General features: G+C 37.9%; 2 protein-coding genes across 2 annotated transcripts; one reads left to right on the top strand and one right to left on the bottom strand.

Annotated features, from left to right (window-relative positions):
• Positions 1 to 9,236: 9,236 nt before the first annotated feature.
• On the top strand, positions 9,237 to 44,594 carry GUCA1C (guanylate cyclase activator 1C). The gene is given in 8 exon segments (XM_027118499.1): positions 9,237 to 9,310; positions 11,627 to 11,702; positions 11,861 to 11,919; positions 11,921 to 12,074; positions 32,418 to 32,469; positions 32,472 to 32,533; positions 37,223 to 37,309; positions 44,274 to 44,594. Coding segments are annotated over 8 exon segments (885 nt in total).
• Positions 44,595 to 92,321: 47,727 nt separating this feature from the next.
• TRAT1 (T cell receptor associated transmembrane adaptor 1) lies at positions 92,322 to 143,507 on the bottom strand. Its single transcript, XM_027104250.1, has 6 exons — positions 143,422 to 143,507; positions 116,492 to 116,602; positions 108,746 to 108,782; positions 102,485 to 102,546; positions 100,299 to 100,387; positions 92,322 to 94,421 (listed from the first exon to the last, which is right to left on the bottom strand). Exons 1-6 carry the CDS (start codon positions 143,438 to 143,440, stop codon positions 94,167 to 94,169), a joined length of 573 nt encoding a protein of 190 aa, XP_026960051.1. The 5' UTR covers positions 143,441 to 143,507; the 3' UTR covers positions 92,322 to 94,166.
• Between the last annotated feature and the right edge of the window lie 672 nt (positions 143,508 to 144,179).

The following is a 144,179-nucleotide window of genomic DNA, read 5'->3' as shown; positions in this document are numbered from 1 at the left end:
ATGTCCAGGAGTGGGATAGTTGGATCATATGGCAATTCAATTTTTAGTTTTTTGAGGAATCTCCATTCTGTTTTTCATAGTGGCTGCACCAATTTACATTCCCACCAACAATAGGAGGGTTCCCTTTTCTCCACACCCTCTCTAGCATTTGTTATTTGTAGACTTTTTAATGACGGCTGTTCTGATTGGTGTGAGGTGGTACCTCAGTGTAGTTTTGATTTGCATTTCTCTAATGATTAGTGACGCTGAGCATCTTTTCATGTGCATATTGGCCATATGTATTTCTTCTTTGGAGAAATGTCTATTTAGGTCTTCTGCCCATTTTTTGATTGGATTGTTTGATTTTTTGTTATTGAGTTGTATGAGCTGTTTATATATTTTGGAAATTAAGCCTTCATTGGTCACATCATTTGCAAATAATTTCTCCCAGTCCATAGGTTTTCTTTTCATTTTGTTTATGGTTTCCTTTGCTGTGCAAAAGCTTTTAAGTATGATTAGGTCCCATTTGTTTATTTTTGCTTTATTTCTGTTGCCTTGGGAGACTGACCTAAGAAAACATTGGTATGATTTATGTCAGAGAATGTTTTGCCTGTGTTCTCTTCTAGGAGTTTTGTTGTATCATGTCTTATATTTAAGTCTTTAAGCCATTTTGAATTTATTTTTCTGTATGATTTGAGGGTATGTTCTAACTTCATTGATTGACATGCAGCTGTCCAGCTTTTCCAACACCACTTGCTGAAGAGACTGTCTTTTCTCCATTGTATATTCTTGCCTCCTTTGTCAAAGATTAATTGACTGTAGGTGTTTGGGTTTATTTCTGGGCTCTCTATTCTGTTCTATTGATCCATATGTCTGTTTTTGTGCCAATACCATGCTGTTGTGATTCCTGTAGCTTTGTAGTATCGTCTGAAGTCTGGGAGGGTTATGCCTCCTGCTTTGTTCTTTTTCCTCAGGATTTCTTGGCCAATTCTGGGACTTTTATGGTTCCACATAAATTGTAGGATTATTCTAGTTCTGTGAAAAATGTGATGGGTAATTTGATAGGGATCACATTAAGTCTGTAGATTGCTTTGGGCGGTGTGGCCATTTTAACAATGTTAATTCTTCCAATCCAAGTGCATGGAATATCTTTCCATTTCTTTGAATCATCTTCAGTTTCCTTTATTAATGTTTTAGAGTTCTCAGCATATAAATCTTTCACCTCCTTGGTCAGGATTATTCCTAAATAATTGTTTTTTGATGCAATTTTAAAACGGATTGTTCTTTTACATTCCCTTTCTGATATTTCATTGTTAGTGCTCATTTTTTTTTCATGTTTACATGTTCTCATCCTTTTGGATTTACATGCACACAACAGTGAACATTCTTGTAAATATGTTCATTTCACATATATGCAATTATACTTGTTAAATAAACTTCAGAAGATGCATTGCTGGGCCAAAGGGTACATACAGATATTATTAATAGATATTGCCTAATAACACTTCATAAAAATTGTATTAATAAATACCCTCCAGCAATATATTAATGTCTGTTTCTCACACCTTCACCTATCCCGTAAATTATCAAGCATTCTTATGTCATTGATCAAACAGGTGAAAAGTGGTATATACTTGTAGCTTTAATGTACATTTCTTATGAGTAAGACTGAGCACCTTTTCATGTTTAAAATTCATTTGAGGGCTTCCCTGGTAGCGCAGTGGTTGAGAGTCCGCCTGCCAATGCAGGGGACACGGGTTTGTGCCCCAGTCCGGGAGTGTCCCACATGCCGCGGAGCGGCTGGGGCCATGAGCCATGGCCGCTGAGCCTGCGCGTCCGGAGCCTGTACTCCACAACAGGAGAGGCCACAACAGTAAGTGGCCTGCGTACTGAAAAAAAAAAAAAAAAAATTCATTTGAATTTTCAAATTTGGCCTTTGTTCATTTTTCAACTTGGTTATATTTTCCTACTAATTTATAGGAACTATTTTCATATTAGGGAAATTATCTTTTTTATATGATGTGTGTCACAAATGTTTTCTCATAATTTTTCATTTTTTAATGTTTTTATTATGTTTTGAGCCATGTGAGATTTTCAAAAATGTTTGCTTTAATTTCCTTTCATTTATGGCTTCTGAGATTTTTAGTCATATTTAGAGAGTACTTTCCAATGCTAAAATTCTAAAGAAATTTTACATTGTTTTCTCTAATGATTTTGATAATCATATTGCTAAATCTTTGATTCATCTAGAATTTATTTTGCTGTCAGGAGTAAGTTACAGATCTGATGTTGTTGTGTGTGTGTGTTTCCACAATAATGTCCCAGAATTATCAGTTGAATAAATCTTTTCCCCAATGATCTGCAATACCACCTTATTGCAGGTTAAATTCCTATTTGTATTTGCACTGAGTTCTAAAACACAAAAAGATCTCTATTTTTTTCCATTGATTGTCTCATCTTTTCTCTTATTGAATCCATGTTGTCTTGGTAGGGCTAGCTAATAATTTTATTTTTCGAAAATTTCCTCTGTATCTTTGCATGTATAATTCTTTTTATTTATATATATATATATATATATATATATATAAAAATAATTTTACATCTTTATTGGAGTATAATTGCTTTAAAATGGTGTGTTAGTTTCTGCTTTATAACAAAGTGAATCAGTTACACATATACATATGTTCCCATATCTCTTCCCTCGTGCGTCTCCCTCCCTCCCACCCTCCCTATCCCACCCCTCCAGGCGGTCACAAAGCACCCAGCTGATCTCCCTGTGCTATGCGGCTGCTTCCCACTAGTTATCTACCTTACGTTTGGTAGTGTATAAATGTCCATGCCTCTCTCTCGCTTTGTCACAGCTTACCCTTCCCCCTCCCCATATCCTCAAGTCCATTCTCTAGTAGGTCTCTGTCTTTATTCCTGTCTTACCCCTAGGTTCTTCATGACACTTTTTTTCCCTTAAATTCCATATATATATGTGTTAGCATACGGTATTTGTCTTTCTCTTTCTGACTTACTTCACTCTGTATGACAGACTCTAGGTCTATACACCTCATTACAAATAGCTCAATTTCATTTCTTTTTATGGCTGAGTAATATTCCATTGTATATATGTGCCACATCTTCTTTATCCATTCATCTGATGATGAGCACTTAGGTTGTTTTCATTTCTGGGCTATTGTAAATAGAGCTGCAATGAACATTTTGGTACATGACTCTTTTTGAATTATGGTTTTCTCAGGGTATATGCCCAGTAGTGGGATTGCTGGGTCATATGGTAGTTCTATTTGTAGTTTTTTTAAGGAACCTCCATACTGTTCTCCATAGTGGCTGTATCAATTTACATTCTGACCAACAGTGCAACAGGGTTCCCTTTTCTCCACACCATCTCCAGCAGTTATTGTTTCTAGATTTTTTGATGATGGCCATTCTGACTGGTGTGAGATGATATCTCATTGTAGTTTTGATTTGCATTACTCTAAAGATTAATGATATTGAGCATTCTTTCATGTGTTTGTTGGCAGTCTGTATATCTTCTTTGGAGAAACGTCTATTTAATTCTTCTGCCCATTTTTGGATTGGGTTGTTTGTTTTTTTGTTATTGAGCTGCATGAGCTGCTTGTAAATTTTGGAGATTAATCCTTTGTCAATCACTTCATTTGCAAATATTTTCTCCCACTCTGAGGGTTGTCTTTTGGTCTTGTTTATGGTTTCCTTTGCTGTGCAAAAGCTTTTAAGTTTCATTAGGTCCCATTTGTTTATTTTTGTTTTTATTTCCATTTCTCTAGGAGGTGGGTCAAAAAGGATCTTGCTGTGATTTATGGCATAGAGTGTTCTGCCTATGTTTTCCTCTAAGAGTTTCATAATGTCTGGCCTTCCATTTAGGTCTTTAATCCATTTTGAGCTTATTTTTGTGTATGGTGTTAGGGAGTGATCTAATCTCATACTTTTACATGTACCTGTCCTGTTTTCCCAGCACCACTTATTGTAGAGGCTGTCCTTTCTCCATTGTACATTCCTGCCTCCTTTATCGAAGATAAGGTGACCGTATGTGTGTGGGTTTATCTCTGGGCTTTCTATCCTGTTCCACTGATCTATCTTTCTGATTTTGTGCCAGTACGATGCTGTCAAGATTACTGTAGCTTTGTAGTATAGTCTGAAGTCAGGGAGCCTGATTCCTCCAGCTCCGTTTTTCGTTCTCAAGATTGCTTTGGCTATTTGGGGTCTTTTGTGTTTCCATACAAATTGTGAAATTTTTTGTTCTACTTCTGTGAAAAATGCCAGTGATAGTCTGATACAGATTGCATTGAATCTGTAGATTGCTTTGGGTAGTAGAGTCATTTTCACAGTGTTGATTCTTCCACTCCAAGAACATGGTATATCTCTCCATCTATTTGTATCATCTTTAATTTCTTTCATCAGTGTCTTATAATTTTCTGCATACAGGTCTTTTGTCTCCTTAGGTAGGTTTATTCCTAGATATTTTATTCTTTTTGTTGCAATGGTAAATGGGAGTGTTTTCTTGATTTCACTTTCAGATTTTTCATCATTAGTGTATAGGAATACCAGAGATGTCTGTGCATTAATTTTGTATCCTGCTACTTTACCAAATTCATGGATTAGCTCTAGTAGTTTTCTGGTAGCATCTTTAGGATTTTCTATGTATAGTATCATGTCATCTGCAAACAGTGACAGCTTTACTTCTTCTCCGATTTGGATTCCTTTTATTTCCTTTTCTTCTCTGATTCCTGTGGCTAAAACTTCGAAAACTATGTTGAATAAGAGTGGTGAGGGTGGGCAACCTTGTCTTGTTCCTGATCTTAGTGGAAATGCTTTCAGTTTTTCACCATTGAGGACGATGTTGGCTGTGGGTTTGTCATATATGGCCTTTATTATGTTGAGGTAATTCCCGCTATGCCTACTTTATGCAGGGTTTTTATCATAAATGGGTGTTGAATTTTGTCGAAAGCTTCTCTGCATCTATTGAGATGATCATATGGTTTTTCTCCTTCAATTTGTTATATGGTGTATCACATTGACTGATTTGCGTATATTAAAGAATCCTTGCATTCCTGGAATAAACCCCACTTGATCATGGTGTATGATCCATTTAATGTGCTCTTGGATTCTGTTTGCTAGTACTTTGTTGAGGATTTTTGCATCTATGTTCATCAGTGATATTGGCCTGTAGTTTTCTTTCTTTGTGACATCCTTGTCTGGTTTTGGTATTAGGGTGATGGTGGCCTCGTAGAATGAGTTTGGGAGTGTTCCTCCCTCTGGTATATTTTGGAAGAGTTTGAGAAGGATAGGTGTTAGCTCTTCTCTAAATGTTTGATAGAATTCGCCTGTGAAGCCATCTGGTCCTGGGCTTTTCTTTGTTGGAAGATTTTTAATCACAGTTTCAATTTCAGTGCCTGTGTTTGGTCTGTTCATATTTTCTATTTCTTCCTGATTCAGTCTCGGCAGTTTGTGCATTTCTAAGAATTTGTCCATTTCTTCCAGGTTGTCCATTTTATTGGCATAGAGTTGCTTGTAGTAATCTCTCATGATCTTTTGTATTTCTGCAGTGTCAGTTGTTACTTCTCCTTTTTCATTTCTAATTCTATTGATTTGAGTTTTCTCCCTTTTTTTCTTGATGAGTCTAGCTAATGGTTTATCAATTTTGTTTATCTTTTCAAAGAACCAGCTTTTAGTTTTATTGATCTTTGCTATCATTTCTTCATTTCTTTTTCCTTTATTTCTGATCTGATTTTTATGATTTCTTTCCTTCTGCTAACTTTGGGGTTTGTTTGTTCTTCTTTCTCTAATTGCTTTAGGTGCAAGGTTAGGTTGTTTATTCGAGATGTTTCCTGTTTCTTAAGGTAGGATTGTACCGCTATAAACTTCCCTCTTAGAAGTGCTTTTGATGCATCCCATAGGTTTTGGGTCATCGTGTCTCCATTTTCATTTGTGTCTAGGGATTTTTTGATTTCCTCTTTGATTTCTTCAGTGATCTCTTCGTTATTAAGTAGTGTATTGTTTAGCTTCCATGTGTTTGTATTTTTTACACATCTTTTCCTGTAATTGATATCTAGTCTCATAGCGTTGTAGTCAGAAAAGATACTTGATGCAATTTCAATTTTCTTAAATTTACCAAGGCTTGATTTGTGACCCAAGATATGATCTATCCTGGAGAATGTTCCATGAGCGCTTGAGAAAATGTGTATTCTGTTGTTTTTGGATGGAATGTTCTATAAATATCAATTAAGTCCATCCTGTTTAATGTATCATTTAAAGCTTGTGTTTCCTTATTTATTTTCATTTTGGATGATCTGTCCATGGGTGAAAGTGGGGTGTTTAAGTCCCCTACTATGCATGTGTTACTGTCGATTTCCCCTTTTATGGCTGTTAGTATTTGCCTTATGTATTGAGGTGCTCCTATGTTGGGTGCATAAATATTTACAATTGTTATATCTTCTTCTTGGATCGATCCCTTGATCATTATGTAGTGTCCTTCTTTGTCTCTTGTAAGTCTTTATTTTAAAGTCTATGTTGTCTGATATGAGAATTGCTACACCAGCTTTCTTTTGGTTTCCATTTGTATGAAATATCTTTTTCCATCCCCTTACTTTCAGTCTGTATGTGTCTCTAGGTCTGAAGTGGGTCTCTTGTAGACAGCATATATATGGGTCTTGTTTTTGTATCCATTCAGCCAATCTGTGTCTTTTGGTGAGAGCATTTAGTCCATTTACATTTAAGGTAATTATCCATATGTATGTTCCTTTTACCATTTTCTTAATTGTTTTGGGTTCGTTATTGGAGGTGTTTTCCTTCTCTTGTGTTTCTTGCCTAGAGAAGTTCCTTTACCATTTATTGTAAAGCTGGTTTGGTGGTGCTGAACTCTCTCAGCTTTTGCTTGTCTGTAAAGGTTTTAATTTCTCCATTAAATCTGAATGAGATCCTTGCTGGGTAGAGTAATCTTGGTTGCATGTTTTTCTCCTTCATCACTTTAAATATGTCCTGTGAGTCCCTTCTGGCTTGCAGAGTTTCTGCTGAAAGATCAGCTGTTAACCTTATGGGGATTCCTTTGTGTGTTGTTGTTTTTCCCTTGTTGCTTTTAATATGTTTTGTTTGTATTTAATTTTTGACAGTTTGATTAATATGTGTCTTGGTGTATTTCTCCTTGTATTTATCCTGTATGGGACTCTCTGTGCTTCCTGGACTTGATTAACTATTTCCTTTCCCATATTAGGGAAGTTTTCAACTATAATCTCTTCAAATATTTTCTCAGTCCCTTTCTTTTTCTCTTCATCTTCTGGGACCCCTATAATTTGAATGTTGGTGTGTTTAATGTTGTCCCAGAGGTCTCTTAGACTGTCCTCAGTTCTTTTTTTTCTGTTTATTCTGCTCTGCAGTAGTTATTTCCACTATATTATCTTCCAGGTCACTTATCCGTTCTTCTGCCTCAGTTATTCTGCTATTGATCCCATCTAGATAATTTTTCATTTCATTTATTGTGTTGTTCATCGTTATTTGTTTCATGTTTAGTTCTTCTAGGTCCTTGTTAAATGTTTCTTGCATTTTGTCTATTCTATTTCCAAGATTTTAGATCATCTTTACTGTCATTATTCTGAATTCTTTTTCAGGTAGACTGCCTATTTCCTATTCATTTGTTAGGTCTGGTGGGTTTTTTATCTTGCTCCTTTATCTGCTGTGTGTTTTTCTGTCTTCTCATTTTGCTTATCTTACTGTGTTTGGGGTCTCCTTTTAGCAGGCTCCAGGTTCATAGTTCCCGTTGTTTTTGGTGTCTGTCCCCAGTGGCTAAGGTTGGTTCAGTGGGTTGTGTAGGCTTCCTGGTGGAGGGGAGTAGTGCCTGTGTTCTGGTGGATAAGGCTGGATCTTGTTGTTCTGGTGGGCAGGTCCACGTCTGGTGGTGTGTTTTCGGGTGTCTGTGGACTTATTATGATTTTAGGCAGCCTGTCTGCTAATGGGTGGGTTTGTGTTCCTGTCTTGCTAGTTGTTTGGCATAGGATGTCCAGCACTGTAGCTTGCTGGTTGTTGAGTGAAGCTGGGTGCTGGTGTTGAGATGGAGATCTCTGGGAGATTTTTGCCATTTGATATTATGTGCATTTGGGAGGTCTCTTGTGGACCAGTGTCCTGAATTTGGCTCTCCCACCTCAGAGGCACAGCATTGACTCCTGGCTGAAGCACCAAGATCCTTTCATCCACATGGCTCAGAATAAAAGGGAGAAAAAGTAGAAAGAAAGAATTAGTAGAAGTACAAAGAAAGAAAGAAAGAAAGAAAGAAAAAGGAGGGAGGGAGGGAAGAAGGAACGAAGGAGGGAAGGAAGGAAAAAGGAAAGAAGATAAAGTAAAATAAAATAAGATAAAATATAATATAGTTATTAAAATAAAAAATAATTAAGAGAAAAAAATTTTAAACAAACAAAAAACGGATGGATAGAACCCTTGGACAAATGGTGGAAGCAAAGCTATACAGACAAACAGAAGCATACGCATACACCCTCGCAGAAAGAGGAAAAGGGGAAAAAATCATAAATCTTCCTCTCAAAGTCCACCTCCTTAATTCAGGATGATTCGTTGTCTATTCATGTATTCCACAGGTGCAAGGTACATCAAGTTGATTGTGGAGCTTTAATTCGCTGCTTCTGAGGCTGCTGGGAGAGATTTCCCTTTCTCTTCTTTGTTCTCACAGCTCCCAGGGGCTCAGCTTTGGATTTGGCCCCGCCTCTGCGTGTAGGTCGCCGGAGGGCGTCTGTCCTTCGCTCAGACAGGACGGGGTTAAAGGAGCCGCTGATTCGGGAGCTCTGGCTCAGGCCGGGGAGGGGGGGGCGGGGCACAGAGGGCGGGGCGAGCCTGCGGCGGCAGACGCCGCCGGCGTGACGTTGCACCAGCCTGAGGCGTGCCGTGCGTTCTCCCGGGGGAGTTGTCCCTGGATCCCGGGACCGTGGCAGTGGCGGGCTGCACAGGTTCCCAGGAAGAGGGGTGTGGATAGTGACCTGTGCTCGCACACAGGCTTCTTGGGGGCGGCAGCAGCAGCCTTAGCGTCTCATGCCTGTCTCTGGGGTCCGCGCTTTTAGCCGCGGCTCGCGCCCGTCTCTGGAGCTCCTTTAAGCAGCGCTCTTCATCCCCTCTCCTCGCGCACCAGGAAACAAAGAGGCAAGAAAAAGTCTCTTGCCTCTTCGGCAGGTCCAGACTTTCCCGGACTCCCTCCCGCCTAGTCGTGGCGCACTAACTCCCTGCAGGCTGTGTTCATGCCGCCAACCCCAGTCCTCACCCGGCGCTCGGACCGAAGCCAGAACCTGAACTCCAGGCCCCGCCCGCCCCGGTGGGTGAGCAGACAAGCCTCTCGGACTGGTGAGTGCCGGTCGGCCCTGATCCTCTGTGCGGAAATCTCTCTGCTTTGCCCTCTGCACCCCTGTTGCTGTGCTCTCCTTCGGTGCTCCGTAGCTTTCCACCTCCGCCACCCGCAGTCTCCGCCCGCGAAGGGGCTTCCTAGTGTTTGGAAACCTTTCCTCGTTCACAGCTCCCTCCCACTGGTGCAGGTCCCGTCCCTATCCTTTTGTCTCTGTTTATTCTTTTTTTCTTTTGCCCTACCCAGGTACGTGGGGGGTTTCTTGCCTTTTGGGAGGTCTGAGGTCTTCTGCCAGCCTTCAGTAGGTGTTCTGTAGGAGTTGTTCCATGTGTAGATGTATTTCTGGTGTATCTGTGGGGAGGAAGGTGATCTCCGCGTCTTACTCTTCCGCCATCTTCCCGGAAGCCGCGTGTATAATTCTTATTCAAACTTAGAATTAGGTTTCAATTAAGTACTTACCCCTCAAGTTTTATTTGTACTTTGTTGGGTTTGTGGTTAGGGAGAATTGCATATATATGTATATATATATAAGTCTTTCTACCCAAGACCAAAATATGCCTTTCTATATGTTCAGGGCTTCATTAGTGACCTATATTATTATTTAAAATTTTTCTTCAAATATATCTAGTATATTATAGTTATATTTTTTGTAATTAATTAGATGTACTCTATGGCCTATTAAAAATCAATCTTTTTTCCCATTATCTTATGACTAGTTAATATTTTATACAGCAAGATTTCTGATTTTGAGATATAAATATTGTATCCAGTGTAAGAATTCTCTTTATTTCAAGTAATCATTATGCAGTTTTTTTAAAAGCATAATTTATATGATCAAACAGTTTCTGGATCTCAGGTCCTTGCATTGTTGATCTAAACGAAGTTTTCCTTCCACAAGGGATTTTCTTGGCCCCTTAAAAACTTTCATTATCTTCCTCTGCCAACATCAGTATCCATTCTTCCTTTAATCTAAAAATTGGTGATTAATGAATATTAATGGCGATAAGAAGTCAATGCCTCTGAGCATTCTTCTGGCAGACATTTAGAAAGAGTCTGAAGGGGGACTTCCTCAGAGAATGGTTTTTGAAGATTTTTACAGGATATTCCTCATATTTCCTAACTGAATATTCCCAAGGGCTGAGTCCTCATTATCTCATCTTCTCTCTTTTTACTCTGCATAAGAAATCTCATCTAGTCTAATGGTTTCAAGTAATACTTCCAAATGAATAAGTTCTAAATTTCTATGACCTGATTGAACACTTCATTTAAATCTAGTTATGAAATAGAAATTTTCTATTGAAAGTCTATATTGGTATGTTTGACAGAAAATTAATCATAACCTCTCCGATTCCTGTCAAGGCAGTTCATTTAGGCCCCAGTGCCTCAAGTTCTTTGAGGATCTGGGGTTTTAAACAGGTAATCAGCTAGGACTAAGGAATGGGGACTAAAGTAGTAACTAGACTTATGAACTGAGTCAACATGGGAATCGAGGGGGGGAAATGGAGTAAGTTTAGGGGAGGAGAGCCATGTTGGGACCAGATGACTTCAGGAGGAAATAATATAATTCTGTTGCTCCTAAGTATGGTTGGTAGCAAGATGGCTTGGGGACCACACGGGGCAATTCATTTCCATTATTAGACCATGGATACAGTTCTTAGGCCCATTGGATCAGCTCTGAAGTCCATTGGCAATTTGGGCTTGGCTGGGACCAGATAAGCTCAGGAACTAGAGTGGGATAAAACCAGCAGGCAGAGGGTATGGCTAGATGCAGGTTTGAGAGACAAAAGACAAGAACAGAAAGTGGGGGTGGGGCGGGTGGGTGCGGGCAGTGGCAGGTACAATGCCGGAAGACACAGCCCCATATCTGCCTTTACCTGCAGTCCACACTTTACAGCCTACTACATCTACAACTCTTCTAACTACTTATTATCTGGTTATCTCTGCCTATTTCCCTCTCGTACATAGAATTCCTTTAACAATACTCAGAATGTTTAATTTTTCCATGGCTTGAAACAATGTTCTTCATCTAAATTTATCTTCACAATATTCAGATGTGAGAAGGCAGATACTCTTAATACTATTTTACAGATGGGAAACTGAGACTTAACTGAAGTAATCGTTCAATGTAGTTATTAATAAGTGGTAAACAAAGCCTAGAACCCAGACTTTCTGACTGCAACTCTAAGTTCCTTCCATTAAACCCCACTGTACCACTCAATAATGTAGGTAACTTATGGCTAACGATATGGCAAGGGTTACCCTCTAAAATACTGTCTCTGTCCTTTACAGAAAACTCTTATCTCTGAATGGCAGTAAGCAACAATCCCATCAGCTAGTAAGTGACCTTGGTCTTAAAATTGTACAGGTAAATTAATCTCACTGGCTTTCTATTCTTATTTAGCCTATAGCCGTAAGAGGTTTAGCGTAGTTTCTAAGTGCATATGTTAACCTCAAGTTTTAGTGAAGAGTGAGGGACTAAATCCAGAAAGACCTTACATGAAAACAGCGGGAGAAAATCTGTAGACTGTGAATCATGTTGGGGATAGCGAATCTATAGCTGGTGGTGAGACAGCACCTCCTGCTAGAGACCTGTGTGTGGTACAGAAAACTTAAAATGCAATATCCATCCGGTCTGCAAACACTGTGTGAGTTTAAGACATGCTTGCGTCTGCAAGGTCTGAATCAAAAAGCCAGTCAACGTGTTGATCAAATCTGTAATACCATTGACAAGAACAAAGTAAGAACTTTCACTTATCATTTGGCTATGATTCTCCATTTCCCTCTTTTTTCAGTAAAATAGCCTAAGGTAAAAACTGTGTGTTCCACTGAATGGGGAGGTCTTCAGAGAACTCACAGCTTGTAGGTGAGTCATTAAACACATTTAGCACTGCCGGCATGAAAATAATTGGGAACTAGCCTCTCTGCCCTTGGAAATGTTCTGCATGTAGGGAGTTATTTTATTTTATTTATTTGTTTATTTTTTGCGGTACGCGGGCCTCTCACTGTTGTGGCCTCTCCCGTTGCGGAACACAGGCTCTGGACACGCAGGCTCAGCAGCCATGGCTCACGGGCCCAGCCGCTCCGGGGCATGTGGGATCTTCCCAGACCGGGGCACGAACCCGTGTCCCCTGAATCGGCAGGCGGACTCTCAACCACTGCGCCACCAGGGAAGCCCGGGAGTTATTTTAGACCAAATTAAATCTTGGCATGGAATTCTAATGCTGTCCTTTAAACAAATCTAATAAGTGCAGATTGATTTACAAAGACTGTTTTCAAAGTATTTAATGCATTGGTGACATTTTATAGAAAAGCAAATTACAAGAATCTGCTTTTAAAAGTGTGATTGCATCTAGACTGGCAGATAAAAATACAAATTAGCCAACATGTTCATACTCAAATCAAAAGTTAGAATGCTTCATAATCCTTTTCTTTTTTTCATATCTGACCAATTTATTTTGGGGAAAAACAAACTAATTTACAGTTTTAAATTCAGATAAATATTAGTTTCTAAAGATTGTTACTCAACTGTTGTCTTGAATTTACTCATTCCTGAGCTGCAGCACGTTTTATTTCATGTCTTAAAAAAATATAAAAACGAGAAAATAAAATATGGAATAGAAAAAAAAATAAGACAAAAAAGTAACAATGTGAAATACTAGGCTACTGTCTGCTTTTCCTTGTACATTTCAGTTGTTTTACCTCTAGATCTGTATATTTCAAAATGTGCTGATGCCATCTAGAATAAAAGGGAACGGGAAATACTACTGGTAGAAAAATAGATGACTTTAGAAGGCTGTGCATGATAATAGAAGATAAAGAAGGGATAATTAATTCAGTACAGTTAAAACAACTGGCTGTCCATTAGTATGTATGGAATCTAATACAGCCTTTTGAGCCCTTAGGCCAAAAAAACCAGATGACTTAAAAGGAGGTAACATCCAGGAACTGGGGAAAATTAAACCGATGCAAAATTAACAGCTATTTTAATCCTTGTAGCAATGTCAGGAACATTTCTTTTAGGACATTACTGTCCTTTGTTCTTTGTTTTAAAATATGAATTAAGGACTGCCTGCTTATCATGACTGTTTCCCTCCTCATAAATTTTTGCTTAGTGTAGTTGCAAGCAAACCCGGCTCTGCCCCCGAGGAGCTTACAAATCAGTAGAAAAATGAGGCAGATTCTGCTTTTAACTCTGAAAAAGGTTTTGGATATGCTATAGACTGAGTATTTATGTTCCCCTCTCAAATCATATGTTGAAATCTAAACCCCAATATGATGGTATTTGGAGGTGGGGCGTCTTGGGGGGGTGATTAGGTCATGAGGGCAGAGCATTCATGAATGAGATCAGTGCTTTTATAAGGAGGCCCCAGAGAGCTCCCTTGCCCCTTCCTCCATGTGAGGACACAATGAGAAGACGGTTGTCTATGGGAAATGCGTTGTCTATGGGCCCAGGAAATGGGCCCTCACCAGACACTGAATCTGCCTATGCCTTTGACCTTGGACTTCCCAGACTAAGAAATGTGAGAAATAAATGTGTTTAAACCTTCCAGTCTATGGTATTTTTGTTGTAGCAGCCTGGACTAAACAGGACGACCCTGTGTGCACACTGGCATGTTGTCTCTCTTTGTCTCTGCCTGTATATGTATCTCTCTGCTCTCTCTCCCTCTCTGTCATTCTGTGTCTCACTCATGTGGCAGCTGCTGACCCACTGTGCCTGCTGTGAGCGTCCCAATTTCACAATGGAAGTCTGTTGCTCTAGACAGCAGCTTCTTAGGCTCTGATGGTGGCATTCCTGAGAGTTTAGAAGATGAACTATCAAGTTCTTTAGTTATTCTCCAAAGGTGTTGATGTCATGTCCCAGGCCAGTAATTTTGTTGTTAGCCCAATGTTTGTGGAAGCACTGTGAGTGTCAGTGGTTCACATGCAAGAACAGGAACATGCTGTCGAGGAAGCAGGCACAGACAGTGTCCAAAGTGTCTGGGGCTTGTGTGCCACTGGAGTGAGAATCCTCTTAGTGACAGTCATGGGATGGCCAAACCCATCTCAGGAGCTCAACTGAAATGACTTGGAAGTTCTTCTCTTTATGATTTATCATAGAGATTTCATGTTTGCTTAGGGAGCAAGTAAACCTAGGCAGGCAGTGATGACTAATGCCACGAAAGGTGTGGAGATCTCAACATAAAATCAGGTCGTAAAATGAGAATAGTAAGGATTGCTCATTATCAGGTGATAGCGAGAAATGATATGCAATTATGCACAGGAAAACAAAAAAGCCACATGTTTAATTAGATCAATGAAACTATCAGCTGTCCAGAAACCTGGAGGATTTACTCTAAGAAGCTCCTCTGCAATTTTACTATTCTGGATGGACATCATTCTGAAGCACTTTCCTGCTTCCTCAAAGTGCTGGTAAAACATTTTCTTGATATTAGAGTCATTATTGTGAACATTGGTTTTTTCATTTATGAAATGCCAAGAAGCGCCTATGCCTATTGAAGTTGCTGGAGCTAAGTTCTCTGATGTCAAAAACCCTGAAAGTATGCACTTTTGTTGTGTTTGCTCTTACTGTTTTTCTGTCCCTTTCCCTGCTGTCAAACACACTTTACCCATCTTTCTGGTTGTTATAATACCAAAAAGCTTCCAATCTCTTTCTACTCTGTCATTTCTAAGTGGCTTCGGCTTGTACTCAAGTTAACCAAGACTATTAGAATAGGGCTTAAAGTAAATAGATTCCAAAATTTAGAGAATAAAGTTTATAACTATTCTTTGGCTAATCACACACATTTGCAGCCTGCTCTTTGGCACTCAGTAAAAACAGTTAAGGCGTTCTGAGCACTTGTGATGTGCCTACCCCTGTTCTAGGCACAGTACATAGACTAACACACTCAACATAATGATAATAAAACCTGCTTTATAATAGTGGCCATGATGTTAGCACCCCAGACCTCCAGGGAAGGTAATTGACCAGGGCCCCAGGTGCATCGCTTTGAAATTCATCACTGCACTTGAGCTGAGTCTGTGCCCAGGTTTAGAATATGACCAGTGATTGAGTGCAGCAGAAATAATACGGTCAGCCCATTCCTAAGGCAAGGGGACTCCTCTGTCAGCTGGCTATGGCTCAAGGATTCCCTGGCGGCTTTGTTGAACCGTAAGTTTCAGGAGTGTCAAGGACACTTCCACCCAACCTTCTCTTGCTCTCTTCACCTGGGTCAGATTAGCATCCTGGTCTGGCAGCTCGTTCAACCTTCCCTGACTTCCTTCTTGTTTCCTTCCACACAGCGTTTTTCCAAATAAAATCCTTAAATTGGGATCGATAGGTCTAATATCCTGTGAGTGAGAGTCATGGAAAAACAGCCCAGAGAAAATGTAAGACGACATAACAAACCAGAAAAATCAGACACATGTTTCATAAGGGCCTGGCACAATCAAAAATAGAGATCAACCTATAGCATATGCTGAGAAATTTTGTAATTTTCATAAAAGGGGGGAAAAGAAATCAAATTAGCATTGAGCTTCTTAACACCTACACCGGAGACTAGAAGTAAATGGAGAAAATCTTCCAAAATTTTGAGGGGGAAGGTATGAGGCCAAATCAAATGTGGGGAAAAAAACAAAAACATTCAAGGACCGAAAAGTTTTACTTCACATTTATTTTTTCTTAGGAAGCTACTGGAGCAGGTGCTCCAGCAAAAGGAGGGACTAGATCAACAAAGAGGGAGAAAATGAATCCAACATAGGAAAACAGATGTGGGCAGTTGAGGGTCATGGAGGAGGGCAGTGCAGATCAACAGCTATGCAGAAAGCCCAATGTGCTGCTCCTCCGATTGAAAAGGAAGAAGGGGGACTCAGGGAGGAAAACCTGAAGAAATGACATTGATGGATTATCTACTATGTTTAAGGATTTCAAAAACAGTATCAATTCATTAACTGATATTTAACCAATCTGATGTGGTACATTGGAAAAAAGTTACAAGGCTAGTAAGCACAAAGAAAACTATTGAATAGGTTTAGAATGAAGCAATTACATTCTTTTATTATGAAAATTTTACACCTAAGTAGAATAATCTAGTAATCTTGCATAGACCCATCATCCATCTTCAACAGTTACCAAATTTTATCACTTTGTTTCATGTCCCCCTATATTTTTCCCAGGGTTTTTTAAAAGAAAAAAATTACTCAAACTTTGCAGGATTTCACCTGCAAATACTTCATTATTCACCTATTACCAATAAGGACACTTTTTAGCCATAACTACTATGCCATTATCATACATGGCAAAGACAACAATAATTCCTAATGTCATCTAATACCTGGTCTATGGGCAAATTTTCCTGATTGTCTCAAGCATACTTTTTAATTTTTCCTTGATTTGAGTTTGGGTCCAAACAAGGTCCATACATGAAAACAGGGGGTTATGACTTTTAAGTCTGATTTTTCTATAATAGTAGTTTCCTACCTCCCTGCTCCATTTATGCTATTGAGTTAGTAGGAAAAGTGAGTCGTTGGTCCTGTAGAATATCCTACATTCTAGATTTAGTTGGTTGCTTTCTTGTGTCATCTAATTTGCTTTCTATTCTTCGTATCACCCATAAACTGGTATTTAGCTGTTGAAGCTTAAATAGATTCAGATTCATTTGTTTGGCAAGAATACTTCATAAGCACATAATTACTGGTTGCCTTACTTTTTGTGGATTGTCCGTTAACTTCAGGAGGTGTCAGCACGATGAGGCAATTATTAACTCCATGTAAAATAAGGAAGTCAATAATTTTGGTATACCAATGAGCTATGCAGAGAGCAAAATTTACCAGAGTTGTTAAAATCAAACTTCTGACTTTTAGATTAATCTACAATTGTGAGAGTATGCAGGAGGAACAGTGGTATGCTGGGAAATATGTAACAACTAGTTTTCTGGGGGAAAATAGCCCTGATGACATTTGCTGGTTTCCATGGCATAAATACTCCCACCATGGCCAATTCCAAGCTACCAATCATTTAATAGTTGACTTGCAAATTTTCTGAAAATTTAACAGTCAGCTCCTATCAGCAGGTAGAATAAGCTCCAGCACACCACTGGGATAGGTATAGGAGTCACAGAGTTAAATACTTGTCACTTGCTATAACAGGAAGTGAATAAAGTCTAAAATTGATCAATCAAGACATAAGCAGAATAAGCATCTCAATTGCAAACATGTAAATAAAAGGAAAAATAGCCCCAAAGTTCAAAGTTTTAAATTATAAGACTTTTAGTTTAATTTTAGATATGTATGTTGTACATGATAAAAAATTAAAACTGATTTTTAAAAATTTTATAACAAAAAAGAAATGGAAAAAATGATGGTAACACGAAAGATATTAGCAAATCTTTGTAGGTGAGGTCAGTGATGGAAATGGCTCTCCTCAAAAAAAAAGGTCTGTCTCTGTGCAAGGAACAACATAGATTCCTTCATTTCTACAACTAGGAATTGTCCATTCCATTATGGAAATCCTATGGACTTGAAGCTGAGGGTCTAGCCTGGCCCAAACTTGGTAGTGAGTAACCTCGTCAAAATATGAAGTCTCCATTAAAAAGTACAACACGATGTTTTCTAGATTCCACATATATGCGTTAACATATGATATTTGTTTTTCTCTTTCTGACTTTCTTAGTATGGTTACCAAGAGGGGAAAGGGGGGGGTGGGATTGATTGGGGGAGATTCGGATTGACATATATACACTACTATGTATAAAATAGATAACTAATGAGAACCAACTGTACAGCACAGGGGACTCTACTCAGTGCTCTGAGGTGACCTAAATGGGAAGGAAATCCAAAAAAGAGGGGATATATGTATATGTACAGCTGATTCACTTTGCTGTACAGCAGAAACTAACACAACATTGTAAAGCAACTATACTCCAATTAAGAAAAAAAAACTGAAAAAAAAAGTACAACATGATGAAAGCGTGTGGCTCTCGTGGTCAGTATTAAACCCACACAGGGTGAGACTGTGGGACTTGAAGTTAAGTGGGCTCCAGGGGCTGACCAGGGCCACCTCCTCCCCCCACACTTACACCATTGATTTGCTAGGGAAAATGAGTCATTTCCTAATGACTCACTGCCAAAGGAGAAGCTGATGAAAGGCTGATGAGCATTTGAGCTGGGTCTGGGCCAGCACCAATATTCCAAAAACAAGAAACACTGTGAAATTGTAGATGTTGCTGGATACTGGTTCCTAAAAGGCAGTGAAAGTGGACATGGACTACACTGCTCTCACCCGAGTATCCACATGCTTCACCTAGAGATGGATGCAAAATGCCCAGTTCCCTGGAAACTACTTCCTATACTAGACATGACCCTGCACCCTGGGCTGTATGCATCCAGAGTGCATGACACTGAACTTACTTCTGCTCTGCTGAAGTTCGGGCAGAGCCTGGCAATGAAAGAGCACCTAGCACTGCTCTTCATCCTGTACTCCTTGCATTCCAGCCACACTGCTTGCTTCACACTACACCTTCAGTTTGCCCTTCTTCGTGTCTCTTTTTTCTTTTTAAATGCAAGTGGTACATGAGTTCCTCCTCATGAAACAGCAGTGCAGAAACTGGATAATAAAAATGAAGAATTAATCATCCCCTGTAAACCCCACGGGCTTCCGCAGACTACGCACCTAGCACAGTGGCATAAAGTGGATGTTGAATGAATACATACTGAGTCATTAAATAAAATAATAAGGGAAGTAACAACTCCAGTACCCTATCTTTTATACATGGATTTCTTTCCTTTCCGTTCCTCTCTCTCTCCTTCACTCCCCCTTTTCCCCATATTTATACCAAGGAAGGCTACTGTGTCTTCCAAATTTTAACCTAGTGCCCAACTGGAGTGATTATCTGAAGGGAAATTTTTAAATGTATTTTTTATTTGTGTAGTTGGTAAGAATTTCAGCTCACACACTCAGGCATTTTAAAAATGTAACTTTTGATTTTCATAATAAAATTAATTTATATTTTGAGTCCCCATCTTACCAAGGAGATTTCTCCCTCCACTTACCAGGGTTGCAAATACACCCCACGGGTGCATCTAAAACTCAAGGTATTAACACAGGTCAGAGGAGCACCCGTCCACACTGGTATTCCCTGAGACAGAATCTCTCATCTCCTGCTTCACTTAGAAGGCTGCTGTCTCCGCACGGCTAGGCCTCCTGAGTCAGATTCTCTCTCAGTTACTTTATACTCCTAGGCTTGGAAGCCTGTTAGGCTGGCTCAGGGTTGTCTGACTAGATACTCCTTACAGACTTTCCTCCCAAGCTATGTTAGGTTCAGGGAAACTTGGTGAGTTTCTACCCAGTAAATCACAAGTGCTTCTGCTCTTACATCTGCCAGCCACACCTGGTGTGTCTCTCTCTGCCCCGCCCCCCCCCCAACTAGTCTTGACCCTCACAGAGCAGTGCCCCTAACCCACTGTCTTGTAATTCTCTTTTCCTTCCCTGTTCCACACTTCCCCAGCCTATGGAATTTTTATCTAGCTTGAGAGTAGCCAGGAGAAACTGGCTCTAATTATGTGTTCTTCCAAATCTTTTGTTTGTGGCATAAAATTTATGCTGTGAATCCCAAATGGCTTAAACTATTGAAACTCAAGAGCTAAGAATGAACTCTCGATTTCTGCTTTTCTGTTACAATGACTTATCTCTCAGACAATGAATGTCTTTACTGAATGTGGGAGGGCTGGATGATAGAAGGGATTACCAGGAACAAAGTCACATCCTTGATACACAATATTATTACCCCACTGCATTTGCAAAACTTTATTGAGCTCCTGGGAGGCATGGTGGAAGGAAGGAAGGCACAAAGATGATATAGGAATTGATCCCTGTACTCAAAGGAGTTTACAATCTAGTGAGATGACAAATGCATCCTCAAAAAATGAAAGTTAGTAAATGAAGAGTCAGATTGAAAGAGGGAAAAGCATTGTAATGACTCTCTAGCTTCAAGGTTCCAGATGAGGCTTGGATATTATAGGGCTGCTTTTAAAACCTGCCCAGTATTGTGAGTAATGGTCCAGCCTATGCCTAGACAGGCAAACTGGATGGAAGGGCCAGGGGAACTCTTCAATCCCATCCCAGCAGGGCAGGTAATAGAAAAATCACACTCAAATTTTGAAGGGGTGTGGGGATGGGGGTGAGCAGGCAGGTAGAAGATATGATTTTCTGTGCCCCCAAAGAGTTTACAGTCTACTGGATAAAAGTCATGTTGAGATTAAATGCCTTAAGAAGAAAATAAGGCAGTATAATATAACAAACTATAGCAGGGTTGTGCTATTCAAGGTACATCTACTGGGATCAGAAGATGCAATGAAAACTAAGTTGCCAAGTTAGGAAAGGCTTTTGGAGAAGCTGAGACATTTTGAGCTGTTGAAAGAAGTTAAGAGATTGAATTATTACTAAGAAAAGTAACAGTTGCTGAACATTTCTATACCAGTCACTGTCTTAAACACTTTACATTTATTATAGAATCCTCAACAATAATGTAAAAGTAGGTACTATTTTTATCATTCCCATTTTACAGATGAGGACACTGAGGCACAGAGAGGTTAAGTAAATTGCCTAAAACTACACAGCAGAATTGGAATGCTGGCAGTCTGACTCCAGGGGATTCACTCTAAATTGCTATGGTATTCCACCTTTAACAAAATAGTTGAATATTTCAACAAAGAGAACAGCTCAAATTAAAGTACAAGGTAGGAGACAGAAGGGTCAGTGGGGACCTAACTAAGGCAGAGGGTTACCGCTAGAGCATAACTTGGAAGCACACACTCTAGGCGCCTCACCTATATCTTTTGCTCCATGCAGACAACCAGTGTGTTGCTGGGACTACATTTATTCTTACATTGTGGCTGAGAAATGAGGCACTCAAAGAACCAAGATGCTAGGAGGGACTTGCCTGGAGAATCTCAAAGCAGAAAACCAGCCCTCGGTCCCTCTGGCTCCTCATCCACATTCTTGCTGCTGTAATAGGTGTGAAGGTCAATGCACAACCCTCAGGGCCACACCTAGGCATCTGGGGATGAAACCGTGGGTTAAATCCATTTCACCTGCCTTCACTAGTCAAGGTCATTTTAAGATTTGCATGTCCTCCAAGCTGCACGTAGCCTATATAATAAGATGTTTGCCCAAGTTGTTGTCCAGGAACTCAGAGTCAGCTGCACCTAGTTCGAGCTGAGTCGATTAAGATGAGATAGGACCACCGACCATCCAACTGGGCATGCGCGAGTGTCGCTCAGTGACCTTTTGAACGTGGAGGCCCGTAGCCTAGTTACGCCTGCGCAGAATGTCGATTACCACACCTTTTTCCAATCACCTTTCCCCACCTCTCCATGCTCTCCACGCCTCAGACCACCCTGCTGCTTCATTCCTCATCCCATAAATACCCCCGCCCCTTGCCTTCTGCGGGCAAGATTTGAGTTCTGTTTTTCTGTGTCTTCGTCTGACTGCCTTGCCGCAAATATATATAACTGCCTTAAATCTCGGTATCTCAGCATCTTGGCTTGCTGTGGTCAGGGCAAAACAAACCGCAACTGGTGCTCTCCAAGCAGTGCCATTGTCAGCTCTTAAACTGAGTCCAGGGTTCTCTAAGAATAATCTTTTGTTAGCTATGGACCTGCAGGAGGGCAGGGATGAGGCCATTTCCTCAGACAGAAGTGGGGTAACAGAAGTCTGATTACCGGTCTAGAAGAAATGGTGGGGGGAAAAGGGACCTAAAAGACTTGTCAGAAGCTTTGGCTCCTGTAAAACTCTGAGGGCTTACAAGGGAGGTAGAATAGTTTCTCTAAATTTGTGGGTTTGGAACTCAAACTCTTACCGAGTCGCAGCTCGTACAACTTGCTTCCTGCACGGCAGGCCAATAAGTCAGGGGATAGTGTTAGGGCCAGAATACAGACTTTTTGGAAAGCCAGCAGACCGAGATGGCGGGCTAATGTCCTAAAGAGCTATCTTAATTCGGGGTACAGTTCAGGCCTCTCTTCTGCTAAGGAAAAAGCGGGATTGCAGACTTCTTAGAGCCACTTGGCCTTGAAGGAAAGCATCACATTTCCTTCTCTGCTTGCTCAGGTGGGCTGGATCACAGAGCTCCAGCAAAAAATTCAAGTAGTTAGCAGTTACTTTTACTTTACCACACTTATCTCTGCTTATTCGAAAGGTTTCTAGGCTAAAAGTGAATTTATCTACAAGTAATGTCTGTAACTAACCCAGGACTACGGGATGGGAACTTTCTTAAGGGGACTTAATGAGCTATTCGGTCACAAGAAACATTTCTTTAACGCTTAACTTTTGACCTGAAGGGCTAAAGTAGTAAAATACATAGGCTAAAGAATGAGGGAAACAGTTTCAATGTGGTGTTCTGTTCTTTGTTACAAAACCATAAATAGAGCAGTGGTTTGAGCCAGAAAACATTGTCAACAAGGATACATTGGAACACTAGGATAAAACAAAACCGCCAACACAAATTCTCAGATTATTTAAATTAGCGACCTCAGACAAATCCTGGGAATCAAGCATGAGGGAATGGTGAGGAATTTTTAGAAGCATGGGTGATTAACCTGTTTACAGAAAGAAAAGTGAGAAGGGCAAGCTGTGGGATTTAATGATGACTACAATGTAATAGTTTACTCATAATATGTACACAAATCAAATCTTTGCTTTAACATATCAGAAGTCCTTGCTCTTTTTAAGGAGCCCTTCTGTGAATCTCTTAAATCACCGGCCGGTCACCGAAGGGCCAGTGGGGGCAGTACCTTGGGAAGAGTGGGATTGCTGGGCTCCTGGCTCACCTCTGACCCTTACTGCTGTGGACAAGGCTCATGACCTCTTTGTGTCAAAGTCTTCAATCCCAAAACTGAGGCAAAACCTATACTGCCTACATTATCACTGAGCTCATGTGAAATAATGTTGGAGAAAACTTTGAAAATATGTGTAATAAACAGCCCACAAAGGGAGGGTATGTTTATCTGTAAAATGCAGGTAACACTGAGCTCAGGCCCCAACAGAGATTAACTCTCCTTGTTATCAGCTCCAGTTATACTTCCAAACGACAAGACATGCCTACACGTGCAGGGGTTGCTTTCCTGCAATTTCTTGTCTTTTATTGACCTGAGTGCATCAGACATTCACCTTGCTGGTTGGGGCAACACTGGCCCTATGTAATGGTTGCCAGTCACAGAACAAAATTTATTACATGGGAATCATCTTAAGAGTTTTGACTGTCTTCTTAATCTAACCCAGGACACCTGAAAGGGAGCCCCAGCTCTACTTGACATTCAGAAGTGACCTTTGGTTACCTGGTTTCTTAGCTTCTCTTTGTGTGAGAGCCCTTAAAAATTGCAGTAGGCCACCTGGCTTTTTAACTTGTGTCATAATTGTTGCTGGTCATGAACCCCCTGGCTGCCCTGCAGCCTGTAATACTGTATCTGGTTGTCCGGCCTACAAGGTGACTGCAATTACTGCTGCTATTCATAGGACACATTTACTGGAAACAAATGACCATCTATTCGATTGTAAACAACTAGGCCAAAATCTCTTAATAAGGGTGAAAACCAAGGCTACTAACTTCAGAACTCCCAGCACAGACATTCTTAGGAAACATTTGTTGGTGATTAATAAAAAGACCTCATTTGTTTAGCACTTTAGAATTTACAAAGCCTTTTCCCATATACCACCGATTATTAACATTTTGGCTGAGTCTCTCGGGCTTTTACCTGTTAAAGATACCAACCGTACTTGCTGATGTACAGTACACTTAAACTTAAGCTGTTGTAACTCATATGTTAACAAAAATCTGTTGGAATGGTGGTTCTCAATTCTGGTTGCATACTAGAGGTGCAACTGAGTAGAACCCTATGGGACCTTCCTGGGAGAGACCACCCCATGTCCTCTGCCTGCCTCTTGCTTACGGAAAACTTGAGCCTCTAAGGCCTTCCCCAGATTCCAAAGAGCAAATTTAATCAGAAAAGTGAGAAAACGCAGAAACAAAGGAAAACAGTCAAGCAAGACAAAATAATAGCTTAGCCATTCAAGTCAAGGACCTTTAGTTCCTCCTGAACCACACCCTTGAGCTCTTGGGCAGATACTGAAATGCCCACCAGGTGGAAGAAGTTAAACTGCCTGCTGACCACAAGCACGTAGATCCCCAAACTGGTTGGAACTGGAAGGTTGACGTTGACTTCGGATTACCTCACCACCAGCTAACTAGAAGTATGTCCACAAGCTGATCAAGCACTCAGCAACCTTCTCCCTCACCCTGTCTTTAAAAACCTTTCCCTAAAATCCACTGGGGAGTTCGGGTCTTTTGAGCATTAGCCGTTAATACGCCTTGCTTGGCCTTGCAATCAAACCCTGCACTTTCCTTCAGCACAACCCGGTATCGGTAGATTGGACTTGCTGCATGCAGCTGAGCGGACCCAAGTTTGGTTCGGTAACAGAAGCACCTGGGGGTATTACAAATACCAGGGGCTGGGTCTCCACCTCAGACCAACTGAATCAAAATGATGTTTTGTTTTACTCTGTCAGGGGGTTCAGATGTGCAGCCAGCACTGCTGTTATACCAGAAAGACCGCAGAGTGGCAGAAAACTGGGTTCTAGGCCCATTGGTTCAAAGAGCTGTGAACCGTGGATACATATAAAAAGGGAATTCTGGGTCCCAAACTATTAATTCAGAAACAGTTCCTCTGACTGTTCTTTTAGATACAGCCATAGTAAGAAAAAAAAGTGCTGAAGCCAGGAATTATATAGGTACACACTTTCCACCTTCTAGCCTCCTGGCGTCCACATCCCCACTTCTCCTAGTTACTAAAGAACTAAGGTCCAGCCTTCTCCATGGGAAATAATACAGTCTTAGGAGGCAGGCTGACTGAGTTAGGGTGAGGCTGGATTTTATTTTATCTGTTGCAGTATCAGCTGAAGGAGACAGGTGCTCGTAAGAAGAAACCCACATTGGCTAGTTGAAGAAGTTCCTTGCGGAAGGCTGCGGTTGCTATAGTCGGGGGCAGGTCTTCTGAAGTTAGCTTGTGCACAAGTGATCAAACTCGGACGATTATCTTGCCTTCTCCCAAACGTATGCGAGACTGGCTTCTAATTCACCGTGGGCCGGGTACGTTGCTGGCTGCATTCTGGGGTCAGATGGTCAAGGCTTCCTGATACCCAGGAGACCTATTAACAGTCAGGACCTTGTTTGACAAGGCTTTGTCCTAGAATCCGCAAATTTTGTACAGTCACGGCCAAGACAAGCACAACCATGTCTGATCTGCATAACAATCACATTATAGAACCAATTTACCAGGCCGGCATCATATTTCTCATATCACAGAGACAAGGTTCTCCTCAGGACATTCCAGCAATTCCATGGCTGAAAGAGACTATGTTTGCTGTTAGTAGAAGTGTCAGTAGGTGAAAGTGAGCTAGGTCATAAATGCCAAACGTCATGTTTCCCTTAACAGGTTTTAAAAATTCACAAAAGTATTTAAAAAGTATGCACATGTATTTGATGTGACAGAGATGGCCCTTATTGCCTACTTTCTTTTCAGTTCCTAAAATGCAACATAAGTATCACTGACAATTGTTGATCAACAATATAATGTGCTTATACTCGCTCTCTGGGTTTCCTTCTGACCATCTGAGTAACCATTTTCAGGCAGAAATTTCAGTTCATATGTTGCTACTGACCTGCCACAGCTGGCAAAATGTCACTGAAGTGTCACATGTAAAAGAATGAAAGCATCAAAATGTCTTTAGGTTAGAGGCTGTGACGATTCATGAATTTTTCACAGTGATTCTGTGAAAAGTAGCAGAAAGTTAATGCTGTTGAAGGGAATAGTTTTAATCTGGGCTAAAGTTTGGATTTGTGTTGGATTTGGATTATTTCCTGAGGGTGCACTAGAACAAATGGGGTTTTATGGCTAGTTGTTGTAATAACACTCATTTCTATTTCCACGATCTTAATGTTACTAGAACCCAGATGCTGCGCTTCATGGTTAATACTGTTAGGGCCTTGTTAGGGTTAAATGAGCTCCTATATGTAAAGCACAATGCCTGGCCCTATATGTATAGCAAAGATTACATCAACACCAACAGTTGTCACTGCCGTCATGATTATTATTATAGTTGTTATTACTAGTCCAGTCCATTTTTCATCTGCAAAATGAAGGACTGTTTCCACTAAAATTCTATGATTTGAATCAATGAAATGAAGCCAAGTTTCCCTAATGATATTACCCAGTTCATAAATTCATGGTTCTGTCATTGAGACAAAACCCTAAAGAGAATGTCTCAATTATACTGAGATAGCTTTCACTATACGTATCTCAAGGTCACTCAGGCAAACAATGGTGGCGGGACCATATTGAGCCTATCAGATGATATCTGCAGTGAGATTTTACCCAAAGGTTTTATCGGGTGGGGAGAATGGAGGAGTGAGGGCTGTAATGCAGAATGTAATGCAGGTGTGAAGCCCTGAAGAGGGGGGAAATGCTGAACCAAAGCAAGGACCAGCTGCACAGTAAAGGAAGGCTCTAGATTCCCAGCCAAGAGCGTGGGTGAAGACTAAGAACAGGATCGGCTGAAAGAGAACCAGTTTGTGTGCTGGTTCAGCCAATCAGCTATCCTGGAGGAGCAGCTGGGGATATTTCCTAGGGGAAACTGTAAGCAGAGAGAGGCTGTTCTCTATGGGGTGCTGGAGGCTAAACCATGGGCCAGGAGAGAGGGGCTAAGGATTCCAGAATGGACAGAAGTGTTCATCAAACATGGGAGCAGGAGAGGGCAAGAGGAAGGATGAACACCTTCTGTCCTGCTGAGCCAGATGCCTACGGTGGCAGGATGAGGGAAGGCCTGGCAGTGGAGGCTCACAAGTCTCCCCTAGGCTGAGTGGCTTAGAGCACGTGGCCAGCTTTACCTTGGGCAACACCAGGTATGAAGGAAACAGGCTCCAAGGTACAGCATCTTCAGACGCTCTTGAGTTAGCTCACCTTATATGATTGCACTACCAAGTAGTTCACACGTAGGAATCCACAACAACCCACTGCACCGAACATGTCCCATCTATTCAAGTCTACAAACACCTCTTCCAGAAAGAGGATTCAATTGTTATGAATTTTGAGGGCAATATTGGATGATATGAAGAAAAGTCTTAGAGTAAGGCTGACTGGATCTTAAATCCTGGATCTACCCACACCCCAGTTTTGCTACTTTAACTAGTTTATTTAACGTCTGTGAAAATCAGTTTTCTCTTCTGTAAGATAAGAATAAGGCTACCTATAAGGCTGCTGTTAGAATGAGAGAGATGCATGGAGAGTGACCAGCACAGTCACTGGGACGTGGGCTACTCCCGACCTTTTCTTAAAATATATTAATTGTCATTCTTATACTTAGTAATAAATAATAAAACAATTGTCTTCATATGCATATCAGCTTTATAATTTAACTTTCTACCTTCATTTCAAATTGATTATACTCTTAAAACAACTGTGATTTATGGCGGGGCATGAACATCACCTGGAGATCACACATTCACCTGTGGCTTTCCCGTTGGACAAAAACACATGATTTCCTTATTTTTTATTAGACTTCTAAACTTTCATCTCTTTATTGGTAGCAAAAACTTAGTTTTTAAATCTTTAACCTTTATAGATATAAAGTATACCTTATATTTTCTATACATTTTAGAGACCATGAGAAAGCTTAAATTTGAAGTTTCCATGCATTTTTTTCTTTCTCTCATTTGAACCCCCCTCAACAAAATGATAACATATTAATGGAGCCAAACTCCTTCAGGAACCTGAGAAACTGTCACGTTTCCATATTTTGACCCCTGTTTAACTCTTCCCTGTAATCTACTCCATCCTAAGAACAAGATATATAAATCTATAAACATGTTGGGAGTAAAATTATTTTTGTACGTAGGCTCCCAAACTCTCCTTTCCTGAGGCTCACCAGAATGGCTTTGTCTGCACCCAATTTTCCCCTCTCCTTCAACCTCAAAGGAGGATCCTGCCCTTGCCAAACTCATTTTTTAGGATTTTGTGATGCAGAATTATGAGAGAAGTTGGTGGAAGAAAAGAATGAAATGTTCTCATGGTAGGGCTGGCAGTGAAGGAATAGGGCCGTGGAGATCACTGAAGACTGAGCAGCAGGGTGTACGTGGAGGAACAGATGGGAGAGGAAGGCGGTGTTGTGAAGAAACCCATAAATGTCTTGCAAGTTGTGTTCTTTCCAGAAATGAAAGACTTGCCGTTATTTTGAAATTAATTTTTGATGGCTGGACTGTATTCATGACTATGTCATTATTCTGAGACTGAACCATGTGGGTCATAATTTTTCTAATTAGTCTTAATAAGGTTAAATTCATGTGAGACTAAGCCACAATGATAAGAGCCACTTGGAGTGATGGTTAAATGTTAACATTGCCTACGAAGAGACACGGATAAGAAAAACAGCCTAGGTCCATGGTTCGCAGATCTTAGGATACATAAGAGTCACCTGAGGATCATTTTACGTCTTGGACCCCATCCCAAGTAGTTTTGATGCTTTGTTGGGGTCAGAGTCTAGGAATCTGCATATTTCATTGTCCCCACATGATTCTGACACAGAGTGTTTATGAACCCCATTCTGGCTCAAGGCCAGTAAGTGTCAGTCTTCTCCAGAGTTCTGTGTGCCATGGGGGCTCCTGTCGCTCAACCACAGAAATATAATCTTAGCAGTGTTCCTTTGGATTGGCCCAAAGGAAAGTCTCTAGACGTTTTCTATTGCATGCTTCCTAGTCATTTTTGCAGAGACATCTCGCCTTCTCTGGGGCTCTTTATCTCCCCTCACCCTTCTTTGTCATCTATAGATCAACTGAAGACAAGAATTGTTTTTTTCTGTTTTACAGAACAAGCATTTATCTAAAACCCTCTCCAACATGAACACAAGCTATTAAATTACATTCACCGGGGTTGTCTCACCAATGCAAATTTCTACAAAATCTTAATAGGACAATAATTGGAAAACAGAGTAGTAGGCTGCGGATTGTAAGGATTAATTTGCCTGACTACATAACAGAATGCTGCAATGAGAACACGAAATGTTTTGCTTACATGAGCCTTTGAATGAGGCTGCATCTGTCTAAGTAGAAATGTTTCCTCACCCATAATCAACTTTGGCTGTAGATTACCCAGGTTGCCCATTTGTAAACCACACAATGAAAATATTTATGCTTGTCTCCTGGTAGGGTTTGCCTAGAGCTTTCAGAGCCTTGATTGGAAGGTGTTAGGACCACCCACCCATGGTGCCTCATCATAAAATACCAAAAGTTCTAAAGACAACATTGCTCAATCTAGCCTGTCACCATTCATCATGCAGGTGACACAGAAAATTGTGATCCCTGAAGCGGGACTCAATGTGAAATGAATCATCATGAAATATATGATTTTGTGGAAACGCTGGAATATCAACTTGCCAGCTCAGTCCTCACAGGGAAGATGCTTCTGTGACCTTTTGATAAACATGCACAATAACTACCCAGGAAATGGCTGTATTGATTGGTCAGCCCTGGAGACACAGGAGTAAGAAGACCTAGGAGCAGATGTACCCATGATTAGATACTGTTCCACCTAGCTTATATCCTCCATACCTGCCCATCCTGTAATGATCATGTCCCACCAAATCTGGAGATGATAACTTGAAGATGATATTCACCTTAAATAAATTTCAACTCTATAATAATGTATTTCCCTTGTCTCAGCCATAGCTCTGCTAGGGATTAATAAGTGAAGCGGTAGCAAGCAATAAGAAAGGCAGATGGAGAAAAGGTAAAACCACTTAACGTTTTGGATACTTGAGCCAACTTCCTTTAGGAAACCATTCTACCAGACTCCTATCTGTTAGCAGATGTCTTATCTCTTAAAAGACATATTAATTATTGATGGGCTAAAGATGCCTGTTGTAAAAATCTAATACCCAAAGGTAGTGAAATGATTTTTAAATATTTTCTTTTTTTTCTTTCTTTCCACAGTGTAGAAAATTTTAAAGTGTAATACATTTTGAAGACAATGCTATAGTGATTAACACACTGGCTTCCAATATCTGAGATGTTGTTGTTGTCTTAAAAAAAAAAAAAAAAAAAAAAAGCATTAACCAGCCAGAACTGCTGGTGGTTTCTCAGTTACTTTTCTTAGAGACTTGGGGGAACTAGACTTAAAAGCTTAAGACTCAAATCAAACACATATCACTTTACAGACCAATAAGCCTAAAGCCCTTTATTTCCAAGGGAAAGGGGTACGTTATATCACATGCTGTTTTGTAAATAGGACTTGATATCCCAAATATTCCAAAGAGAATGTAGCAGATAGCATGTTTTCCTGGGCTGAAGATGCTACCATCAGCAGCTGAAAGCACATGGAGAAACAGTGGAGAGTGAATCAGACACCTGCCTAGAGCTGGCCACCTTTCTCAAAACAGCTGAGCCTTTGGCTGAGCAAGGTTTGAAGTATATGATTCTTAAGAATGGCACAGGCTGTTTCTGTGTTCAGCTGAGAATGTTTTACAGATTTAAAACAGAACGAGGGGAACTACCTGAGCTTGCACCCCTTAAACAGTCTTTTCTAAGATTGAATATAACAAAAATCATTATTAAAAAAGAGGCTAGGGGACACACAGTTTTTGAAGCACAAGCCTACTGTGTCCCCCTCTGCCTGGCAAAGCAATAATTTCTACTTCACCCAAAACTCTGCTTCTGAGATTCGATTTGGCACCAGTGCACAGATGCCAAGATTTTGGCTTCACTGGTATATGTCTGCATTATTTCCTTTCAGGTACTTTGATTGAATATGAAATGAGCTAACATGTAAAAGTGATTATCTGAGGGATACTGCTCCCTCCCCTCCCTCCCTCCCTCCTTTCCTCCCTCCCCCCCTTCTTCCTTCCTTTCTTTCTCTTTCTCTTTCTCTCTCTCTCTTTCTTTCTTTCTTCCTCTTTTTCTTCTTTCCACCAGGACCAGGGGAAATTTCTTCCTATACTGCACATTAGGTCCAAGATTAAACCAAATCTGCCATGGCTTCAAGTTCAAGGCTCTTTCTGCTTCACAAACCTCTTGCTGTTACAATCTCTGAAAACCATGTCTAATACAAAAATGTTTCTGAATTTTGAATCTATTGGAGTCATAATGTCATGTTGATATGCTTTTGGAGAATTTAAGAGGTAAAGCTGAATTCAACTTCTTACTGAAACCGAGCAAGACCCTGTGGGGCCCTCCTGGGCACAAAAGCCTTTCCAGGTCCCCCATTTCTTATTTCCAGGGTAAAGGTTTCAGCCTCCTACACCTGCCCTGAGTTCCAAAGGGCCGATTCAAACAGCTACTAATCAAGGAAAGAGGGAATACAGTAACAAAGGAGGAACAATCAAGAAACTACAGTGCAGCAATTAAAACAGGATCCTGGTCCCTCCTCAAGAAAAAAAGAAAAAAACAGAAAAAAAGAGGCTGATAAGGGGACTTCCCCGGGGGTCCAGTGGTTAAGACTTCGCCTTCCAATGCAGGGGGCACAGGTTCGATCTCCCCTGTGAGGCCAAAAATTTTTTTTAAAAAAAGGAGGCTAATAAATTTTGATTCATACTGAAAATGATGCAATTAAAAGGAATCCTAGAGATTAGCAGTCCAAAAACTTCCACCAGTTTCTCTAAAACAGTACAGAATTTAGCTACTTGGTATGTTTCCCTTTAATTAAAAATTCGTTCCTGGTCTTCTCGCTGAGTGGACGACAAAACCTGAAGATATTCAGAAGAAGACAACAGCTGTAGGGTGCTCAGTGGTGAGGACTCAGCCTTCCATCATGGCATTTCAGAACTTTTTTTTTTTTTTGTCATAAGAAGTAGACATTTTCTCTAAAAATGTACTCACCTATTTAAGGTTACTTGTTTTTGTACACTTTATACCCATTTAAAAAAATTAAGTGCCAGGGAAAATTTTATGCCAAAATCTTGTGGGTTGTATTAAATTGTACTGATGGTCCTGCTCATGAATGATGACTTTGCAAATAAAAAATAATTGGTCTTAAATATTTATTTCCCTTTCCACCTTGCTTTCCATAGGATGGATGTATTGCTGCTGTAAATCTAGTAGTACAAGGAAAAATGAAGCAAAACTTCTCCATGATGCAGATGGAAATAGTTCTATTGACAAAAGGGAACTACTGAAAATCTTCGTGGTAAGTGAAGTAGTAAAGTATCCTTTTCAGGACATTATATAGTTAATTCAATTTTCTTTCCTGTGGAGTCAGTGACAGTTCCCTATGTGGTCGGCTATTCTCGGGATATACCTTTGGAATGGCTGAAGCAATGTCAGTTTCACCATCCTGTTGGTTACTGAATGTGCAATTGTGTATCAGCATTTTCTTCTGGGTGCAGTGCACTCTGAAGCTTACAAACTTAGCAAGGTATTGAGATGAAAAATAAACATGATCATGGGTTTCCCTGGTGGTGCAGTGGTTGAGAGTCCGCCTGCGGCTGCAGGAGACGCGGGTTCGTGCCCCAGTCCGGGAGGATTCCACATGCCACGAAGCAGCTGGGCTCGTGAGCCATGGCCGCTGAGCCTGTGCGTCCAGAGCCTGCGTACCTCAAAAAAAAAAAAATAATAATAATAATAAAGTAAACATGATGCCCTAAAACAACTTATCATGTTTTCTCTGCCTCGGTGCAGAAAGTCTGTGGGAGCAGCTAAAATACAAGATGGTTTATATAGCAAAAAGACATGGACAAAGAATAAAGGTACCTGAGGAACTAATCTTTCTGGGAGCTTGACTAAAGTATTTTCTAATAGATAGCTCAGGGATCTCAGAGGTCCTGTCCACCTCTGAAGTTCAAGGAGTCCCTTTATAAATCTTACCCCCCCACCCTCTGCCAGTGGAATGAGGATAGTGATTACCATGGTATGAGATACAATGGATCCCAGAGTAAAAGAGTATGAAGTGGGACACTGTGCCTGAATAAAGATACGAAGTAAAATAAACATTATGAATGTAATACACTGAATTTGTAACACAGAATCAGAACGAGAATCAGATAGCTTAGAAATGATCTGGTCCAAATGCTCTCATTTATAGATGGAGCTGAGTCCCAAACATGATACATCGTATAAATCTTAGCAAAAATGCGAGGAAACATCAATGGGTAGAGCTACAATTATGACTGAATATTTTAACAAATGGACAAAGCTGTTAAACATTTAAAACTATTTTAACAAATGTATAGTTAACCAATATATGAAAAGAATTCAAGAGTATGATAATACTAATATTGCTTCCACTTTAATCTCATCAGAAAGAGTACTAAGATATATTTTGTAGTTGAACTTTGTAAGCATTAAAATTCAGAAATTCTGCATACATACTATATGTTGCAACACAAAATTGAGAATCTAAAATATTCTATAGAGAATTCCCAACCCCATGTAAATTTTCAAATATCCTCTTAAATATACTTATTTTAAAAACTTTAAATAAGTAATACAGCATACAAGTATTAGGGGTGCCTCCAAAGCAGTACTCAGATCAGGGGTTCGTATTCTGGGATCTATAGATCTATGGCCTGTAGGAATCCTTGGCCACCCCCTTGGAATCAAGGGCAAAATTTTGCCTGCACGTGATCCATTTTCTTCAGGGGAGGGAGAGGGTCATCAGATTCTCAAAAGAACTAGGAAGAACAAAAGGATAAAAGTGATTATTTTCTAAATCTTATAGGAAAATTTACATAGGTTTTCATTAGTTAAAATGTGTAGCTTAGTGAGTCAAGGAAAGAGAAATATTAAGTAGCTAGTTGAGTTTTTCCTTAAAATGTTTAGAAAGAGAACAAAATAAAAGTAGGGAAACAAATAATAAAAGCACAGAGCAGAAATTAATTTAATAATTGGATACTATATGTCTTTGATTAAATCAATAAAGATTAAAAACAATAAGATGTAATTCTGTCAAGGGCACTGTGAGAAGAGCGCCCTTACACACTGTGGAGGGAGCATAAATGGATATAACATTCCTGGAAACTGGGTGGTCTGCATTAACAGGCTAAAATTTATCTTCATTTTTAGGGTCAACGTTACTTACTTGTGGTCAGGAAAAACAATAATTAATGTTGCCATAGATAAACGTTCTATGATTTTACATCACAAAATCATTTAAGATAGTAAAAATAAAAAACAACCTAAAGGAGGGTAATTTTAAAATTAATGCAATGGAATATGTACTTATAAAAAAAATCAGTGGTCTACAAACATACTCTCTATATAATGGCAAATGAAAGAAAAACAGGGTAAAGAATAATACATACTGTATAACATAAGTTCTCTCAACATATGATAACAGGATGTTAAAATGGAATTCAGCCCAGGTATCAAGAGATTCGAAGGAAGTACTAGATTATAGGCAGAATTTACAATGGAAGTAGTTACATCTTAATCTCACTTTAAGGGTATGAAACGGTCAAGATGAGGGTTTTGGAGAAGGACTACTGGAGAGGATTTCTTGTGTGAAAGCCCCCACGTCAGTAGCATGAGGATTTAAGGAGACCAGTGAGGTGCGGCGTGCCCTGCAGTTTGGGGAACATGATGTTCCAGTGTTTGAGTCACACGTGAGAAATCTAAAGAGCAGACCGTGGCAGCAGAGTAGGAGGATGCATTCCTGGAATCTGCTGGGACAAAGGATGCTTGGGCTTCTCCATGGATCAGCTATGGGCCACTGAGAGAAGAAGCTGGCAGAGAGCTGTCTTGGATCTTGTCCTGCTGAGCCACTTGGAGCAGTGAGGAATCCTCAGAAGAAGAAAGCTGGAGGTAGATCTGGAGAGTGGTTCTCAACCAGGAGCGATTTTCCACTCCTATTCCCCCAGGGGACACTTGGCAGAGTGTGGAGACATTTTGGTTGTCAACTGGAGAGATGGGGAGGGTGTGGTGCTACTACTGTCTATCGTTTAGGGACCAGGGATGCTGCTAAACGTTCTACCATGCACAGGACAATGCAGAGCGAGAAAGAATTGTCGAGTCCAAAATGTCAGTGGTGCAGATGTTGAGAAACCCAGACTTGGAGCCTGTAGAGGGAGCCTCAAGGGATCAGCTGGAATAGGTAGAAATAGAAATACCATTCTTGCATATATGCTCAACAAAAATTTGTGTACATGATCATCAAAAGACCTGACCAGGAGTGTTCATAACAATTTTTGTAATAACCAAAAAGTGGAAATAGCTCATGTACATCAACAGTAGAATGGCTTTAAATTGTGGTATATTTTCCCAATGATATACTATAAAACAATGAGGATAAACAAACTATTGCTGTGTACAACAACATGCATGAATTCCACATACTTTAAAAAAAGTGCGTGATTCGTGTCTAGGGAGTTGCAGGAGAGTCTCAGTAGTGAAAAGGGGGTGGGAGGCCTCAGAGAAATAGTGGTCTTTAAACATCTGCTATCCGGAGAGCTCTGAAACTATATGATCATGACAGTACCTGCCAAGTCAGGGCTCTCCTGGTCCCCTTTTCTCTCCTCTCTCCTGCTGTTCACACTCAGAGGGGTCAGAGAAGGGCTTAGTAAGATGCAGGAGAAAGAGTAGATGTACTAAATGAGGAAGGAAAGAAGGAAACAAACCATGCCTCCTTGCCCCACCCCCATGCTTCTCCTAGAAGAAGAGGGAAAGTATGAGGCATCCTGACGTCTCCCTTCAAATTATTATCCTCTTAGGCCTCATCAATCTTCCAGTCAATCCTTCACTCTCACTTATATTGCCTGGAGTTGGGTGATGGACAAATTCTAGAAATTTCATAATCTTTTCTTATGACTTATGCATGCAGTCTAGTATCACTTAAGGATGTGGGAATACTGGATGCCTAGCCTAATTTTCAAGGCTTTCGGAGCCTCTGCAAAGACACTGAGAAACCTTAAAAACTTTCATCTAACAGGCTACCTGTATCTAACCGTTACTCTTGTATTATTTGACTGTGAGATCTTAGCTTGCTAAGGCCAAGAGTGGTGCTTTGCCACTGTTCATTATGATTGATCCTTGGATTCAGGATTAGTAATGCTTGGGAAGCAGCAAGAGAGAGTTCTATTTAAGACCATGCCTCTAATTGAAATATGTTGCCAGCAGTTTTTCTAAAGATTCCTTCATGTTCAATCAGGATAGTTATGTTCAAATTCCCAGATGACTAATCCATTCTCTCTCTGTCTCTCTTCCATTTTATTAGGAATTTCTACATTAAATATGGGTCGTTTAATTTAATCACCTGGGGCAAGGGTGGGGGTGGAGGGGGAAGGGTGGTTGAATTGTCTCTCTAGGAAAGCTGGAAATGTCATTTTCCCTGCGTCCCCTGATAGCTTTTATGATGAAAAGTTGCTAGTGGAGTGTGAGAAATTCAGTGTCCTTCCAAGGCATGCGTATCTGTCTTCCCAGTTGATCACTCTGCAGAAGGGCACAAAAAAAACCAAAGGTGCCAGTGGCAGAAGCCAGAGAGGAAGGATTAGATGCTTACAGAGCATCCTTTTATATTCATCTTAAGATCAAAGATAATTAGTCTAAAATGAGAACACTGTTTTCTGGGTCCAGAATTCTTATGACAGTTACCCCTTCGATGTTTTCTCCAATGGGCTCTTAGAATCTTTTGTTACTTAATATGTTGAATGGATCCCTTTGTTCTGTAGAAAAAACCTAGACTATACTCAGTTCATTTGATTTCCAAGCCTCATTACCCAGAACTGATATACAATCTTTTTATTTGTTTTTTAACAACTGAAACAGGTTGGATAGCAAAACTGACATAAACAATTGCCCCAATTCTGTCACATTGGGGTAAGAAATGTCACAAAATGAGTTTGCTTCCAGAGGAGTTGAACTCTCTGATTTAGTTTCTTTGCAGGCACTACAAGCCCTCAATGGCCAGCAAACTCTGAATCTTGAAGAATTTACCAACTTGGTATTCCATAAGATGGATACAAACGATGACAGCAAAGTAGCTACTTACCTTGGTCTCACTTTTCTTACTGAGCAGGAGTTAGTGGCAGTGTGCGAGTTGCCCCATTTAGACAAAAGCACGAACCTTTCAAGCAAACCCCACTTGTAATATCACTGGGGCTTCATAATTTGACCGGTACAGTGTTCTCCAGTTGATACAATTGAATTGAATAAATATTTATTGACCATATTTATACTTAATGCACAGGGATTGAGACTTTGTTATATATAAAGCAGAGTAAAGGGAGATAAAAGGAAAAAAAGTTAGAGAATAGGAGATGAAGGGCCCTCTGCTGTTTGCTCTGGGAATTTCTTTCTACTGGAGGCTTCTCATCAATTTACGAATAAACTTGTTTTCCCTCCTAACTTCCATTATGCCATCTTCTATCAGATTTTTCCTTCCCTTTGACAGTACATTTCTGGAAAGAGTTGTCCACACTTGCCTCCACTTCTGCTCTATCTTTTCTACATTTCTACTCTTTCTGCTCATTTCTTCAGCTGCGTTTTTTACCTGAAAATCTGGTCTCCTCTTTATCTCAGAGAAGGTGCGCTTCTTCAGAGGTAGGAGTGAGAAGGGAGGGTGCTTACACCAAATGGCTTTAATTTGTAAACTGGGAGATGAGCATATTGATTTGAGATTGAGGCATCATATCTAGGGATGATCCTTGAGAAACAGAAAGCTTGGAATTGTGGAAAATATGATGTTAGTAAGATTAAAAAGGGGTGGGGTTTCCCTGGTGGCGCATTGGTTGAGAGTCCGCCTGCCGTTGCAGGGGACACGGGTTCGTGCCCCGGTCCGGGAGGATCCCACATGCCGCGGAGCGGCTGGGCCCGTGAGCCATGGCCGCTGAGATTGCGCGTCCCGAGCCTGTGCTCCGCAACGGGAGAGGCCACAACAGTGAGAGGCCCGTGTACCGCAAAAAACAAACAAAACAAATGAACAAGTCAGTTCATGTGAAAGCTTGCAAGGAACAGATTCAGACCACTCAGAGTTGATAAGGAGGCTGAGTGAAGCTAGAAAAGAACCAGAAAAATGGAGAGAGGAAGGCCCGGTGAGGCCAGTGAAAACTTTATTTGGAATATGCATCCGAAAATGGTAATCATCAAACAGGAGAAATGCCAGAGATTTTGTCGTGTTTTGTTTTCATTTTTAATCCCAGAGGTGCTGCAGGATGGCAGGGGTTGGAGTAGAGAGGATAAACCATTCAACCCAGGGTCAAAATCGTTGCTCAAAGGATGAGTATTCTGGAAGTAGACGGAACATCATGAACGTTTAAGACTTAGCATCGTAAGTGAATTTCAAAAGGACAGGTCAAGAATGTTTGAAAATATCCATGGATCCTGCTTGTCGTGCTGGCAGCGGGCGGGGGAGGGGGAGAATAGGAAAAGTGACTTTCCATAGAGAAGTATGAGGGTGGTTCCGTTTGAGGAGTCGGAAAACATGTTCCAGAAAACAGAAAATTGTGCAGGACTTTTTGTTTCCTATCTGTGCTGCTTCCTCAAGAACAAAGTATAAGGAACCAATAAAATGGGGAATGTAGTTGGAAGGGGCCTAGAGCTGAGTTGAAAAAGGATGCGAATCTGAAAGAGAGAAGGAGTTGGGCTCAGGCAACTGAGGTTACCTGCAATTCGGGAACTAGGATCTTTGACCTGTAAGAGTATCTCAGAAGGAAGAGGATACATTATGATTTCTGGACAGTTTACAGATCTAATCACACAAATCATTTCCTCTGATATAAAAATTTATATTTTAAGAAAAAATATTGGCTTTTATAAAATGAAGATATCAAATAAACTAGTTGCACTCTGGAGTAACAATGAACCACTGTTTCTTGGCAAATGCATATACGGAATTAAAACTGATAGAACTTGCTTTTACATGGAAATTATTGGAGACTGTTGTATGTCTCGTCAAGGGACAGTGGGGTCATTCCATGTATCAAGAAAAAAGATGCTAAAATTGTTCTGTTGAACACAGACAGCTCGGTGCACCAGAGGACAAGGAAGAGAGAGTAATGAAGACATAGAGGGCTGATATTTGCAGAAGTGTAAAAGGACTTTGCCAGTATTTGACAGAGGAGAATAAAGTGCTTCACTCACACGTAAAGGGAAAGTGAGCATCACAGAGAATATTTGCAGTTGTACAAGCCTAAGTATATATACCTCAAATAAGATTTCTGTTGTTATCATTGTTTTCGAAACATCAGTGTTGGGAGAAATGGAGATGTTTGATGAAGTGTACCAGAATAGCGTTGCCTATGTGACAACATACATCTTTTTCGATTTCTCAAAATAAAAAGCAGCAAGCACACCGTTGGTATCTGGTGATCCAATGAGTATTGAAACCAAAGGTCCCCAGCACACCCAGATACAACCAAAACAACTTCAGGAACATAAATGAAAATCCCAATTTGAATGCCAATTGTCTGCAAAAGAATGACCAACATCAAATCTGTTGGAACAGAAAAATACACAATAGCTATAGAATTCTAGACATAATTATCATGGTCATTAGCAAATCAGAGTTAGAAGATTAATCAAAAGAGAGATATAGGGTTAATGCTAAGATAATAAAACGCTGAAGAGCCATAAGCTCCATGAGGGCAAGAGCTATCCTGTTGTACGTACTTTGGTATTTCCTGTGCTCTCACACTTTCTGGCACATAATAGGTGCTCCATAAATAGTTGTAAAGTGAATGAGTGTCTGATAAGATGTCATAGGAAAAGCAAATGAAGAAATAAAGAAGAAACAAGAGCAATATGCAATGCTATCTGTAGGAAGAAAGGCCTCTAGGAGACAAGTTTGGAAATTAACATGTATTTGAAAATGCATTGCAAATGTCAAAATATAAACACAGATAGATTAGCAGAAGTTAATTACCCGTGGAAAGTAGCACTGGGGGGCCAGAGAGAGGTTAAAGGGAGATTCTTTCTTTTTATTACACTTTTCTGTAGGGTTAGTTGTTTTTTGTTTTTGTTACCATAAGCATGTATCATTGCTATAATTCAAGAAGTTAGTTTTTATTTTTATTTTATGAACAAAAGCATCCAGGAAGGAGATCTTGAAGAGAATCACAAGGACAGAAAATTGAAGCTCAACATTCAATATTATTGAAGAATGAAAACAGAAGGGACCTCAAGACAAGTCAGGATACATGATCAAGCATGAAATTCTGCAGACTTTACTTGGAAGTATAGCAATTGGCATGCTACCATGCGCCGCTTAGGAGTCGTTCTTGACATGATTTAGGAAGATTTATAGATACTGTTCACAACCTCAAGAGCAGAAAGTGTCCAGACGACAAAGCGCCAAATAGCCCAGGGACAAAGGAGACTTAAGTGGCTCGTAATAATAAACCATGAAAGTGAAAAGAGAGGAAATGAAAGGTTATTGAGCAGATATTTGGAGTAAAAGGAAACAGGGACAGAACATAATGGAAGACCTTTTACTGAGCGACTAACCAGAAAGACCAGTGTTTTTTAGACTGGAACACCATGGAATCAAACTGGGAAACTGGGAACTACCAGGAGATAATAGGGAATCAAGTTTCCTTATAAAAGAGAAAAAACTGCAGCGTTTAACACTGCTATAAAATGCTGCTAAATGCCTCTAGTGCCACCTTGCTAATGAATACAGAACTTGTCATTTAAAATCCTGCATCCTCCCTTGAAAATCTGGTCATTCTCATCTCCTGAGACACTCCAGTCCCACCTTTGCTAATTTCCCAGCCCCAGCACAAATTTTCATGAAGTTCTTATTTGAAAGAATTGAAAAACAATTCCTTGACACAGGTTGGCTTCTTTTCTAGGTTGACTTCTTTAGAGCAAGAAATGCTAATGTGAGTGTGTACAGTAAATTTTGACTTTTTGGAGGGAAGAGGCAATTTTTTGGTAATGTTATAAAAACATTTAAGATATTAATGGGAAGAAATACATGATCCATAAATATCAACAAAATAACCAGATTGCAAAAACAAGACTAAAGACAATATTCGAGCAGCTGTCCTATCACCAATAAAACTGCTGAACTTGGTAGTGAGTAATGGAAAAGCATCCATAACACTGAACTTCAGAGTCCCCAGGAGGAGCGAACGTGTTCACCAACACGACAAACAGCCCTGAATAACGTGGATATAAATTATGTGCATATGTATATTTCAACATATAAAAACTGTGCAATTCTGAATTATGCCTGACAAAGATTGATATGTGTTTTTAAATAGAAAAAAAATAATGAAAACTCAGACATGATTTTAGGTCCTTCTGAGTCCCATGATCTCCAGCTCAATCATCTCTCAGCAGCTTCAGCTCTTGGCTGGTCGATCTTTTGATGGGAAGCTTCTGGATCTGCACAGGCAATCCTTTCTAGGGGGACCCAGCAACCAACCTTCTAATTTGTCTGGGCATAAATCCACAGGCAAACTGAAGAGGATTAGGAAGCAATGTGTAGGAATATCAGAAGAATTACTCAGCCATAAAAAGAGACGAAATTGAGCTATTTGTAATGAGGTGGATAGACCTAGAGTCTGTCATACAGAGTGAAGTAAGTCAGAAAGAGAGAGACAAATACCGTATGCTAACACATATATATGGAATTTAAAAAAAAAAATGTCATGAAAAACCTAGGGGTGAAACAGGAATAAAGACACAGACTTACTAGAGAATGGACTTGAGGCTATGGGGAGGGGGAAGTGTAAACGGTGACAAAGCGATAAAGAGGCATGGACATATATACACTACCAAACGTAAGGTAGATAGCTAGTGGGAAGCAGCCGCATAGCACAGGGAGATCACCTCGGTTCTTTGTGACCGCCTGGAGGGGTGGGATAGGGAGGGTGGGAGGGAGGGAGACGCAAGCGGGAAGAGATATGGGAATATATGTATATATATAACTGATTCATTTTGTTGTGAAGCTGAAACTAACATACCATTGTAAAGCAAGTATACTCCAATAAAGATGTTAAAAAAAAAAAAAAAAAAAAAAGAATATCAGAAGAAGGAAAGCAGTTCATCAGCCTAGGATTTCTGAGCACCTTCCACATTCACAACCCTGGTTGGCTGTGCTGGTGGGGCCGTGTAGTGAAGGAAATGGCCGTTGTAGTCAGGGCTTGATAAATGTTCGGAGAATGAATGAATGAATGCTAAGACTTAGAAGGAAAAGAGCGAGGAAAACTTCAAAATAAGTATTTAGAAATAGTAAGCATCATAAGTTGCTATAGGTAGAGGTTGGCTTAATTTGGAAAAGAGAAATTCTTTTTTGGTAAGTGATAACGTGGAAAAAGCAAATATGCAGAGTTCATGGTATTTTGAAAAACGTGATGAAACATCAGCGAAAAATTCCATCTTTTAAGTTGTTAAAAGAGAAAATCTTAAAAGTTGTCATCACAAGAAAAATATTTGTAACTATGTGAGGTGATGGTTATTGACGAAACTTACTGTGGTAATCATTTTACAATATATACATATCAAATTATTATGTTGCACCCCTTAAACTAATATGTCAATTATATTGCAATAAAAAGAATCCCCAAAGAGCATTTTCTTTCTTCTCTTTTCCACATCAGTAACCTGCATTGCTTTTCAACACAGGCAACTATCTCCCAGCACCTTCCAATACAGCTTCTTTCCTTGCCAGCAGTGAGAATGGAGAAGTGTTATTATAACTAAGTGGTCAAAACAGATTTCAGCTCCCCTATCTCCACTCCCACTTCTCTGTGGGTCATGCTGAGTCCCTAGAAGTTTGAAACATCTTTTGGGTTGTGAACTTAGCAGTCAGTGTGTTTTCCCTTTGCAAAGGATGGTTATTCTTCTGTTAGCTATGATCCCCCTGACTTTCCCTGGGATACATAGGGAATTCTAATCCTACCTGCTGTTACCGGGGTTTTGCACAGACTTCTTTGGCATAAGGAAAACATAAGGAACAAAGATTAGATTTCTCTGTAAAAAAAAAAAAAAAAAAATAGACAAAACATATATTAGTATTTTGCCATGGAATCCAAAAGGAAAGTATCTTATGAGAATGTGATGATTTATGCTTTATATTTGAGCCACTATTGTGGCGTTTAGATATTTGTCTTTATCCATTAAAAAGTACAGGGACAGTATAACACTTGCTTTCACTTCCTGCTGACTTTCTGCCTCAGGGGCATGTTCCCTAGTTAGTGACTCAGTGTACTTCGCTTGTCCTTGGTTGACCTCCCACCAAGCCACAAACCCTATTAAGTACAATCTTAAGATCAGAAAATTCATCTGTACCTTTCAACTTGAATATGCCCATTATTACAATCCAAATGATTTAAATCGAGAACCCCTCATGCCCAACCCCCAAATGTTGAAAAGTTGTCTTGTAGGATGAGGGTAGTGGGAAACAAGGCAGCAGGTGCCCATGGGTATAAGGCGATAGTTTTATAGCACTGAGCTGGTCAGCATAGACCTAAGGCTTAAGTCAAGGTGATACAATGAGAAATCAAAAAATCAGAAAAGGAGAGGAGAACTAGGGAATGAATAAATGTTTAACCTTCTGCACAGCTTTGGATGGTCCTTGAAATTATTTCCTCAGGGAGAAGAATATTGAAAACAGCCTTGCAAACAGTCATTTCCTTCTGATCTTAGAAGTCTGCAATTTTCATGCTCCTATGACTTGGTCATAGCTTCAAGATTAAAGATCAAATAATCAATATCGTGTAGAGATGTAAATGTATATGTGAACACAGGTACATTACCTGATGTTCTCAACTCAAAATGAAAAGAGATTTTATTCGTCACCTGTATTTTCACCTAACAACCCTACCATTGAATGCTTTTCTATATAAGGATATTCAAGGAATTGAGAGTCTGGTTGAGATGAAAGGATATAAAAAGATGAATGTCAATAAAAATGCCAGTGAATATATTGTATATGCTAGTGGGTGGTATTAGACAAAGGCTCTTGCTAATTGTTCTTTTACTATTTTCTGGGAGAATTGACTTTAGAAGAATTTATCAATGGCATGGAAAAAGAATAGCATCTTCTGGAGGTTGTTTCCAAGAGTTTCGACCTTTCCGATGTACTGAAAGTAATCTGTGTTGGGAAACAGCCAGACAGACATAGGAGAGAGGCTTCTTCCAAACCATCTGACAAGGCTTGTCTAGGGAAGGTGAAAATGAAGTGGCTATGGGAATGCCTTAGCCAGCCTTCAGTGGATACAAATCTTTCAGTGGAGAAGAAATGTGATTTTCTGTACATACATGCTATTGATTTCAGGTTTTTATTATCATTGGTATCCGCTTATGAATGACCCACTTAAGTCCCACAGAGACTGTCATAAAGATCCTAGACAGAAGCAGTGTTGCTTCTGTTTATACTTTAGTCCTCTCTCCGCAGATTAGAATGGGGTGATTAAACTGAAGGATTGCCTCCATAGCTATCAGTTCAAAATAGAGCTCGCATGTATGTTTTCTTGCCCACCTCAGTTGGTCTGCATCTTGAAATAGAACTGGATTATCTGGGCAGTGTCTCCACAGTTTAGCATTCTTAGACTAAACGTGCATTTGGCACATGTGTTTGCTGCCTCATGGCTCTTGTCGCATTTGTATATTATAAGTGACTGAGTTCTGGTCTGTTGAGAAACTTTTTTTTTTTCTGCCCTTTTTCTCCTCCCTTACTCTGAATGCTGTCTTGAATCAGTAGTAATGTCCTGCTCCGAAGGAAAAGTCTTAAACTATGTAGTAAAAGGAGAAAATTTCCAGCTGGGCAATGAGAATGTTTCCATCTGATTTGTTAAAAATCTGGGTCCAATTGTGCATGAAAATGCGATGCATCATCTGTAATTATTATGCCAGTTGGAGGTTTGATCAGAACAGCAGACAGCCAGGCTGTGCAACAATAAGCACTTGACATTTCAAACAGTCCTGACATTATAGCTCTGACATTTCATTTTTTATATCCTTTCCCAAAAATGAAATGATGAATGGGATTTCTTGATGGGTTAGAACTTTTTAGGTTTTGGGTTCTATATCACAGGCCCATTAGTACCTCTGTCAATGCCATGCTTCTTATGGAAGCACAGTGGAGATTGAAGAGGAGATGTAAGCTGTCTTTATGTTAAAAGCTTCCTAATTACACTTTCAAATTTGAGTTAAAAACACACAACTTAAACTACAAAGACAGGAGTGGACTGTCCCTATCTCCTCCATAGTTACAGATGTGGATAAACTATAGATAGAGTTATAGATGAGACACACATGGCAGTAGAAATGAAGTGTAAATGGAGGTAGGAAAGTTATAGGCAAATATATTGATGAAGATACAGATGAAGGTCATATAGATGGAAGTAGAAATATTCTAGGATCTTCCAGTAGGCTTTGAGGAGATTTACAAAGTACATAATGTAATGTAAAATATGTTGAAATAAAATGATCACAGATAAAGTAAGGCGAGAAAAATCATTGCAGCCATAATGCCACAAAGTCCTGCTCATTTGGTGAAGGTGGGCTACCCACTGGACTCTGAGCTCCCTAGCAGTAGAGGTGAAAAGGAAAACATCATTACAGTCTTACCCCAGCATCAGCCCCATCCTGCAGTAGTGGTTGATTTCATTTTTTTTTCTTCACCCACATTCCTCTGAAGCACCCAATATCCTTTCCACATAAAAATGGGTCCCAGTCCCCCCTTCCAGGCTTCTGTGTTCTAATAACCTCAACCCCTTCCCTTTGTTTTCCCAGTCTAGGAGGGAAGCTGCTCCCTGCTATTTCTGTGTTACTTTAGTGTCTTCCCTGTGCTGTTCCAGTCCTCCAATGTCTTTTTAACCACTTTTTTGTATTAAATTCTCTCTGGTAAAATAACTGGTGTGTTTCCTGTTTCCCTGACGGGATCCTGACTGATCCTGGGCCCTGACCGATTGAAGGGTCAGTCCTCTTTAGGGTGGGAAACTCACCCCTTCTTTTCCCTCTATGTACTGAGTCCTTACTCTGGAATTGTGCTCAGTGGGCTTGTTTAATACTAATAGCCCAGTGATGTGACTGTTATCCCCACTTTATGTCTGGTAGCTGAGACTCAAAGAAGTGATCATTTTCCCAGATTATTGCCCGATAGTATCACATGTTACAGGTTGAGCATAACAGGGAAACTGCTGGCAACAGAGCAATGTAGTCAGCAGGACCCCAGCCCAGCACCACAGAGAGGAATATGGAAGGATGGGTTTGGAGCTGAGGGTTTATAGCTTAATTACCAGCACAGATGGAATACATGGGACAAGCCCAGTAGACAACTTAAGGACACCTCCCCACCCATAGGTACCATAGTAAGAGCATCCAAGCTCTGCTTTATCCCAGGTCCCATCTACCACTTTATGCTTTGAACCCTGGAGTTCTCAGGTGGCCTCCCCAGGCTCCAGTCACCCTGTTTCCTCCTTGAATTCTCCTCCTCCATTCATCACCCACTTTGGAATTATGACTGGTTTGTCTAATTTACCAGGTTCAGTTTCAGTTTTTTCTTGGATGCTGCCTGTTAGATTTCTAAGCTCTGTTCCATCACTATACCCAGCTCTCACTCCAGATCTACCTCTTCTCAAGTTGACCCAAGGCTTATGGAGGAGAGGTGAGAGCAGTACTCCCTTCCCTTTCCAAAGAATAGCTTTGTTCATTTGTGAGAAGGGTAGGTAAGCCCACAGGGCATACACTTGTCAGCTTCTTAGGAAAATGGGTTTGTGGGTATAGTTGAAGGATGTGAAGATACTAGCTGTCTGTTATTAGAAAACAAATCATAAAATAATGTCTACTACATAGTTTTGCTGAGGATGGTCCTAACAAGGAGATGAGCTGAAATTCAGGTACAAAAGAATTTAGATTAAATCATGGATAGGTGAAGTCAAAAAAAAAAATCTGGAAAAACAGAACCATATTCTTTCCTTCCAGTCTCCATCTCTTAAGACCATATCTCCCCAAAGTCATGTTCTTCTCTATGGTTTCTTCTGTAACTTAGCATTGTGACGCTGAGTCCTAGGAAATAGTCCTAATTGAAATATGAGGTCATGTTACTTTAATGAACTGAATATTTTAAGGTAGATTTAAATTCCTCCTTTAGATGATAAGCTTTAATCAGAGCCTCTGCCCAGTGATTTTTTTTTGAATTTTTATTGTATTTATCAGAATTCCATGTGTTTCCCCACTAATGGTTTTACAGTAAAATTTCAGGCAAGGGATTCCATGACAAGTAGGGACTGGTGTGTGAAGAACCTCAACAACTTTAACTTCTGAGACTGTCACTCCCATTTATCAAAGGGCAGTAGAATTATAGCATCTAACGAGATCCTAGATCTTCCAATGTATTTTCCTCTTTTAAAAAAATAATTCCTTGATGTTTTGAAGGAAAGTGACTCTATTTTAAGAAGAGAAAAAGATAAAAGGGAAGGTATTAAAGGAGCTAATAATCTTTACCTTTATAAAAATACCCCCCCCCCTTAAAAAAGAAGGCTGAAATCCTATCACTCACATCTCTCTACATAAAGATGCAGCAGAAGGAATATGGCCTGTTTCTTTGGCCCAAATATCCACAAAGAAAGGAAATAAGAAGGGAAAAGAGATGAGTGGCAGCTGGCGCAGGATGAGAATGAGCTCTCTAATGCAATTTCTCTTCTTTCTCCTCAAGTCAGAGACTGGTGTGTAGTTGTTGCTTGCCTTGGTCCTTTCTGGCACAGAGAGAGGACACTCCCCCTAGAGAAGTCTACTGACATAGAACTGTGGTTTAAAGCAGAAGAGTATGCTTGTGGGGACAGCAGAATGGTTTAGGTGGGGCAAATATTTCCTTCATTTTTCTTTCCAAAATGTATTGGCATAAGTGTAATGGGAAAAGAAATGAGAAAATATGGTTTGTTTAAAATTAAGTATATGTCTGAGAGGCAAATGAAGAGGCCTAAAGGAAGGGTTACTGCATTAAAGATGAGTGCTGGAAAGAGCCTGCCTCCTCTGCTCCCTCCCTCACCCACCAAATTTATATTAGAGTAACCTTTAAAATGAAAATGAAATACAGAAAATTCCTGACATTTAAAACCAAGCTAGGGTCTTATGCTTGCTGAAGAAACCTAAATCGTTAAAACAGTGTGGACAGGGAGTAGCTTTTTCAATACTCAGAGTCTGTGGGGACAGCTGTAGTTAGGCAAAATTGGACATCCAGACTAAACCCAGGGAATACAAAGTTTTATCAGTAGGATGACTGACAAGATTGAGAAAAATACTTGGGGAGGCAGAATTGCTTGGTGGAAAGAGCAGTGGCCCGGATTCTTGTGACCTTTGACAAGCCATTTACCCCTCTGAGTCTCGGTCTCCTCAGCTCACAAAGCAGTGTGGGTGTGGGGAAAATCTCTGAGGTCCCTTCCACCTTTAGTTTTCTATGATTCCATGACACATTCATAATGCAGGGAATGACACCTCAGTACCTCAAGAAGATTAGTTGCTTAGAAACAAAATTTAAGAGAAAACTTGTTTGACACAATTTGCATGAAGCCCAGATTTCTTTAGACTCATGGCCAGTGAGTTTCAGGTTGCTCCCTGTGGGCTCTATGTTTCCGTTTGTTACTTTGGGGCCTAACCCCTCAATCTGAGTTGCTCTCCATCCTGAATGGAAGGGAAGATAATTGACAGGCTGCCTACAGAGAAGTCACCTGAAAGTCTTTTTCAAAATAAATGTTTTGATATCCCCGATATCCCTGGTGATTCTAATGCATGACCAGGTGTTGAAACCACAACTGCCCACATCTCCTCTCTGAGATACCCACCCCCGTGGTCATCCATCCACACTGTCTCCCAGCATTGATCTTTTTAAGTTCTTTGGAGCCATGGAGTCCTGCATACTTCATTTATAACATACAACAAAAAGATCAGTCTTGCATGTAGGCCTGCAGACTAATTTAAATCCTACCTCCCTCACTCATGAACTGTATTACCCTTTAAGTCATTTTCCCTCAATGTGTCTGAGTTTCCACACTCATGAAATGAGATTAAAAATACTCCAATGAATTGTTATGAAGATGGCAGGAGAGAACATATATAAGCACCTACCACAGAGCTTGGCCTAGTATACGCTTAGTACATGCTGTTTCTCTAACTTTTAGAATATTTAAGGCCTTAGATACATGGAGCTAAGCCTACTTCTTAGGGAATAGATTCCATTCTGGCCTAGAGAGAGACTATATGCTTGTCCCAGACACTTTAATCCCTAGCTTCTCAAGCCATATTTAATTGGCTCTTCTAATGAAATCTGAGAAAAGAGTCATCGATAAACTATTATCTCTAGGTGGGCAAAACCTTTAACATGCCCACAGGGAATGGGTCATCTAACTGTCAGCTGCAGACTTTTACTATTTTGCCCATGTTCTTCAAATGACAATGAACCCTCATATGCATTTACAGACAAGAGTCTTACAATCAGACTGTACACTTGGTCCCTGCTCCAGTACATACGATCATTCCTTCTGATCACGCACTTTACATTTCTATAACATTTTATACTTTTATGAGCATCTTAAGAAACATAATATCAAAACTATTCACAATTTATTAAGATAATTTAGATATTACGATTATCATATTATGAGCAATCCATATGAATATTGAATAAAATTCAATAAAATTCAATAAAATTGAATAAAATAAAATTGAATTCAATAAAATTGAATAAAATAAAATTGAATAAAAAATATATCCAGAACTTGACCCCATTCTCTACCAAGCTACCACCTCCCACACAACCAGAAGCTCCAGGCTGCCATCGTCCCTCACCTGGATTATCATAGCAACCTCCTGACTAGACTCCCTGCTCCCACCCTCTTCCCTCCACAACCTGTTCTCAGCAGAGCGCCACAGTGCTCCAGCTAAAGCAAAAGGCAGATCACGTCAATCCAAACATCGTGTGGCTCCTAGTTTCTCTTGAAATAAAAGCCAGAGTTCTTGGACTGATCTGCCCTCCCCATTCCCCGTATCTTTCTCAGCTCCTCTGCTGCGACTCTTCCCCTCATTCATCTCACCTCAGCCATAGTAGCCGCTTTCTCTTCCTAAAATATCCCTGGCACCAGTCCTCCTCAGGGACTTTCTTCTTCTCTCTGCCTAGGATGCTTCTCCCCAGATAGCAACCAGGCTTTTTCTCTCACCTCCTTCAAGCTGTATGCTTAACTTCTCACCTTCTCAATGAGGTCTTCCCTGACTACCTACTTAAAATTGCAAATGTCCCTTCTCTCCACCCTCATGCTCCCTATGGCCCTACTCTACTTAACTAGTGCTACGGAATAAATTTCGAATAGATTTGTCTTCTAATCTACTATTTCACTGCTTGTTTTGTTTATTCTTTGCCACTTCCCATTGGAATACAAATTCTACAAAGCAAAGTTGTTGGCTGTTTGGTTTATTAACATATCTCCAGTGCTTAAGACAGAGCCCAGCATGCAGTAAGCACTCAACAAGTATTTGGTTTTTTTGTTTTGTTTATTTTTTTAATTGTTAATTAATTTATTTTGTTTATTTTTATTTATTTTTTCTTATTAGTCATCCATTTTATACACATCAGTGTATACATGTCAATCCCATTCTCTCAATTCATCCCACCACCACCCCACCCGCCGCCACTTTCTCCCCTTGGTGTCCAAACGTCTTTTCTCTACTTCAATATCTGCTCTGCAAACCAGTTCATCTGTACCATTTTCTAGGTTCCACATATATGTGTTAATAAACAATATTTGTTTTTCTCTTTCTGACTTAATTCACTCTGTATGACAGTCTCTGGATCCATCCACATCTCTACAAATAAACCAATTTCATTCCTTTTTATGGCTGAGTAATATTCCATTGTATATATGTACCACATCTGCTTTATCCAGTCATCTGTCGATGGACATTTAGGTTGCTTCCATGACCTGGCTATTGTAAATAGTACTGCAATGAACATTGGGGTGCATGTGTCTTCTTGAATTATGGTTTTCTCTGGGTATATGCCCAGTAGTGGGATTGCTGGATCATATGGTAATTCTATATTTAGTTCTTTAAGGAATCTCCATACTGTTCTCCATAGTGGCTGTATCAATTTACATTCCCACCAACAGTGCAAGAGGGTTCCCTTTTCTCTACACCCTCTCCAGCAATTGTTGTTTGTAGATTTTCTGATGATGCCCGTTCTAACTGGTGTGAGGTGATACCTCATTGTAGTTTTGATTTACATTTCTCTAATAATTAGTAATGTTGAGAGCATTTCATGTGCTTTGTGGCCATCTGTATGTCTTCTTTGGAGAAATGTCTGTTTAGGTTTTCTGCCCATTTTTGGATTGGGTTGTTTGTTTTATTAATATTGAGCTGCATGAGCTGTTTATATATTTTGGAGATTAATCCTTTGTCCAATGGTTCATTTGCAAATATTTTCTCCCATTCTAAGGGTTGTCTTTTTGTCTTGTTTATGGTTTCCTTTGCTGTGCAAAAGCTTTGAAGTTTCATTAGGTCCCATTTGTTTATTTTTTTTTTATTTCCATTACTCTAGGAGGTGGGTCAAAAAAGTTCTTGCTGTGATTTATGTCAAAGGGTGTTCTTCCTATGTTTTCCTCTAAGAGTTTTATAGTGTCCGGTCTTACGTTTAGGTCTCTACTCCATTTTGAATTTATTTTTGTGTATGGTGTTAGGGAGTGTTCTAATTTCATTCTTTTACATGTAGCTCTCCAGTTTTCCCAGCACCACTTATTGAAGACACTGTCTTTTCTCCATTGTATGTCCTTGCCTCCTTTCTCATAGATTAGTGGACCATAGGTGCATGGGTTTATCTCTGGGCTTTCTATCATGTTCCATTGATCTATATTTCTGTTTTTGTGCCAGTACCATATTGTCTTGATAACTGTAGCTTTGTAGTGAAGTCTGAAGTCAGGGAGTCAGATTCCTCTGCTCCATTTTTTTCCCTCAAGACTGCTTTGACTATTCACGGTCTTTTGTGTCTCCATACAAATTTGGATACAAATTTGTGTCTCCATACAAAGATTTTTTGTTCTAGTTCTGTAAAAAATGCCATTGGCAATTTGATAGGGATTACATTGAATCTGTAGATTGCTTAGGGTAATACAGTCATTTTCACATTATTGATTCTTCCCATCCTAGAACATGGTATATCTCTCCGTCTGTTGGTATCATCTTTAATTTCTTTCATCAGTGTCTTATAGTTTTCTGCATACAGGTCTTTTCTCTCCCTAAGTAGGTTTATTCCTAGGTATTTTATTCTTTTTGTTACAATGGTAAATGGGACTGATTCCTTAATTTCTCTTTCAGATTTTTCATCATTAGTGTATAGGAATGCAAGAGATTTCTGTGCATTAATTTTGTATCCTGCAACTTTACCAAATTCATTGATTAACTCTAGTAGTTTTCTGGTGGCATCTTTAGGATTCTCTATGTATAGTATCATGTCATCTGCAAACAGTGACTGTTTTACTTCTTCTTTTCCAATTTGTATTCCTTTTATTTCTTTTTCTTCTCTGATTGCCATCGCTAGGACTTTCAAAAGTATGTTGAATAATAGTGGTGAGAGTGGACATCCTTGTCTTCTTCCTGATCTTAGAGGAAATGCTTTCAGTTTTTCGACATTGAGTATGATGTTAGCTGTGGGTGTGTCATATATGGCCTTTATTATGTTGAGGTAGGTTCCCTCTATGCCCACTTTCTGGAGAGTTTTTATCATAAATGGGTGTTGAATTTTGTCAAAAGCTTTTTCTGCATCTATTGAGATGATCCTATGGTTTTTATTTTTCAATTTGTTAATATGGTGTATCACATTGATTGATTTGCATATATTGAAGAATCCTTGCAACCCTGTGATAAATCCCACTTGATCATGGTGTATGATCCTTTTAATGTGTTGTTGGATTCTGTTTGCTAGTATTTTGTTGAGGATTTTTGCATCTATATTCATCAGTGATATCGGTCTGTGATTTTCTTTTTATGTAGTATCTTTGTCTGATTTTGGTATCAGGGTGATGGTGGACTCATAGAATGAGTTTGAGAGTATTCTTTCCTCTGCAATTTTTGGGAAGAGTTTGAGAAGGATGGGTGTTAGCTCTTCTCTAAATGTTTGATAGAATTCACCTGTGAAGCCATCTTGTCCTGGACTTCTGTTTGTTGGAAGATTTTTAATCACAGTTTCAATTTCATTACTTATGATTGGTCTGTTCATATTTTCTATTTCTTCCTGATTCAGTCTTGGAAGGTTATACCTTTCTAAGAATTTGTCCATTTCTTCCAGGTTGTCCATTTTATTGGCATAGAGTTGCTTGTAGTAGTCTCTTAGGATGCTTTGTATTTCTGTGGTGGCTGTTGTAACTTCTCCTTTTTCATTTCTACTTTTATTGATTTGAGTCCTCTCCCTCTTTTTCTTGATCAGTTTGGCTCATGGTTTATCAATTTTGTTTATCTTCTCAAACAACCAGCTTTTAGTTTTATTAATCTTTGCTATTGTTTTCTTTGTTTCTATTTCATTTATTTCTGTTCTGATCTTTATGATTTCTTTCCTTCTGCTAACTTTGGAGTTTGTTTGCTCTTCTCTCTCTAGTTCCTTTAGGCGTAACGTTAGATTGTTTATTTGAGATCTTTCTTGTTTCTTGAGGTATGCTTGTATAGCTATAAATTTCCCTCTTAGGACTGCTTTTGCTACATCCCATAGGTTTTGGATTGTTGTGTTTTCTTTGTCATTTGTCTCTAGGTATTTTTTGATTTCCTCTTTGATTTCTTCAGTGATCTCTTAGTTATTTAGTAATGTATTGTTTAGCTGCCATGTGTTGTGTTTTTTACGTTTTTTTTCCCTGTAATTCATTTCTAATCTCATAACGTTGTGGTCAGAAAAGATGCTTGATATGATTTCAATTTTCTTAAATTTACTGAGGCTTGGTTTGGGACCCAAGTTGTGATCTGTCCTGGAGAGTGTTCTGTGAGCACTTGAGAAGAAAATGTGATCTGCAGTTTTGGGATTGAATGTCCTCTAAATATCAGTTATATCTATCTGGTCTATTGTGCCATTTAAAGCTTGTGTTTCCTTATTAATTTTCTGTTTGGATGATCTGTCCATTGGTGTAAGTGAGGTGTTAAAGGCCCCCACTATTATTGTGTTACTGTTGATTTCCTCTTTTATAGCTGTTAGCAGTTGCCTTAGGTATTGAGGTGCTCCTATGTTGGATGCATATATATTTATAAGTGTTATATCTTCTTCTTGGATTGATCCCTTGATTATTATGTAGTGTCCTTCCTTGTCTCTTGTAACATTCTTTATTTTAAATTCTATTTTATCTGATATGAGTATTGCTACTCCAGCTTTCTTCTGAATTCCATTTGCATGAATTATTCTTTTCCATCCCCTCACTGTCAGTCTGTATGTGTCCCTAGGTCTGAAGTGGGTCTCTTGTAGACAGCATATATATGGATCTTGTTTTTGTATCCATTCAGCAAGCCTGTGTCTTTTGGTTGGCACATTTGATCCATTCACGTTTAAGGTAATTATTGATACGTTTGTTCCTATTACCATTTTCTTAATTGATTTGCGTTTGTTTTTGTAGGTCCTTTTCTTCTCTTGTGTTTCCCACTTAGAGAATTTCCTTTAGCGTTTGTGTAGAGCTGGTTTGGTGGTGCTGAATTCTCTTAGCTTTTGCTTATCTGTAAAGCTTTTGATTTCTCCATCAAATCTGAATGAGATCCTTGCTGGGTAGAGTAATCTTTGTTGTAATTTCTTCCCTTTCATCACTTTAAGTATATCATGCCACTCCCTTCTAGCTTGTAGAGTTTCTGCTGAGAAATCAGCTGTTAACGTTATGGGAGTTCCCTTTTATGTTATTTTTCCCCTGCTGCTTTCAATAATTTTTCTTTGTGTTTAATTTTTGCCAGTTTGATTACTTTGTGTCTTGGTTTGTTTCTCCTTGGGTTTATCCTGTATGGGACTCTCTGTGCTTCCTGGACTTGGATGGGTATTTCCTTTCCCATGTTAGGGAAATTTTTGGCTATAATTTCTTCAAATATTTTCTCAGGTCCTTTCTGTCTCTCTTCTCCTTCCTGGCCCCATATAATGCGAATGTTTTTGCATTTAATGTTGTCCCAGAGGTCTCTTAAGCTGTCTTCATTTCTTTTCATTCTCTTTTCTTTATTTTGTTCTGTGGCAGTGGATTCCACCATTCTGTCTTCCAGGTCACTTATCCGTTCTTCTGCTTCAGTTATTCTGCTATTGATTCCTTCTAGTGTATTTTTCATTTCAGTTATTGTATTGTTCATCTCTGTTTGTTTGTTCTTTAATTCTTCTAGATCTTTGTTAAACATTTCTTGCATCTTCTCGATCTTTTCCTCCATTCTTTTTCCGAGGTCCTGGATCATCTTCACTATCATTATTCTGAATTCTTTTTCTGGAAGGTTGCCTATCTCCATTTCATTTAGTTGTTTTTCTGGGGTTTTATGTTGTTCCTTCATCTGGTACATAGCCCTCTGCCTTTTCATCTTGTCTATTTTTCTGTGAATGTGGTTTTTGTTCCACAGGCGGCAGAACTGTAGTTCTCTTGCTTCTGCTCAATAAGTATTTGTTGAATGAATAGAGGAATTGTGAAACTTGCCAATGATTATACATCTTAATAGTGACTGGAGCTAACAGAGCTCCTCTGAGTCTCTCTGCAGAGCCTTTCTTCCACCCCATGTGTCCCTTCATTATGTCACAAAAGTCAGAATGGCGAAATAATTTTTTCCATTATCCTTCAAATTATCTTCCATAAGATCTCATATAATCCATCTGATGCTGCCATTTAAAAAATGTTTTTGAAATTTGCTTTCAAGCAGTTTCTTAATCACACAAGAAAATCATAATGTTATCATCATATTATCGTCACAGCTGGCTGATGGTTTTGTTTTCCAGTTTGTTCATTTTTTTACCAAAATGATATTTGTGTATCTGTACTCTGGTTACCAGAACCAGCTATGAATGGTTCCTGGCTCTTTTCAGAATTCAAAATATTTCTCAAGGAGTAAAATGATATGTCACCATTGAGAGCAATATAGCTCTCAAAATGTGAATAGATTTTTAAAAAGATGTTTAAGTATTAGATTTTTAACTAAACTATTGGATCAAAAAATTAAAAGATAAATAATATGTTGAATTTATTTGTACCAGTGTGACATCACATTTAAAATATAAAAGTTCAGACAAATTTACAGGAAAACCACTAAGACTCCAAAGATTGGGAAGTCATCAGGAAAGAAAATGTGCAAAGTAGAAAATACAACTGAAAACTTTTCTTTGTGTTTGTTAATCAGTATTCAAGGTCACAGATAATAGGAAAAAAAGCACCACAAATTTAAACAAAACAAAGTTTCACGTTTCAAATATACACTACCATGTGTAAAATAAATAGCTAGTGGGAACCTGCTGTATAGCACAGGGAGCTCATCTTGATGACCTAGATGGGTGGAATGGCTGGGCAGGGGGGGAAAGGAAGGTCAAAGAGGGAGGGGATATATGTATACATATACCTGATTCACTTTGTTGTAGAGCAGAAACTAACACAACATTGTAAAGCAATTATACTCCAATAAAAAATAGCTTATTTTAAAAGTCAGTCATAAGATGGTAATATTAGGGGTTGTGGGGTACTGGATATAAGATAATTGTTTTGTACTATTCTTGCAACTTTTCTGTAAGTTTAAAATTTGTTCAAAAAGTTTAGAAAAATAATAGATGCTCTGTTCTATCTCTATCTCTGCAGTGATTTATACTCTTAATTACTACGATGTTATAAGTCTTGATATTTGATATCTGCTTTCTACTTTGCAATTGTCTCAGCTATTCTTGACCCTTGGCATTCTCATATAAAGTATAAAATCAGCTTGTCAACTTCCACAAAAATCACTAGAATTACTTTGAATTTATAAGTCAGTTTAGGGAGAATGAACTGAAAGATAGGGGATGTGTATGTCTTCCTCTGTTAATGCTCCCTGAGCTCCTCTCTCAGGTCCTGTATATGGAATAAAACTGGACCTGATCAGAGTTTAGGTCTCTGCAGATTTACTGGCTGGTGTAATGGGTATATTTTTCCACTTGGATTATTCCCTTCTGATAAAATTTTAATCTGGTGTAGAAAAGAAAGCTCATTTTTCCTGTCTTCTGAACTAAGTCCCATTTTAGCAGGTGTGTGTATCATGGTTTAGAGTAAATTGATGACCCTACTCACACCAGTTTAGGAATTGAGGATGCAGATTAATTCCAATGCAGTAGTCAACCGCAGAAAACTAGCTTAAAATAGCTTAGGTAGAAAAGGGAATCTACTCACATAACAAACATTCAGACAGCTGGATATGGGGCTCAAAGAATGTATCAGCTCTTGGATCTCTCATGTCTGATCATCTCTGTACTTGGCCTCATTCTTTTCAATGTCCTCCCTGAGGCTGAGACAGATGGCTGAAAATGAACCTAACCTAAATTATTTTTACAATGCTCCATTCCAAAGAAAGAGAGCCTCCCCGCCCCCCCCATCTCTCTATCCCTCTCTATTTCTTTCTTTATCTCTATAGCTCCAACTCTATCAGTATCTGTCCTTTCCCCCCTTCCTCCCAAAAAGCACCCAGATATCAAATCTTAGGGAAGACTGACTCTCTCAGGTCATTGCCTGCATCAATCACTGGCCAGGAGGATGGGGGGCTTGGCTAACCTTGCTCACGTGCTCACCCTCTTTGAATTGGTGTATATTGAGGTGCTGGGAGTGGGAGCAAACATCACCCTCTCCTGAATCTTAAGAATGGTTTTCCACAACAGAGAAGAGCTCTGTTTCCAGAGGGGAGGGAAAGCTGGATAGACGAGAATAGCATATGTCACTGAAGTTCCAAAAGTACTCGACCTCATTTCACACCACCTGTGGCAGTGTTCAACTACCTCTCCTTTAGAGAACTAAGTGCATGACAAAGTAAGACAAAACATCTTTCATGAAATATTGTAGAAACACAAACTTTGCAGAGTCTATGCAAATTTTAATCGTGGTCTGAAACATTAAACATGGTCTAAAAATACTGTATAAATCCTTTCCTGTTTAGGATTTTAATGTCAGTGCTCAAAACTATTTCCTTTTCTGATGTGGATCCCCATAAGGCTTCAGCACTTTCCCACTTCTGTCTGAATGTACTAACAACCACTACTCTAGGTGTTGGGCAAACTCTCCACTTCCCTTTATCACTTTGGTGACAACAACTGGGCTGCACATTAGAATCGCTTGGGAAATTTTACAAAATTCCCATGCTTGGGATGTAAACCAGGTCAGGTGAATTGGAATCTCTGGGATTGGGACCTAGGCATCAGCATTTTTGAAAGCTCTTCAGATGATCACAATGTGCAACCAAGGTTGCCACCACTGACCCACTGATGTCAGCCTGCTTGCTCACTCCTCCCTAGACAGGTCTTGCTTCTGAAACACAAAGGACTGAGATGTAATCGGAACCTCAGAGGGAATAGACAAGGAAGTAGCTCTGCCTGTGTTGGTTGTAGGCCATGAATCCCAAGTAAGAAGTTCATGGGCCAGATGCAACCATTTTTTGCTGCCCACAGTATATTTTGAAAATTGGAAAACAAATTCCATAAAAATCTAGATTTTTATCTTCTCTTAAAGTTGGAAGATTGGGGAAATAGTGGGTAGCTGTTGAGTAGCAGCTGTGGCCTCTAGACAAAAAGTTCTTCCCAGTTTCCACCACCTTGTATTGATATGACCAGTCAGGGTCACTAATTAAAATAATTTGCTTTGGCTTTCTGGGCATTTCAGTTTACAGACACTTCTAGGTACTAAGCCTCCCTGTAACCTAGGCAAAAGGAATTCTTTATGTAATAGAATGTAACTCATTAGAATTGGGTTCCCCATTGTTATGGATAAAGGCCTCACAGTAGCAAGGTGTGTTTATTATCTTGAAGTTTTCCCCTGGACACAAATCTCTCTTGAGTGACTGTGTCAGAATAAGTCATAGAGATACTAGGTTCCATATGGATACAGAGATATATTGATGCATATGTCCTTGTAGATATAGATATATCACACCTTTAACAAGATTTCCCATGACTATCAACGGGCCGTAAAAGACGTGGAGACAGATCTCAATGCTGTTCTTCTCCACCAAGGCAAAATTAATACTAGCTTCAAAGGGAATCAGCTGAATTCAATTTAATTCAGCAACAACAAATAATAGCATCTGTGCAGAACTTTCCAATTTACAAAGAACTTTCACACTTGTTCGTTATCTCTTTGATCCTCATAGAAGCTATTTGAGGGAGTCTTCATTAAGTTTCCTAATTTATAGATGAAGAAATTAAAGCTCAGATCATCTTAAGAGATCTTAGGTCATTAAGTCCCCAAATCAGGACTTAAATATATGCTTTTTATCCTAAATCTTATACTCTAAGTCGTAACACTGTACTCCCCCCGCAAATAATAACAGTTGGAGAGGAATGTTGAGAAGTTGTGATGGGCAATGGAGCTAGAAAATTTCATGGTCTTATGAATGCTAAGTCTGTTTCAAACCATTCCAGGCACTAGCTGAGATCAACTACAATTCCCTGGCCTCCACAGAGCAGAGGTTCAAAGTCAGGGTTTTAACTTGGTTAAGGGCCAAATGAGTAGCCTAGGTACGGTTAATGTTAATTTGGACTCTACTTATCCAGAATTTATGAAATATTTAATCCTTGCTAAACTGCTGTTCACTTTCAAACTTATATGATCCAGGGAATTCCCTGGTACTCCAGTGATTAGGACTCCGTGCTCTCACTGCTGAGGGCCTGGGTTCAATCCCTGGTTGGGAAGCTAAGATCCCACAAACCGTGCAGTGCAAGTTTGTTATATGATCCCAAATTATTTACTAAGTGTATAGTAAAATGGAATTTGCTGGGGATTTAGAGAGGAAATTATCAAGATATTTTAATTATTTGACTCAAATTTCATATTGAGGATTTTGTGATCAACTACCTCAAGGATATGTACCTATCTTTATCGACAATTTCTGATTTACAACTACTTATTTCTTCTTACTGAAACTAACCTAGCATTGTATTTAGATGTATATTGTAAGTGCACAATAAAATTTAGGTCTTATAATTATTACAGCAATCCTTCCAATCGATTTGTTACTCACTTTTTATATTCTGTGCCCTTGCCATGGTCCCTTTTTCCCCAGCTTTACTGAGATATAATTGACATATAACATTGTGTTAAAGATGTACAATGTGATGATTTGATATACACGTATATTACAAAATGATTACCATAATAAGTTAATTAACGCCTCCATCACCTCATATAATTACCATGTGTGTGTATGTGTATATGATGATCTACACTCTTAAAAACTTTCAAGTATATAATACAGTATTGTTAACTAAAGTCATCATTCTGTATATTATCCCCAGAACTTATTCATCTTATAATTGGACGTTTTTACCCTTTGACCAATATCTCCCTCTTACTTCCAACCCCCAGCTCCTGGCAACCACCATTCTACTCTCTGTTCCTCTGAATTAGGCTTTTTCAGATTCCACATATAAGTGAGATCATGTAGTATTTGTCTTCCTCTGTCTGATTTATTTCACTTACACGTAATGCCCTTGAGGTCCACCCATGTTACAAATCTTGCCATGGTCCCTTGCACTTAGTATATATTCAATAAATGTCTGTTACATTTAACTAAACTGAATAATTTTATAAATTTTCAGGCATAAATTTCCAAAAAATACCCTCTGATGGTGGTTTTGAAAAATTCTGCAACATATAAAATACAAAATATTTCCAAAATGATATAGCAATAGCTATTAGAAGTTAAACAATTTGCACGTTAATTTCAAATATTTTTTTGAATAGTGAAGGACTATACCAAACACTTCTTTGTTAATACAATTTAATAACCACTGGTTTGTATTCCTCTATAAATTGGGCTTTCCTTCCAATTCAATCTAGTTTGTCTTAATTGCTCCAAGGCAGTAAAGTTTTATGGAAAAATTACCTTTATAATTTTAATTATTATAGAAACCAAATTCTAAAGTATTATCAACTAACATTAAACTTAAATTGATAAAATTCCAGAATTTAATTTTTTATCATAGGTTTAAAATATCGTGATATAAAGAGAAAGTTAAATGTCAAGTGAAAAATTCCTAAAAATCAGTAAGAAAAAGATAAGCAACCAAATGGAAAAATGTACATAGTTTGGCAACACAGTTATTCACCAAACATATGAAAAGATGTTTACCACTAATAATCTAGAAAATGCAAAATAAAACAATGTTGTGGTCATCAATTGGGAAAAAGTAGAGGTAATAATATCAAGGTTGAAATTGATGGTGGATGAAAACAAAGAGTGGAGGAGATGTTGAAACCGTGGTTAATTATTAGTCAAATCCACTTCCCCTGCCTTCACTAATCAAGGTTGTTTTAAGACTTGTAAGTCCTCCAAGCTGCATGTAGCCTAAACAATAAGATGTCTGCCCAAGCTGTTTTCCAGGAACTTGGAGTCAGCTGCATCTACTTTGAGCTGCAGGTTAGGACTACCTGGGACTTCCGACCCCCCAAATAGGCATGCGAGAGTGTGACCTTTTAACATCAGAGGGCTGAAAACTCCACCCTCAGAATGTGCAGAGCCCAGAAGCCAAATTACACCTGCACAGAATGATTATCGCACCTATTTCCAATCACCTTTCCCCGTGCTCCCCACAGCTCAGACTGCCCTGTATTTTTATTCTTTATTTCATAAATACCCTGAGTCCCTTGCCTTCGCGTAGGAGGACTTGAGATTTGTTCTTCCATCTTCTTGCTTAGCTGCTTGCAAAGAAACTCTCTTTGCTGCTAACCTCGGGGTCTCAGTGTTTTGGCTTGCTGTGCCCCGGGCCAAGTGAACCTGGTTCCGTAACGATATCATTGTCTTTAGAGTCACTCTGGTTAACATTGAACATGTTCTTGCCCTATCAGCCTGAAATTCCTCTTTTCTGAACCTAGTCTAGAGAAACATTCATACACACACACAAGGAGACTTATACAAGGATGCTTATTGCGGCTTTGTAAAGTTGAAAACAAATTTATCAACTTGGAATTGGTAAACTGTAGTATACTCGCATTAGTTAGGGACTGGTTCCTGGTGCACATAATAGATAGAGTGCCTTGGCCAAATAGATGATTTCTTTCTCACACTGAAGAATTTGGAGATAGTTGGTCCAGGGCTGGTGAAACAGATCCACAATACCATCAACAGACCAGGTCCCTTCTACCTTTCCTCCCTGCTGCCCTTAAGCCTTGCTCCCATCCAGCTGGTCTCAGGGAGGTTCCTGACACTCTCCTCAGGCATCACAACTATGCTCTCAGTAGAAGGGAGGAGGGAGAGTACATGACAGCTGAGTCAGCAGCATTTGAAGAGCTTTCCTAGAAGCCTCACATAGTGACCTCCACTTCTATATCTTGGCCAGAACTGCATACAAAGGCACCTGGAAAATGTACTGCTTTATCTGGGCACATTGTCACCCTAAATAAAATCAGGAGAAAAGAGGAAGGGTAGAATGAATACTGGATTGGCAAATATCAGTTCTTAACAATATTCATATAAGTGGTGTATTGTTAGGGCCATGCTAATCCAAAAGAATCAAGGTAGATCTCTAAGTCCTATTGGTGAATGAAAAAGTTATGGATCAAAACCTATGGTCTAATGCTACTTACACGCTCACATACACACACACAGACACAGAGGAAACAGTACAGTGATACATAGGAAAGGGTCTGTTGGGACACATCAAAAATCCCAAGAATGATTAATCGTGAGGGTAGTGGGTGAGAGTCTTTAGTTTTATTTATAACTCAGGATGTGGAGGACATGGTGGTGTTGCCCAGATCCTGCTTCAAGGAAGGGCTTGTTGCCCCAGCTGCTGAATGTGTTATCAGCAGACAACCCCCAGATGCAGCTCCTTCTGGAATTGCTCCAACTGCAGAGAGCTGTCTCATTCAAGGTCACACCCTTGGTGCTAGAAGGGGGTGTCCCACACAGAATAACTGATCAAAGGGAGGGTAGAAAACCCAGCTATTTCAGACCAATGATAAGCAGTCTAAGGACCACTCTAGCTCCACAGCTACCCAGTGGAGTCAGATGAGGCTGTTCAGCTTGCATCCCTGCTCACTTCCTTCCACAGGTGTTGTTCACAGACTGTCCGTAATAAACATTCTGCACAGTGAATACTCTGTCTCGGAGTCTGCTTTCCAGAGAACCCAACCTGCAACGGTGGTCTTTCTGTTATAAAGTGACATGTGTACTCTTGAAAAGCCACATGTTCTGCAAAATTGTACATGAAAAATAATTGGGCTTATGGAAAAAATAGAGGGAAACTATTCAAAAACAATGCAGTTGTGTAAGTAGAACACGCACTCAAAAACTAATAAAAATTGTATCAAAAATACTAAACAGTTAAATTTCCAACCATAGTCAGTAGATCCCCATGGCCTTAAACCCCAACTCAGGCCTTCTCCATCAGAATGTTCACCCCTGACAGCATTTGCTTCTGGTAGAGGCCAAGCTCATCAGAATTAAAATGAAAGGGTTGCCTTCTCCATCAATCACCTTTTTTTAACCAAGGGGAAATTATATCCTTCATAGATTCTTTATCTGTACTTGTAGCCTCACCAGATAGCTTAAAGGTGTGGAAATTGAGGCAGTTCAGCCACTACTTGGGATGAAGGAAGATACTCTTGCAAGATTTTCATTTTTTTCTTTTTTTCTCTAAGATTTCATATGTTGTTAAAGTTTTCTCTTGAATTGTGAAAAAGCTTGTCCTGATCACTTCAAAATACTAATAAGATGGAAAATTTCATGTAGGAACCAAAGCATCTTCTGTGTTATAGTGACATCAATCCCTGACTCTCATTTCCAATTCAAGACCAGAAAGAGATAAGACTGTGTCAGATTTTGAAAAAGGAGACTCTATTTACATATTATCTCTATTAAAAATTTTTAAATGTATCTATATGAAAGAGGAATATTGGAGAAAGGGAAACTAAGTATAAGAATGATACTTTGGTACAAAATGAGAGTAATAGAGATACAACATGATTTTTTTCAAGTTCCCCGGCCTCTCTGGACATTAATCCCTGTAATCAGAATTGTTCTTCGCTGTCCATTTATTGTTATTTGTCTGCCATCAGCTGAGTTAGTCTTACCCACTGTTCTTTTATTTTCAGTTCATTTGGCAAAACATGGTACCAGGCAGAGTGAGGATTCCATACTATTGGGCTTCCCAAAATTGCTCCCGCATCCCACATTGCAGAATATGATTAAAAGCAGTTTGGTGTAATAGAAATAACCTTGATTTGAAGTTAAAAGGCTTGGATTCTATTCCTAACTCTGCCCCAAACATTGTGGCTTCAAGGGTGAAATAAGTAATGAATTTAAAATTAGTAAGATTGATGAATGCAACTTTCTGTGCCCCCCTGACCACCGACCACCCTATACTCCTAAAATGCCAACCTCACCAAAGAGCTTCCTATTTTAACCTCTACAGCTTCTTCCAATACTTATTTCCCTACCACTTAACTGAAAGACAATACATATTAAAAACAGTGGAAGTATGCATCAGGGACCAACCAGATGTGGACAGAAAGAGATGTGTGTACCTGCTTTGGTGATGTGTTTTAGTTGAAATGGTTCTGACAGCCAGGCTCAGAGGCAGGGAACAGCTTGCCAATGTTCCCTGACTTAAAGCGACTACAGCCAATTTTAAAAAGGATGGTGTTTAGGCTGTTCTCCTCTAGTGAGCAGTTCATTAGGTTTGAGATGCCTGTAAGCATTGGGCTATTGGTGGAAAGTTTGTATAAAACAAACAACATCCTTGATGAGTCTTGACACCTAGATGATATTTACTGGGAGAATTCTTAAGTTGACTGGGTTCAGTGTTTTTGTTGTCACTTACTTTGATATGTTTATATTTCTATGTATTTATTTATTTTGTTCTCAGGGAAGTAAATTTTCCTCTCCTAAAGAGGAAGAGATTTTTGTTTTAGATGGTAAACAGAGTGCTGAATTAGCACTGCCTGTCTCATACTGATAGATGTCACAGAAAGTGAATCTACACAAAAAGCCACTAATGAAATAGCAACATGACATCGCTACACACTCTGGGGACTGTGTGTGTGTGTGTGTGTGTGTGTGTGTGTGTGTGTGTGTGTAAAATGTTCATGTATGTATGAACTCTTAGTCCACAGAGTCAGATGTGTGGGGAGTGTAGTGTATTTTCTATAATTGAACTTAAAAACTATTTAAAGATTACATTTCTATTACCAAGAAGAACGCTAATCTCAATTTAGAAACTCTCTTCCATTCTCTCTTTCGCCTGTAGTAAGGTGAACTTATTGAATACTAAACGTTACCAACCCTTTCAAGTCGTTCCCCAGTGAGGGTCCCTCTGCCCAATGTCGTTCAAACCAGTGGAACAAGGAGTTTGGTTCCGAAGCAAAGGAAAGCTTTATTCTTTGATCAAAGACTGGAGAGGCGCGAGCTCGAGCTCCAGAGTACACGCCCTCCCTGAGAAAGTCCCTTGGGGGCTGCTTTATAAAGCAGGGATCCCATCGGCTGGAAAGGAAAGAGTTCTCCTGAGGCTGGCACGGCTGTGCTGCTCTCGCTCGAGATCTCAGTGTGGGAGCTGCATCTCTGCGTGCAGCCTGATGCCGCCATCTTGAATTCTGCCTTCGCCGGTGGAGCTGAGGTGTCAAGAGCAGCCATTTTGCACAAGGAACTCTGGTCTGAAGGGCGAGGTGCAGGGCGTCTGCTCGTGGAACCCTATGTGCAAGTGAAACTAGACCAGGCACAAAGGAAAGAAAAAGGTTAGACTTCATTTTATCACCCAGATTCTATTTTTATTTATTGGGAATTGTTAAGGGGCTTTGCTGGTGACACCGATGTATGAGAGGGTGGGATCTAGTGTGTGTTGCCATATATTCAGTTGACTTCCATAGTGATCAAGGGTAATCATCCACATATATTAGAAATATTCAAAAATAAAAATGGCACAGGCACAGACAATCAAAACGGATGCCTGTAGTAACTAATTAGTACAAATGAACAACACCTACTGATGACCTTGCCCTTCTGGTCTTCAACTATTGGTTCACCCAAGCCACAGCTACATTTTTGTCCCCATAGAAGTTTCTATGCTATATCCAAGTGCTTCACAGGAATATTAAATGCATTATACTACACCTATCCCACTTTGGGCCATAGGAACTGTGTCTTCTTTACTACTCCTTGGGACATGGGGGAAATTATGGGCCTCACATCTTCCTCTTCTACACAAGAATTGGAGGAAGGGGCTTGGTGTCAGAGGGCTACCCTGCTCTTGATTTCCCCTTCCTTAAGGTTTGAGTTGGGTTTGGGCCAGGTTAGAGGCAGGGATCAGGTACCTGAAATAAGGCACAGATAATTTTCAGAAATCTCAGCTTCTAACTCTATTATTTCATATTAAACACTCTCCTTCTAAAGAATCTTTATTTAAGAGGGGACACTGTAGCCTGGCTTTTCATATATATTTCCAAATATTCCCAAAATTTTGTTTAGGACAAAAATTTTATTGTCTGAGTCCTTCAAGGCTCTTTACTTTGGCTTTTGACAAACAAGGGTCATTTTTCTACTGTTTTGTTCCCCACCCATTGAAGCAACAAATTTTGCCCATTAAACACTATAATGTTCACAGCATAATAAGAAATATCAAGAATGGTAAACTGATTGGCTACTGCATATCAATCCACCATATCCGCTTCAGGCATCTGACCCATCTGTCGTCTCTACATGAACATCTCAAACATGGCAGCAGTCTTCCTCCTTGAAAGCCCACCCAGTCTTTGGGTCACTCTATTAGGAAGTTATTTGTTGCCAGAGTCTGAAATCTGTCTCTGTATAACTTTCCAAAAATTATTAAAATAAAGAGAAAACAAGGAGTCACTTTTGTATTATCAGTTCTCTCCTGGTCTCCCTTCAGATACCCTGTTCTGTTCACCACTTTAATGACCCAAGGGCAGACCCTCACACCAGCAGGCAGATGGAAAATTGACTTTCTGGAACCACAGTGTTCTGTGTGGCTCTTCTGCCATCCAACTTTCTGCTCCAGATCCCTGCTGCCTGATAAGCAGTGTGGGCAGCCAGCTCTTGATCAGTATGCCTATCTTCCAATGAAAGGATTTCAAGCCCAGGTGGCCTCTGTTTAAGGGAGTTAATTCATCGGTCATTGGAATTCAAACCCTCCACAGGTCATTAATATGAGGCTCTATAAGGCTCTACCTTGTCTGGCTTTTTCTGTGAGCGTCAGCTCACACTGTGCTTCCTCTGTGCTTACTCCATACTGGGTGCTTCAGTCATCTTTCAATTTCTCTTCATCATGCTTCCTCTTGACATAGGGCCTTTGCTTTACTGTAACCACTCTCAGAAAAGATTTTTCTTTTCCATTTATCCAGTACTACCTTCCTTCAGAGTTTAGCTCAAATGATATGCCCTTGGGTAAATGATCCCAAATTCCCTAACAAGATCCTTTTTTTTTTTTTTCCTGGAGTCATTGATTTACACTTCTTTGTATAATTATTTATTTCCCCCATTCTATCCTTAGGGCTATCATCTAGCTGGCAAATGGCAGGGGCTGCAAAATAGTTTTTGAATGAATAAATGAACCTAGACCTCAGCCTACTGACTCAGCATGGCTTCCTCCACTCTCTCCTACTTTTTATTTTTTATCTCTACATGTTTCCTTTCCCTCTAGTTTCAGTGCCTGTTTCCAGCAAGCAGTAGAATGAAATAGATGGGTAAATGTCTGTAGTTTTTTTTTTTTTTTCCTTAAGGCGAATTACAGGCTGTGGTGATGATTATCCTACGGAGTCACTGAGATCTCATTTAATGAGCAACATGAATCTATAGGGAAATACGCTTTCCCAGGGCTGGAGTCAAAGTTTGCAGACAGAGATTGAAAAAAAAAATGGTGAAAAAAAATTTTCCAAGTGTCATTTACATTGCTTTGTATTATTTACAGTATATCTTAAGAATTCCACTAATTAAAGAGGGAAATGGCAGAATGCTCCCCAAAAGTTTATATAACAAACTCTGCTCTTGTTCATATTTTCTATCCAAAATATAACATATCTTTAAATTAGATGTCATTATAAATCCTTTGACATATAATTTCCCTTCAGATGTAGCCCACTAGGTTACATAAAATATTACTGAAATATATCTTTATTTTTCAGAAATCGGATATGTTCATTTGAACATTTGAAGCAGGCTTAAACAAGTTCTTGATTACATTTTTATAACTAGTGATGTTTTCTCAGTCTAATTTCTTTCCAACAACACTTTTAGAAACCTACCAGGCACTAATATTCAGCGAATATTTATTCTGACCATTTGCCTCTTTAGAAAGGTGGTATTAGACATTGTGTCGGCATAATTTTAAATGACAATCTTGTATATTGGTCACAAAAAAGAAATAAAACAAAAAGCTTTGAGGCTGAAAAATGATGGCAATTTGAATATGAACAGTGTACTATCAAGCCAATCCAAACTTCATTTTCCACAGCTATATTTAAAGCTGGTAAAGCTCAGGGATAAGATGTCCACTTATAGGAAAATGACTTCAAGTAACTTTTTAAAAAATAGTTTATTTGAAACTGAATAATAACAAAAAACGAGGCAGATATTTTATGTATGATGCAGACATTTTGTTCATGATAACAGCTGCATTACCAAAAAGCCACATACAAGTTTAGACATGGAAAACTGTTCTGCAGTAAAATCACCATCTGAAGCACTGGTCACTTTAATTTTTTTCCAATACTGTTCATTTGGCGGAGAGACTTTTTTGGTGGTTTACACTTATGCTTAGCAAAAAATATATGAAACATTTCATAAAGAAGATACGGCAATTTGTTCAGTGGTTTTGTTCAGTGATAATTTAAGAAGACACTGTTGAAAGCAAAACAGTTTGATTTCAAAATATTATTTGTTACTTGGATTTTTCCCAAAATAGTCTATAAAGGTAGTTTGTGATCCAACCATGAATTTTGAGGGCTTAAACTAAGCACAGCATCCTTTTAAAATCTATCCTCCAATTTAATATGAGGTTGACTAGGACAGGTGAGCAAAGTTAAGACCAGCAGTAGGAAAGTGTGTTTTGGTAGTAGGGGAAAATGGGGAGTTGGAGGGGAGACTGATAATCAAGACAGTTGCATTAGAAACGTAATTCCTACACAAAAAACTCTAAATTGCTCTTCTCTCCAGGCAGGAGTCCCTCCGGAGTCCCTGTTGTGAAAAAATGTGAAATTTGTGCAGTAGCACTGAATACCCAACATAATTAACATATAACAGATAGTTCAATGATCTCGCAGTGTAAAATAATTGGTGTCTATACAAAAGAGAATAAGTAGCTTTCTGTGTTGCCCTCTGTTCTGATTAAAGTTAGGAAATGTATTATTTTTTTCTGTATAGGCTAAGATTGTCCATTAAAACACACTCTCTGCTTGTTTTCAATTTTGAAAATTATTCAGTATTTTCAGCTACATTCTTTTAGGCAGAAATACATTGCAACAAAGCTAGTGTGGTCACAGCTAGTATACCTCATATACTGACTGAATAGCAATTTAAAACGCTAAGGTCGTATCAGGTGAGAAAAATAGAATGTGCGACCTGTTTTGGATTATGAAACATTAAAATGCAGGCACTATAGTTATTATAGTAGAAGATCAATTATTTTTCTCTGAAAAAAGTTATGAGGAAAACCAGACTAATGGTCTTGTAGCTCAAAGAAAAGAAAGTCCCTAACCAAATCTACATTACATGAACTAGTACACAAAGTGATTTTGCACAATTGCATTATTCTCAACTGAGTGGATACCAAGTGTTTTTTTTGTTTGTTTATATCGTTGATATACAATATTAAGTTAGTTTCAGATGTCAAATCACTAAGTTGTATATTTGCATACATTACAAAATGATCACCATGATGAGTCTAGTAACCATCTGCCCCATACAAAGTCATTACAATATTATTGACTATATTCCTTATGGTGTATATCACATCCCCATGGCTTATCTTTTTATAAATGGAGGTTTGTACCTCTTAATCCCCTTCACCTATTTCTCCCAAACCCCCACCCCCCACCAGAGGGCGGTTCCCTCTGGCAACCACCCTTCTGATCTCTGTATCTATGGGTCTGTTTCTGTTTCGTTTTGTTTTTTTAGATTCCACATGTAAGTGAGATCATATAGTATTTGTCTTTGACTTATTTCACTTAGAGTAAAACCCTCTTGATCTACCCATGTGGTCATAAATGGCAAGATTTCTTTTTTTTTTTTTTTTTTGTAAGTGGCTGGGTAGTACTCCATTGTACAATGGACCCTTGAACAACATGGGTTTGAACTGTGCGGATCCACTTACACATGGATTTTTTGTTTGCTAAATACAAACTCCAGTACTACATGATCCATGGTTGGTTGAATACAAGGATATGGAACCAAGAATACTGAGGGCCAACTGTGAAGTTAGGGTCAGCACCCCTAACTCCCATGTTGTTCTAGGGTCAACTGTGTATATGTGTATATATACCACGTCTTTTTTATCTGTTTATCTGTCAATGGACACAGGTTGCTTCCATATCTTGGTTATTATAAATAATGCAGCAATGAACATTAGGGTGTGTATATCTTTTCAAATTAATGTTTTTGTTTTCTTTAGGTAAATATGCAGAATTGAAATGCTGAATCACATAGTAGTTTTTTGTTCTTTTTTTTTGCGGTACGCGGGCCTCTCACTGTTGTGGCCTCTCCCGTTGCGGAGAACAGGCTCCGGATGCGCAGGCTCAGCGGCCATGGCTCACGGGCACAGCCGCTCCGCGGCATGTGGGATCTTCCCAGACCGGGCCACAAACCCACGTGCCCCGCATCGGCAGGCGGACTCTCAACCACTGCGCCACCAGGCAATCCCAGTAGTTTTATTTTTAATTTTTTGAGGAACCTCCATTCTGTTTTTCACAGTGGCTGTACCAATTTACAATCCCAGCAACAGTGCATGAGGGTTCCCTTTTCTTCACATCCTCTTTGTTTCATTTTTTCCAACCACTTCTAATAGGAATAAGAGGCAGAAGCAGCAGCCATCACCCCAGGTAGAGCTGGATATCCCTTAAACGTGTGAACCGAAATGAAGTGAAGAAGGTGCATCCACATCTATCTAGCCATAGCCCGCATTGAGCCTACTGCCCAGTGAATTCTTTAGACAGAAAGATAAGTCCATGAGTCTCTGTGCTGCTAGGAGAGTGGGATTGATGAAGTGGGCAGAGACAGAAAGAGGCATTCATTAGTTTGTTCTTTAATTCATAAAATATCTATTGTAGACCTATTGTCTGCCAGACTCTGAGGGAGACACTACGGAGACAAGAGGCAATAAAACCAGACATGGACCATGCCCTCTTGGAGTTTAAATGCCAGTGGGAGTTATTAAACAAATAAATTACATTAGGAGTATAAAACTGCAAATCTTGAGAAGCACTATGAAAGAAAGCAAGGACAGTTCAGCTCAGAATTTTACAAACAATGGTAATTCAATTATTCAGTGGACATGAAGGACTTTCATGACACTTTCAGAATACCTTCTGAGATCTTGAAAGTGTTTATATCACTGCCTTTCCTTGTTTCTTTGAAGGATGTGTGATTGAATTGCTGTAAAAGCACAAGGAGGTGGAATTATGTAGATGTGCTATTACCTGGAAGAAAATAAAATTCTTTGGAAAGGAATATTTTAATTTTATTTTTAATTAATTACAGTTACTATAATTGTTGGCACAGCATGACTTCTCAAACTTTAGAATCAGATTGGATACCATATTTTCTGTTTCCATACTGATTTTCATGTAGTAACTTGCTTTTGGTTAATTAAACTTTTTTTATTTTTAGATAATTGTAGATCCACATGCAGTTGTAGGAAAAATACAGCGAGATTCTCTGTACCGTTTCCTCAGTTTGCATAGTGGTAACATCTTGCAAAACTGTAGTGCAATATAGGGATTATATAGCTGTCCCATTTTACATTCCCACCAACAATGTGTGAATAATCCAGTTTTTCCACATTCTCACCAGCTTGTGGTTTGCCACTATTTTTTATTTAGCCATTCTGATAGATACGTAGTGATGTCTCATTATATTTTTGAGTTTCCCTAAGGGTTAATGGTTGAACATCTTTTCATGTGATTATTTGCCATCTGTATATCCTGTTCAGTGAAATGTCTTTAGCCTATTTTTCAACTGGATTTTGTTTTAAACAGTTGAATTTTGAGGGTTCTTTATATATTTTAGATACGCATCTTTTGTCACATGTGTGTTTTACAAATACTTTCTCTCTGTCTGTAGCCTAGCCATCATTTTAACAGGGTCTTTCAAAGTCCAAAGTTTTTAATTTGATAACACTAATTTATCAATTTTTTTTCCTTTTATGAATAGTGCTTTTGGTATCATTGAAGAACTCTTTGACTAACTCTGGATCCCACAGATTTTCTCCTGTGATTTTTCCTAATGTTTTAAGTTTTATATTTACCACTTAAGTCTGTGATCTATTTTGAATTAAATTTTGTATAAGATATGAGACTTCTGTCAAAGTCCATTTTTTTGCCTACAGATGTCTGTTTGCTCCAGCACCTTTAGTTGAAGTGGCTATCTTTCCTGTATTGAACTGCTTTTGCAACTTTGTCAAAAATTGGTTGGACATATTTATGTGAGTCTATTTTGGGTTCCCTATTCTGTTCCATTGATATGTGTCCAAACTTCTGTCAATGACACACAATCTTGATTACATTAGCTATATAATATCTTGAAATTAAGTAGACTGATTATGTTCACTTTATCTTTTCCAAAATTGTTTTAGCTATATCAAGTTACTTTGCCTTTTCATATAAATTTTAGAATATACTACTCAGCCATAAAAAGAAATGAAATTGAGTTATTTGTAATGAGGTGGATGGACCTAGAGTCTGTCATACAGAGTGAAGTAAGTCAGAAAGAGAAAAACAAATACAATATGCTAACACATATATATGGAATCTAAAAAACAAAAAAAGGTCATGAAGAACCTAGGGGCAAGACAGGAATAAAGACACAGACCTACTAGAGAATGGACTTGAGGACACGGGGAGGGGGAAGGGTAAGCTGGGACAAAATGAGAGAGTGGTAGTGTATAGATGGACATATATACACTACCAAATGTAAAATAGATAGCTAGTGGGAAGCAGTCGCATAGCACAGGGAGATCAAATCGGTGCTTCATGACCAGCTAGAGGGGTGGGATAGGGAGGGTGGGAGGGAGGGAGGAAGACGCAAGAGGGAAGAGATATGGGGATATATGTATATGTATAACTGATTCACTTTGTTATAAAGCAGAAACTAACACACCATTGTAAAGCAATTATACTCCAATAAAAATGTTAAAAAACATTTTAGGGGCTTCCCTGGTGGCGCAGTGGTTGAGAGTCCGCCTGCTGATGCAGGGGACACGGGTTCGTGCCCCAGTCCGGGAAGATCCCACATGCCGCGGAGCGGCTGGGCCCGTGAGCCATGGCCGCTGAGTCTGCGCGTCCGGAGCCTGTGCTCCGCAACGGGAGAGGCCACAATAGTGAGAGGCCCGCGTACCGCAAAAAAACAAAACAAAACAACAACAGCAAAAAAAAAAAAACATTTTAGAATATACTTGTTTATATCTAAAAAATATTGCAGGTGTTTTGCTTTCCCTCATGAATATAGATGCAAAAGTCTCAGTAAAATATTAGCCAATAGAATTCGGCCATGTAGTAAAAGAATTATAAACCATGACCAAACATAGTTCCCTCCAGGGATGCAAGGTTAGTCCAGCATTCAAAAAAATCAATCAATGTAATTCACCATATTAAGGGACTAAAGAAGAAAAATCACATGATCATATCAATTGATTCAGAAAAGACATTTGACAAAATTCAACACCCATTAATGGCATGGATGTCTTTGGGTTTATCCTGTTTGGGGTTTGGTTAGCTTTTTGAACATGTAGGTTTCTGTTTCTTACCAAATTTGGGAAATTTCTAGCCATTTTTTCTTCGAGTACTTTTTCAGCTCTGGCCTTTTCCTCCTCTCCTTTGGAAACACCATTGATACTAATGTTTGATTTTTTTTTATAATCCTACAGATCCCTGATGCTCTATTTTTTTCAGTCTATTTTCTCTCTTTTGTTCAAAAAGTACTGGATAATTTCTACTGTTCAATCTCTAGTTCACTGATTCTTTCTCCTGTCCTCTCCATTCTGATGTTGAGCCCATCTACTGAGGTTTCATTCTGAGGTTTGTATTTTTCAGTTCTAAAATTTCTCTCTTGTTCTTCTTTATGTCTTCTACGTCTTTGCTGAGGTTGTGTTTTCATTTGTTTCAAGCATGTTCATAATTTCTCATTGAAGCTTTTTATCTTATCATTCCTGTTTTAAAATCTTTTTCAGATCATTGTAACATCTCTGTCATCTCAGTGTTGGCACCTATTGAGTGTCTTAATCAGTCATTTGAGAGTGGTCTCATTATTGCTGGGCAATGCTGAGTGTCCTGACTCTCCATGAAGCCTCCTCTGATGCCCCTACTCCTGCCAAGTGATGAGGAGAAGGGCTCTCTTAAAATGGTTGGGTGAAAGGGGGAAGTCTGTGTTCTCTATATGAGCTCCACTGATCCTGCGGGATGGAGAGGAGGACCTTGTTACCATCTGAGGTGGGAGGGAGATAAAAATCCTGGCTCTCTACTGGCCTTCCTTGACACCACTTTGGTGGGGGTTTTGGGATGCCTCTTACAGCGTCATGAGTGTGGAAGTCTAGGCCTCTCACTTAGCCTTTGCTTGCATGAATGGAGATGAGGCCACAGTTTTCTTTATGGTATTTGACTGGAGTTGACCAGTTATTGTCTAAAAGCTTTTTGTCTTGCTAGGCTGCCTCTTTCCTGGTCCTTTAGCTAGAGAGACTAAGCTCTTTTGTCTGGGCTTGTTGGCATTTTCGGGTTGCTTGGCTTCTTTAGTTCCAAGTATGGGACGTATGAGGCAAAAAGAAAACCCAAGAAACTCACTTCTTTGTTGTTTCTTGGGACTCTAAGTCCCTAGCTGGTCTGCTTCTTCTCTCAGCCTCTCAAGTCTTCTTATGTTTGTCACATATATAATGCTCAGGGGTTTTAGTTGTATTCAGTGGGAGAAATAGGAAAATTATGTACATTCCATGTTCCTGGAAGCAGAAGTCAATTTTTTTCAATTAATGTATTTTCATCAAACAAATGCTCTCTTCTTGAGTTTGATAAATAAAAGAATCTAAAAAACTCAGAAAGGAACATGGACATTCTCAAAATACATACCCAGAATCCAAACACTCTTCATCACTGCTACCATTTTGGCTCAAAGCATCATCATCTCCCATATGAATTATTGCAATTATCTCATGATTGCTCTCCCCTTGACTGCCTACTATCTAAATTTAATACAGCAGCCAGAGAGACTCTGTTAAAACATAGTCTAATCACTGTGCCCTAAATCTTTCAAGGGCTCCCTGTCACCAAAGCCAAAATCCATACAGTGGCCTATAAGGTCCCATACATTCTCCCCTCCCACCCCCATTTACCTCTGTTGACTCCTTTCCTCCTATTTTCCCCTCACTCACCCTGATGCTGCCACAGTGGCCTGCATGCTATTCTGCTCATACGTTGAACATATTCCCACCTCAGAACCATTGCAGTTACTGTTTAGTTCATGTGGAAAGTTCTTGCCCCAGCTATCCTCATGGGTAGCTCTTTCACCTCCTGCAGATCATTGCTCAAACCTTCTTAGGCCTTTCTTGATTACCATATTTGAAACTGTAACTACCCATCACTCCCTCTACCCACCATGTCCCTCTTCTTGCTTTATTTTCCCCACAATAATTTTCCTTCTAATAGATCATACAATTTACTAATTTAGTTTTTGTATTCTCTGCCTCTCCCCATTAAAATATACATCCCACGAGGGACATGCTGTCTCATCTGCTGTTTCACTGTGGTGTTGTCCACATCAAGAACCGTGCCTAGCATATACTAAGTGCTTGATAAATATCTGTTGAATTAATAAATGACCTATGCGTCCAAGTTTCAGTGAGACAGAAATATCTTCATGACACAGCAATAGCTCTAGTGGTCTGATGGATGGCAGCTCTGGTGATACAAACTGAATTCTAGTAAAGCTGCCTTTAGGAGCACTTAACACAGATCCTTGTTCTAGAGTTATGCCGCTATGTTTTTCAGATATTCTTTCTCCCTCTGCTTCTTACTGTCTTTCTCATTCTAGACCCACTACCAATTATGGGTTTTTTCAGTAATCTCCAGCCTAAAAAAATAACAATATTGAATCTGATTGGTCCAGTGAATTGTCATCACTCCTTGGCTTGAAAAAGATCCATATAACAGATCATATTATAGTCCAGTGACCAGGGACCACCCTTGGGTCAGCCATGGGTTGAGTGGTATAGGATGTGACCATCTCAGCTGGACACATTGCTTTGAGTAGTTCTCTCAAAAGCAGCAAGTGGGCAAGGCAGAGGCCCAGAGAGGAGAAGATCCTTTTCTGATGTGCTAAGCCAGTCTGTAGACTTGCAAACATTTGTACAGATTTAAAAATGAAATCCTTAGATTCTTTACTTGACTGTTCCATCTGTATACAAGCTACTCAGCCCACACACACCTTAGAAAAATGGAAACAAGATCATGATTCAGCATTTATCAAAGGGATCCCTGACCTTTTCGACATCCTGCCCAGTAGAGAACTTCATTCCCTGAAGAACTTAAGAATCTATGCAACAAATAGCAAATAGTTTGATTTGACTCGACTTTTATTTTTGAAATGAAATTGAATTTCAATACAAAACAAACAGAAAGGCTTTCCTCTTGGGTTTATGCATTGTCAGAAAAGTGACAAAACCCTTTGCTTTGCAGCATATCCTGGAGGGGCCCTACAAAACCCTTGAGCGTTATTGGGGGTGGGGTGCTGTGTCTCAGATCATATGGCCCCGCTGCAGTGCTTTTCTGAGCTCTCTGAGCTCCCTTGGAAGCATACAAAAATAAAGTAGAAACATCAGAACCAAGTGCCGAGAGGCATGATAAGTAGCAGACAGCAGTTTGGAGTCGGTGTGGATTTTGGATTTTGGGGAGGAATCCTTTTCTGGCCCTACTCAGGCAAAAACTGTTGCCAACACACACAGCATGATTAGGCTCACTGTATACTCTCTCACTTTTTATGTAACATAATAATACATTATATACAACCTATTCTGTGATAAGCAGCTTTCAAAACACAGCAAAAAGATGAGAAAAATAATATTAAGCATATTTTCTTTCTTAGGAAATTTCTATCACATCCAACAGCTCTTTGTTATTATGCTATTCTGTGGGCTTCCCCCCCTGCCCCCCATATCTAGTGATGAAAGGAAAAAGCTATTATGACTAAATCGTGATAAAGTTACTAAAGCCCAAAGAACCACTGGAATGATTTAATATGAGTATAATTAGTTTTGGAAAAATGGGCCAGTTTCAAATTTAGCACAGGCTTTTGTTTTCACTTTTCTTCAGAATCATTTCGTTTTCCTTACTGAACACAAGATATTGAGTATTAAGGAAACATTTATTTACTTTTCACTCAATACCAATTGACTTTGAAAGTAGAGTCAAAGAGTTTGACTTTTGTTGGTGACACATAGGCAGGTGCTATTAAGCAAAATGCACATACAGATAGCTTAGCTTTTTCAGCCCTCCTACCTTATAGATCGTTCCTCTATAATTGAGTATGCTTTAATTTCCCTGATTAGAGTACAACACTACCCAAATTGAAAGGAGGTACATTAAATAGTAGCATGTCTGAGCTAGATGAATTATCTGCTGATGAGATTAGAATGACAAGTGATTACCATGCTTTTTTCATCTTCATTTGCCCAATTATCTTTACTTGTTTAATTATCCTGGATAGAAAGTGAGGCCAATAAAATGTTGAAGACAGAAATTTGTATCACTTTTGTACAGCTTTATACTATAAACAGCCGCCAAATAAAATAATCAGGACACAACAACGTCAACGTTTAAAAAGTCAATTTTATTATATTGCTTTGTTAATATTTAGTGCACTTACTGTCAGAGCCATCTGAGGCAAGGTGAATCTGAGCAATTATTAAACAAAAGCCTTGAAAGAAGTTGTGCTCCATATTTTTGCTGTTCCCCCGTTTCTCTGGCTGTAGTGCTGTGATTTATTTCTGCAAGAGAAACCCTGTTCATTTGGGTTGGTGTTTGAGTAGATCAGTCTCTGGAACAGGAAAAGTTACATTGCTTTTATTGTGTAAATCAAATTAATTCTGCACTTGTTATGATTGTATGAAATTCAATCCTGAGTGTGTTTTTGGAGGCACCTCCGCTTCCCTAGAGGGAATCTTTCATGTTGCCTGAACATAAGGTCCCTGTTACCATTTTTGCTCCTGCTGCATGTTGCTGTTGACCTGTTTCTCACAGGAGTCCTCCCCCTGTTCTGCCCCAGAAACCTTTAACACCGCTCCCAATATGTCTGTGATTCAAACCCTGCTTCCATGGACATTTCACAGCCAACACCAAATATGGGGTCCCAAGAGTAAGGCACATATATCTGCCCTTTGAAGATACCCCCTAAACAACCATCATCTCCCCCATGCTTGCAAAAGCCCTCTATCTTGTTCTCCTTCTCTCTCTCTCCTCCCCTCCTTACTTCCCTCCTTCCTCTCCCCCTCCCCTCTTTTTTGGTGTGCTCTCACGTCCCAGCACCAACTTCTCTCCCCAACTTTATTCTCCTTCAAAAGTATTTTGGCTATTCTTGGCCCTCTACATTTCTATATAAATTTTAGAATCAGCCTCTAACTTTCATGAAAAAGCCTATTGGAATTTGGATGGAAATGCATTGAATCTATACATATATTTAGGAAGAAATGATATCTTTACAACTTTGACTCTTGTGATCCACAAACATGGCATTTCTCTCCATTTATTTAAACAAACTTTAATGTCTTCCATTTAAATTTTCATATCTCTGCTATATTTACATAAAGGCACTGTTTAATTAATTAATTAATTTATAAGTGGTAACTATTTTAGGCTGTATTCTGTTACTGGTATGTAAAAATGCAATTGCTTTTGGTTCGATTTTTTTTTATGCCTAGCATTCTTATAAACTCTCTAATTCTAATATTTCTGTAACTTAGGAATTTTTTAAAGTTTATAATATAATCTGTTATTATAGTTCTAGTTTTTTAATTTATTTTTTCTTATCATGCCAAAAAGAATCCCACAGAATCATGTTGAATAGGAGCAATAATAGTAGGCATCTTTATCTGACTCCTGATTTTCTAGACTAAATGTCCTGAGAGGTTTTTTTTTTGTTTTTTAATGAATAAATGTTGCATTTTCTTCATATATTGAGACCTTTAATGTGGTAAAGCGCTATCTTTTGTCAAGCTGTTTTTAATAAATTGCAGGGTTTGTTTTGCTAATTTTTTATTTAGAATTTTTTGTATCTATATTCTTAAGTGGGGTGGACGTATACCATTGTTATCTGTTTCTGCTATCAAGATTATCATAACCTCATAAAATAGATTAAGGACTATTTTCTCTTTTTCTATTCTCTGGGTGAGAAGTCACACTCCCAACCTTTTCCATGTTCACCTCATTTCTTGATTTTTTTGTGTGTATATTGATTTTTCTTTATACAAATAAAAGTAAATGCAAATATATGTATATTCTTATTCCTCCACCCCTGACTTTCTTATGCAAAAGACAGCATACATTATACACTGTTACAGACTGTGCTTTTAAAAAAATTTTAATCCATATCCTGAGAGCTTTTCACATTAATGCACAGTATGTCTTCATTCTTCTTTATAGCTGCATAGTATTCCATTTAGTGACTTTACCAGAATTCATTTAACAAGATTCCTATTGCTTTGCTGTTGCAAATAATGCTGCAGTAAATGCTGTGTAAAAATATCATTTCAAATATATCCTAATGTATCCATAGAATGAATTCTTTAAAATGGGAATGCTGTGTCAGAGAGCAAATGGATTTGTAATTTTTATAAGTATTGCCAAATTGCCCTCGATTGTGCACTGTATTGTATTCTTTACCAGCAGAGTAGGAGAGTACCTGTGTTCAGTAGGAAGACTGTAAACTATTGAGTCAACTTCTGTAACAGTTATAGAACATTTTAGTTTTTCTGTCTTTTCTTTAGTGCTGGTAATTTGTATTTTCCTAAGAATTTATGCATTTTATCTAAATGTCTATCCATTTTTGCATATATACATTTGGTAACAATATAATTACCTTTCTTAATATTTTTCTGTATTTGTGGACATGAGCCCCTTTTCATTCCTAAGACTGTGTACTAATGGCTTCTCCCTGTTCTTAATCCATCTAACTAGGCAGGGTTTCTCAACTTTGACATTTGGGGTCAGATGATTCTGTTATTGGGGGCTGCCCTGTGCTTTGCAGGAGTTTTAGCATCTACCCACTACATGCCAGTAGCACTCCCCACCCCAGGTTGTATTTCCAATCACACTTTGTTGTCAGACACTGACAAGAGTGTCCTCTGGGAAAGGTTGTGAGAGGGGAGAGCAAAATTGCTCTCAGTCGCAGACCACTGATCTAGAAGTTTGAAAGTATTATGCCTTATCAAAGAATAAACTTTGGCTTTGTTAATTCTGTTTTTTTCCTTTTTCTAATTAATTGCTGCTCTTACCTTTGTTTATTTCTCTATTTAGACTTATTGATGTTTATTTTTATTTCCAGCTTTTTACAGTTGATATTTAATGCTTCAGTTTTCACCTTATTTTTTTTCTAACATGAGCATTTAAGACTATGCATTTTCTTCTAAGTATCACTTAAAAACAACCCACAAGTAGGTGGAATTAGAGTTTAGTTTTAACTTTCATTATTCTTTTATCTATGGTCTATTTAAAAATGTTTTTATAATTTCCAAATTTATGATTTTTTTACTTATTTTTTTAAAAATCAATTTCTATCTTAATTGTCAAAGAACGTGTCTGTGTAATTCTGCTTCTTTGATGTATATTGAGGCTTAGTTTATGGCTTAGAATGTGGTCAATAATTTTCATAAATGTTCCATGTGTTCCTGAAAAGAATGTCTAGTTACTGAATATAGTTTTCTATACAAGTCCATTGTCTCAGTTCTTCTCAAACATTTTCATATCATGTCTTACTAGGGTAAATGAATGAGGTTACTTGAGGTCAGATGAGACTGATCTGTGAGGCTCAAGACACCAACTGTCTGCACTCCCTAGGACAGAGGGAATCAAGTTCTGGGCCAACTTGTAACCCTTTCACAGTATAACAGTTTGCCAGAGCATAGCAGCTTATACGTTTTGCATTGGGTCAATATTAACTATATTTTCTGCATCTTCCAAATCCTTATTGATTTCTTTGTGTATTAATCCATAAATTACAGAGAAAGTTGTGTTTAAGTTGATGTGGCTCAGGGCAGGCCATGACAAAATACGCCAAAGTGGCATATTGATTATTTTAAAGTTATTGAAGAAACAGCCAGTGCCAGAAGGACCCTCTGACCCTCCTTTGTCCCCCTGAAAGCAGGAAATAAATCTCCCATATGAAAGGTAGCTTCCCTGCACCAGGAGGTAAAGAGACATCCTTATCACCAGAGATAGGGAATTAGGGCTGAGAAGGCTGTGTAAACAAATTCTGCTTAGATTCTTCACTAATTAGTACTCAGACCTAAGCTTCTTTGTCTTGTCAGTTCTTCACAAATTTATTGTCTCTTTGTCTAAAAGGTATAAAAGCTTCCTGCTTTGGTCCCTTCTCTGAGTTTCAGGTTTTTGGGGACCCCATACATACAAAACTAAATTGGTTTTTCTTCTGTTAATCTGTCTTATTTTAATTTAATTATTATACCAGCCAGAAGAACCAGTAAGGGTAGAGGAAAAATTTCCTCCTTAACAAAGTCTCTTATTTTTATACTTTCTCCTTTTAGTTCTGTAAATTTTGGCTTTAGATATGATATTAGGTACATACAAATTAGCATCACTATATATCCTTAGTAAATGTTACCTTTATGAATTGCAATGATCCTCTCTATTATTGCTTTCTGTTTTCATGTCTATTTTGCCTAACATCATTATAGCTATGTCAGCTTTCTTTTGTTACTTGCTTATTATATCTTTTTTCATCTTTTTAATTTTTTGTATCCTTATGTTTTAGATATATTACTTGTAGGCTGCCTATAGGTGGATTATTCCTCCATTTTCAAATATTTGTGACATGTTATTCCTGATAAGTTAGTAGACAATCTCCTTGTTAATATAAGAAAAATTGCAGTTATTGGCTTTAAGTTGTTCAATCATGATTGTCAGAGAACTGGAAAATGCCAGTGATTATTTCCTGTTATGACTTACTAGTACAACAAGTATTTATATTGTTTAAAAACACTGAGATGACAGTTACAATAATACTACCGGTTCAGGTAAGATAACTAATCAGAACTGCAAGTTTCTTTTGGTTGTTATTACAGGGCATGGCAACAATCTCTAAAGTCTTCAAAGTCTTACAAGAATCTTTTCTTCAAATGCTGCTTCCAAGGACAAATTTATATTAATAGAACAGTACAATTTGGTAATGGTTATGAATAGTCACAAAATCTCCTTTTTGCGCAAGAGACGAGATTGATGTGAATGTTCTCGATTTAATACCTTATCAAATCAGAACTTCTGAATTTGTTTTATGATGCAGAAAGCTCTCTATCTCTGTAACTTAAGGAGAGAGGGGACATGATTTCTTTTAGACTCCTCTTGTTAATTGTGAAGACTGGTACTTTTTTTTAAGACGAGGCTTTGTAAACCTCATTACTTAGCATAAAAAGTAAAAAGCAGGCTTGCGACCTCATTTTTATTTGCAGAAATGGACTAAGAGATGAATGGGATTTTACTTATTAACAGTGAAAGAAGGTGTATATAGCATTAATCTTCCACATTCTGATACTGCAAATGAAGTATGTGTTATTCCTCATTGAATGCAAAGGATGCAAGAATGGCAAAATTGACAAAAAGATGTCAACAGACCCAGGCAAAGGTTTTCTTTTTTTTTTTTTGCGGTACGCGGGCCTCTCACTGTTGTGGCCTCTCCCGTTGCAGAGCACAGGCTCCGGACGCGCAGGCTCAGCGGCCATGGCTCACGGGCCCAGCCGCTCTGCGGCATGTGGGATCTTCCCGGACCGGGGTACGAAGCGGTGCCCCCTGCATCGGCAGGCGGACTCTCCACCACTGCGCCACCAGGGAAGCCCCAAAGGTATTCCATTTTTAAGGTAATCAAAGGTTTAAAAACTTACAGAGCAGGGGACACTGCGGCACTCCAGGCTAGAGGAAAAAGGAAACTTGCTTGCCTAAGTGCTCTACAACAAGAGGCTGCACACCTGCCTCCTGGTTAGAATCTGATCTCACTTCTCTATTGCTTTCCTCTGACCTATATCAGGGTTGAACTCTGCAGGCCACTTAATTTACATCTTTGCTGGAACCTTGTCTTCCAGGGCCAGATGGGCTGACTGAATTAGGTCAAACTGATAACAATTTGGTAATTAAAAGTACAGCAAGTGTTATTGTCCCTAACAATTTGATAGCAAGATTTAGAGTGACAAACTAGTTGTTTAATATTTATTTAAAATATTTAAAATATCTTGCCAAATAGTTTCTTTTCAGTGATCTCTTAAGGCACAATTTTATTCTTTTGATTGTATTTCCTCTGAACTTGTAAATAATCAATAACGGTATGCAAATTTAGTTTTCAAAATCATATATAAAACAGTCTAAATTAAAAAGAAAAAGGTCTAAATTTTAATGTAGAGGAAACAAGTTTATGCATATGTGAGGAATTTCAATATGTATTTATCTTCCTGAAAACTGGCTTTTCTTTAATCTCTAAGATTATTCTGACTGGTATGGAACAGATACTGTGCATGGATATATACCAATGGATCTCATTCTGCCAACCCCCCGCACCCCAAACAACACTATTTTAGCACTCCTTATTACCTGCTGGAGAAAAGTTAGCTAAAGAATGAAACCAAGATATTTGTGGATGCATTACTTAGATGAGGCCCACCTGGAAGTAACAGAAACATCAAAATAGCAATGGCCTAAATAAAACAGAAATTTCTCTCTCACATTAAAGAAGCTGGATATAGTTGGTCCAAGATTGGAATGATGTTGCATGTGTTAGGGGCTTAGGCTCTTCCTGTTGTTTCTCTGCCATCTTCAGCCTGTGGCTTCCATCCTGTGATCTAACATGGCTGCTCAAATTCAGCCATCACATCTTCTTTTTTTTTTTTAATTTAAGTATAGTTGATTTATAATATTGTGTTAGTTTCTGGTATACAGTAAAGTGATTCAGTTATATATATATATATATATATATATATACTTTTTTATATTCTTTTCCATTATGGTTTATTACAGGATGTTGAATATAGTTCACTGTACTATATGGTAGGACCTTGTTGTTTCTCTATTTTATATATAGTAGTTTGTATCTGCTAATCCCAAACGCCTAATTATCCCTCCCCCACTTCATTTCCCCTTTGGTAACCATAAGTTTTTCTATGTCTGTGATTATGTTTCTGTTTTGTAAATAAGTTTATTTGTATCATATTTTAGATTCCACATATAAATGATATCATGTGGTGTATGTCTTTCTCTTTCTGATTTACTTCACTTAGTATGATAATCTCTAGGTCCATCTATGTTGCTGCAAATGGCATTATTTCATTCCTTTTATGGCTGAGTAGTATTCCATTGTCTATGTATACCACATTTTCTTTATCCATTCATCTGTTGATGAACACTTAAGTTGCTTCCTTATCTTGGCAATTATAAATAATGCTGCTATGAACATTGGGGTGCATGTACTTTTTCAAATTAGAGTTTTCTCCAGATATGTGCCCAAGAGTGGGATTGTTGAATCATATGTTAGCTGTCTCATCTTTATTCCAGCTAGAGAAAAAGACTACCTAAGTAGGCCACACCCAGCTTCAGGGGGGAAAGTTGTTCCAGCAGCTATGCACCCAGCATCAATTGCACAGGACAAAGTTAAGCAGGCAAGGAAGACTGTATTCAAGACTGTTGCAATAGAAGGGGGAGACTGAACTCAACTCCACTGAAACAAAGGACTGGAAAAATTTTAGGAGCTGGGGTGCGGGTACACTTAGGCCACCTGTTTGCTAATTGGCCTTACCCAAAGGAAATGTAAATTTTCTCCTATCTCCATGACAGAAGGTAGTTTTACAACTTGGAGCAAGGTACCCACTAGAGTTAGGTGTCTACCCTTCCAAGGCGACTGAGAAATAAGGGCACCATCATCCTTGATGTTTACATTTCAAAGAAGTGGTTCCCAGGACCTTGAGAAAGACATCCCCTGGGTCCGCAAACTGCCAAGAGGCTCCTAAGGAAATTTATATACATTTCAAAGGGGACAAAGAAGTAATTTGTAATTACAAGTATTTTAAATTGAATACTCCAGGAGAAGGGAGGTTGGGGACTTATAGTCAGGAAGAGATCTGTCTAAAATTTTTCAAGCTGGGGAAATATTAAGGCCTGCTTGGTCACCAGTTAAAAAATCAAGTTTCTATACTGAGAAAGAATAAATGGGAGAATAAAAATTGGAGAACTACTGACAGCTTGCTCCTGCTGGCTCAATAGTTTTCTCTCTCTGTTCTTTGAAGAAAGACTACAAAAACACAATAATGCTTAATTCAAAAATTAATCTTTCTATTGGTAGAATTTCAGCTACTACTATTGCTTGTGTGGTAAAGGCCAGTAGATAAGACTCTTATCGCCTGCTGAATTTCTTCCACCACCAGGGTTGTATACTTCCCGAGAGTCAGCGGTGTTTATCTCTAAACTTGCTAGCTATACTTGTTATCGTAATTACATAAGATAATTATTATGTGTCCTGATGAAATGTGGGTGTGGATAGAACTTTCTGTACGATAATTAAGTTACTATTTTGCCAAGAAAAAAAAATGTTACTTGCTTAAAAATTGCTGCCAAATTAGATGTGGGTAAAGTTCCCATAAAAATCTTGGAAGAAAAGGTCTAGAGGGATTCTGCACTTACATTTCATCACAAATGTTTTTAAGTTCTAAGTTCACTTTAAAGAAACTAAAACTGGGACTATAGACAGTGTTTTATGGGCAGTGAGAATTATACAAGATGGCATGGAACTCTTATCATAGGCTTTCTTAAGAAATGGTCTTGCCCTACATCAAAAGTTTAATAAAAAATACTTATACATTTTAAGTTAAAATGCTAATGGTACCTTTTTATTACTCAACATTGGACCAGTTTTTAAAATTAATCTACAAACTACTGTCTCAATCAAGTTAAATGAAAATAAAACCAAATATCTACTAACTCTCAAGGTTGGTGATGGGTACTGATTTGTTAAGAGAGTTCTTTATTATATCAAAGGCAGCCGAAGACAGTACTCATTGAAACTCTTATTCCATTCTTTCCATTTTGATTAAAATAAAATTTTCTCTGATTCTAAATGAGATAACGTTCAACTCTGTGTTCAAAATTAGACAAAACTGAGCACAAAACAAGGTTTTAGCTTTAACATTGGGATTTTTTTTGCAAGTTTGTTTTGGATTTCGTCTTTTATGGGAGTGAACTTGACTTAGCATCCAAAGTCACCGAAGCAATGACATCTATTTCTTTCCCCTAAAATTGGGATACAAGACTGATAAAGAAGTGCCTAGGTATTTAAAGGCAAGTGGCATTAATAAAATACTAGCTTGTAAAAAACACTTTAATATGAACATTTTGTGGTAGAAGTCTTGGTGTTTATTGAAAGCTACAGACTGTCAGTTAAGTGGACTTATATTTAGATTCGTCCTAAACTAGAGAGGTTCTTAGTATTGTGAAAACTACCATAAAGTTCATTATTTTTCAACATTTTTAAGAAATACTTTTTTTTCAATTTGTTTTAGTTAGCTTCTTTTGATTTTAAATACTAGAAATAGAGAGAGATCATTATGATTAAATAGGTAGGGTGTAAGGACAATCCAGAACTAGGGCCCAAGGTGCTTTTAACCAACTGAAGGTATCAGCTTCTTAACAGATCCAGCTCTGGACCTGGACTTCTTGTTCAAATCCTGAATCTATAACTTATTTGTGCAGTATTGGGCAAGTTAATCTTTATCAGTTTTGGTTTTCTCATCTGTAAGATTATGATTATAATAGCATCCATCTTTTAGGGTGTTACATAGTTAAATTATGTATGCAGGTAAGCACTTAGACCAGTGTCTTGCACTTAGTAAGTTCTTAATAAATAATAGTTGTTATACTGATTTTCTAATTAATCTGACCACTTATAGAATCTTGAATTCCATTCTCTACCAACTATCTCCTTGTGTTTACTCTTAGTTTCTGTCCCCTTGCAATTGTGCCTTGTTTCCCAAGGCCCCAGTTCTGTTTAATAGCATCCTTTTGGCTCAGCCCCCACTGATAACTGTCCAATCTATAGATTGGTTTAGAGGATGTACTGTGTTGCCATGATGTCGTAGGTGGTAGAAGCTATGAGTAGGTAAGGCAGCTTCTTCAGAAGAGGTTAAAGGAACAGCAAGCATCATTACTAGAGCATCTGTCAAATTTGTATTCTTTCTTGTTATCTTCTCTAAATTTTGTTTAGTGTCTTAATATAAATTATCAATTCTGTTTATCAAGTGAAGGCAAAACCTCAGAGAGATTTAAGCATATTTCAAAACTAATCATCCTGCCTTTACTCTTCTAGAAATAAGTCCTTTAATACCAAAGGAAAATGAGTTATTGTTCCTATTCTTGAGATTTAAGTTGAACTTTTTGGGACCTTAAGATATTTTCAGTGAAAATCTTAAGACTTTGGAATTCATCTGTTTTTCTAGTCAAAAATGTTCTCAGTATTTTCTTCTGTACATTTTCTTTTTCAGTTGAAATGTGAAAGTTTATAATGATACTCCTCCTGGGACATAATCTCTGAGAGCTGTCATAGGTGAAGTATATATATATTTTTAATGATTGCATGATGATCAGTAATTCATAGCTTATTAATTAACATTTCAAAGAGTCCTGATTAGGTTATAGAATTACACAAAATTACACTAAAAATATATTGTAAAATTACACTAAAGTGAAATGAGGTGCTTGGGGTTCTGCTTCTCATCAAGTAGAATAACATCTTGGATTTATCCTCTCACTTGAATATATTCCCTCCCACTTTAAACAACTAAAATCCAGACAACGTATATGAGACAATGATACTCAAGACTTTGAACATCAGGCAATGAAGAAAAATGATCCCTGAAAGATGGGAAATAAATGAGGTGAACCCTACTATTGCCCTATCTTATTGCCTGGAGAAAGTTTTCAGGCCCTAGAGCAGGTAGAGGGAGTGTAAGTATTGACCACTGATCTGAACTGAGGAGATGAAGCTGCAGGTCAAGAGAAACCAAGAAGGCAGAGTACTGAATAGGAAAAAGCTGCATATAGAAAGAACTCTGGAGATGTGTAAAGAGTCCGCACTGAGGATTCAGCTGAATACTGACCAGTGCATGCATGTAAGAAAACTAGCAAAGCTTGGGGAAAGACCTAGAAAATAGAGTAGAGAAAACAGTGCCTATGGCTCACAAAAGGCTGGGAATAGTACTTGTTTTCAACAGCTGGGGTGAAAAACCTCATAATTCAGAGGGTCAGAATAGCTTTTTACCTAAGTTAAATTCAGCCCATTACTGAGGCAAGACCCTACTCTGGTCCTGCTTAACAAAGTTTAAAAAGCAAGACTCTAAAGAATCAATTTGTGTCCAAGTAACTTGACCATTCCCAGAACAAAACTCAAGAATATCATAGGATTACAAAAATATCTATCAGCAAACAAAGTAAAATTCACAGTATTTTCTGCCTAATGAAAAATTACCAAGAATTTTTGAAAGTAGGAAAATACAACCCAGAATGAGAAAAATCAATCAGTTGAAACTCTGAATGACAGATGATAGAATTAGATAAAAACATTAAAACAGTTGTTATAACTGTGTTCAGTATGTACAAGAAGTTAGAAGATTAAACATGTTTGATAGAGACATGAAAGATGCAAGAAGAAAATACCCAAACTGAATTTATAGAGATAAAAACTAAATTGTCTGAGATTAAAAATATCTCTCAGGGATTATTGACAGACAGACATTTTAGAATTAGTGACCTTGAAGACACAGCAAGAGAAATTATCCAAAATAAAACACAGAAAAAAAAAAAAGACTGAAATAAACATAAGTAAAATGTGGGATAATTTGCAAGTAGTTGAAGAACCTGGAAATGGGGAATGGGATAAAAAATAAATTTAAAAAAATATTGCATATTGTTTAAAACCAGTGATAAAAAAAATCTTAAAACAATCAATCAGAGAAGAATAAGAACACAGAGGGACAAAGACAAGTATGACACCAGATTTTTCTTCAGAAACAATGCAACTAAGAAATCCATAGAACAGTATCTTTAAATCGCTGAAAGAAACATAGTCAACTCAACCTTGAAATTTTTTACCCAATGAAAATATCTTTCAAAAATGAAGGCAGATAAAGACTTTCTCAGATACATAAATGCTGAAGGAATTCATCACCAGCAGGCTTGAAAAATAAATGTTAAAGGAAGTTCTTTAAGCTGAAGAATACTGATACTAGATGGAAGTCTGGATCTATACAAAGCATTGAGGGGTTTTAGAAATGTTAACTACAGGGCTAAACATGAAGACTTTTTTTTTTTTATTATTTAAGCCTTTTAAAAAGATAATTGGGGCTTCCCTGGTGGTGCAGTGGTTGAGAGTCCGCCTGCCGATGCAGGGGACACGGGTTCGTGCCCGGGTCCGGGAAGATCCCACATGCCACGGAGAAGCTGGGCCCGTGAGCCATGGCCGCTGAGCCTGCGCGTCCAGAGCCTGTGCTTCGCAACGGGAGAGGCCACAACAGTGAGAGGCCCGCGTACCGCGTAAAAAAAAAAAAAAAAAAAGATAATTGGCCTTTTAAAGTAAAAACTAATAACAATGCATAAAATGTATAAAACCCGGAGCACAAAGGTCAGAGGAGGGAAGTAAAAGTTCACTGTTTTAAGATTTAAAGAGGTATTCTATCATTTGAATGTAGACTGTAATGAATTAGAGATGTTTATTAATAACTCTTAAGACATTACTAAAATAACACAACATAGATTTGTAACTAATTATCCAACAATGAAGATAAAATGGAATCATAAAAAAATACTTATGTAATCTAGAAGAAGTCATAAAAAGAGGAAAAAATACAGAACAGATGGGACAAATAAAAAACAGATATCAAGAGTGTTGCTTTTAACCCAACCATATCAATAATTGCATTAAATGAAAATAGGTTAAACACCCCAATTAAATGAGAGATTTTCAGACTGGATTTTTTAAAAAAGTAAAACAAACTATATGTTGCCTACAAAAAATGCATTTTAAATATAAAAATGTAACTAGGTTGAAAAAGGATATAAAAAGATATTTCATGCTAACATTAATCAAAAGCTAGAATAACAATATTAATATTAGACAAAGTAGATTTCAGAGAAAACAATACTACCAAGGATAAAGAGGGTCATTTCATAGTGATAAAGATTAAATTCATCAAAAAAATAGTGCATTTGAACATGTGTGCCCCTAATAATAGAGCTTCAAAAAACATGAAGCAACAACTGACAGAATAGTATGGAGAGATAGGCAAATGTACAGTTATAGTCAGAGATTTCAACAGTCCCCTCTCAATAATTGATAGAACAAGTAGGCAAAATCAGTGAGGATATAGAAGACTTGAAAAGCTCTATCAACCAAATTGGCCTAATTGACATTTGTGGAACACTCTACCAACAACAATAGAATATACATCTTTTTTTTTCAAGTGTACACCATCATCCATCAAGATAGACTATATTCTGACAATAAAGAAAGGCTCAATAAATATAAAAAGATTCAAGTCATATGTTCTGTGACCACAATAGAATTAAATTAGAAGTCAACAACAGAAAGAGATCTGGAAAATCCTCAAATATTTGGAAACTATACATTCATAAATAACCCATGGGTCAAAGAAGAAATCAAAAGGGAAATTGAAAGTGCTTGAAATGAATGAATATGAAAGCACATATCAAAATTTGTGGGATGCAGCTAAAGCAAAACAATATTTTTAAAAAGGGAAATTTATGAGACTAAATCCCTATTTTAGACAAGAAAAGTTTTATATTAATGACCTCAGTTTCCACCTTAAAATGCTAAAAAAAGAACAAATGAAACACAAAATAGGCAGAAGAAAGCATATAATATAGATCAGAGGGTAAATCAATGAAACAGAAAATGTAAAAACAATAGAAAAATTATGTGAACAATAACTTGTTCTTCAGGAAATCGATAAAATTGATAAATCTCTAGATGGGGAAAAAAGAAGAAAATTATCAGTATCAAAGAGAAGTGAAATCACTACCAATTCTACAGATATTAAAAGAATAATATGAGAATATTTTGAACAACTTTATGCCAATAAATTTAACAACTTAGATGAGAGGGACAAATTCCTCAAAAGACACAAATTTACAAAGTTCACTCAACAAGAAATAGGTAACTTGAAAAGCCTTATATCTATTAAAGAATTTAAATCTGTAGCTAAAAACCTTCCTGACTAATGGGCATCAGATATATCTGGTACAAAAAACTTTAAAATATTTTGGAATTCAAATGATATAAACCAGAGGCAAAAAATTCAAATATTTCCAGGTGCCAAGTAAATAATGTAAGTGAATGATGTGGAATAATTACAGGAAAAAACAACTGCCAAAAATACAATCTAACTTTATTTTTACTGAACCATGGTATATATAGAAATGCAACATAAACATATATGATAGCAAAGATTTTATTTTAAATTAAACATAAAAACTTAAAGTCAGTATGTAATTATTAACTTTATTTGTTGTGGGTTTTTCTTGGCTCTTCTCTGGAATCAGAAACCTGATTCCTTCTGTGCTTAAATATTAGTATTTTTGTCTTTCCTATGGCATTGTGGACAACTTAAAATATTTTACTTCATCATCAGCATTTAATTTTCTACAGATTCATAATGGAAAATAATTATTGACAGAAGTAGGCACTTCCAAATATAGATAGAATTCTTCCACAAAATGTGCTCTTCCTTCCTCTCTTTACTTGGGTGGCTTCTTCTCATTGTTCAGTTCTCAGAATTAAAATTTCTTCTTCAGAGATGCCCTCTCTCCATTATCTCTTTCTTCTGTTTTCTTAATAGTATTTTTCTTACTAGTAGCTACACTTTTCTTTGTTAACCTGTTACTCATCTTTTCTCCTAGCCTGTAGTTCAACAGGTGCAGAGTCTCAGTTTCCCTCATCATTGTATAACTTAGTACATAAACTGCCTCAGGAGTTCCACAAACAATTGAAGAAAGCGTGACTAAGCTCTGGTCAGAGGGCAGGACTGATAGCCGTCATGTACAATTTTCTTGGTCAGTGATGATTTGAGACCGAATTAAACGCCTACTCCAAATGGAGAGAGATAGAAAGTTTTTTTTTTTTTATTTTTTTTTGGAGGGCAATTTAAGAGCACTTATGAGTTTAAATAGGACACACACTTTGACCGAACTCTTGGTCTTTCAGAAACATATTCTGTAGAGACTTACAGAATGCACACCTTTTAAAGCAGCAATTCTTTCCCTAGACATTTAGCCTCAAGGAGAAGTCAGACAAGTACCAACTATGTGCTGAGATGCATTCTCATTACAATGTTATTTGTAAAAGCAAAAAACCAGAGATTGGAAATGAGCTAAATGTACTTCAGAATTATTTAAATGAGTTTTGGTATAATCAATGAAATGCTATGCAGGCATTAAAATTATAACTGTAGTTAGTTACAGTTTAAAATGACAGTGGAAATAAATCTATAATATATTATTGTTAAGTGAAAAAAGTTTAAATAATATGTATAAAATAATCATTCCCCTTTTTTCTTTTTTGGTTAAAAAAACAACTAATGGTCATATATGTGGGTATATATATGGTCATGCCCAGAAAAACATCTAGAATATATAGAAAGTTGATCACAGTAATTATCTCTGGCTAGTAGAATATCTAAATTCTTTTTGATACTGTTTATTGTTACAAGGAATATGCATTAATTTTATAATAATTTTTAGAAATAATAAAGATATTTCCATTTGTGAAAAGTATTTCTTAAGAAGATTATCCCTCTTCTCTTAGAAATGTTTTAATGTCTCCCATGCCTTTCAGTCAGAAATTTCTTCCAATTATGGGATGTTTCACATTGATGAGAAACGAGAACTGTTTAAAAAAAAAACATTGACTTTTGTTTCTCTTTCAACATGATCCAGAACATATTTATGCTTAAAACCTTTTTTTTTTGGTTTATTTCGCTGAGTATTAATAATTGTTTTGAAGTTATGATTTTGTTATCAGGATCAATTTGCAAACTTGATTTTGTTTACATTTGACATCAGTATTTTTTAAGTGAATTCAAATAACTAATTTAAATAACTAATTTGTATGGTATTCCATTTGCTGTGTATAACATAAGCTCTGTATAAAAGGTAAGCCACCATCGCACCAACAGACAATCAGCTCATCACCCTGACAAATCATGTTGTGTCATATGGGGTCTTCATTTCTTTAACAAGCACTTCCAGGAAGAGCTGGGTCACTGAGCTAGATCCATAGTCCAGCTAGTTTACAGTTTCTTTCTGTGCACGGATCAATCCAAACAGCCTGATGGGATCATCATGAATGTTTTCCTCTATTGCCTGGCTTTCTGGTGGGAAACTGTCCACCAAAGTGGCCTTAGAAAGGTTGATATCCATTGCATGTACCTGCCCATCTTCATCCTTGTCTGACAAATAAGTTTTCTGTTTCTTGTGCTTTCTGCGCTTCCCCTCACAGCTGTGATCTAGTGAGGCATAGAACATCTTTACTTCAGTTTCCTAGAAAGAAAGGTATATTAATTCTTCATTGTTAGCCATTCTTTAACTTTGATAACCTCTGGGTATTTCTAAGGCCTGTAAAAAACACACAGCTTGTTTTCTGGGCTTCAGCTACCTTATTTGCCAAATTTGTCAATTAGGATGATAAGACTTTGGGGTGGAAAATGCTTAAGTGAACTTTTTGTGTGTATAGTTTTATTTCTTTTTATACTCAAAATATACATGAACCTTTTAGATGGATTTTTACCTGCCTCTCCCCCTGCCTTCACCTCAGGGAGTGCCTGCCCTATGTTTCGCCTATCAAGTAACAATACTGATTTGTTAAACTGGGAACAAAGCATGACAGGAAGGAATTTAACCAATCAAAAATCTGCTTTACATATGTTTAATACTTGGTCATTTGATGGTACCCGCAAAACTCCCAAATTTTTCTACATTTTTTGAGACTCAGACATATAATGTTAGGGACTTCCCTGGTGACACAGTGGTTAAGAATCCTCCTGCCAATGCAGGGGACACGGGTTCGATCCCTGGTCCAGAAAGATCCCACATGCCGCAGAGTAACTAAGCCCGTGTGCCACAACTACTGAGCCTGTGCTCTAGAGTCCGCATGCCACAGCTACTGAGCCCATGTGCCACAACTACTGAAGCCCGCATGCCTAGAGCCTGTGCTCCGCAATAAGAGAAGCCACCGCAATGAGAAGCCCGTGCACTGCAACAAAGAGTAGCCCACACTCGCCATAACTGGAGAAAGCCCACGTACAGCAACAAAGACCCAACACAGCAATAAATAAATATTAAAATCGGGTAAAAAATAAAGAACTATATGTGTTTGCTACATTATAAAAAAAAAAGTATAAGGTTAACTGTCCATTTATATGACTGGCATTTGGCAAGATTTGCATTTCCCATTTTCCCATTTTTTCCTTTTTTTCCTTTTTTTTACTTCCTTCTTGCCTACCTGTCCCCAGATCCTGTTTGAGCTCCTTTAGGTTGGTCTTGGAGATACTCATTTGCATCCAGGAAAGCCTGGTAGTCCTCTCTGGCCTAGAGCTGCGTCAGTACTAGAATAAGAAGGGCAGGAGACTAGAGAAGCTTGGGGAAAGCAATAGGCCTGAAGACAAGACCTTGAATTTGGTGTTTGAAAGTTTAGGATTGAATTCCAGCTCTGTAATATACTGGTCATGGGACCTTGGGCAGTTATTATTTGTTTGTTTGTTTGTTTTAACTATTTTGAGCCTCTTGCTATAAAATGAGAGTACCTGTCTTACAACATTATTAGCAAATAGAGATAATATACAGTTGACCCTTGAACAACATGGGGGTTAGGGATGCCAACCCCTTGAGCAGGTAAAAATTCACATATAATTTTACAGTCAGCCCCTCCATTTCCGTAGTTCCGCATCCACAAATTCAACTAACCCCTCACCGTGTAGCACTGTAGTATGCATCTGGTGAAAACAATCAGCGTTTAAGCAGCCCTGCGCGATTCAAACCTGGTTTTTCAAGGTTATCAGAGCTGTAGGCTAAATTATCAGAGTTGTAGGCTAAAACTTTAGGACAGCTATTGAATAAACCAAAATATTCTGTATTAAGGATTTACCATTCAGAGTAAACCAAAGGTATATCAATTTGTGGAGTCTAGGGTAAAGAATCAACATTTGGATTAACAAAACCCCTATGCATGGATAAGCTTCTCCCTGTAGGCACTTGTTTTCATGCTAAAAGTTAAATGTCTTAAATCTTCTCTACCAGGCAGGGGGATGGCTCTATTTACAACCTCTCTTGTATGTTTGTCTGACTTTTTATTTGTAAAATAATCATTTCTGGAAAATTGTATAGAAGATAGGTGACTTGCATCTTTGCTTGAGTCTCTACACTCTGCCAGTTAGCCCATATACTGTCTTCAAGTTATCTTCCTAAGGCATAACTTCAATATTTTACCATTCTGTCTCAAAAATTTGAGCCTAGAATCTGAATTTTATAGCATGGCATTCAAGGTTTTCTATGCTTATACTTCCACACTTTCTATTTTGATTCCCAGTACTCGCCTACGTAAACTCTCTATTTCAAGCAAACTGGACATTTCACTGCTTCCTGAATACACCTCATGCTTTTCAGACCTGCTTTGCCTTTGACTAGATAGATAGAGAAGAGGTCAGTGAAGTTAGAAAAATAACCAAAAGGCACTCGGTAATACAAAGGGGTGGATATCTTTTTTGACTGTCCAGCACTTTGTTCTATTCTCTTTCTTTGATAAATTCTCCATTTTCCTTTAGGAAATTTCCCTCTCCTATCTGGTCCTGGAGAGCCTATCAATCACAATACTGTACTCCAAGCTTAGCACAGGATTAAGCATGCAACCCAGGCTGGAACCAATTACACTACCCATCCTCCTGCCAACAGAAGTTGGCCCAAGGGTGGACATGTGACTTCAGTAGAGCCAATTACATGGCATCTTTGGGATTGAGGTACAGATGCAGAAATAGAAAAGGTATCTTTTTCTGGATTTGGGAGGAAGAAAATCTGAGTCTCCAGTGGCTTTCCCAGCCTCAGTGGAAGAGTCTGTTGGTAATAGAAGAGAATGAAGTCAGTAACAGAGAAGCAGGGTGAAGAAATGGAGAGAGCTCTCATATTCAATCATTTCAAAAACAAAAGACACCCTTTCATCTCCCAGTTACATGAGCCAGTGATTTCCCTTTTATGCTAAAGTGGTTTGAATTGGGTTTTTGCTCTTGTAACTGAAAGCAAGTAATGTATGTCTGGTCAACAACTGGTCTGCTTTATCAAGTCCTGCAGAGTTCAAAGGACAAGAGTCCTGAGAAAGGACCACAATGTGTACGTGTAATAGTCATTTGTGACTTCCAGAGTGTTGTTTTACTTGAATAGATGCTGGAAAATATAGACAGGGAAAAAAGAATTTGTATCTATGAAGAGAAATGGAAACCATGGAAGAAAGTAAAAACCAGTTTAGGAATTAGAGAGAAAAACAGGTTGAAGTAGACCTTTGTTGTTTTATTTGTTTTTAAATATTGCAGGGATTTGTGTATATTGGTAGGTCAATAGTAATTCATTTAAAGAAAGAAATGGAGACAAATTAAATAATTGAATGTGCAAGATCTTGAAGGAAATAGGAGAAATACTCAAGAGTACAAGTAGGAGTGTTGGCTTTGGAAAGAGGAGAGGTTGCTTCTGACATAGGAGGGAAAGGAGGGACAGGTGAGAGGTTTTAACAGGAGGATAAGAGAAGAGAAACAAGTTCACACTTGCATCCTTCACATTTTTTTAAGACATGGGAACTCTCATGAACTCATTTTATCGTTAGATTTCCTGATCATCTCTTCCTAGTTAATAGTAGACTTAGGTACTGAAATTACAACTTCTGAACTGTACACATCATTTTCAAAGGACAAGAAGCTTATTTCCTTTTCCAACAAACACTATCCATCAGGCTTTATTGCATTATATTATAGATTCGTTATGCTTTTGTAATTGACCAAAGTAACTATGTATCATAGTAGCTAACTGGGCAGTGTTTTTTTCGTTTGTTTTTGTTTTTTTTTTTTTTGCGGGATGCGGGCCTCTCACTGTTGTGGCCTCTCCCGTTGTGGAGCACAGGCTCTGGACGCGCAGGCTCAGTGGCCATGGCTCACGGGCCCAGCCACTCCGCGGCATGTGGGATCTTCCCGGACCGGGACACAAACCTGTGTCGCCTGCATCGGCAGGCGGACTCTCAACCACTGCGCCACCAGGGAAGCCCTGGGTAGTGTTTTTGATGATAATGGTCATTCTAATAAAATGGAATTGATCAAATATGAAGAGATGACTTCTGGGTGGGATAAACTGGGAGATTGGGATTGACATATACACACTACTATATGTAAAATAGATAACTAATAAGAACCTACTGTATAGCACAGGGAACTCTACGCAATACTCTGTAATGACCTATCTGGGAATAGAATCTGAAAAAGAGTGGATATATGTATATGTATAACTGATTTACTTTGCTGAACACCTGAAACTAACACAACATTGTAAATCAACTATACTCCAATAAAAATTAATTTGAAAAACCAAAGAGATTACTTCTAATTTTTGAAATTGGGCTTCCCTGGTGGCGCAGTGGTTGGGAGTCCGCCTGCCGATGCAGGGGACAAAGGTTCGTGCCCCGGTGGGAAGATCCCACATGCCGCAGAGCGGCTGGGCCCGTGAGCCGTGGCCTCTGAGCCTGCGTGTCTGGAGCCTGTGCTCCACAACGGGAGAGGCCACAACAGTGAGAGGCCCGCATACCGCAAAAAAAAAAAAAAAAGAAAGAAAAGAAATAATTTTTGAAATTAAATTTGTCAGAAGGATGAAATAGAATGAAGACTAATCTCCTTAGAAGTGTCTTTAAATATATAATTTATAAAGTAGCAGACTTTGAAAGATATTTTAAGGCTTTGCACAATTTCCAGTTGAGTAAAAACCAGACGCAGCACAAATAAAGCTGGCCTGTTTAATTTACATGTTTTAAACAGCAACTTCTACTCAGAATTCTCAGTTCTTTCATGACTAAGGTCCTGTGAATCTCTGCATTTCAGGTGGTGTAGTTACATTTTAACCTTCTTGACAGGTTTTCTCTTTATTATCATGAATATTACCATGAATTTTGCAGATCATATTATAACATGCAGTTTTTCATATATTTTATCTAAAAAATACATTTACAATTAATTGAACATCACATGACAGATTTGCCCATGAGAGGACGACCTTACATTTTGCTTAAACCTCACCACATCTTGGTTTCTTAATAAAAATTTCAAGAATTTGATTTTTTAGGAGATTCATACAAAGAAAAAGAGAAATTCTATCTTAATGGGAAGTTTCCACGTTCTGACCCATCTTTGGGAGGAGAGTGTTTTCTATTAGGCAGGACTAAGGTTGGATTCTGTCCCCCCACTTAGTTTCTGAGTCTCTAGGTTAAGTTTTTCATCTTTTGCAAGCCTCTGTCAAATGGGAATAACCGTGCTGTCTCCCTTACAGGAATCTAAAAAGATATGCCTGTAAAGCACATAATACAAGCCTGACATGTAAAAACTGCACAGGAAATGCTGGCCCTATGACTGTTTCTAGGGAATAGCACAAGAGCACATAATAAAAGGGACGAGATCGGGGAGAAGAAAGAACCATCAAAACTGAAATTTATAACATTTCAGCCTCACATATGCTAAGCATCGTGAATGGCAGTGCTATGTCTGAGGATGCTGAACTGATTGTGGTAGTAAAAAGATAAACTACCCATTTCTTCCTGGGTTTTTCTGTTTCTACTTAGGCTTTAGTCCTGCCTATCTCCACGCAAGCCACGTGTAAATCTCCTGTCATAAGACCATAGCCATAGGACTTGTATTAAATTTACACTCATTTTTTAAAAAATAAAACAGAAGTATGGTCTTTTATAGTTGGTTAATTTATCTTTTCACCAAAGGTCTCTTTCTCCCCATCTGCCATAAATTCCCGACATCTAGGTCTTCTGAGAATTCTGCCTGTGTCACCTTTTATATTTATTTCTATGATACATGTAATTTTTTTTCGCTCTGAAAGGAAAAGCTTAACTAATACTTTAGGAGGAGAATCCACTTTTCCCTTGAAATCTACTGCCTTTGTAGTTGTATGTAATTTTGACTCTTTAAGTGTAGCTCTGAGTACTATTTATTTGCCTTTGAGCTTTTCATTAGAGCTCAGGCTCCAGATTTGACACCGATTCAGAATGCAAAATTTCTAACAGGCTGCTTCTGATGTTTATCAGAATGTGCTGCTTTTATGCTCTTGAAACATGCAGCTGTGCTATGACCTAGGATGAACTTGGCCCTTGATACGGAAAACAAGACTTACCTGTGAAGGTGGGGCGTCTTCTTGCAGTTTGTTCACGGATCTCTCTGGCCGGGCTTTCATTTGTTCATAGTAGTTTTCATCCACTGGTTCTTGGGAGTGGAAGAGAGATTTACAATGGAAAAATAAAAAATGCTGGCATGAATAAAAATACATGACCCAAACAACATTTAGCTATAAATGTGAAACCTTCAGGGATCATTTGACTAGGCTTTTTTGTGAAGAAACAAAGAGGTAAGGAAGCACAAACTGCTCTGCAGATCAGACTGTGGAGAAGTCTGTTGCCCTGCAGCATTAACAATTAGACAAAAGAAGGTCACTTGGGATAAGGACTAGATCATATTAATCTTTTTATACCATTGTAGGACATGACAATCTCAACTTAAACTGCCATTTAGATGTTATTGAGATCCCACAAGTTAAAGGATTGTCTGTGTTCTCTTTAAACGTGATGGCAAATGGTGCAGACGGCATAAAGCACAGAGCACGTATATTGATGATTACGATTTGGTAATTTTTTCCATAAATAAGACATTTTACTAAGAGGCCTTCTTAACCTTACATACCATTTTTGAAAAAGAGGGTTTAGATTATGTTTGTCGTCCCATAAATCAGTGACAGGACAGTTCAGCCAGGATGTTTTGAGGGTCTGGGGTGTATAATGCTGGTACTAAGTACTTGGGGGTTTTTGTACCATGTCCACCAGCCAGCAGACCTGCACTTATTTCATGCTGTGGGGATGCTTACTGAATCATCCGTACCTTTCTTTCCCCAGATACTCCTATTTAAAAGGGAGAAGAAGGAGAGTTAATGACTTGTAGGACGGTAAGTAACCTGGCAGAGATGTGGATTGCACCAGTTTGACCCCATAGATAAAAATATATGTTTACTATAATACAAGGTACTTCAAAATCATTCAACCCTTTCTGAAAAGCAATGCAGAGAACTGGCCCATAGGGTGATGTTTCTCAAAGCATGGGTCATGGAAATCATGCATTAGAATCACCTGGAAGGCTTGTTAAATAGCAGGTTCCTGAGCTTTATCATGGAACTACTAAATCAGAACCTGTAGGGGTGACACCTGTGCTCATTAGACATGGAGACTGCAGATAGGTGGGCTTTGAGCCACCAGAATACATAAGAACTTAAGTCCTCAGGTATTACAGGTGGGCACCAAAATTCTGCAAGGGGAAATGGGAAGGAAAATTATTTTTTATAGTCTATTCCTGAAAAATAGTTTCTGATTCCTCAGAGTGCAGAGCTTAGAGGACACTTTACAATGGGGGGAAAGACAAAAATTAAATAAATTCTTGACTCCTATAAAATTCTCATGTGTGTAACGTTAGGAGATTCCATACTGTTTTGATATATAGAGATTCAGATAAATTTAGCCCATTACTGGAAATCTCTGTGTTTGAGACTCAGAGATCAACAGGAATTAACCCCCAAGTCTCCTATCATGAATTAAGTGAACTTCTTACAGGGCAAGGATAGCGTTAAATGCTAGCGTTACTCTCAACAGCTTCTCTCATCAGAGCTCTGGAATTAGATCACAGCTGTTTGTTCTGAGGCATTTAGGGGCATTTTATTTTTGGGGTGGTTGGGATATTTCAAGTAATAAGGGATGCTGGGAACTGAAGAGTACTTGTTACAAAAGAACAAAAAAATGTATAACCCACTCAGTGATGGTTTGGCGCTTCTCTTTCCCTGCTTGTCATCAGTGTAAACCTAGGTTCTCTACTTTAAAAGAACCAGTTAAAACAAGAGAAACCAGAGAATGTGTTCTTTGTTCCAAATTATTCACTGTAGATTTGCTTTTATACACAGAGCGTAAAGCACTGTTTTCCTGGGTCATTTACTGTTCTAGAAATAACTTTATTTCATAGAATTCTGTGTGTGTCAAAATTCATGGTAATAGAGTCTTCCGGTATTCTCATTACTACTAGAGTAAAATAAAGAGAATATAGAAAAACAGGATGTTGATTTACACTGAATGTTGCAATATGATTTATGAAATGCAGCTTTGGAAATATACGCTAAATGATATGCTAAAAATACTGAATTTATGGTTACCATTGGAACATTTAAACGTGACTGTGACAAAAAATAAGCTACGTCAAATTCTTTGTGGAATTAAGTGAGGTAATTGATTTATAAATAAATTTAATTTCTGGAAAAATAAAACTTACCTGGGACCACATTATCTAAGTTACCATAAATTGGTGTGTCTTCAAGGTCATACTCATTTTCCCTATAATAAGGAAATAATTTGCCTTGTTAGAATCTACTTTACACATAGTTCAAAACTAATCTCTCAGCTAAATTCAATATTGGGTAAATTATTGCATGCTCTTATTCAGCCTTGACCAGCCAAGGTAGATAGGCAAGTAAGTCAGTAAATGCAAGTGTGTATGTGTGTATGAATTTGAAAAGATATGTTTTGGACCCTCTTTGGGGGAACAAAAATAGCAAATACTTATTTAGCACTTGTTGTGTGACAGATACTACTTGAAGTGCATTATATATGTTCATTCATTTAATTCTCACAACAATTCGACCAGATAGGCACTACAGCATTCCCACTTTAGGGATAAGGAATCTGAGGCACAGATTGGTTATATAATTTGCTGAAGGTCACAAGACTAGTAAATGGCAGAGCTGGGATTAGAACCTAGATTATCTGTGCTCTAATCTATACATTGTACTTCCTGTTTATTTGCCAAGAATATCACTCTGAACATACCCCTAACACTCTGTTTACTAAATAAATATTAACTGACAGTGATGATTAAAAAATAAGAGGCCAGAGAAATATCGTAGACTCAGCTTGGCAGATGCAATAAAATGATTGATCACCTATTACATCCAAATACTGTGCTGTTTTACATGCATTATATCAAAAACCAAGGGAAATTCTGCAGAAATATTATTATTTTCCACTTTACAGGTAAGTCTGAGATTCAGATAGATTAAAGTATTTTCCCTAACCTTATGTGTAATATCAGCAATAAATAACAATTGTGAAAGCTTTTCTTTATGCCAATGCTCATTCAACCCTCAGGACAACCCTAGGAGATGCATTTTTTAAAAGCCCCATTGTGCACATAAGGAATTTGCAAGCTAGAGAGGTAAACTGTCAAAAGACACATAGTAACTGTCAGTGCTAGGATTGTAATGCAAGTCTGGTGCTAAAGCTCTGAATACTATTTGCTCTTGATGTTTGATTAACTTTCCGTATAGCCTCATCTGAATTAGGATTACAGTAGGCAACCTACCATTGTCACCAAACAGTGACAATGGCCCTGGTGACCAGCTTTCACAATAGCAGGTTGGGGACAGAAGAACATTTCAGGCAGTGAGAGTGGCATTTCATAAAACAGCAGCAAATGTTTTAACTTTGAGATTACATATCACTGAGAGCTGGAGGGAATAGCATCAAAGGAAAAAGAACTCTTATCTCAAGGCAGAACACCTATATTACTCCCATGCTTCTGAAAGAAGACAGTATATGTAAATAGTACGTAGGTATCGTTAAAAAAAGAACAGATCAAATGATACCTGTATGAAATGATTTGAAGATCCAGATCCTGACATGTATTTCGCTTATCTGATAACAAAGAAACTCATCCATAACCTTTCTTTCCATTGGTAATTCATTACAGCTTAATATTGGGATATGGAATAGTCCCTGCTCATGGTTTTTCTCTGGCTATACAGGGAATATAATAGCAAAAGGTGAAGAATTTTTAATAAGACAATCCATCCATTTTTCCTAGCCCACACAGATAGCAGATACAACCTGCAAATGATAAATCATGTCCAAAAACTGAACATCATTTCATTCTCTATGAATGAAAATAAGACGTGATATATAATGCAGTGCCTTGTGTCTACAGGCAGGTCTCAAATGATTAATCATTGCAAATAAACTATTATAAAGAAGCAGTTGCCTAACCAACAAATTAAAATGTATGTCTTTACTTGGCAATGCCAAATAGCTCCAGCCTATTGCAAATATCTAATAAACTTCAAGCACAAATGTTTGGCAGTGTTTTATGTTGAAGATTGATTACTATTTAAAATATATTAATAAATATGCCCAGAGACTAGCGCACCTCTGAGTTTTGGTCCAGATCAGATTCTCCACTGTTCTCAACATGTCTGAAATGATCTTCTAACTAATCAGCACATTTACTGACATTCCAAGATTTAAAATAATATTAATTGCATCTTTTACTAGGGTTCAAATTTTCTACTTTCATATAAATTTTCTCTAGTCTCTATTTTTAAAGTTTGTATTTATATTTTATTATTATTTTATTGTGAAGTGCTTTAAAGAAAATGCCTCAAATACTTTATTATCTAAGTAGATTAAATAAGTAAATTCAATTTTTAAAAAATCATTACTTCTGCATGGGTGATTTTGGACATAAATTCTCTGAATTTCAGTTTCCTTATTTATGAACAAGGATATTAAATTATTTAATCCCTATTGTTCTTTTCAGCTCCCAAATTCTATGACATAAATGTAGGGTTCCAATATCCAAATAAAAATGAAAGATTTCTGTAAAACTAAATAAAACTATTTTAAGGGGTTGGGAATTTGTAAGATTGATAAAAAAGAGTAAGCTTAGGGTCTATCAGAAATTGTTTTTGCTAAGTGTTAACCTGATTTGCTTAGTAGACATTTCTTTGAATAGGCAGATGTATGTTTCGGCTTCACCAGCGTTTAAACGTTACTGAAAGCCATGAGAGAGGATGAAATTACTAACGGAATGAGTGTAGATAGAGAAGAGGCTCACTAGACTGAGCCCTGGGCACTCTCTTGTCGAAGGTTCAGGAACCAGCAAAGGAGAAGAAGCTGCTACTAATTGAGGAGGAAAACCAAAAAGGGGGTGGCCCAGAGTCTGGAGAAGCAAGTGTCTCAAGAAGTAGAGTGTCAATGTGTCAAATGCTACAGATGGACCACGTATAATAAGACTAAGATTTGCCATGTAGATTTCATTGGTGATCTTGACAAAAGCTGAGTCAGTGGATTATTGAAGACAGAAGATCGAATAGAGTAGGTTCAAGAAAGAAGAGAAGAGGAAGAGAAGTCAGCAAATATGGACAGAATGTAAATGGCACTTCCAAGTTTTGCTATGAAGGGTGCAGAGCAATGGAGAGGTAACTATAGGCAATCTAATATCAAGGGAACTTTTCTTTTCTTTTTTTTTTAAAAGATGTCAGACAGTACTGTCTGTTTATATACTGCTGGGAATGAGACAAAAAGGAAAGGAAAAGCAATAATGAAGGAGGAGAGAAAAGGCAAAGTTGTTGCAACAATGTGTTCCTGAGTATATGTTCATTAAATTTTTACTTTCTCTGGCAGGGACTGTGCCATGGGTGTAGGTTTCTTGAATTTGGGGTGATTGGATATCAAAGATAGACCCTTGGTCCAGGAGAAAAGTGTAAACCCCAGCAATTTTTGTATAACTAGGGTTAGTATGGCTAGGATTAGCTAAGAACCAGTAGTATTTCCTATGAGGGGGGAAGTTAATGGACTCTCAGGCAATGATATCTAACATTAAATTTTTATTCTCTTGATCAGTGTTCATATGTCCTTCTAATGATGTCTACTTTTTTGTAAAGTCAGTCAAACACAGGAGCTTATATTGCCAGTGCTTTGGAGCCCTTGAAAAGAAGAGTCTTTGTCAAAGTTTTGGGGAAAGGAGACTGGAAAGATCTGCCAGCATGAAGAATTCTAAACAAGACGGGGAAAGAAAACTAGAGCAGTGACACAGAGCTAGGGGTGCCCAAGAGGCAACCAAGAATAAGGTTTTTGGAACCTATAAGCATATTCTGGAGGATTCCCCAAAATACTTAGGTTAGGGACTGGACTTCTTGCATTCGCACAGGGTTGGAGCTTGGATTATGGTTACTTGTACATTAAAACAAATAAACAGAAGGCTTGAAAACATGGAGATACTTTGGTTCCAAGTGTGGCAGCGGTCACAGTGAGGGTCTCATCTGCATATCTACCTGGAAGTCTGAGGCACCAGGGAAGGCTACCCAGGAGTTCTATTGTCATCAGGATAATCAACCCTGGGAACAGGTGGGGATTTGTCCTAAGTCCTTGAGAGAGACTCTGAACACTGAGGAGCTATAATAAGCTTAGTGTAAATCTGAACTGCTTTCCTAAATTAAGGGGTAAATATAATTCAAACGGGTGGGAATTTTCTTAGACCTTAATTTTCACCTAATAAAGCATTCAGCCTTTTTTTTTTTTAAAAATCAGTCAGCTACCCTTGTAAGTACAGTATTATATTATAATCCATACTTTTCAGATGATAAAATTCCACTTCAGCAATGCTCATTTTCCCAAGATTACAAACCTGGTAATTGCAAGAGTGATTAACATCCAGAACTGTTTGTACCTCAAACCGATGATATTCTCACTGCATTATCCTCTTAACACAGATCAAAAGACAAGAATTGTGTAGAATTACGTTTAAAGGACAAATAAAGTGGCCCAGGGGTAAATACCAGGAAGTGTATATTTAACTTTCTATTAGATATAGACGCTTTGCTGTCCTTAAAGTGATCATGTTCCTGACTTACTAATGTAGGAAGGCAGGGATTTGGGGAAGCAGGAAGATAAGACCAGAGAAGCAAATTTCTTTCCCCTCCAGCATAGCTTCCCACCTAAACCAATGCTGAGTAGGATCAGGGGGGCAGTGCAGCAGGGAACCCAGTGTGAGGGAAGCTTGCCTCCCTTCTACCCAGCTTTGAACCATCTAAGGACTGAGGAAGCATCCACAATTCTAGCCCTACCTAAGAAAGATAGCCCTTATTTCCACCTGCTGTTTTAATGTTTATTTCTTAATGGCTGGAGATAGTTCATTCGTTTTTTTCTGAAGCCTCCATGCTCTCCTATAAAGGTGACTTTGGATCCCAAACTACATAATCAGAGAAATAGACAATCTGTGAAGTACATACATAAGCTTGTGAATTAATATGCCAGCCTCTTTTTAATAGATACAATCTGCATCGTATATTCAAATTTTGCCTAAATGGAGATTTATTACAGTAGATAACAGATTATTAAATCCTTGAGGGAAGGATCGCATCTTTTCATCTTTGTATCTCTGTTGTCTAAACAAATGCTTATTTGTTGAATGAATATTTATTGAAGGAACAAATGTTATAAAGGAACAAGCCTCCTTTCTGAATTTTCCCTGCAGCTAAGAGCCTGCTTGCTTTGAGATGAGTGTTTTACCAATTTTTCTTTCTGATTCTTCCCATCCTAATCCAAAAACCACCAACACAGTCTTTGGTAGAACGATAGTATCACAAGACTTTCTATCACACTGCATCTTAACTGCCTTTCAAATGACAAGAATCAAATCAATCGTCAGATTAACTTCTACATGGTTATGTAGGATTCTTTTTGTCATATTTTTTGTTGTAACCAAATCAGCAAATCACTCTTGAAATGAACTAATGACTTAAATTATCTCATGTTATAGAATCCAATGTTAAAAACAGTCATAAAATATAGATTGTCTTTTTTGTGTGGGTCTGCCTGTAGCCCAGATCTGAATCTTCCAGAGACATTTCCACACGGAGAAGAATTGTTTTTTAAAAAAGGACAGTTTAGAGGCCAATAAAAAGCTTGCAGTCTTACCCTGTACAGTGAGAAAGCTTTGTGTTTTTGAAAGACCTTTTCAGCCTTTCAGTTTACCATTTCAAAAAGATCTTGAAGAATCCTCTAGGAAATTTTCTATATTTAGATTTTTTTAATCCTAAAAGAGGAATTTCCAATCTAATGATACATTTGGGTCAGAATATATTGTCCAAGAAAATGAAACTTCTTTACTATGTTTTATATTATAAACCTTCTTTAAAAAAAGTTTTATACTACACAAATTTGTCTGCAACATTCTTAATAAGTATAAGCAATTAAGTTATGTTATGTCTATAACTGCATATTATTTTAGAGTTATTTATTGGCAATACCCTTAAAAATGGCACAGCACAAATCATCCTTGTTTATGTAGGTGTGCATACATATCTTAAATTGTATCAATATTGCCAGATTTCTTACTACCTTGAATTCTTAAGAGCCACACAATTCTATATTTAATTAGACTACATTTTTACAACCTGAACTGAATCCTAATCTAGGATATCTTCTTCCAAAATTAATGAGGATTCTGTAGATAACAGGTTAGAGTTTCATTTTGTCCTTCATCCAACTCTCTCACTGACTCAGGATGAGTAAGTAACTAGGGCAGATAATAATATTATAACTATTATTCTTCAGGTGGAAATAAAAGTAATTAAAACTCACTTTTCATTTTATTTTAACCCAAGTGAAACATTCCTGAGCCAAACCTATAAGCAATATAACATTAGTTACTTCTCCTTATTCCTTGGGAATCATAGTCTATGACTCATATTCTACATACCTGGGAAAGTGGTCATCGGAGTACGTGTATGTTTTATCTGAAAGATATTCAAAATAGACAAATTAAAAGAAATTTTGACGTACATGTCTTAAACCTTCTAGAGCATGCTCTGAGGGGAGCTTAGCCTCAATGCCAGTTAACATCTTTAATCAAGCCACTTGACCACCACTGTTTGAACTAGGGATAAGGATATTCTCTGATTTGGGCCAATCAGGTTCTCTCTTGGTAATCTGGAATGAAAACATGGTGCAGCTTGGCAGTAATGCAGAGCCCAGCTGTGTGGCCATTTCATGCAGGAAAACACCAAGCGGAGTACACTGGAAACCTGTCCCTGCCTTTTCTGTGGTTCCAGCCTGTTGTGGGGCCAGGCTGTACTCTCTGCCTTCAGGTTCTACGAAACACCTCTGCTTCCTTCTGACAGATTTCCCTATTTGCGCTTGCTGGTTTGGTTAGGCTCTTCTTCCTTATCAAGAAAAAAAAAAAAAAAAAGTCCCTAGAAGACATTTCTATTTATTTACTTATTTATCTAATCTTGGAGTGCCCATTATCATTGCTTGCTATGTGACAACAACATCATAAAAATAATGTTCAGGAAGTTCCTCTGGTCATGATTACATTTCACCCACATGGTAAAAGGAGAGGTAAGGAGAGATAAGGGTTCTAGGGAGAAGAAATCCAGAAAAGGTTGGCAACACAGTCTCTAAAAGTAATCAAAACAGTAGAATGGCTCTTAAGGGAAACAGTATGCTGGTCTGCAAAAACCAGACTGACCGGAGATTTGATGTAAGATTGTAAAATCATGAAAAAAGTAGGGGTCAAATCTCAAAGTATCCACTGTTGAACCTTGGAGGTGGTGGTTCAAAGGCAAATGAAAGGAAGTATTTGTACTTCAAATTAAATATGTGTATTCAAAATTGGAAAAAAATAGTTTCAAGAAATTTTTAGAGAGGCAATAGGGAAAATTAAGAGAAATTCAGAGTTCAGTTTTAATAATTAAGGTCAAAATTATGAAGCAGTGTGTATTACTGGTTTCTCAATAAATTTTCTTTGAACTGAATAGTTGTATATAATATGATATTTATTATATTTTGATTGCATTTTATTAAACCTGGCATTAAATAAAAACCAAAATCTTGCAAAAACTATCATATGAAAGTAAAGCCCAGTATTATCTAAGTCTCTGACAGTGACTCAGAGACAATAGCAATCAAATGGTGATCTTTCCGTTTTAACATTTGGAAAACACTGTGTGTTGGTAAGAAACTAACAAAAATGTTTCCCAATAATTGAGCAAGTCACCAAACAACTACAAAGACTATTTTTAGTTAGATTTATGTGTGACAAAGTTGTGATTTTCCAGGGAGGTCATTAACTCTTAGAGAAACATTATTAAATAATGTTTCAAACAAATTATTAAAATCACCACATTGGAGGGCGAAATGGATATGTCATGTGTCAATGTGTTTGGAAGAATTCTGTAAATGACCAAATGCGGGAAGTTTTTGCAAAGCACAAACATGAAGCAGCTATGGGACCGAAAGTGATGAATCCCATTTGGGATCTGTCAGAAATATGTTTCTTCTAGCCCACAGTCAATGTCTTACCATGGACTGCATCTAAAAGATGCAGCTGTTTTCAACTACCTTCGGACTAGTTTTGTGAATATGAATGCAACATGGTTGTGGGGAGAAGCCTAGAGAAGTCTACTGTTGCACAGTAGCCACAAGTTAATGGAAGCCCAGCAAAATCAGAAAGCTTGAGAAATGTAAAACATATCAATAAGCATAGGAATAAAAATTAGTTAATATAGATTAGAAAATTGTTAACTGGCAAATATAAAGTATGTATTGATTTCTTTTTATATGAAGTACATGTTTATACTCAGGTCATTAATTATTATTCAGATTTGTCTGGAATTAAAGTGCATACACAAGAATTTAGCCCACCTGTAGCCTGAGGTATCATGGAACAAATTCAGGGTTAGGAATCAGAAGACACTGGATTTGGGTACCAGCTCTTCAATGCATTTCATTGCAAATGAACATGAAAATCATTGCAAAACTGATTCTTAGTTTATCAATAAAATAGTGTTAATAATGCCTATATCATGGAGTAGATGTGGAAGATAAATGAAATAATTTATGTAAAAACATTTTAGAAAATGACAAAGTTGGTTATCAATATTATATTTCTAAATCCATATCCTGCAGCAAGCCACGTTTAATTGTGCTGATTTGAATTACGAAGTTTCTTCATTAAATGGATTAGCTGAAAAGTAGTTGATATAATTTAAATGCTATTTGAAAGATAAAAAAATTATAAGTAAAGCTTGATTTGAAATGAAATAATCAAATCTCACCTTTTGCAAGAAGATTTTCACCAATTGAGTAGTAAATTCAAAGAAAAGATAAAAACAAACAAAAAATAATGACAGTACTTAAATAGAATAAAAAAAACTAGATATGGAGTAAGAATGTTTCTCCAAACAGACCAATAGTTCTTAAAGATAATGTGGATTTTCCAGTTGGAGGTGCTTAGAGTATGAATGATGGTGCCTGGAAAATACACTGCTGTAATATGTAAAAGGATAGTTCTATAGAAGGAAAAGGAAAATGTAGTTCGATGTATTAGCAGCAGAGAAAAGCAAATAAATAAATAAATACTTAAAAGATTTAGACCAAAAAGCTTTGTGTGAAAAAGAGAAACAACTATATAAAGGCTACAATATAATAATGCGATGCTTAGGTAGAATGAAAGGGAACTAAAACAATGTGAAGAAGGAGAAAATAAGTAATGGGTAAAGGATACTACACATCAAAACCAACTGTATTGAAGAAGCACCCTGAAAGGGAACCTTAAAAGTTTGAGGTCACCACATCACACTACTCTTAAAATTTAAATGTATAATCTGGAGTGGGACAATCAGTACTTGTGTCGTTTTAGTTTTACAATACTTACCATAAGAAGTGTGATAGAATATGATCTCTTTCAATAGAGGTATAGCAGTCAAAGGTTTAGAGGTTACGGCAAAGGAGAAAGGTCTGCAAGCTCAGGCTCCCGAAAAGAGCTTGCTCTGTCCTCAGGCCTTATAGGTTTATTTAAAAGTAACTGGCATGATTTAAAACCTACTTAAACATTTCAGTTATATTTAATAAAATCAAACACAGTTTTTACTTTATTATAAAGCAGTTATGTTTGCAAGACTCTGTGTGAGAAAAGCTGGGTGAGTTTTCATAATCCTCTCTTGTGATTCAGATATAAACACTGTGGTCAGGTTCATGGTTGAAAGGGTGTGAGCTAACATTTTCTTTTATGTTTCCCCTTTATAGTGTTCACTCTTCCATGTGTGATACATAACAACAAGAAACAAGAACACATGGTTTGAACTCCATAATACAAATTTTATGATACATTTTTAATGTGAAATATGTGGCATAATTTTCTAGCAAATAGGAGATACACTGATAGGACTTTGATGTATGAGCAAACCATGCAGTTCTTTATCCTTCTCAAAACAGAGAGGAAAGCTTAGATAAAGAATATTTTGGGGACTTAAAGGAAGAAAAAGTGAATGCATTCCTATCAGGAAAAGAGATAAATATAATCCTAGTAAAGAACAGATTTGGACAAAGAATCACATACAAATGAAAGATTTATTTGGGGGGAAGGAGGACTCCATTTCAAAGCTTCTACCTAGCCCTGCTACAGAAAACATCAAGGAGTGGCTTATCTTGTCTATCTGATTGAATGTGTAGATACTGCATTGTTGCTGGGATAGAGATTTTCTTTTTTAAGCTATTTAATACACCTGCAAAACTTACTCGCTAACTGTTTGCCAAGGTGGAGTCATATCTTGCAAGTTTCTTAGCCACAAAGAATAGCACAAAGATGTAGAAATAAAAAGCTACATAAGGCCAGATGCAGGGGCATTGTGTACACAGACCAAGGGGCAGAAAACTTGGCTAATATGATGCAATCTCTTCTAGTCTGTCTGTCCAGGAGAAACAAAGCAGTGAGGAGTCTTCAGGAGGACTGAAAAGGAGTCAAACAGTTTGCAGAGCTAATCCCAAATCCACTTGGAATCTCTGGGTGAGAAAGAAAGACAGTGCTGTTTGCTTATATGAGGTAGAAAGGATGGGTCATTAGTAATACTTGAGTGGTTGGGAATGGACTGCAGAGAGAAAAAGGGGAGATGGGATAAGAACAAAGGGCCTTATCTGGCAACAACAAACACTGTTCCAAGGCTAATCTTAAATTTGCACATCTATAAAGTGCAAGACCCAGGGTAATGTGCTCCGCCTAAGGAGTAAAGATCCAGTGAAGTCTCAGTCTTTTTTTGTTTTTTTTTCTGGATCCATGAGCTCGGGGGTGAGCCTACCCATGACCCAACCCAAGTCCCGGTGGTGGAAGTGGGTGGTACCATAATTCCTAGCAGATTGCAGGTCTAGGGTATTCAGGGTGGGGTGGGGTGTGGGGGAAAGAGGGTGTCCTAAAAGGATGGGAAGGTGCACATGAGGGTATGAGATAACACTCCATCCCTATACTTGACCCAGTGCTGAAAATTGTGACTCCCCTGCTGGACACTTCATCCTGCCTGGAGTAGTCAGGCAGAGTCTGTGGGACCTGACTCAGACCTGGGTAAGGGCGTAGTGTCTTTGGCTGGTGGGAGTGATGGTGCAGTGCAGCAGTGAGGGGCCTGAGCATCAGGGGGCTGTGGTGGAGACTGGAGCACTCTGGCATATCTCCACTCCCCTCTCTCTAGGTGTCTTTTTCTCCCCCTCCCACTGGCGTCTCTGTCTTTTTCACCATCCTTAGAAAGGGAGAGGCAGGGCTCTGCTGCAGGGCAATCCACTGGGCTCATATGCATCTGTAGGGCATAAGATCACCATGAAGGAGTCGGTGAGGGTACAGAAAAGGGATGTGTTCGAGAAGTCTTTAGCTCTTTACTGCTCAGATAAATTAATTGGAGACAGACTAATATTTAGAACCAACTCCATGGAAGCCTACAGAAAACTCTCTAAAATGAACCTGTATGTTCACAGACTTGAACACAACCGTTATCACTAAAACTCAGGTTATTGTACAGACATGTTAAATAATAAAGAGACGGGGGGCAGGAAATGGGATGAGAGCTGGAGAGGGCTTAGAGAGTTTAAGGATGGTGGGAGGGGTGAAAAAGCCAGAGAAACTAATGTTCACTGAAATAACAGACATTAAAATTAAATGAAGCCATAGTAAACCTCTAACAAACATTTGTGGAAGGAGTGAAAGAAGGAAGCACCCGGGCCACCAGGAACAGTGACGTGGGCTGTACCCTGTCCAGGACCCACCTACTAAATCCTCAGCACTGTGCTAAGGTATCTGCATACTTCTCACAAGAACTCCATGGTCTAGATAGTATTTTCCACATTTTGTAGATAAGGAATCTGAAAGTCAGAGAAGTTACGTTCCTCAGACAAGTTCTCCCAGGTAGATATTGAAAACAGAGTTCTAATACAGGTCAGCTTGACTTCAAAAGCCGTGATTTTAAAAACAATTGAGGGAACTGAAATTGATTTTTAAAAGTACATCAATAAATGTCATTCACAATTTCCTGTTTTTTTTAAGCGTTCTTTCCCACTCTGTTGATTTTAGGCAATAGAGTCACATATAGCATGCCTGGGTTTGTACAATTAGAAAGAAGAAAAAAAAAATCTGCCTTTGTAAAAAAAGAAAAGCCCACTTTTTTTTAGTTAGGCAACTGTCTTTTAACAGTGGTCAACTAATCATCACAAGCAATTAACTCCCCCCAAAAGTTTGTACGGTAGCAAAACGGTATGAATATGGGTAAATAAATTCCAATACACAAACAACCAAAAATGAGAATTGGAAAACCTATTCACCTTGTGTTGTAATAGACTGGTACAGCCAAATAGTTCTGGGCAGAAGTAATAGGTCAGTAAAATTAGACCAGCCCTGGTCTTGATCACATTGATAAAAAGTGATTCTAAACATACATATTCCCCACAATTCAATGCAATCATAGGGCTGAAAAAAAGGACTATTTAGGTTGAAAGTAAATAGGTCAAATTTGCTAAATAAAATTTAAGTTAAACAGTTGGGTTTACATTAAACACATAAAACCGCTTGTTCCCTGGCCCCATACACATCTCCAGAGGATTTCGGCCGGAATCAAGCAAGAGTGAAGTACTGGCTCAGATAAATTCTTGTCCTGGTTCCCACCTTAAATTATTTCATCTCTTACAGCTCTCAGTTCACCTTTTACTAATTCAGGTGACAATATTATCTGCATTCATAAAATACTTCAATAAAATAATTGAAATGTAGTCATCTTAAGCTATTATACAAAGAAAAGTGCTACTGTTAGCTCTCTTCTTTCTATAAAGGAAGGAAACTTTTTAGAAGATGTCTGATGGGTCATCTTGCACTGACATATAAAGTTTGTTAGTCTGAAAAATATTTGAAAATAAAAAATAACTACTGAAATCATTGCTAATGAAAATGTGTTGCTTACCTGGAATTTCATCTTTGGCATAGAAATGATGTAATAGAGAGCCTAAACGAGTGTTGGGTTTCTGGCTGAGGACATTGGGTCAACAGTGTAAAAGGAGCATGTGCTGCTGGAAACTGTTTTAAACAGATAATTAGAAAAACTGAGCATTTATCCTTGATTTTGGTATTGAATAGACGTGAGACCTCAGCCATGTCACTTCATTTGCTAGTGACTCTCATCTTTTTTTTTTCAAATCTGTATGACAATAATGCCTTCTTCATACCTTACATTAGCATTATCAACACTTAAGACACTCTTAAGCGGATCAAGGACTCTCTCTGGAATCTGACCATTGTTCTAATTTAGCTCCGTGTACTTTTACTTGGACACATGTACTTAACTTAGTTTTGTTAACTTTGCTTTATTTATTTTCATCTGTTTAAAGAAAATGTATTTACCTTTTCTTTTCTATGTGTTTACCACCTAAATGTCCTGCCCCCAGGAGTTTTTTGGTTCTAGAATATTAAGAGCACTCCACGAAATAGCTGAACTTTCATTCCTCCATTCACCCGTCATTGTGTTCAGCATACATACCTATGTTGAGTGCCTACAGCGTGCAAACATTGTGCCACTTGATGCGCACCACACTAATTCAATCATGGCACAAGAGGGTGAAAGCCACGTGGTTAATACTTCTGCCCAGCTTAATGGAAAGAAAAGCTGTCGGTGGCAGATCCTAGACTCTGGGAGTGTTTGATAAAAAGCCCGTGGTTCAGTCTATTGCTTTTCCAGTTCCCTTCTGATCCCAACCAAGCCTGCTGCACTCTAGAGGCCGACTGTTGCTGAGAAGTTTGAATAGACTTGTGTGGAACCTTAAAAGACCTAGTCTTCACTCTTCTCATCACACACCAGAAAGAACCTTTACAGATGCTCCAGAATAGGCTACAATTTCATGAGTTGTTCAACTGGAGGAGGAAGATGGAAAAATACATTTTCCCAGGATAATCCCTTCCTACGCTGTACCCTCTAGTAGAGATAAAGCTAAAATTGGGAGTCTGTTTACATTTCTCACATGATTACATGTTTAAATCAAGAGAACCCTCAGCGTGAAAAAAAAGTACCAGATAGATTTTCTACAGATAAAAATATCTTACTGAATAACATTTCATAAAATCATCTTATTCTGTAGGTTTTCCAGTGACTCAATATCCACTCAAGCAGGTTTCATATGGCTATTTCTGAAAATGTCTTACCTTGTCGCTGCTTTTCCACATAGTGGGAAATGTTGAAGATAAGCGATATAGTCAGAGCTAAACCCAAGAAGGCTAGAATTGCCCAGACATAAAACTGGCATTCAGAGTTTTCTGTGAACAGAAGAAAACACACGCTTAATATAGTAGCTGCGCACTCATTTGTTTTGAGCTAGGTATTCCCACAATTAAAACCACTGTGTTTATTCACAACAAAGGACAAATCTCTGTCAAGAAATTAGTTAGCATTGACAGCCAAAGGCTTTTTACAGATTTCAAAATAGGTATTCAAATTCCCGCCTGGGTAAAAGGAAGCAAGTGTCCCACATTCTTAGTAAAGATGAAATGGAAGACATTTTTAGTCTAGCTACTAAGATTTGACAAATAGTGACAGGTTATAAAAACTTTGGTTCAAAATTAAGAACTTCCATATTATGCAGAGTCATAATAGGCTATACTTTTCCCGTTTCTTTAATCCTTTGTCTGTAGTCATATTGAATCCATGCTTTCATTATTACGGAGAATCACTTATCACTTTCTACTAATCCCAGTACTGTAGGACACTGTGTGTTGGGATAAAACAATAATACTGGAATAATAGTAACCCAGTTTTGTCAAGACTGGCCATAAGGAGTTTTCTCATACTATTTAGAGCTCCATGAGCAGATAATGGAGGGTTGATTCTGCTCTTCCCCTCTGCGAAGGCCTCTTTTTTCATTCCTGAGCTGTAAAGGGGGTTTTGTGGGATATTGCCTGTCAGTTGCCCTTGATTATCTATGGCAATCTTTACACATATATGAGTGACTACTAAGATAATTAGCCTAATAACAAATATATTTGTAAATATATTATAAAATATGAGATATAGTTACATACATATATAAAATTCGGCTAATTATCTTAGTAGTCATGTACCCATGTGAATACTGACCCCAGAAAAATAACTTGTGATTGTATAATACTATATATTTATGTATTCAGTCAGTATCTCTTCTGTGCCAGGAACTATGCCCTATATTAGGGAATCAGAGGTAAAGAAAACAGAATATTTGCCCTCAAGGAACTCTGTTTAGTTGGGGATGTGAATGTGTGAGCATATAATTAGAAATGCAATGTGAAAATAGCTACAACAGAGATTATGTTCCTTCATAGTCCCAACTCTCTCTCTGTGGCTGCCTAGAACATTTTAAGCCCTTTCAAAGAAATCCAAATACGCTAAACATAATAAGCAGAAGAGGCAAAATCTTTAATAGGAGGGAAATTAGCTTTACTTCCCTATAGCCTGTCTTTAAACCATCAAATAAAGACTCCCTAAATCCAGATGTTCTTTGTGTTGCTCTATTTTACTTATTTTCTGAATCTCAGATTTGACGTTTGAGTTGTTAATTTTCTTTGAATTATTAACATTGCAGTGGTTGTTGAACTGCCCTCTATGTATTTGAGTTGCTTTATTTATTTATTGGCATCATTTATTTTTAAATGAGCATAGTTAGGCATAGTGGTGATTAAATATATAAAATATATATTTATTTATGATATAGATGTACATATACATATATGCATATAATTTGCATATCACTTATTCATCTATACATTGCTTTTGTTTGAACTAGTTTGTGTCTCTTTTAACACCTGTCTACTAATGTCTGCTACCTCCTTAATTTTGTACCACGTGGTTAGATGTTCAAAATACTATATGCTCCACAGAGAATAGGACCATTTCTGCCTTCTATTCTGCTGTGCCAGACATATACTACAGGATTTATAAAAATTTTTCAAGAATTAATAAATGGGAAAAGTTAACTGATAATGGTAGTGAAATGAGTGGTTTTATTTTCTTTCAGGGAATTTTTATATTTCATAAAGTATTAGAAAACTGAGAAGACTTGAGCAGTCTTTTATCTTCTGCAATAGAGCTACCAATTAATTTGGCTAAAAACACTAACATTTGGAGGTGCCTAATTCATTCATCATGAACATAATCCCATAAATACTTATAGAATTCTATAATATAATAAACTATTTAAAATATATTAAAAATTCTAGTTATATGATACTGCACATATTTTTAGATTTGATTTTTAAGTCTAATTGTTTATTTAAAAAACAAGTGCCTGCTGAGTATAAATTTTAAAAATTCCAACCATCAAATATAGAATAACACTTAAGGTCCTCTATTAAAACATAAATGGGACACTAATATTACACTTATTAGCCTTTTTAGAAAAACTTACCACTGTGTTTGGGGGATTTTTACCATGTTAGTATGTTATTTTTAGTGGTTGCATAGAATTTCATAGTGTTACTGTAATATAATTTATATACCCAATTCTCTAAGATGGACATTCTGATTTTTAAAACATTTTTCTTACAAACAATAAAGCAAGAAACCCCATTGGATAGACATTTTCCATGTATGTGGACTTATCTGGAGAAAGTTTCCTGGGAGTCAAATTGCTGGGTTAAAGCAAATTTTTAAGGCAAACTTTCAGAGCTCGATTGTCCCCCCTCCTGTTGATAATAACCCCTTTCAGGTGGTTGATTTAACTCTCATGGTGAACAATCGGGCCAGCAAGCTGTCTCACTTGCCAGATGGGTCTCAGTTTCCCTCTTTGCTGTCACAGTATAGGGTTATTAATTTCTGATTTCTGTTATTAAAGTAATGATTAATGATTCTATTATTAAAGAGTTTTCTTCTTTTCTTTTCCTTGTGTATGTCCCTTAAGGACCCACAGTCTAGATACAGTTCTAAGTTCATTGACATTTTAAAGCAATTTGAGTGCACACACTATATTTTCTATTGTGGTATGTTACAACTATCATTTTAGGTTATTCACTCAGCCAAATGTAGACTCTCATCACTCACCCTCTACAGTCAGTGTTTGGTGACACTGAAATAAATGAACTTTAATTGCTACAAAGAGGCCAGACTTATTATACACATCATGTATGTTCAAAGTTAAAAACAATTAGTAAACTCAGATAAGCAAAACAAAAAGATAAGAATCAACTCTAATCCTACTATCAAGAGACAATCAGTGTGAACACCTTGGTTAATACAATTCCAAACTTATTATTATTTTCTGAGTAGAAGTTGTTATGGTCGGAGGCATAGGATTTAGTTATACTGACTATACTGTTATTTACATTTCCCCTGATAATTTTATAGCATGAGTCTTTTCCTATAAGCAAAATATTCTTCCATTTCTTTTAGCTGCTGTCTATTCCACTGTATGGATTTTCCATTATTTATTTATTTGTTTGTTTGTTTGTTTATTTATTTATTGCGGTACGTGGGCCTCTCACTGTTGTGGCCTCTCCCGTTGTGGGGCACAGGCTCCGGATGTGCAGGGTCAGTGGCCACGGCTCACGGGCCCAGCCGCTCCGCAGCACGTGGGATCTTCCCGGACCGGGGCACGAACCCGTGTCGCCTGCATCAGCAGGCGGACCCTCAACCACTGTGCCACCAGGGAAGCCCCCATAATTTATTTAATCAATCCCTTACCGTTAGACATTTAAGTTGCTTCTAATTTTTAGTTATATAAGAAATCTTGTGATGACTAGCTTTAGCTAAAACTATACACCCAACCTTAATTTTTTTTAAGGTAAAAATTCCTGAAGGTGAATTGCTGGATCAAAGGACATGCACATCTCAAAGAATTTTGGTGTCTTGAAGGCCAGTATTTTAAAACACAATACTAAGCAGACCCTGCTCAGGTCAATTTGGCCTCTGTTCCTGTTAGTTCAGTTGGCCCTGACTTTATGTTGATGGCTCTTTCCATTAATCCTTGCTCCATCAACCACTCTTAACCCAGCTACCATCTTTACACACACGATCCCCATACACTCTTCTCCTCCATGGTTTCTGGGGAAAGTTGTCCCTTTGTTTTTTCTTTGGAGCCTGTGACATAGGTCCTTCAGGAGAAGGTACCTGCTCCTATCTCCTCCCTAAACATAGAGAATGTAACACTTTTCTTTCCTTACCATAAGTAATTTCCACAAAATGTTACTTTAAGTTTCCTGCCTGTCTTTTAGGACTTACCTACTATATCCACCCAATAATATACCATGCTTCAATCATTCTGAAGCACTTGCAATTTTCAGTAGATACCATACTTACCATTTCATGCCTTTATGTCTGTATATTTGCCCCTTTTCCTGAAATACTTTCCCCCTTGGCCATCTGACAAACTCCTAGTCATCCTTCAAAAGTACCTTCTTTCTGAAGCACTCACTCACTAGACTGTGAGCTACCCAAAGGACAGAAAGAATGATTTATGGATCTTTATCTTCATTCTTTAATTTCCTCATTGTACCTATTGTTATGGGTATTCGTTAAGACATATAATGAAATTTGTAGAATAGCATTTCTTACTAATAGATGCTCAATAAATGGTAGCTATTGTTATTATTATCTTACTCCCACTATTATTTTGGCAACCTATTCAGCACAAAGTAGGTGCTCACTAAACATGTGCCAACTAAGTAAATGAAGAGTGGATGAAGAAGGATAAATGTAATAACCAGGTCCAACAGAAAGGTTCTGATCAAGTATGACATCTAGACACATCCACAACCCAGGAAAAGACCAAGTGAAGATTCTGCTACATTTGTCTCTAGTACTATTGAGAAAGGACCTATCTATCTCCCAGCGGCTGGGAAACAGATCGCTGTGAGAAGAGTGCTCACTGTAGCTTTGGTGAAACTACTCATCAACCACAACCTAATTCTCTCTGCCCAGAATCTATATTGCGAAAAAAATCTAATGATTATTATTTGTTTCCTAGGAAACTTGATACAAGGAAGTTGGAGCTAACAGCTAGCTATCTGATTAGATTTATAGGGGTGGTAACAACTATAAAGGTAAAACTTTATTTTCTTGTTTAGAAAATCAGTCTTTGGGAAGTTTGATTAGTGTCATTAAAATCTCCAGAAAAAGAAATTTAGAAAATAACACTAGCTGAACTCTGTTGCAACTCTAGGACATATATGCTTGCATAAAACTGAGATGCTTGCATAAAACATAAGAGTCAGGGTGAGTAGAAACAATCTCTTCACAGACCACATAATAATTTTGAGAAGCATGAAATGGAGATGTGCTTCCATTCTCTTTTCTTCAGCCTTTACCTTAAAGACCTAATATGTTTGTTTTTACGTATTCAATGCACACTCTTCTACTATGAGAACAGAAAAATGGATGTTTTCCTGTATGCTCTCAACATGGTTCTACCTGCATGAACCAAGAGTAACCTCATGAAATTGTTGTTCTGTCTAGCCATTGTCAGAGAGAGAATGACTGAAGATTAAGTACTGCACTTAAAACTCAAATTATTGTTTTGGGCAGATGTTCTTTATTATTTCTTTTTATTTTCAGCCTGGAAATTATATACCATAATATAAAGTAGCATAGTATAACTTATCTAAGAACACAACACATTGACCAAAAAGCTGCACTGCTTAAAATTAAGAATTTGATGGATGTTTGGATAATTTACCTTTAGCCAAATTGGGTGACTTGTAACCTTGCTTTAGAAATAGTCCATTCTAGAATTATTGCATCAAATCCCCATGACATATTTTAGGAATTTGTTCATTCATTTATACACATGCTTAAAGGGTACAAAACTGATTTTGGGAGGAGATTTTTGACCCTCCCTGTAGGTTTTCCCTGGATCAACCTCTAAATGGTGGCTTCGATGATTTCTGTACTGGGACATGCGCCAGTTATGTTCCCAAGGTTTCTTAAGAGAATATCAAACTTGCTTCCATCTCAGCTGATGACCTGCCTAAAATAGCAACAGAGAACTAAACTTCAGGTTGTAGCCAGAAAATAAAAATTAACTCTCTGTCGCTCTTTTTGTTCTCTTCCATTTCTACATTTTCTGTCTTTGTTATCAGAGCAAAATAAAACTCATTTTACGAAAAAGAACCAACTGTATGAGACTTGCTGTTGAATTTATTAATTATAGAGATGCTATGGACTGGAAGATATTGCTTAATACATCACTTGGTATCAGGTATAAGAAGCTGAGGATCTCCTCAAGAACAGGTACATTTTTACTCTTATAATCCATGTGAATATTGTCACTGGTCATCTGTCTGGCCTTGTGTATCATCTGACACACACTCTATCTTAACTAAATCTCTAGGAATTATATGCTACTCATATTTGTGAACTAATTGTACACCTTGCTCCTTATTTTCTCTTTGTGTTGATTTATTTCGTTGTCCTTTATACTGTTCTGTGTACTTTTAATACCACTCTTTCTGAGGGAAGGGTAAGAGAGCAAATAAATACATAGAAAATTATAACAAATCTCTAGAATTTGTTACCCTTGGGAGAACTAGTAAAATCAATCTCCTTCGTACTTAGTTTTTTTCCATTTCTCACAGCATCTAGTATTTAGTATATACTGTGGTTTGGGTAAATAAAATATAGCACAGTATAAAAAGGTGTACTTCAGGGCTTCCCTGGTGGTCCAGTGGTTAAGAATCCACCTTCCAATGCAGGGGACGCCGGTTCAATCCCTGGTCAAGGAGCTAAGTTCCCACATGCGGTGGGACAGCTAAGCCTGTGCACCGCAACTACTGAGCCTGCACACTCTAGAGCCCTTGCACCACAACTAAAGAGAAACCCGTGTGCTACAATGAAAGATCTCTCGTGCCGCAGTGAAGATCCCGCATGCCACAACTAAGACCTGACACGGCCAAATAAATAAATAAATATTAAAAAATAAAAAGGTATACTTCAAGGCAGTAAGCAGAAAGCTCTAATTTCATTAAAAAAATTACACTAATTCTAGCTAGAAATTATCCTATCATTCGCAAAAATTATATTTCAATTAGAAATTTTCCTTTCTCCTTTTTAATTAAAGGGTACACTGAAAAGTTGTATTAGTCCATTAATTGCTACAAGAAGACAATTTTTCTCTCAGCTACAAAGAAATAACCGAACCAATATCACAAGACTACACTTACACTAAAGGCTTTAGGTAAGTCCTAACAATTTTCATGAAATATGTCAGCAACTCCAAGGTAAGAACATGGACTACACCGCACAGTCCTTTAGGGCTGGGTTTTGTCTTTGCTGTAACAGTAAATTTGTTTTACATAATCAATTGGAGGCCTTTTAAAACACAGGCTGAATTCTAACATGGGGGGTTGGTTTAGCATGGTCTCCAGTGTTCCTCTCTTTTTAGGAGTCTGTGATTCCTTTCTAACCCTTCTGCTTTCCAAGATATTTTTCTTTTGTAATGTGATCTGAGTTACAAATAGGAAGATTTTCATTTAGAAGCTTTGTATTTCATCACATTCTTGGTATCTTTCATAATTTGTTGATTGACAACAATAAATGCCCCCATCTTGATAAACGAAACAAAACACACAGAGATAAGAAGATACTGAATAGCTAAATGATGGAGACTTTCAACTTGAATGGTAGATTTGTGTAAATGTTCACATACACACACTCACACACATACTTTGTACCTCCCCTTACCCAGTTACTCTAGCCCCATGTGGGTATCTATTCAATACAGACAGTCCCTCTTATAATAGTGCATGTGCAAAGTACCTAAAAATTCTTGCCTGACAAATGCTATCTTTAGTATCATTATTCATTAATTGCAATTACTTTCATTTACGTAGCTTTTATCAATTTAAAAAGAACTCCTACACAATTTTAATTTAACTATTTGTACTGTTAAAAAGCCAAGAGCATCAGGAAGTTGTTAGTGAGGCAATGACAGCTAGGAAAACCATGATTTCAGTTTCTAAACAGCTTTCAACTACCAGGGGCTAATAGTAGTAGGTTTAATTATAAGACCTCTGACTCATTTAAAGCCAAAAGTTCTTGGCAGGTGCTGTCTTTGGAATTCACAATTACATGTACTCTGGAAGGAAACCCAGCTAAGCAAATGTAATGTCTTTCTGCTGGCAGGTTTGATTCATACAGGAGCCTTTACTTAAACAATTAACAATAGAAAAGCAATACATATAATGCCTTAACTATTTCTCCTTCAGAGGATCTGTAACTGAGAAAAGTGTGTGAGTGGCTTCCCTTGATGGTTTCTCTTTCTTGGCTTGTAAACTCTCTCAGAGCAGTGACCATCTCTTCTTTGCATTCCATGAATGTATATATTTATTTTAGGCACCCTAGAAACTTCAACATGAAAGTTCTGATATTACAATCCCCATGGATTCTACTCATAAAATGAATGTTTCCTACTGTGGTGATCGATTGGTGTCAAACTAGGCACATGCTTGATGACTCTTTGATGTGGCATGTTGTCACTGTCCACACAGCCTCTGCCACCACTGTCCATCCCCATCATTCCATCAGTAAAAGGCATTAGAGTCGTGGACTAATCACTGGAAGAGATTCTCAAATCTAGTCCCAGGCTTTCAAGTAAATAAGATACTGGTTTTTTTTTTGTTTTTTGGGGTTTTTTTTGGAGTACGCGGGCCTCTCACTGCTGTGGCCTCTCCCGTTGAGGAGCACAGGCTCTGGACGCACAGGCTCAGAAGCCATGGCTCACGGGCCCAGCCACTCCGCAGCATGTGGGATCTTCCCAGACCGGGGCACGAACCTGTGTCCCCTGCATCGGCAGGCAGACTCTCAACCACTGCGCCACCAGGGAAGCCCTAAGATACTGTTTTTAATGCAAAATTTGAAAACTGCCAAATTTAAATGTGTCTATTATGAATAGAAGGTTATTTGGGAAGTGAATGATATATGTCAGGGAGGGGCCATGATGGGGAGAGGGACAATGGCGATATGAAGCTTTGGAACATCTGTTTTCAAACAGTATAGGGAAAGAGGAGTGTAGTCACTTACTAGCTGTGTGACTTTCTGCAAAACACTGACCCTCACACTAAGCCAGCTGTAAAACTGGAGTTCAGATCCCCACCTGTGTGACATGAAGGTCCCCTCTTTCTAGTACATCACGATTCCTCTTAACAAATACCTGCTGAATTTAATGGAGGAAAGTGGACATACAGGAGTGAGATGGAGGGTAGATTTTAAGACAGTATGTTATGATTCCTCCAGTACTAGACTCTGTCTCTTTCATAATTAAACTTGGAATTGGTAAACTTGGGAAATCCTATTGGGATTGAAGTGCTGCCAAATTCCCTGCTGTAGACAAACCTCTCTTTATCTGTATGTAGCTGCTCCATTTTGTATATGTACTTATTGTTTCCTATTGGGGAAGCACCTTGGTAAGAGCCTCTGAAGATGGCATGGGTGTGTGGACACTTTCATCCAACAAAATACTGTAACTACTATGTTTCTTTAATGTTTTAAGAAGGCCTGTTAATTTTTTCTCTCTTCTTTTTAATTCAGGAATGCTGAATAAATTAAATGAAAAAAAATGCCTGGAAAAGGGTCCAATATTTATTTATGTATTATTAACTAGCAATTTGTGGATATTTATTTCTTACAGCTGTGACCTTTAAGTGGCAAACATTCCTGGGTCAAGTTTTCTTGAAATCGCCTGTCAAATGTTACCTAAATTAAATGATGAAACACTGTCTTTGACCTATTTTTAATTTAAAGAACATCTGAGCTTAAAAGATGATTCATAAATCAGTCCTATCTAGTCTCTAAAAGACAGACTTTCATTGTTCTCAAAAGGGGATTGAGGCTCACGGGAAGAGAAAAGTGAGAAAAGACAATGAAAATCCTTTTTTTGCAAAACAGCGAGGTGTAACTAAATTGTGAATCATTGTTTAAATTAATGGTAGCCCAAAGGAGTTGTTTTTGTCTTTGATTTAGCTAATATTGATTTTATGTGAATGCAGAAACACAGTAGAAAGTAGGATGCTGGCACATTTATTGATGCAGTGACTACAAGGCATATAGGTAAGAGAAAAGGAAAGACTTGGGTTTTTCTTTTCATACATTGTTTTACTCAACTAGGAATAATCTCACTTTTCCATTGTGTTCACACTTATTTTCTGTTTTACTTCACCTCTCTAATGTAAAAAATACTATAATCTGAGTCTCTCCTTTCACATTAAGGATTTTTGGTTTTTGGTTTTGTTTCTTGGCTTTTAAGATCTATGAGGCTTTAATGGCAAATACTGTATACATTTTATCTCTTCTGTGGAACCGTAGGTCTTAACTGACAATGGAGGAGCTCCTGTATAGCACCTGAAGGGATCTAAACATAAACTATGAAATACTGTGAAGGAAATTTTATCATCCCTTCCAAATTTAAAATTAATTAATGAGAAATAGTTGAACATCATATTCACTGCCTTCGGCCTTCCCACCCTTGCCAAGTTCCCCATAACTGTCATCTCATAGCAATTGTTCATAGTATTGCTAAGTCCATTTCTTGCAGGGCACTAGCAAAACTGGAACAATTGTTTTTTTTCTTTGCTAATATATGTACCTGGAAAAGATAAAGAGAATTGTGAAAACCATACATCAGTTTATGTTCCCTGTGTGATTAATCCAATCAATCAGTTTTAAAATTCATGGAAAAAAACACTGGGAAACAAATTCACAGGAATTAAAATATCTATTATTATCTTTATAAATGGCTTATACATATTGATATTAAAAATACTGTTAGCACAATTATAAGCAAAAATGTAATTAGACAATTCACAAATGACAGAATTATGAAGTTTAAAAACCCATGCAAAAATTTTCATCCTCATTATAATCAAAGTAAAACATATTAAACAATGGGTTAAACATGTTGTGCTTATCAAATTAGTAAAGATTTTTTAAAATGAGACCAGCTTGTTAAGGAGAAACACTCTAGGATGAGAGTGAATTGGCATCAGCCTTGGAAAAGCAATTTGGCAATAAGGAGACTTAAAATGTTCATAACTTCTTATTCAGTAATTCCATGTCTAGAAATCTTTCCTAAGAAAATAACCCTTAATATAGAAAAAGCTATAGAGCTGTTCATCTTTCCGTCATTTAAAATATAAAAAGACTGTATACAACATTAATGTCTAACAATAAACAACTAAGTAAACTATAACACAAAAGATGTCACTTTGTGCATTTATGTAAAACAACTAAGCAGAAGTTATCATAAAGATGGAGATGGTTATGTTAGTGAAAAAAGCTGAACATATGATTTTATTTACATTATTATTTCAGTTATGAAGAGCAAACCATGAAGATATATAGAAGCAAAAGTTGGAAGGAAATACAACATAATATCTTATTTTTCTAAGGTGATGAAAACTATGTAAATTTTTTTTCATATATATTTCACAGTTCTCCCACTTTATATAATAAGCATGTCTTCTCTTATTACAAAAAGATGCTTATTAAGGAAGTTAAAAGTACGTAAAAGAATAAAGGAGGAATGATAGATGATAGTCAATGTGGAGCAGACATTCGGCTAATAAATGTGGATTCAACTCTCATAATCCATTCCACAGGTGATGGGATTTTCACTGGTCTTTGCAAATTGTCATCTCTCTGAAAGTTGATGATTGAATTGATTTCTGGGAAGATAATATAGCGCCTAAAATCCAAGGAATTAGAATGTTGTTACTCCTAACCAGCTTTATTTTTTTTAACTTTATATTTTATATTGGAGTATAGTTGATTAACAATGTTGTGTTAGTTTCAGGTGTACAACAAGGTGATTCAGGTATATATGTCTCTATTCTTTTTCAAAATCTTTTCCTGATGAGGTTGTTACATAATATTGAGCAGAGTCCCCTGTGCTATACAGTAGGTCCTTGTTGGTTATCCATTTTAAATATAGCAGTGTGTACATGTTAATCCCAGTACATGTTGGTACTCCTAACCTGCTTTAGAGCTAAACTAAACTAAAGAGGAATATGCATGGTCAATGAAAGTTCCTTTAAAAATAAGTACTTTAAATGGCGTGATTATCAAGGAACACTTACTGAATAGCTACAACTAGCTTTATATTATAAAACACTGTCCAACATTTTAAGAGAAAGTAGTCAATTTATGCTTATTAATATATTTCAAAATATGTTCTAATTGTGGTAAAAGTTATCCCACATTTAAAAAATAATTCTGTAAACTAATTTACTTTCCAAACCTTAAGTGTCTTTTTGCTAGAGGCTTGGAAATTATTATGTAAATTCTTAGGCATAGGAATTGAACACAAGAATTTAAAATGCCACTTACCTGGCATGCTTCTTTTCTCAGAAAAATCCTTCTGTAGCCATAGGCAAATGTATGGATTAAAAATGCTCCCACAAACTTTTTTCTAAGTAATGTTGCTCTGTTATGTTAGAAGCAGTGTGGCAGTAAACCTTGTCTTATCTGTACCTCAGTTTTTTCTCTCTTCTGTTTCTTAAAATCTTTTGTGTGTACTTTGTTCAGTTACAAACAGGAAATGTGGTGATGGAGGCTTCTAGAGTTTTGATCTGAAACCAGTAAGCTGTTAAATTTTTTGTGAAACGTGAGAAGAAAAATCCCACAGGCCTCTGTACTCTGCTATTTGAATTTTTATCAGTACCTAAATCTAATTTTAAAACATATAATAAGTCAAGGTATAAATTAGACTAGGAGGGATTCCCCATGTCTCTGGAGAGAATCTGCGGATCTCCTCCCAAGTGAGGTCACATGAAAGCAAAATAAAATATACTAAACTGAGGAGGAAACAGTAAGAAGCCCCCAGGCATGCTCAGCTGTTGATTGTGTTTTCTTTGAGGCATGTCAGAGGAAAGAGAATTAACACTTTTGAACACTTACTGTCTATCAGGTACCTTCTGTACATTATCCCACGAGGAGATAGGATGCCTGCCTTTCCCCCCTCCCCAATCCTTGCTCCAGCCAATGTGAGTCCCTCTGTCCAATCTAGGGTCACGTGGTGACAAGCTCCAGGTCTCTCCCACCCCCGAGTCTCAATATCAGAAGTTCTTAAATGTTAGTGTGCATAAGTATGTTATTTGGCATTCATTTAACATGCATATTCCTGCGCCCTACTGAATTAGAATATCTGGAGTGGAAATCTGCATTTTCACAATTACCCTTGCTTATTTTAATATAGGTGTTGTGGACAATTTTCTGAGAAACTCACATATATTTTATAGTGAGTAGCATTTTATTTCTAGCCTCAGTCAGATAAAAAATTGTCTTGGTCATATCTATGTATACAGTTTGTATGTATACCTGTTACATACTATGTGCTTATGAATATTTGCTTATGTAACTTCACCAGTTTTCTTTAATTATAGAAGAATGACAAGTCTGAATCCAGTTTATTACAAAAAGAGATGTACTCAAAACTTTAAGAACTCAAACTCTAAAGGAAACTTAAAAATGAGAGTTTTTTTTTTTTTTTTACGGTACGCGGGCCTCTCACCGTTGTGTCTTCTCCTGTTGCGGAGCACAGGCTCCGGATGCGCAGGCTCAGCGGCCATGGCTCACGGGCCCAGCCGCTCCGCGGCATGTGGGATCTTCCCGGACCGGGGCACGAACCCGCGTCCCCTGCATCGGCAGGCGGACTCTCAACCACTGCGCCACCAGGGAAGCCCAAAATGAGAGTTTTGATGCACAGACTCAGAGCAAAGATACTAGGTGGCTTGCTCTAGCTGATTTCTCTAAGATTCCTGAGGGCAGGCAGAGCACTGATCTTATCCATCATTAACACTCCAGTGTCTAGAATAATGCCTGGCACATTGTGAGTTTCAATAAATATTCTCACAGTGATCGAATAAATAAAAGAATGTTAGTTTTCTGCTTTCTCCCTGCTCCATCATAGAAAACAACTCCCTAGTAAATAAAATACAGTGCTTCTCTATTCCTTGGACAGAGTTAAACTAAACACTAACAGATTTTTCCACTTTGATCACTTTCCCCCAAAATAGTTCTTGTGAATCATTGAATCAGAATCCATAAAACTGAAAGAGACCATGAGATTCCCTAGTCTAATCTTCTAAAAAAGCAATTTCAAAATATGTTTCCTAGAACACATTTAGTTCTAGGTCTTTAAGAAACTCTTGGAAAAAAAATACTCCTTCAGAAAATATATTTGGAAAAGTATATTATTTTCACCTCTGTGGTTGCATATTAGTATATTAAAGGCTTAGATAAGTCCTACAAAAAAGGAAACCTGAGAAACTTTCTTACCAGAGCTTTTTCTAAACCTGTTTGTTCAGAGAACTTTTTGTTCAGCTTCCATCTGTTAGCAGGGTGGCAGGTTGTATGAAGCAGGCCTGGATGCCCACAGACCAAGAGCACAAGGGAACAGAAATCTCAGGTTCATTTAGAGACCAGAACACAACAGAGAATCAAAAGGATCCATCCAAGAATTAGATAGAACTCAAGAATGGAGACTGTCGAAGAGCTGACTCCCAGACTTCCAGGGAGGTTTGGACACTTGACACATCAGTTCAAGAGGAGAGGGCCCAGCTGTGTGGTAGTCATGAGGGGTTAACCTTTGGTCCTAAAACAGGATGACTGGCAAGAAGGGTAGAAGCCTCAGGCTCAAAAGGGAACTGCATAGATTACCCAAGCAGGACCTTAGCACAGGGGCAAAGTAGATTCCCATTTTTATCAACTGGGGCATGCAGAGGACATGGGAGAGAGAAAGAGTCTCAAGACTGGAAACTGAGGTGCAGGCATCCCCTTGTTAGAATGAGAACAGTTCAGAGGATGGGAAAGGAAGGTATGAGGATGCCCTCATCTTGGCTGATTCATAAAGCACAATTCTAGAAACAATAAGTGTGTTCAGTAGTTGGCTTTGGATACAGAGAAGGTCAGACTCAGCAATAATGACTCAGGTAAAAATGTAGGAATTCTGTGGTTTAGCTCAAGAAGTGTAACTCTCAAGACAGCCCAACAGGGAGAGAGACAAACAAAACCCACTAGTGGGACAATCTCTGAGGATGGCTAAGGTTTGCCTGTCTCAAGTCTGCAGCCTCACACACACACAAGTCTGCAGAGATCTGGAGAAGACAAGAGCAGAGGAGACAGGCAGGGACCAAGGAAGGGTATAACACCCCACTTTGGGTCAATAAGGCAGTAGGTGGTACGTGTTGAGTAATTACCTAATGGCTTAGAAGGGTTAATGTACATGATTACACATAATGTGCATGACTGGTATCTCTAAAATAGTCAAACTTAGGTTGGTAAATCTGAACCTCTTCACAATTTCTAATAATTATAATGTTCTTGAAAAGTGATCTTCATTACAATGTTCCCCATGCCACAGATTTATACACTCAGGAGATAGAATAAGATTGTCCAAGGTCACAGAGGAAGTTCATGTCTGTGCATTAGATAGCTCCACAGATGTTTGAAATTTGCCACGGGAAAAAGTGATAGCTTTTCATTAAATATAGATGGCTGAACACATGAAGACGTTATCAGAATATAAAAACACCTACGGATATATGTTCATTATGGAATATATTAGTGAGTGCATTCAGAGATTTGAATGATGCCTTCAGGAGTCATGTTCAAATAAAAAATAAACATGAAGCTTCTGTAGTGCTTTTTCATGAGAGGGGTCATCGTAATGAAGTTTAGAAGATAGCTAGACTAAACAGAAACCTCCTGAGAAAACTGAAGAAATTAGAAATGTTGTAGGAAATTTGAGGGAAAGGTATGTGGTTTTGATGGGCACCTGTCAAGAAATGAGGATTTTAAGGCCAACAAAATTGACGTTTTGTTGCCAAAAGAAACTAGAAAGCGTTATCAAAATGACAGCCACCATTCAGAGCTTCCACACTCAGAAAAATGCGTCACAGAGTATAAAAAGAGGCCCAGTTTCCAACCTCTTTTTTATGGTTATCTATTAGCTTTATAATTAATCTTTATCACCATAGTGTATTTATTTATATCTGTATATACACACAGATATACAGACACACACACATAAATTTTAAGTCTAAGGAATTCCAAAGTAGTAAGAGTAGGCAGGGGATTACCTGGAACTTCGACATTACATTTTATATATTTATCTATTGTTTAAACTTATTTACAGTAACTTGTACTACTTTTATAGTTGGAATAAAGAACGCTTCCTTATTTTAAAGACTCTTGAAAATACCTTTATTTTATAGAAACAGAATTTATCTCTCTGGGTGATTTTTTTCTTTATTCTGGTAAATCATTCTTTGGTAAGACTGAAGCTAGTACAAAGTAAGCAAACAACTTTATGAAAGACGAGAGGGAAGGGGCCCCTGTGCTTCTAATTATGCTGTTTTAAAATGTGAAATTATTCAGAATTAATTATTGTGTTACAGTTGCATCTAATCAGACTATATTGATGATTCGTATTTTCATCGAGTTTACACCATAAGATCCTCCAGAAAACGTAATTATCCAGACAGAAAAGAAAAACGTTAAAAGCAATAGAACATTGCATAGATTTGGCATAAGATTCTCAGATCTTTTTATTACGTTTATTATAGCCAAATAGAACCAGAAATATTAGAAAATCAAACACTGAAATAAAAGAGTGGATAACAAAAATTCAGAAATAAGAGAGAAATAGCTAATAGCAGATATAGTCTATTTTCCTACATGTAAAATGCTTAAGCATCCAAATTTTCTGGAAGAAAACAATTTGCTCTATTACACAGATTTCTATGTGATGCCCTAGAGGCAGTGTTATCAGCAAAGTTAAAGCATTCTGAGAAATTTTGTTCTTATTTGAAACACAACTGGCTCAAACAAAGTAAAACCAGTTTATTTATCGTAAGACTTATAGTTTTAGTGAGCTAATGTGCAATTTATCTTCTCAAGAGGAGGATTTATTATGCAGCATTTCCAAAAATTATCACATAAAAGAAGAATTCCCTTATTTTTTTCAAAGCATTTTGTAGAACTACTGTTCTGAGGTATGTATTTTAGCAACTTTTTCTTCTTGTTGAACAGGCTCTTACCTTCTGGCCTCCTTCCACATTTGGGGCCTGGATTACTTGAGGGGCACCACAGAGAATATCAACTTTACCACCTTTATAAGAATTTCCATCTTGAGATGTTTTGCTTGAGATTATAAAGGAATTAGCCCTTAAAATTCAAATGCCCCAGGACAGGTAACAAAATTAGCATCCTTAGAATATCTTAGACAGTGATACTTGTTCTAGTGGATCCTCCTTCAGGTGAGATATACATTAGATTAAATTTTGAACAAAATAAGATATTTGGGGCTAGGACCTTTCTAGGAGAAGGTAAGCTCCAGTTGGAGGACCCTAGGATGAGGAACATAGAGTAGAAGTAGAAACAGGAACACCAAGAAGTGATGCACAGTCAGGATCCTGGCTAGAAACAGGTGCACCTGTCAAAAGGAATGAGGTGCAGGCAGGGCTAATGGAAAGAACAGGAGATGATGAAGCACTTGCCACTTAACAACAGAGGGAGCCCATGACAACTCCTAGGCTTAAAGGTATTAGAGAAGTATCAGTTACTGGAACCCAGTGAGATATATAACTGTAAGAAAGGACTGCCTGGCAGGAACTATGGCTTTCAGTTAAAAACCCCCCTCACCCCCCAAAAAACCCAGCCATTTCCAGTTATGACCAGGCAAAGAGGGATTTGTGGGAAAACATCCCAATTTTGTTCTCTGCCCTCCAATCTCAATCTCCCACTCATTTTCCTCATTGGTCAAACCCAGTCAAGTCAAAGGGAAAGGTAGCCTTCAGGATACAGTCTGCAGAAGTCAGCCTCACATGATCTAAGAAAGGTGAAGAACAGAGAATGGGTCTGGAGAGACAAATATGTAAGTAAGGGGTGCTGAGAATGAACTTAATTTTAAATAGATACTATCTGTCCTGCCAGACATGGACTTTATAATTTTGTAAGTAGACTTATTCTCCTGAGCACAGAAGAGTAAATAAGAGCAATCAATTTTGAAAATTTTAACTAGCTTCATCAAGACAATTTCATTGACCCTATAATAATACCTGAGATGTCCTAAATGATAAGTTGGTTCTGCCACAGGAAAACTAAGGATAAAATTTATCCAGAGATTGTATTAAAATTATGGAAGGAGTATATAATAAAGGAAACTATGTGTGAAAAGTTCCCAGAGTTTAAGAAAAATAAAAAATTTTAAAGTGAAAAGACTCAAAGGTGGCCAGAGGGGAGAGAGAACAGTAAAGCCAATGTGGCAAGGGCTTCACATTTGAGAAGTTTAAATGAAAATTATATGAGACTAGCCTGTATTATTCTTGCAGTTGTTTTGTGAAGTTTGAAATAATGCCAAATGTAAAAAGGAATAAATATATGTGAATTACTTAGAACAGTATCTGCTATATGTGAAATAGTAAGTATAGGTGTTGATGCTGTCAGTATAACCTGATAACAAAATAAGATAAAGACACTACAAGAAAAGAAAGTGACAGAAAAGTTATTCCTCATAAACATACACGGGAAAATTCTTAACGAAATTTTAGCAAGACTAATCCAGCAACATATTAAAAGGATAATATATCATGACTGAGTGGGATTTACACCAGGAACAAAAGATGGTTTAAGCTTAGAAAATCAATCAATATAAATCATCAGGTTAATGACTAAAAAACCTCAAAAAACAAAAACAACCATGTGATCATTTCAGTAGAGGCAGAAAAACTATTTGACAAAATCTCAACATGCATTCCTGTCTAAAAAGATAAAACTCTCAGGAAACTAAAAATAGAAGGGAACTTCCTCAACATAATTAAGAGTACTTGAAAAAAGCCTATAACTTACATCATTCTTAATATTAAGGATGTCATCCTTGTCAATTACTGAAGGTTTTCCCTCTAATATAGACATAAGGCAAGGATATATACTCTCACCGCTTTAATTCAACATTGAACTAGAAGTTCTAGCCCAAGCAATAAGCAAAAGAAATCAAATGCATCTGGACTGGAAAGCAAGAAGTAAAGGAAGAGGTCTCACAGATGACATGATTCTGTGGAAGCTACAAAAAACGATCCGCTAGGATTAATTAGCAAGTGTAGCAGGGTTTCATAATATAAGATTAATGTATAAAATTTTATATTAGCAACAAAAAATCAGAAATTAATATTAAAATAGGAACAGAAATTAGATCAGTAGGTTTGAGGGGCTAGAGGTTGGAAGAGAGATTGACTGAAAAAGGACAAAAGGGAACTCTCTTGGGAAAAATTAAAAACAGTCTATTTTTACTCTGTGTAAAATTATACTTTGGTAAGACTAACTTTAAAAACTTGGAGATAGGAAAGAGAAAAAAAAGAATCTATGTGTCCATGTTGATAAGTAAATAAACAAAGCAATGAATGAATAAATAAAAAGGGAAAATTGTTTCTTGAAATAGAGTGGAAGGAATAATGGAGTTAGAACATCCACCATCTATCAACTTAATAACTGATTCAGAAAAAATAGTCAGTAGGTGCGAAGCTAGTAAGTTAATGATCAATGAGCAAAGTGATATTTACCTATTTTAAAATTACAAACTTTGACCAAAAAGTCTACAAATTACTTATTAATTTAAAAGGAAAATATTAATCTCTTGGTAGAGAAACCTAGCAGATATAATCTTAACTAAGTATCAATGTTAATGTTATCAATAATGAAACAACTAAAGTCATGTATCTCCTGATATGGTACACCAAGATAGACTTGAGAACTGGCTGCAACTTTGAAGGTGTTCTCCACACACATACCTCAATTGGCAACATCTGAGGAAGCCTTAGATAATTCAGCCCAAATCACTGGCTGACCACTAAACCATGGAGACAGAGAGGTCCCCAAAAAAGAAATACTTAAACAAAATGACCAGATACATTGTCAGCTTCAGAAGAAGATATCCTGTGGTTTAAGTCCAGGCAAGTAACTAAAACAAAGAAAAACAATAGAAAACCACAAAACACTGAGCCTTAGAAACATAAAACAGAATGCACAGGTGCTACAATTTTATCTAAAATTCACACAATCATTACAAGACATGCTAAGAAACAGAAGAGTGTGACCCATATTCAGGGAAAACAAAGCAGTCAGTAAAAATTGACTCTTGAAAACCCAGATGAAGTACCCAAATGGAAATTCTAAATTTGAAAGGTATAGTAAATGAAATAAAAAATTCACTACGGAGACTCAACAGCAGATTTGAAATAGCAAAAGTCAGTGAATTAGAAGATAGATCAATAGTAATTGTCTAATCCAAAGAACAGAAATAAAAGAGATTTAAAAAAAAGAAGTAGTCTCAAAGATCTGTAGAACAGTTTCAAGAATATATGTATTGGGAGTCATGAAAGGAGAGGCGATATGGAAGTAGAAAATTATTTTAAAATATAACGGCTATAAACGTCCCATTTTAGTGAAAAACATTTATTTCCAGACCCAATGAACACCAAGAAGCTCAATGAACACCAGGCTGATACACAAACAAAAGAAAACACAACTAGACACATTATATTCAAATTCTTGAAATCCAAAGAAAAGAGAAAATCTTGAATGCAGGAGGAGAAACACAACTCGTATAAAAGGGGACTAGAATGTGATTAATAGTTAACTTCTCCTAAGAAACAATAGAGGCCACAAGAAGGAGAAATGATATAAGCAAAGTGCTGAAAGAAAGAAAAAAAAAGGCAACCTAGAATTCTGTAGCCTAGTATAATTAGCCTTAAAAAAAAAAGCAGAATAAAGATATTTCCAGATAAACAAAAATTGATAGAATTCACTGCTAGGATACCTGACAAAACAAGGGCAGTCCTTCAGGCTGAAGGAAATGACACCAGATAATAATTCAGATCCACAGGAAAAAATGGAGGTCACCAGAAATATGTGAGTAAATAAGAACTATATGCATGTGTGTATAACTTTTTTCTTTTCCTTCCTTAATTTCGTTAAAATTAGAAGATTGTTTAAAGTCATAATTCTAACACTATTATTAGATTTACAATATATATGAAGGTTTTATACATATGTCAATAATACAGAAGAATAAGGAGAAATGACATAGGGCTTTACTAGTATGCTATATTTTAATGAAATTATGTCAGTGCTAACTTGAATTGTGAAAGTTAAAAATGAATATTTTGAACCCTAAAGCAACTAAAAACAACACAAAATCTCAAAGAATACAGCTAAAATGATCAATGAGGGAATTAAAATGGTATCAGAAAAGGTTTTGTTTAACACAAAAGACAGTAATGGAGCAATAGAAGAACAAAAAAAAAATGAGATATGAAGAAAACAAGCAAAATAGTGGATATAAATCCAACTATATCAATAATTACGTTAAATATGAGTGAGCTGAACACTCCACTCAAAGGCAGAGGTAAAGGGATTAAAAAAAAAACCCAAAACACCAAGATCTTACTCTGTTTACAAAAGGAATATGTAAAATTCAAAGATACAAATAGGTGAGGGTAAAATTATGGAAAAAAAATGCATGTATACAGTAATGATAACAGAGTTAGAGTGGCTACATTAATATGAGGTGAAATAGACCTCAAGACAAAGAATATTACTAGACATCATTTTGTTGGTAACATTTCATAATGATAAAAGGGTCAATACATCAGAAAGATATAATTACAAATGTATATGCTTGTAACAAGAGAGCCCCAAAGATAAATGAAGCAAAAACTGACAGAATTTAAGGAGAAATAGAAAATACAGTAGTCAGAGTTGGGGACTTAGCAACTCCTGTCTCCGTAATTGATGGAAATGGAGAGAAAATTAGTAAGGACATAGAAGCCTTGAACGTTGTAAAAAGGATCCAACTGACATTTTATTTTATATCTTTAAGTTTTATTTATTTATTTAAATTATTTTTTATTGGAGTATAGTTGCTTCACAATGTCATGTTAGCTTCTACTACACAGCAAAATGAATCAGCCATACATATACATATATCCCCTCCCTTTTGGATTTCCCTCCCATTTAGGATACCACAGTGCATTAAGTAAAGTTCCCTGTGCTATACAGTATGTTCCCCTCAGTTGTCTATTTTATACATAGTATCAATGATTGACATTTAAGGAGTATTTGCCACATAGCAATGGCAAAATACACATTATTTATAGGCACAGATGGAACAATCTTCAGGATAAACTCTATGCTAGTCCATAAAGCAAGTCTCAAAAAAATTAAAAGGATTGAAATAATACAAAATACTTTTCATTATTACAGAATTAAATCAGAAATCAATAATAGAAAGATATTTGGGAAATCCCCAAATTTTTGAAAAATAATGACGGACTTCTAAATAACTGATGGTCAAAGAAGAACTCATAAGAGAAATTGCAAAATACTTTAAACTTAATGAAAATAAAGGCACAACATATCCAAATTTATAGGCTGTAGCTAAAACAAAGCTTAGGAGGAAATATTGATGATAAAATGCTTACATAATTAAAGAAGAAATGTCTAAATCAATAATCTTATCTTCTACTTTGACAAGCAAGAGGGAAGAAATCAAACTTAAAGTAGAAAGAAGAAAATAAAAGATCAGAGCAGAAATCAATGGACTAGCAACTGAAAAATAATAAAGAATAGCAATGGAATCAAAAGCTTGTTCTTTGTAAAGATTAATAAAATTGATAAGCATAACTATAGATCCTATAGGAACTAAAAGAATTGTAAGGAAACATGAACGACTTTAAGCCTATAAATTTAACTCTTAGATGAAATGGATAAATTCCTAGAAAGACACAAAGTACCAAAAACTGACTTGAGAAATAATAGAAAATCTGGATAGACCTATGCAAAATAAGGTTATAATTAAATTAATAATTTAAAATGATGGAAGAGGGAGAATGCAGGGAAGGAGAGTTTACTTTATGAAATTCTATAGTATTTGAATCTTTTACGATGAGAACGGAGTTCTGAATTATCTGTGTGATAATAGAAATGTCTGTTTCAGGACTTCCCTGGCAGTCCAGTGGTTGAGACTTCATCTTCCAATGCAGGGGGTACAGGTTCAATCCCTGGTCAGGGAGCTAAGATCCCACATGCCTCGGGGCCAAAAAACCAAAACATAAAAACAGAAGCAATATTGTAACAAATTCAATAAAGACTTTAAAAATGGTCCACATCAAAATTAAAATTTTTTTTTTTAAATGTCTGTTTCTGCCAGTTGTAGTTATTTAGAGTTCAGCTTAACAATTAAACTCATAGGACACATTAGAATTCACCCAGCACCAGTTGTTATTTAGTTTTAAGAAGGCAAACAGGAAATAGCACACACAACAACAAAGCTGTGGTCTTGGACCTCACAGGCATAGCTTGCAATGTGCCTGCCATGCTGTTTATAGAACACACATGGTCATAGAAATGAAAACATGCATCTCTCATAGCTCAGGGAATCATCAGCTCTGGGGACCCTGAAGCTTTTGGTCCTTGTCACGTTGTTCTCTCAGGTGTATGCGATTAGCCCCAAGTCTCTGCAGCTGCATCTCATAAATACCAGTTAATCATCACTCAGTCTCAATGATGAGGTATGTTTTGGTCCTTTAGTCCTTGGCCAGATCCTCTTTTAGTATAGAACTGCTCTATTTCTCTTCCTAAAAATTCTTTCAGTTAATATTACAAGGAAGAATGAACATGGATCAAATCCTCAGACTTTCCTAAGACTAAAACAAAGGTCAAAGAAACAGCTGTTAACCCCCTTTAAAAGTCTGGACAGACATCACTCAAAGATTAATAACAGGTATGTGTTACTATTACAGGTAATTTTTTCTTTCTTAGTTAAACTTTCACCTGTTTCTGTAATGAGTATTAATTAATTAATTCAGAAAAATAAAGGTGTTTTCCAAAATTTATAAACAAAATCAAGTGTTTGCTCAATTGGGAAAATGAATAGTTGGTACAGATGGCAAAAATTCTCACACTTGCCAATGTTGGAGCCACAAAGAATTTCAGTGCCATGTGGCAGCCTTAAAAATTACATTTTAACTTTAATAACTCTAATTAAAAAAAAATACTTCGAGCTTCCAAACAAACTTCAAGACTAAAATAGAGAAAGGAACATGTTTTGAGTATATCCGATTTCTATTTTTGTAGCAGGTTGGGTTCTCGGGAAGGAGACTCTGAGATAGACATTAGTTTGTAGGTTTACTAGGAGTGCAATTGGGATCAGGTGAACCTGTGGAAGACAAGCATGTAAAGCAGGACTGGGCAGAGGGAAGAGTCAAGCTGCAATGCAGTCTCAACAGAAGCTTCAGCAAAGCCCCAGCTCTGAAAATAGGATGACCTTTCAGAGCTGTTCTGAGTGTGGCAGGGCGGGGAGAGGTAAATGAAGGGAAAGAGGAGAGGTGGGGCCCTTGCAGGCCCATGTTGATAAAAACCGCCTTGGGGCTTCCCTGGTGGCGCAGTGGTTGAGAGTCCACCTGCCAATGCGTGGGACGCCGGTTCGTGTCCCGGTCCGGGAGGATCCCACATGCCGCGGAGCGGCTGGGCCCGTGAGCCATGGCCGCTGAGCCTGCGCGTCCGGAGCCTGTGCTCCGCCACGGGAGAGGCCACAACAGTGAGAAGCCCGCGTACCGCAAGAAAAAAGACTGCCTTGAAGGGGGTACGTCCTTGGTAAGTTGACTCTTCACTTGGAGGGATGCCTAAAGGGAGCTGATAGCTTGAGGCCTGTTTCCTTCCGACAACCCTACCAGCAGCTGGGTAATCAGTCCTTTATTGCTGAAGGGGAATCTGGGCAGTACGTTACGATGTTCACCACAATTAGCAAAGGACAAATGAATTATGCTAAAATTGTCTGGTAATACAGTCTGTGTAGCAGACACTATTAGTTGCCTAGGCAAGATCCAGCTTCTCCTTGTGTCTAATTTGTTTGAAGCATGACGTGCCCAAGCCAGGTGAAATAACATGAATGTCTAAACCAATTATGAGAATCCTGTTCTGGGCTTCCCAGAGCCTCCACCTACCCTCCCACCCTCTGCAACAGTTATATGTGTTCAAGGAACCTGATGGTAATAAGATAATGAGACTCAAGGAAATATCTGCTATAGGAATTCTGAAAAATATTTTGTTTCCTTTGTTAAAGAGGAACAGATGAAGCTGATATCCTCTTACCTCTTCCTAATTCCCTCTTCCTTTTCTTGTACACAGCTGTGGTACTTGCAGCTGCAGAAGTTAATCTGCAACTGAGAGGAAAAGAAAGGTCGAGAGAATTTTTAAGAGTTTGTTTTGACTTGTGAGCCACTGAATAGAGCCACAAACCTACCTTTTGGTTTCTTGCTCCTTAAGGAAAATAACCCCTAATTATTTAAGCAGCTAAAATTGAATATTCTGCCACTGACAGAAAGCATATTGCAAACTGACCCTAGTTATAAGATAGGATGATGATTCTATTGAAAATATATAGTGGATAGATGTAATGTGTGTATGCGTGTGTGTTTATCAAATTGTGATATGTTTTCAATAAGATATGTTTTCAATAAGTTTGAAAACAAATACTGTATCATCATTCTGGGATTTCACACTGCATATTAGCATGAATGATATTATTTACATTAAGATGTTCTACCAGAGATAAACCTACTTCAGCAAAGTTATGCTTCTTAAACATATTTGACCAAAAAGTACCTTTTGAAACTTCACCTACTAATATGGAATGGATTGGAAAACATTATTTAGTATGTGTTCTGATCTATGGTTCATTAACTTGTTCCCTATTTCTATGATTATTTTCTGAAGCAGTATTCCTAGGAGCATCCAGCTGAAGTTGAATTAAGTAAAAGCAATAAAATGTGGTCACATTTTTTCTTATGCTTATGACTTGATTACTCAAGCAAGCAAACTAGCTCTGAAAACTTGACATGCTGAACCATGTTTTAGGATGTGGTTAAAGTCCCAAAGAGAAACATGTGTAGCAGCACATTTACAGGTCACAACTAATCTGCAAACTTTGTTTGCTGGTCACAATTAGCATCCTGTGTCTCTACAATTGTTATTTTTATCTGCCTGCAATCAGCCCCCTTTCACTGCTGTGCCGGCTTGCTCATTGATGGTGCAGAAACAGAGACACGAAGTGGAGGCATGAAGCTTCCTACTTCTGGAGAAGGAGTTTGCCCTCTATTTTGAGACAGGAAGTAATGATTGTGGCCACTTTAACAAAAGTCCTGAGTTGAGTTTGCTCATGTAACTTCACACATACATATGTGTATGTATATCTCATGATCTACAGAAGGGCTTTGGTACACTCCCTCCAAAGCCATTCTAGTGTGAATGACTGGATACTGGCCTTGCTTCTCTCTTTGACCTGCTTCAGAAATGGCCCATAGTTATTCAGGCATTCTTCTGAAGGAAGAACTTTCTGAAACTGAACTTTTGATTCCTTCTCCATCTTCCACGTTTTGAGAACAGCACTATCATCACCCAGAAATGTAATTCAACTCAGAAACCTAGAACTCATCCTTGCTGTCTTGACATGTCTCTCACTCTCACATCCAATCCATTTTCATGTCCTGATTTGACTATTAATTAATGCACACCATCTCTTTGCTGCCCCCTGGAGGCCAGTCACCTCCATCTCTTGCCCAGACTACTGCAAAGCACCTCCCTACTTCTACACTGATGGCTTTTATGACCTATTCCCTACACAGCATCTAGAATAATATTTTAAAAACTAAATTAGACCAAGTCACTCCCTTGCTTAGTGGGAGCTTTCCATGGCTTTACATTGCACTACGAATAAAATTCCAACTTCTTACTATGCCCTCAGCCCCATGGTCTGGATCCTGCAGTTTTCCAATTTCAACACGTAACACTATTTTGCTCTATAGTCTAGAGCACGGCAAACTATAGCCCATGGGCCAAATCCACCCATAACCTGTTTTTGCAAATAACGTTTTACTGGAACACAGCTACTCTCACATCCACGGCTACTTTTGAGCTGTAAAGCAGAGTTGACTTTTAACAGAGCATATGGGCTGAAAAGCCTAAAATATTTACTGTCAGACCCTTTAGAGAAAAAGTGTGCCAGCTCTTCCTCTAGAGCGTCACTAGCTTCCTTTCCCCCCCTTGATTAAGATAAACTTTTCATTACCTCCAGTCTTTGTATTCATCCTCCCCTCTGCTTGGAGAGGGTAAAATGTTTCTTTACAAAGCTTCTTCCATCTTCTCCTCAATGACTCACCTCAAACTGAAATATTCAGAACAGCCTTCCTTTATAACTCTGACTAAAGTAGGGCACCCATCTCCCCAGGTGCACTCTACACTATCATATCCTGTTTCCTGCATTACACATTAAAAAAGAAATTATTTTGCTTGTTTTGGTTTATGGTCTACTTTGCTCCCCAAGGCTCTAAGCTCCAGGAAGTCAGGTCCTGTGTCTGTCTTCCTCAGCATTGTTTCCCCACTACCTAGAAGGTGACTGCACAAGGTAAGTGCTCAGCAAATATCTGTTGATTTTTTAAAAGTAACTACTATAGCTAGCTTTCCTACATGGCATTCAGTCATTTAATTTCACATCTAATATGAATTTCCCACAAAGAATACAGCTTTTCGTCTCCCTTCAAATGCATGAGAGGATAACAACAAACGCTGTGACTGCAGCTCCTAGAGGTCATCTAGTTGCTCTTTGTATTTATTCATGCATTCATTCATTCAACAAATATAGATTGATACCATCTCTGGGACGTGTGGGGCAAGACACGATTGGATAAACTTGTCCGTTGAGCAGAAGCATGACTTTCGTTATCTTAATATGACTAAGAAATTTTAAAAATCAAAGGGACACCTTCTGAGATTTCCCCAATGCACTACCTTACTCATCCAGAACCAGTGCCTCAGAGACTCAGCAAG

Source organism: Aethalodelphis obliquidens, unplaced genomic scaffold (assembly GCF_003676395.1).
Source record: "Aethalodelphis obliquidens isolate GAN/ISIS:26980383/991018 unplaced genomic scaffold, ASM367639v1 scaffold1, whole genome shotgun sequence".
Classification (NCBI taxonomy): domain Eukaryota; kingdom Metazoa; phylum Chordata; class Mammalia; order Artiodactyla; family Delphinidae; genus Aethalodelphis; species Aethalodelphis obliquidens.
The sequence above is the reverse complement of the archived record's forward strand: the minus strand, read 5'-3'. Positions and strand labels throughout refer to the sequence as shown.

Coding starts and splice junctions, on each gene's coding strand:
- TRAT1 (XM_027104250.1), bottom strand. Junction 102,547..108,745: donor TCCGATGACCACTTTCCCAG/GTATGTAGAATA, acceptor TCCTTATTATAG/GGAAAATGAGTATGACCTTG. Junction 100,388..102,484: donor CTTAGATAATGTGGTCCCAG/GTAAGTTTTATT, acceptor TCCACTCCCAAG/AACCAGTGGATGAAAACTAC.